General features: G+C 36.1%; 13 protein-coding genes across 20 annotated transcripts; 6 read left to right on the forward strand and 7 right to left on the reverse strand.

The window, feature by feature from the left end:
* The first annotated feature begins 8,853 nt into the window (after positions 1–8,853).
* On the forward strand, positions 8,854–14,918 carry LOC113779724 (E3 ubiquitin-protein ligase At1g63170). Of its 3 annotated transcripts, none has more exons than XM_027325422.1 (5): positions 8,854–9,021; positions 9,768–10,735; positions 12,748–12,873; positions 12,964–13,255; positions 14,306–14,918. In XM_027325422.1, the coding sequence occupies exons 2-5, from the start codon at positions 10,065–10,067 to the stop codon at positions 14,489–14,491; spliced, it is 1,275 nt and encodes a 424-aa protein (XP_027181223.1). In that variant the 5' UTR covers positions 8,854–9,021; positions 9,768–10,064; the 3' UTR covers positions 14,492–14,918. The 3 variants fall into 3 exon arrangements, with proteins under 3 accessions (XP_027181223.1, XP_027181224.1, XP_027181225.1); XM_027325423.1 differs by having other exon boundaries at positions 9,918–10,735; XM_027325424.1 differs by having other exon boundaries at positions 9,996–10,735.
* Positions 14,919–16,873: 1,955 nt separating this feature from the next.
* On the forward strand, positions 16,874–23,708 carry LOC113779814. The gene is made up of 5 exons (XM_027325544.1): positions 16,874–17,024; positions 18,438–20,628; positions 21,374–21,494; positions 22,314–22,373; positions 22,456–23,708. Exons 2-5 carry the CDS (start codon positions 18,575–18,577, stop codon positions 23,473–23,475), a joined length of 3,255 nt encoding a protein of 1,084 aa, XP_027181345.1. The 5' UTR covers positions 16,874–17,024; positions 18,438–18,574; the 3' UTR covers positions 23,476–23,708.
* Positions 23,709–24,716: 1,008 nt separating this feature from the next.
* On the reverse strand, positions 24,717–27,127 carry LOC113781657 (dnaJ homolog subfamily B member 1). 2 transcript variants are annotated; one of them, XM_027327621.1, is made up of 4 exons: positions 26,963–27,127; positions 26,468–26,642; positions 26,248–26,431; positions 24,717–25,155 (listed from the first exon to the last, which is right to left on the reverse strand). In XM_027327621.1, exons 1-4 carry the CDS (start codon positions 27,125–27,127, stop codon positions 24,717–24,719), a joined length of 963 nt encoding a protein of 320 aa, XP_027183422.1. The 2 variants fall into 2 exon arrangements, with proteins under 2 accessions (XP_027183422.1, XP_027183421.1); XM_027327620.1 differs by having other exon boundaries at positions 26,248–26,642.
* Positions 27,128–29,010: 1,883 nt separating this feature from the next.
* LOC113781227 (pentatricopeptide repeat-containing protein At1g62680, mitochondrial-like) lies at positions 29,011–32,953 on the reverse strand. 2 transcript variants are annotated; one of them, XM_027327125.1, is made up of 3 exons: positions 31,007–32,953; positions 29,936–30,046; positions 29,011–29,751 (listed from the first exon to the last, which is right to left on the reverse strand). In XM_027327125.1, exon 1 carries the CDS (start codon positions 32,934–32,936, stop codon positions 31,086–31,088), a length of 1,851 nt encoding a protein of 616 aa, XP_027182926.1. In that variant the 5' UTR covers positions 32,937–32,953; the 3' UTR covers positions 29,011–29,751; positions 29,936–30,046; positions 31,007–31,085. The 2 variants fall into 2 exon arrangements, with proteins under 2 accessions (XP_027182926.1, XP_027182927.1); XM_027327126.1 differs by having other exon boundaries at positions 29,011–29,815.
* A 3,952-nt stretch (positions 32,954–36,905) lies between these two features.
* On the reverse strand, positions 36,906–41,517 carry LOC113780957 (polyadenylate-binding protein-interacting protein 6-like). Its single transcript, XM_027326749.1, has 3 exons — positions 41,335–41,517; positions 39,037–39,499; positions 36,906–37,383 (listed from the first exon to the last, which is right to left on the reverse strand). The coding sequence occupies exons 2-3, from the start codon at positions 39,475–39,477 to the stop codon at positions 37,231–37,233; spliced, it is 594 nt and encodes a 197-aa protein (XP_027182550.1). The 5' UTR covers positions 39,478–39,499; positions 41,335–41,517; the 3' UTR covers positions 36,906–37,230.
* A 2,660-nt stretch (positions 41,518–44,177) lies between these two features.
* LOC113779775 (psbP domain-containing protein 5, chloroplastic) lies at positions 44,178–47,772 on the forward strand. 2 transcript variants are annotated; one of them, XM_027325488.1, is made up of 11 exons: positions 44,178–44,371; positions 44,494–44,663; positions 44,982–45,093; positions 45,548–45,597; positions 45,685–45,752; positions 45,842–45,940; positions 46,396–46,455; positions 46,557–46,616; positions 46,696–46,750; positions 47,107–47,156; positions 47,525–47,772. In XM_027325488.1, the coding sequence occupies exons 1-11, from the start codon at positions 44,298–44,300 to the stop codon at positions 47,621–47,623; spliced, it is 897 nt and encodes a 298-aa protein (XP_027181289.1). In that variant the 5' UTR covers positions 44,178–44,297; the 3' UTR covers positions 47,624–47,772. The 2 variants fall into 2 exon arrangements, with proteins under 2 accessions (XP_027181289.1, XP_027181290.1); XM_027325489.1 differs by having other exon boundaries at positions 44,985–45,093.
* Positions 47,773–49,025: 1,253 nt separating this feature from the next.
* LOC113779220 lies at positions 49,026–71,637 on the reverse strand. The gene is made up of 24 exons (XM_027324742.1): positions 71,324–71,637; positions 68,851–71,040; positions 67,115–67,313; positions 66,906–66,965; positions 65,986–66,090; positions 64,718–64,858; positions 64,487–64,549; positions 61,618–61,848; positions 61,426–61,509; positions 60,567–60,724; positions 59,918–60,440; positions 59,055–59,222; positions 58,878–58,937; positions 57,445–57,567; positions 55,615–55,890; positions 54,705–54,770; positions 54,404–54,535; positions 52,943–53,767; positions 52,502–52,782; positions 51,644–51,900; positions 50,850–51,088; positions 50,526–50,717; positions 49,914–50,186; positions 49,026–49,417 (listed from the first exon to the last, which is right to left on the reverse strand). The coding sequence occupies exons 2-24, from the start codon at positions 70,908–70,910 to the stop codon at positions 49,271–49,273; spliced, it is 6,663 nt and encodes a 2,220-aa protein (XP_027180543.1). The 5' UTR covers positions 70,911–71,040; positions 71,324–71,637; the 3' UTR covers positions 49,026–49,270.
* A 3,909-nt stretch (positions 71,638–75,546) lies between these two features.
* On the reverse strand, positions 75,547–78,666 carry LOC113780692 (putative B3 domain-containing protein REM15). The gene is made up of 5 exons (XM_027326473.1): positions 78,601–78,666; positions 78,134–78,446; positions 77,654–77,859; positions 76,744–77,169; positions 75,547–75,795 (listed from the first exon to the last, which is right to left on the reverse strand). Exons 1-5 carry the CDS (start codon positions 78,664–78,666, stop codon positions 75,547–75,549), a joined length of 1,260 nt encoding a protein of 419 aa, XP_027182274.1.
* A 3,556-nt stretch (positions 78,667–82,222) lies between these two features.
* On the forward strand, positions 82,223–90,673 carry LOC113779754. Of its 3 annotated transcripts, none has more exons than XM_027325465.1 (5): positions 82,223–82,435; positions 82,632–85,189; positions 85,524–87,317; positions 88,939–89,194; positions 89,347–90,673. In XM_027325465.1, the coding sequence occupies exons 2-5, from the start codon at positions 82,712–82,714 to the stop codon at positions 89,913–89,915; spliced, it is 5,097 nt and encodes a 1,698-aa protein (XP_027181266.1). In that variant the 5' UTR covers positions 82,223–82,435; positions 82,632–82,711; the 3' UTR covers positions 89,916–90,673. The 3 variants fall into 3 exon arrangements, with proteins under 3 accessions (XP_027181266.1, XP_027181265.1, XP_027181267.1); XM_027325464.1 differs by having other exon boundaries at positions 82,223–82,430; XM_027325466.1 differs by having other exon boundaries at positions 82,223–82,425.
* A 4,333-nt stretch (positions 90,674–95,006) lies between these two features.
* Positions 95,007–109,436, forward strand: LOC113780693 (probable ADP-ribosylation factor GTPase-activating protein AGD14). The gene is made up of 14 exons (XM_027326474.1): positions 95,007–95,082; positions 103,550–103,626; positions 104,451–104,512; positions 104,708–104,795; positions 104,890–104,951; positions 105,033–105,129; positions 105,353–105,841; positions 106,537–107,082; positions 107,252–107,392; positions 107,470–107,577; positions 107,697–107,780; positions 108,474–108,606; positions 108,704–108,749; positions 108,941–109,436. Exons 1-14 carry the CDS (start codon positions 95,007–95,009, stop codon positions 109,131–109,133), a joined length of 2,202 nt encoding a protein of 733 aa, XP_027182275.1. The 3' UTR covers positions 109,134–109,436.
* A 2,259-nt stretch (positions 109,437–111,695) lies between these two features.
* On the forward strand, positions 111,696–112,468 carry LOC113781178. Its single transcript, XM_027327050.1, has 2 exons — positions 111,696–112,030; positions 112,223–112,468. Exons 1-2 carry the CDS (start codon positions 111,763–111,765, stop codon positions 112,273–112,275), a joined length of 321 nt encoding a protein of 106 aa, XP_027182851.1. The 5' UTR covers positions 111,696–111,762; the 3' UTR covers positions 112,276–112,468.
* On the reverse strand, positions 112,170–114,224 carry LOC113781177 (molybdate transporter 1). The gene has a single exon (XM_027327049.1). The coding sequence runs from the start codon at positions 113,997–113,999 to the stop codon at positions 112,620–112,622; it is 1,380 nt and encodes a 459-aa protein (XP_027182850.1). The 5' UTR covers positions 114,000–114,224; the 3' UTR covers positions 112,170–112,619.
* A 13,732-nt stretch (positions 114,225–127,956) lies between these two features.
* Positions 127,957–128,736, reverse strand: LOC113780694 (E3 ubiquitin-protein ligase Praja-2-like). The gene has a single exon (XM_027326475.1). It carries the CDS (start codon positions 128,734–128,736, stop codon positions 127,957–127,959), a length of 780 nt encoding a protein of 259 aa, XP_027182276.1.
* Positions 128,737–142,038: the final 13,302 nt, after the last annotated feature.

Below are 142,038 nucleotides of genomic sequence, written 5' to 3' on the forward strand. Positions count from 1 at the left end.
ATATTATACATTAGTAATGTATATATTATAATATAATGTACATAATATATTATGTATAAATATTTACACATTTATGTATACAATATTACATATTATGTATATTATATTATATTATGTATAATATACAATATTATGTATAATATTAATGTATATAAATATTTATATAATATAATATATATAATTTTCAATTTGCATATTTCAATTTATATATATATAATTTTCAATTTGCATATTTCAATTTATATATATATATAATTTTTAATTTGTATATTTCAATTTATATTAATATAATATATATAATATACATAATTGAAATATACATATGTAGTTGTTTTTGATGTAATGTTTGGATATGGTGTTTTTGAAGTTGTTTTGGAAATACACTTTACTGTAGCATTTGGAATGTGAAAAACAGTTTTTCAAAAACAGCCCCAAAAACAAGGAATCCAAACGGACCCGATTGTTTGTGGTTGAAAATGGGATGGAGAGGGGGTGGTAGTGGAAAAAGAAAGGTAAGAATGAATAGTATTTATCATTATTTATCATATTTTTGATAAGTGTAATTGAAAATTTTGAGAATATTGTTACAGCATATAATTATAGTATTATATTTGAAAAACTACTGTACGTTCCAGAAAAAACTTTCAATCTTAACAGAGCCAGAGCTGTAGACATTTTTGCCCCTTAGTCTAAGCATGTGGCAGTCACTAAGGATGACAACTGGCGGGTTTGGGGGTTCCAATAGCTCTCCCGCTGTCGCCCTGCTGCTCCTTCGTGAGGCTCGCTCCTATTTGCCATAGCAGGCAAATGTAGCCTATCCATCAATTTTTTCCTAAATTTGGACGATTAGCATAAAGTATCTTGTTTTGTGAGTTGAGTGGTCAATTTAACCTAAAAATAATTAAGTAACCAAAACTAAATTCTATGTCAGTTTCTCGCTGTCAAGTTGAGAATTTAAATTCTATATCTAACGGTTAGAGGTAGGAACGGTGCAGAAAGGGATGGAAGGGTTAAATTTTTTTTTTTGTTACACTATTTAAGCCGCTGATATGTGTTCTATATAATAATGAATAAAAATCTAAAAGTTTAAAAATTATGCAAAAATAATATAACATGGAAATGTGTAGCAGAGGACCCCGCGGGCAAAAACTTCAATCTGATATGGATTATTCATTTTAAAATTCCAAAAAAAAAAATGAACGGTCCAAATCGGACCAAACTGAACTACACTTTGCTGTTTCAGGTACTAAGGCATCCGATCCAAAAGAATGAGACATCTTAAACATAACATAACATGAGCAATAACACCATTATCTTGCCTTGTAATCAAATTACCATTTTATGGACAAATCTGGATTTGTGCTGTAATTGACTAATTCTATGCACACTGCTCAATGCATCACCTTCCGAGATGAAATGTGAGATAGTAGTAACATCCCCGGGCAAAAACACTCAACACTTAGAGCTCCATGGATTTTCTGGCCCATTATTGCTTCTACTTGTCCTAAATGATTCTGCATCACCTCCAATTTCAGAGAAAACTCCTCCGTCAACATTAGTTTAAAAGGTCTAGTTGTTTTGCTCAGTGGCGGAGACAAACAGAGCAAACAAACATGCCTCTCCAAGCACCGGTCTGATACTATGAAGCACAACCAACTCAACCGACGGTGTTTTATATTAACAGGCAGCTCGCTCAAACGTCTGGTCAACAAATGCTATAGAAGAAGAAGAGTCCTGCGGTTACACTTGGGGGATGGTTTCCAACAGATTCTTCATAATGCATTGATGATCTCTTAAATACAACACAATTACTGATTTTAATCATCCCACTCCTTAAGGAGTTTACTTTTTTTTTTTTTTTTATGTCTTAACGGCAAATTTAATCTAGTCTAACCTACTCCTATTTCTACTGAGGGGAGTCTACTCTAGAGGATGGTCCAACTGAGTTGAGAGAATCTGACAGGGACTGAATCACCATCAGACCAGATGGGTGTATCACGCACCCGTGTGAATTTAGAACAATCCTCTAGGGCAGGCACGGATTTAAGGGGGGGCTGGTGGGGGCTTAAGCCCCCCCCCAAGCCGCCGGAAAACCCCCTATATATAGGGGATTCCGGCGGCCAGCCCAGCCCAGCCCTTGTTTTATTTGTTTATCGCTGAGGCCTGCATAGACTTCCCCTTGTTATGCCAATTGACACATTTCTATGGATTCAAGGGTGGATGTGGTTTCTCAACGACTGAAAATCAGTTTGTTCTTTGTTTTTAGTACTTGTTGCTTTTAGAACTAAACTACCTACGTCTTCTTCATTCAGGGATGCAAAGAAAAGCCAAAAAGGAAAACTAAAAGTCTCCTCTTAAAGGGGGAGAAGTTTCCAGTTATGTCCAATTATGCAATGCCAAGATCTCCGATCTCCATTTATTTGTGTGGAAGCGAATTTGTGTAGTAGAGACTAGAGACAATGCGGATCAAAGTTATGCACGGAAACTGAAACAAGTACCTTAGATGTCAGTATAGAACTATTATATGTCAGCTCAGTTCATAAACCTGATACAATCAGATTTTACCAAACCAAATAACCAATAATGTTGGACAAAGATACTCCAGGACAAACCACCAAATCTGATGTTAAAAATACTACTGATTTCACAAAATGTAATTAAATTAGATCTTCCACTCAGATAAGAAATCAACGAGATGGTACACTAAATTTATCTCCATATTTCCCCCTGAACATAGATAATGTATACTCTATTTATATAATTCTAGGAGCATATATAGCGATATTTGTTTCCTACGTGTGCCACTGGTGTTAAGTGTCTTGTTGTATTCAGCAGCAACAATTAACAAGCCGTTTGATCACAATTAACAAGTTGCTAAAAAATTTAGCAGTGATTCAATCATAGATGAATTTAGTTCTATGAAAGAGCGTAGAACTCAATTTACTTCTAAGAAAAGATGTTGAAATTTCAAAGTATGTTAACATAACTTTTATCTTTTTTCAATTGAAAATAGTTACATTTAAATTACATGGTTATATATATATATATATATATATATATATTGCATAGATGACATATTGGAGAGCATCTTCTCATAATGTGCAAATTGGATGGTTTGTGATGTTATAAGATATTTAATCAAAGGTTATCCTTTTTGTTAATTTTGTTATGACTGTACCGCATATTTATGAATAGACATACCTTTATAATTAAATTTAATATTTGATATTTTTAGATGTCATATATTTCAATAGAAGAAAATTATTTTGAACATAATATATTAAGATAATTTTATTAGAAAAAATTTTGGCCCCCCCAAAAAAAAAATCCTGGCTCCGTCACTGCTCTAGGGGGTGGCCCAACTGAGTTGAGGGAATCTGACGGGGACTGAATCACCATCAGACCAGACGGGTGCACCACGCATCCGTATGGATTTAGAACAATCATCATATAGAGGCGTATTGATGAGAGGTAAAGTTTGAACTTTTGACCTCTTACCCCACAATTAGTGTGGCGATAACTCCTCTAGATGGAGTTGGTTCCTTGAAGGGTTTACTTGCTTGTGTGGAAGTTCAGAAGGGAGAAAAGTCTGCATTCACACTTCCAACATGGGTCCCTATGATTCTTGACTTCCCACGCATTCATAGCCTCTTAATCGTGCTTCAAGCCTTCTTCAACTACTGAATTTAATCAGTCCCACCATTGGCAGAAGCTCGGTTGCTCAACCCAGCGTCTCCAACACTTCGCAATTCACCAAACTCTCTCTCTCTATCTTTATTGCACACTTAATGGATCCGAGACACAAAAGGTACCATCCTAAACTCATGTTGCAATGAGTATACCATGTTTGTACTGCGAGCTCCATCACACGTATTATACATTTGCTATCCTTAAAAATGCCCCAAAAAAATGTCATATGAAAATTACTCAAGAGTTATACACCAACTCCTTATATATATATATATATATATATATATAGGATAGGATACCACTTGACTATCCAAGGAGAAAAGTATAATTTGACTATCCTCTGGTATTAAACTTTGAAGAGCAATCATATCTCTAAGTGCAAATTGAATATACTAATTAGATAATATTACTAATTAGATGTAAATTACGGAGAGAAGCTTTGGAACTATACAAATTTTTATTAGTTTCAACTTCACGTATAGAAGATTATATGTATATAGAGTCCAAGTAAAATCAAGTGCTCTTAAGATTTGAAATTGACAGATTAAAAATGAAAATGCAAATTCAAAAGATCTATGCAGTTTAGATTTAAACACATTTCTCTTGACATATAATAGATAAAGCTTTACCAAATCAATGCAGAATGCTAAGGCCATTAATAAAAATTTGAATTTCATAAATCAATTAATTAATAATTGGTCAAAAATATTTTAAAAGGAGTAAAAATTTACAAAAATCTCTTAGGCATTAATAGAAAATTTTCTCAGCTCTCTTGCCCCCATTGCCTCCGCCCTTGGTCTTGCTCCGGTCTTTAGGAGTTCAACTCGTCAAAGTCTCGTGTAAATTGCAGTGCTCTTGTAGAAATGCCACTGCATACTCTTTCCTTCAAAAAATCATTGGATTTTGATCTAATGGTTTGGAACTTGGGAGAGTATTTTAGAACTCTTTGGTACACCAAGTCGAGTATTCAAATCCTGTATGATGTATTAAGTGGAAATATGGCGTATTAAGGAGAAGTACAGTGGTTCCTTTTATCAAAAAAATTTAGAGAGTTCACAAATTCGGAAAATATTGTAGTGCATTTGTTCGGTCTAGAGGCACACCTCTAACCCAGTATAAGTTTAATTGGGTTACCCCCTCTCCCCATAATATAGGAGTAGAGTAAATTATTGATGTTAGATTTTGAAAAAAAGAAAAGCAGTTGGATTCTTTCTTCACCCTATAGCATACGAGTAAAGTAGATTGTTGGCATTAAATTTAAAAAAAAAAAAAAAAGTTGGCTCCCTTGCCCCATAGTATAGGAACAGGGTAGATTGTTAACGTTAGATTAAAAGAAAAAAAATACTTTCCTTCAAAAGTCTTCTCATCTCAACAACTATAGATGAGCCTGTGTAAGGGACAAGTAAATATACAAATATGACCAAACCAAAGACGTGCTCTGACACCATTTTTTATTTTTCTTTTACAGGTGAAGTTCAAATCGCGATTTTTTGGCCCTCTCAAATAGTTGTCAGCTAAAGTTACTAATTTCATTCTAGAGATATTTTGTTATCACTTGCGTTGTGGAGTCGTGGAGTTTGAAATTAAATTGTAAAAACCTATGAAAATATAGTTTTGAGATTCTTTAGTTCGACCTGTAATTTAAAAACTATAGATGTTGCAGAAATTACTGATTCAAATTCAACTTAAGAAAATAACTAAAGTACCTTGTCTCCAAATGAAAATCAAGTAATTATTCATTCCAAAATTTGTTGTCTAAATTCATTTTCTTTATCCCGTGGTAGTCTCTAGTCAAATAGCTTTACCAATAAGTAATTACTCAGATATGATTGATGTAATTTCTGTTATTAGCGCAGATTTTATGAATTGAAGATATTTAAAAAAAGGATAAAGATAATAATTTAGCCTAATAAATAAATTTAAAGTTAGTTATCCATTGTAATTAAATGATAATGGATAAAATTATGAAACAGAGTGACGAATTAAATCACTAGAAGATTATTTTGTCTATTTATGAAACCAAGAAAGCTTTAAACAACAAAATGATGCTTTATGCAATAAAACTTAATTATGAAGAAGGGTTTTAAATTGCACTGGACACACCATCAACCGACTTTTGCCCCTTTGCAAAAGTATAGCATTAAAAGAAAAAAAGTTACTACAGTACAATGGAGATTGCTTGACAAAATCAAGAAGGGATAATTTCAGAAACTCTCGAGGTTTTTCATTGACCTACCTTGAGGTCTGTAAAATTACACTAACCTCTCTTGAAATTAGGGTTTTGATAATAAAATCAGTCCAAATAAAAAAAGTACCATTAAAAAATTACTATGAAAAGAGAGATAAAACTTTTATTCTACAAATGCCCTTTATGCTTGTGTACACATTGTATTGTAAAGGAATGAAAAACATTAATAAAAGTGATGGAAGGTAAGTGCAAATAGCAAAGAAAAAATAAGTAGCAAGCGACTTTCTCTACAAAGCTGAACCAACGGCTAGTGCAATAGATTATAATGACTATTTTTTAGGTCTTTACCATTTTGCATATAAAGCAACAAGAAGCTTTAACATGGATCCCACTTTCACTTGAAGCAGCAAAATTTGAGGTAGGAAAATAGTGATTTTGTGTGGATTTCATGAGTCGAAAGTGAAATATAAGTGCAGAAAAAACTATGGCCTTATCAGTCTATAGGAGGAAATCATAAAATTAATCCATCTTTTAGCATGAAGAATAAACATTGCAAGTGTAATTGCAAGGCAACTGTGAAGATATTTGAGAGTACAAAAAATCCAAACAAATTACATTTTAGTGTATCAATTTGTGAAAGTAAACAAATATTTGGTACATCAATTGGCACCATTTTGTAATTGTAGGATACTGTTCATTATTAAGAAAATTTCCAACAGCTAGTTTCATTAATTAGTTACTAACAGTTAATTAATACCCTAATTACTTAATTGCCAAATGTTAATTTCCAATAAAACATATATCTTAGGGCATATGAATAATTTTTCCCCAACAAGACACTATAGGGGAGGTTAGTGTTATTTTGCAAACCTTAGGGGAGGTGAGTGAAATTGTTAGAAACGTTAGGGGAGGTTTATGAAATTACCCCAATCAAGAAAGCATAACTTTTGCTTGACCTTAACGTCACATGTCTTGTTTGGTTTTGGTCAGTTGCAATAAAGTATAAATTAATTAATCTCACCATCTCGTTAATGAAGTCCAAAAATTAGAGGTTTTTGGCGATTTTTTAAATTTTATGTTAGTATTATATGTGAGTTTTTTTAATTATATATTAGTATTCGTCCAATCATTTGCTATCATTTGGAATTTAATTTATAAATATTATTCCATTGCACTTTATTGTGTTATATTCACTATTATGATTTCTTGTAATTTTATCCATAAAAATTATTCTCGCTGTCTCCATTTACATATCGTAGTTTGCTGTGGCCAAAAATTTTAAAAAGAGCTAAAAATTTTATATTCGTTCAAGATATATCTAGGAGATATTAATAATAGTGCCACTAGGCTGGTTAATTACCTTAACTTTAAAAAAAAAGAAAATTTGATAATCCAAGGAGGGTACGGAGTTTAAATTATACAAATCCATCCATTTGAATTTAGAATTCAAATGAATAAAATGTTTAGGAGAACTTGATTTAGCAAATAATTAAGTTAAACTTAAACAACATTTAATCATAATTTTCATGTTTTTATTCAAACCTATGTAGGACCCACAAGTCAATATAACTTTTATTCAAATTTGACTTGAAACAGTCTCCTTGTGGTCATCAAGCAAAGTCCAAACCTAATTGTCAAATTTGTTAACAATTCAAACCAAAATTGAGCACAACAAAATGTTGGACTCCACAAAGAGGGATTAACAGAAATAGGAAAGGCAAGTTGGAGAAAATATAGAATAAAGAGATGCAGATAATCAACAACTTCTTATCATTCTTTTCTAAAAAAATCAAAAAATATGTTTCTGTTTATAGGAAAATTAACACATATAGAAAAATATGTTCCTCTAAATATTCTCATATAACCCGGCTAAGCAACGTGAACACATATAGGTCCTGTTTGATAATTAAATTCAGCACTTAAATTTAATGTGTTCAGATGTTAATATATCCAAATGTGTTTGACAACAAAAAAATAAAATATCTTAATTAATTAAGATTAAGTGACTATGAATTACCTCAACAAAATTTACTCCAAAAATTATGTGACTTGTTGTTCACTGTATTAAATAACTTAATGGATTTAAATTTTAGATTTTGCATTTTCATGTTCAGTTTGTTACGCACCCGCAATATACACTATGGAATAATTATCCCAATACCCTAAATTGTCACATAAGTTTATCCATTTATACAGTACACGTTCATACTTATTATTCCGTTATACACTCGTTTACAATTTACTCAAACTTTCCCAATTTACTTATTTTATCTTAAAAATCTAACTAATGAAATCCCTTGAAGTAGTTCCCAGACAAACAAACCCATATATCATTAGAAAGAAAAAAAATTTCTTCTATCATACAACTCGAAGAAAAGGTCAGATCGATGCTATTTTATACTATCAAAACATTTAAACTTTATAAGTTAAAATATACGGAAAAGTGGTTGATAATATCTCTTTTTTAAGTGTGCTTATATCACTAAAAAAGATTCTATCCTGCAACTCGAAGATACATGATAAAAAGCGAGACGCGTGCGACTTCATATTATCGAAAAGTTTAAACATACAACTTGAAAAAAAGGTGTGATCGACGGTATTTTATACTATCAAAACATTTAAACTTTATAAGTTAAAATATATAGAAAAGTCATTAATAATATCTATTGTTTCCGTGCGCTTATATCACTAAAAAAGATTTTGAAGACACATGATAAAAGGTGAGACGCATGCGATTTCATATTACTAAAAAATTTAAATAATTTAAGCTAAAATATACGCAAAAGTGAACAATAATAATAATTTCATATCTTTTATGTTTCATTTTGTTTTTATTCGAATATTGAGCCAGTAAGATTCTAATAGCCCATCCGTGACCACTGGCCCGTTCCACTGTTTCCTTGTAAAAAATAAGAAAACTGAGCTATAAGATATTAATGGTACTGATATTCTTCATCGCAGAAAAGAAGAAAAAAAGGAAAAGAAAGCGCGTGAATAAAAAAAGTGGTAAAAAGTGAGCCGAGTCCCCCGAGTGACGGATTGAGTCGCTCATCAAACCGAATCCATCGATCCCTTGTCTGAATAATTTTGTCTCATCCCGTCCTCCATCATCATCATCATCAACTCTTAGGCCATGCCCACTGGTCAGTATGCTCTTTCTCTCTCCATCTTTACATTTTTTCCACATAATTGTGTATGTAACTTAAATGTCAAACCCGGTTGTAATTATTGTCCTGATAACATCAGACATTGAGATGATTTTCTGTTTGCTTCAAGTTTTTCTCTGGCAATTTTTCTTTAATGGGTTATTGTCTTTTTCTTTTTCTTGTGTTTTCTGGATTCTGGGTTCATTAGATATGTCAATCAACCTTGTGATTAACTCTGTCTAGTGTTTTGGGTGGATGAACTTTCCCTTTTTTCTTTAATGTATTTATGTACGTATATCTTCTGATTTTCTTGAATTTTGCAGTGAATATAATTTAATGGAACTGGTATTAATGATACTAAATGTAAATTCAATTTTTTCTGGTGAAATTGAGAATGGGTTCTATGATTGATGATGATGATTATTTTTTTGACTTTGTCTGTAGCCATGAATTTAGGGAAATTATAATTGTTTTGCAGAAGATTTCTTCTCATCTTGATTTTTAGTTATTATAGTACAATGGGATTGATTTTGGTTTAGATGATTATGATTTCGACTCGTTGAGGGACTAAGTTTTGAGTATGTTGATTGGTGCTTTTTTCGTTCCAACTAGCTTTTGCGGGGATTTGGAGAATTGGGTAAAAATCATTTTGTTAGTACGAAACAACGGAGTGTTATAATTGTTTTTGCTGATTAAGTGAACAGTAATATGAAGAGTGATTTTGCTTGTTATGGTTTTTCCAGTATATGAAAGCCCTGATTGAGCAGCGGCGATCTTAATTTTGGTTTTGAGGGTGTCAAGTGATTTCAAATGAGATTCTGGTGATACTACTTCAATTTGCTTGCTCGAGCAGAAGGAACTTGTTAATTGATTGATATTTTCTGAATTTGAAGCTTTCGAAGTTCCTTTAGGGCAAATCAGGAGAAGGTGAAATACGGGGTTTTACTGTTACTCACATTTTAGGGATTCAGGTTTGAAAGTGATTTTGCTATTCTAGCTTCCCATGATTTCTGCACCTCTGAGTGAGCGGGTGGACTTAAATGGCTGTTCCCTTGCTGGGACTACATCGTAAAAGTCAAACCAGCAAGTTTTCTTTCCTAATGGAGCCAGGAGACAATGTTATCCATAATGCTAATGATCACGTTATTGACATACCAAGCAGCAGTGAAGCATCCTTCACTAGCCCACCACATGATCGTATAGCGGGTGGCATACAGCAGCAGCAGCAGACTGATAATCAGCCGTCTACCAGTGAAAGGCTTGCTGCATATCAAGCTGCACTTTCTTCTTCCAGAGGAGCATCAAACGCACGGAGCTCATCATTTGGTCGTAGGTCAAATGGACGTGGACGCAATAGGAGTCCATTAAATTCTGGGAAGTGGATAGCTACCGAATTAGTATTAACGATGAGCCAAATAATTGCAGCTATTGTTGTAATGACTTTATCGAGGCAAGAGCATCCACATGCACCATTGCGTGTTTGGGTTGTTGGTTATGCATCTGGCTGTGTAGCCATCCTCCCTCTTCTTTATTGGCGCTATAGTCATCGAAATCAAGGTTCTGAAAGGGAGTCTTCTCAGTCCAATCAAGGCATGACTCAGAATGACCTTTCTGTAGGATCTTCTGTGACTGGGACTTCAGATACTGATGGTCGTCAGAGAAATGGTTCGGACTCTCAAGTTGCCCATAATTTTGGTATATTAAATCCAAGGTACCAAAGATCTCACTTCTCCCACCGTTTTTGTTATATTTTCAGTTCTTTTGTCACATCATTCTTCAGATTGTAATGCTATTACATGCTGGATTCAGAGATTGTATCAGCTATCGTATGTGAGGTCTGAATGTTAATCATGTTTGACTGTCTATTTAAAGTTGCATGTATTGTTTCTTTATCCTGGACTGGAAAGTTACACAGCAGTTTTTCACTGGAATCTGTATATATTTGAGCTTCATTAGTTTCATGCTGTTCATAATTACCTTGGCAGTTGTTCAATGATGCTAAATTTTGAATTTGGCTATTAACAAATCAGGAGATCATGGTTTTCATTTTTAATCTTTATTTGCTTTATTACCTTTCTTCATATGGACCTGGTGACTCTTGTGAAAGGATAAAACGCTCAGGTCTGATAAATGTTTTCTTAATTTGGTTTGTCCTTAATTTTTTTCTTGGAAGCAGTTTGTCGTTGGTCCTTATACCAACATATGACACAGACATAAACCTGTGTGCTTAGGCTGAGAAAATAACTCTCGATAATTCCATGAATGTGCAAGCATTACCTGATTGAAGACATGGCATCCCGTCTACATTGATGCTTTTATGACTTGTAGGAGAGTCATTAGGAACATATTTGAGGCATAAACAACTTAACGAGTACCAAAAAAAAAAGCAATTTTTAGGCTAATGAGCAGATTGTAGTATCTGCAGATCTTTGTGGCAATAAACTTGATGTAAGATGAAAAACACATGTAAGCTACAATTGTACAATGACTTGAAGACCAGGAGAGATTGAGGACTTTCCTATATGTTGACCTTCCTGGGTGAAACTAGAGGAGTGAACTTCCCAATCTTTGCTAGGTTAAATGTCCAGACAGAGGAGTGATCAGGACCCGAGAAACTTCAAAAAATTTTTTAATTATAGGTAGGGTTGCCATGCTGACATTCTAATTGTAGTGAAGGAAATACAAATGCATCGGTTTTGGTGGTAATCAGCTTTTGAACATTCTTGAAGATAATCAGCTTTCCAAAAAAGGAAATCTATGACCTTTTTGGACTGCACCTCTGCTTTTGAAATTTATTTGGACCACTTGTAACTTATAGAAAGTTCAAAACCTTATTTGAAAAAATTCGTGACACAATTGAACTCAAAAACAAAGGAGATGAAATGGTCAGGTTCACAAAGCATAAACCCTTATTCTTGTTTGTTAGGTGGATCAATTGAATGTGATCTAAAGTACAAACTGTATTTCCAGAAATTCCTGACCAAATTAAATTCATAAAACAGAGGATTTTAAAGTTTAGGTTCATGAAAAGTTCCCTTAATTTGGAACATAGTGGCTGTGTTATGACCGTGCTTATGTAGTGTATCTTGTTTTTATGTGCTTTTTGTGGTATTTCCTAATTGATTATAATTGCTATGACAAACATTTAGAAACCTAGTTTATGTTCCTTGTTCCTTCTACTATCATTACCTAATGGAGCTATCTAAGTGTTGTTCTTTTATGCATTTGATTTGAACGCGATGCATCTCTTCAACTATAAGTGATCTTTGAGATGCTTTTTTCCATAAAATGGATTAGAACTTGTAGTGGGATTTTCCCTTTCTGTTTGACTTTAAAGCACCATCACTTGTCTCTGTGTTTCATAATTTGCGGAATTGTCTATCTTGTAGTGTTTATTTGCCACATATAGTTTTACACATTTTTGTGGTCTGGGTGTTGTTGAAACTTGTTTACAGGGAGAATAGTTGATATAGTGGAAATCTTTAATTCTGAGAACATGCTTGAAGAATTAGATACATGATACATTTCTTTGTTTGCCATTTTCTTTACATCTTATAGTTGGTCCCTATGTATCACAGGAAAAGGAAACACTGTCTATTTGATATTTCTCAATTTTCTTTCCTTTCTTTCAATTTTTCTCATGTCATGACCCATTTTCCTTAAACCTTTTAGCATTTCAAACCAAGTAGAGTAGATACTAATGAATTGGATTCTGCCTTACAGGCTTAAGGCCCTTGTAGAATATTTCAAGATGGCTTTGGATTGCTTCTTTGCAGTTTGGTTTGTGGTTGGCAATGTGTGGGTTTTTGGAGGTCACTCATCCTCCTCTGAGGCTCCCAATTTGTATAGGTATTTTGTGATTGGCATATAATTTCAGTTGATAAAGGCAATTAAGTTTTGTCTTTATAGTTAAGAAATTTTACTTTTCCATGTCTTCAGGTTGTGCATAGTTTTTCTTACATTCAGTTGTATCGGCTATGCTATGCCATTTATTCTCTGTGCGACAATCTGCTGCTGCCTCCCCTGCATTATACACGTCATGGGCTTTAGAGAAGATGCCACTCAAAGCAGAGGAGCCACATCAGAATCGATTAATTCTCTGCCAACGTACAAATTTAAGGCAAAGAAGAAGAAAAGTGGCAATGACAAAGAGAATAGCTCAGGAGGGGTTGAAGGTGGAATTGTGGCTGCAGGAACGGAGAAGGAGCGTGTGATATCTGGAGAAGATGCTGTACGTTCCATTATTTTCTTTGCAATTCTGTCCCCTTTAACTTTTGGAGTATTCTGTTGGTGCTAAATCTTTATGTCTTTGTGTGTGATGCCAAAAATATTCCTTTTCCACTTAAATATTCTCCTACCCACTTCCCCTTCTATGTTATAATAAGTTTCTTCAAACTTCAACTTATAGATAAATACATTTTTAAGATATGCACACAGAGCGTGCCAAAATCCTATAATGACAAGACCTTCCAAAGTTGTTCCTTTTCTTGCAAGTTCTGGACATATAAGCCAAAAAGGAACTTGGGGGATTGGCACCGAACCCCCCTTTCCTGGCAAGGTAATTAAGTCCTTGTCTCTGGATGTGCACGCAGACATCTATATAAAACTGCACTATTTGGTGAAAGTATTCTATATTGTTCCAATTATGTGCAGAAAACAATATTGATTATTTTTTTAATTTGTCAGTGCTCTGCTGAGACCTGACCTCTAGCATCTGAACAATTGGTAGAGTGAAGTATTGTTACTACTGAGTTGATATCCTGGGGCTCTAGTAATTTATTTAGAAAAAAAAATATTATGGGGCTATGTGTGGCTTCTGGGAGTGGTAGGCATTCTTACTAGTTGGTTCAGCTCAGAAATGAAGCCTAATCCTTTGTCATTCGCTATCGGAGATGATCCTGTATATCCTATAATATGTGTTAGATAAATTTTGTCATTAGAACCTTGGGCAATTTTCATCAGTTTAAGAATGATTTCAGATCATCAATTTAAACTCATATTGATTTCAAATGTTTGGCTTGAAACACATGGAGCTCATGGTTATTTGGTAACAAAATTAGTTCTAACCTATGAACCCTTTATCCATCTAAGCATGTGTGGGTCATCTCTGCTTCCTTATCTTCTTCTTTGCTAAATTTGCTTGTCATGGCTGGTTAATTAGCTGAAAATATAAACCGCTGATTATGGGCATATGATGATTATTCCACTTTTGATTGGCTTCACTTTTAGAAGATAAATTATCTTTGCAGATTCCAAATGATTCTATTTTGTGTTTCTACAGGTTTGTTGTATTTGTTTGGCTAAGTATGCGAATAATGATGAGCTCAGGGAATTGCCATGTAATCATTTCTTTCACAAAGACTGCGTGGATAAATGGCTTAAAATGAATGCCACATGTCCACTGTGCAAAGCTGAGGTTGGTGAGACCATTTTACAATCTCTTACTGATGCGGTGGCCGCGCGGTGACAGGGTACCAATTAGGCTGCCAATTTTCGGAATCTGCATATGCCATATGCAATCCATGTCGATAAGTTTGAGATCTTGCATTTCCAGATGCTTGGATTAGCTGCCTAAAAGGCTATCCCTCTGTGTTCCTTTTGACTGTTCTTTTGGGCTGCAAGATTTGTACCTTGACAAAGGCATAGAATTGTATTCCACTAGCTGCGAACTATAAGTTTGTTCCCCAGCACAAATCTGGTATGCTGCTGCTTAAGTAGGTTGGATAGTGAAAGCGAAAATTACTGCGTACTATCACCTTGCTGTCTGTTGATGTTGCTTACATGAACAAAGAGGAGAATGATTCTTTTATCTGCAATGCTATAAGGGGTGGTAACATTAGCTGAGGTGAATTTGCCAGTGATGAATGGATGAACTTTTATCTTTGGGCTCTTTACTTGATACTTTACCCCTTCTTTTGATCACCGAAAGCCTTCATTAAAGATCGAAAATCAGTTTTTTGAACCATTGGATGCAGGTTCCATATTCAGGAACACGGTAGAAGTTTCCTTTTTGACACAAAGAAACCAGCATTTGTTGGATATTTACATATTGATACTTGGATTGCCCGCTAACATACATTTAGGCTAGTTGGATTAAGCACTGCTTGGGTAACTTCCCAGCGTGTCTATTTGTGGGGAGGCTAAGGCACAGAAACCTGCACACATAAATAAAATGCCTGCATAGGACGGGAATTCATCTTAAACAACAGCAGCAGTAGAAACATGACCAAATGAAATTTTTTCAATCCAGCTAATTGATTTCCCTGTCAGATGAAATCGTGGTTCTGTTTACAGTTTTTGGCCTAAGGAGTGTGCGCCCTCTCCTCATCAGAAACTAATATGTTTAGAGCATATCGACTAATCTTATGACTTAGGCCACTGGCCATTTGGTCCAGTGGTCATCACCTTAATGGTGATGCTGGAGGTCAGGGGTTCAACCCCCGCCTCCCAAAAAAATTTGCCACAATATGTGGCTGGTCTTAGTTGACCATTCCCCTTACCCCTTCCCTTAGATTAGGTTAGAATAGGTTATAGGACATCTATCGTTGCGAAAAAAAAAAAAAAAGACTAATCTTATGACTTAGATCCATATTGTTGGTATTATCAATACAAAAGGAGCACATTGGTAGTGAGACTTTAGAAAGGAAAATTTAGTATTTTTGGAATCTCTCAGTAAGTGCAAATCACGTAATGCATTTTCTTATTTCTTCAAGCATTTACTTCTTGAAACTTATTTAGTAAGTGCATCAATCAAATCATCCACTATGTTAGAACTCTTTTCAAAAACTATCACATTTTTAGAATTACCACATGAGTATACATTTTCAAAGTTAGAGATTAGTGTTGGACATCAAAGGTTGAGATTCGAAAGGGGCAACACTAATAATAACGTGTAATCGAGGGCGCGTTGTTAGAACACTTTTTATAAAAGGCTTGAGAGGGTAAAGTTCAAGTTTTATGAGGATATAATTGAAAACTTTTAATATTTTAAGAGAGTGCGTAAAGAATTTTCCAAAATCCCACCTCTCTTGATTGGTTCTCGCCCCTTATATCCATTTTGGTTTTACCATAAACCTAACTATAACCATAAGCTAGTTGGTTGCAAACTCACAATGAAAATTATATATACATTCTTGATTTAAAATTAATTTTATTGTATGCAAATTGTATTTGAGTTAATGTTCAAGAACATTGGAATAAACAAAATATGATATAGTTGAGGTTTTTGTTACATCGTTTAGCATTTTGAAGAGAATAAAGAAGAAAAATAAAGTGGAGAATTAGGGACAAAAAAAATAAAAAGAAAAACTGACACTCAGTCTGGATGTAAAGATGACTCTTCTTTTTACATGGGGTTTTTTAAGTGGAAAAAAAGAATTTTTTCCCTTCAAAAGTGCAAAGTAACAAAAATGCAATTAACAAGTTATAAAAATGTGCAAATTAATGAGTAGCCTAAGAAAATAATAAATAATACTTAAATGCAAAATCAACTTTTTTTTATTGAAATTTTGAAGGAAAAAAATGCAAAAATTTATTTTCTTGTTTATATTTCTCCAAAATTCACAAACTATGTTGAAAAATGAGAATGAAAATCTTTTTACAAGAATAAATCTGGAAAATCAAGTCTTGAACTACCCAATATTCACAAGGATTAAGTTTTAAATTTCAATAAACCAAAAAAAAAGAGAAAAAAGAAAAACTATACATGTGGACACCTAACTTAACCCAGTCCCGAACCACTCGTCAAAAAAGCGGTTTACCCGCTGACCCAATAACCCACTTTGACTCGGATCCTACTATAAAACAAATCGGATCTTCTGCAATCCTCACTTTCTAGGGCTTTCTTTTTCCCTGGCGTTCTGCAAAGCTGGATAAAACTCTCGCCACTCTCAACTCCAACCACCGCCAATCGCTCTCCTCCGCCTCCCGCGGCCGCCGCCACCGCCCTTTCCCACCTTGACTCTAAGCGCTTGTCACTTCAGGCATTCTCTCTATTTTTGGTGCGGTGAATAAATCTCGCGCTCGTTATATAAATCATATAAATCAATCTCTTCTTTATTTTATTTTAATTTATTTTTCCATCAAATTGTATATGTAAATTGCAATTTTAGGGTTTTATTTTGGTTCATGGGTCCTGTGATTTATCCAGGAATCTCGTTGCATGTAAGCTAGGATTTTTAATTTTTATTAGTTTTTGTCTATGCATGACAAACACGAAGTCTTGTTGAGGAATTGAGATTTGGTATCTTTCTGTTGATTTTTTTATTGTGGAAGTGTGGTTTTTTCGGCCTGGTTTAAATTTTCCGTAAACCATCAGTTAGATTTTTTATTGCTGAAGCTTCAACTGCTTCTCTATGTAATTTTCTTGGATAATGAGTATCTTTTTTTTTTTTTGGGTCAAAGAGTATCTTTTTTTTATTTAGTTTTGCCTTATTGGCCCCCCCGGTGTGCATGGGCGGAGTAAACAATAGTGTGAGGATAGAAAGTTTTAGGTTTCTAAACAATGTTACTGCAGGTTTTTCCTGTTAAGAATGGCTAGAGTACGTTATTTATTTCCTAACAAAACCAAAGTGAAGGTTTTAAGTTGCTGATAGGTTTTATTATTTCTTTTGCTATATTGGGAATATTTATATAGTGTTTCGTGTATGTAATTTCATTGAATGCTTCTTGTACTTTTAAGTGTGTTAATGTTGTTAATTGATTCTTTTTTCTTTTTTTTTTTGGGTGGGGGGGGGGGGTTTGGGGTGTTGTGGAATGGGGGATTCTTGGTTTTCCTGCCAGCGATGTCTACTATTTTGTATTCTCTATTCTGATTTGGCATTTGATAGTCTGCTCCATTTGGGGAATAAAGGAAAAAGAAGCTTCCTTTAAAAAAAACCATAATTATGTTATTAAGATGGAGATTTAGCGAAAAGCATGGGGCTGGTGTTTCCTTGGTTATTTCTATGTTCTTCCTTTTGTTCAATAGGAAGTAAAGATAAATTACAAAATTTTTGTTGCTGGTCATGGTATGCTTCTGCCTCAAAGCATGGTCATGCAGAACTCTGTTGGTGACTAGGGACTTTCTTAGTACTGGGCTTTTGCCATAAACTGCATAAGAAGAGTCAGAGGGGTTTGGTAATGTGGCTGTTTTAAGACAACAGCTAGCTAGGAAATGTTTTAGGGAGGTGTTCTTTTGGATTTTAGATTATTTTTTGAAGGCATTCATTTTGAAGTTGTTCAAATGCCTTTTGCTTGTTTGGGAACAGATGTGATCATGAAGTTAATTTGGGGAGTATGTTCCCCGAGTATATGGAATTCAGCAATAATAGCTAGACGTATGTGTTACTTGTTTCATCTGTTTTTTAAGAAGATTGATGCTGCATGGATACAGTTTTTATAGAATGCTCAGCTGTTTGTTGTTCTGGCTGCAGGATCTATTCTCATTTTTGGTTTTGAAGATGGCCTAGGCTTGGAGGGTCACTTTCTTGTACTGTAATCATTATTGCAGTGTATAACCAACTGCAGTTGTATCTGCATATTTTTGCAGTACTGAATTCATTGATTTGTCATGTCCAACCAACTTGTTTCCCAGCAGTTCCAATTTCCAGATGGGCAGATGGTACACATGGATCATTTACCTGAGAAAGCAGATTCATTGACAGGAGACATGCAAAAGAATTTTGTGGGGCATGTGTCCAGCAGTCCTATGCCGCTTCATTTTACGGTAACAAGCGAGCAAATGGGAACAGCTGAACTAATGCCCAAAAGTTCTGCATTCCAAAATGTAATGGTATCTACCAACCAAATTGGACAAATTGAACCAAAAGGACGGATTCTAGGGTTTGGAGCTAGTGAAGGCATGCTGAATAATCTAGGTTCCCAAACGGCTTTTCTGCCAAGCAAAAGGAAGGCTGAGATGGAAGCCAAAACAAATGTTGGCCCTCAGAATGTGGGAATGCCAAATAAGCGTACCATGCAGATAGGAATTTCGCCCAATTCACCCCAGTTGTTGCAGCCGTTATCTCCTAATAAAAAATCCATGCAGATGCAGTCTAAAGTAGGCCCTTCTGTCAAGCAAACTCTGCCTGCATCAAACAAGAAAATGGTAAGAAATGATTCCACATCCAATAGAACAGCCTCGCACCGGGTGCAGACTCCAAAAAGTCGAACTGTGCAAAATGAGTCATCCTCCAAAGTGCAGACTGAATCATTTGGAGCAGTGAGGTCCAAAATGAGGGAACAATTAGCTGCTGCACTTTTTTTGGCATCTCAAAACCCAGAAAAAACTCCAAATACAGCAAATAATCATGCTGATGTGAGTGTTAATCACGAAACTGCAACTGATTCTCAGTCTAATGGATCTGAATTGGTTGCTTCTGGTGCACCTCAACAAAAACATGAAGGCTCCCATGAATCTTTTGCTTTGGGAGAGTCTGCTTTGCTTGGTAAATTTGATGATGCTCAAGGAATTCCTACTAAGCTTCCTACTAGTGAATCCACTGGACACCCTACTCTTTTGCCTGATGATGATGTTTCATTCGGTGACAATTTCTTTGTTAAAGATGAACTTTTGCAGGGTAATGGGCTTTCTTGGGCCTTAGATCTTGATATGCAAGTAATAGAAGAGAAAGAAAAGCCTTGCACCGATAAAACCAAGGATTTACATGCTGAAGGAGGTGCAACAGCAAGTGAGCAAGTCAAATCTCCAGAGAAGTTAGCTTCTGAAATTGAAGCTGAATTGTTTAAGTTGTTTGGTGGTGTAAACAAGAAGTACAAAGAAAAGGGAAGGTCTCTTCTTTTTAATTTGAAAGATCGTAATAATCCAGATCTCAGAGAAAGAGTCATGTCTGGCGAAATTACCCCTGACAGACTCTGTTCAATGACTGCTGAAGAACTTGCTTCAAAGGAGCTCTCAGAGTGGCGGATGGCAAAAGCAGAGGAGCTTGCTCAAATGGTAGTTTTGCCTGATACAGATCTTAGAAGACGATTGGTTAAGACTCATAAGGGTGAGCATCAAGTGGAAATGGAGGATGATGGTATTTCGGTAGATGTCTCTGGCGGATCTTCTTCACCTTCACAGGCTCCATCTAAAAGCACGGAAACTCGTTCTCCTGAATTAGATGATACGAATGACAAAGAAAAAACTGCAAGTCAGAAGAATGCTTCAGAAAACCAGGATCCCTCAAGTAGCTTTATTATTCCAAGTGACGGAAGTGATTTGATGCAAGGAATGATGGTGGATGAATTGAAAGATGTGGAATTTCTTCCCCCAATCATTTCTTTAGACGAATTCATGGAATCCCTTAATTCCGAGCCTCCATTTGAGAATCTACAAGTTGGTGCTGGGCGGTCAACACCTCGCTCAGACAAGGATCACACTGAAACTGATAATGAAGTTGGAGGTTCTGATTCAACATCCAAAGATCACGGGGATACCCCTGATAAGGCTGATGATGCTGTCAGGAAAGATGCTGCAGTTGAGTCGGAGAAACGTAAAGAAAGTCCTGTTGCACAGAATATTACCCATCCTGCTAGTAATGCATCAACAGTTGAACATACTTGGGAAGGTGCACTGCAGCTAAGTACATCATCAAGTGTCAAAACGTTTGGCGTTTTCGTAAGGTATGGTTTTTGGTCACCCTAATGAAATATATGGGCACCTTTACCGTTTTCTTTTTTCTTTTTCCTTTTCCTCTCTTTGTTTTTGAAAGAGCAATCCTGTGCTGTGTTTGTTGTACCAAAATTAATTGATTGTGTTTTTCTTTCTTTAGAATCTTTGGTCCAATATAAAGTAATAATTATAAGGTAATTAATTATGTGGTAGAAAATAGATAATGCTAATGTCAAATGTGGTGGATGTCCTGGTTATGAAGATCCTTTTGAGAAGATATTCTACAAAATGATTTTAGTGATTTTTTGAAGCTCCACATGGAGGATATTATAACACCTAATGATTAAAATGTAAGCAAGTTGGAGAAATTTCAAATTTCTTGATAATCTTAGCATTCTCCTCTATGATGTTTGAAGTCTGTTTAGGGAAAGAACCCGTGTTGTCTCTGACTTGATGATCGTACTTGCATCTTTTCTACAACCTCATGTAGGAAATATGGATCCTTGACACTAGTATTTAGATGCATGTGTATCCCGTTTTCCAATTGACAGATTTTGTTAAAGACCTTTAAACAGAAGTGACGTGTATTTTGTGTTCTTTGGTACAAGTACTCCCCCCCCCCTCCCTCCTTCTCTCTATCTCTTGTTCTTCTGTTTGGATGATACTCTTTATCTGATGTGACCATCCTATTGGGTAGGAGAATGGTAAGTGGATATGGATGCGTTACTTTATGCTGATGTGCTATTTGTCTTGCAGTGGTGAGAAAACATCAGTAACAGAGTGGCCAAGCTCCCTGGAGGTCAAGGGCAGAGTCAGACTTGATGCATTCGAGAAGTTCATTAAAGACCTTCCTAACTCACGATCACGTGCAGTCATGGTACCTCAAGGCCCCCTTCTTTTCATAGGCTTTAATATGCGTCTCTTGTTCTTTTACTCTTCAAGCTCCTGCTTATTGCAGCAGTGGAGCTTTCTAATACTTGGTTATTACAATAATTTTGGTTTGATAAGAATGTATAGCGACAGGGTAGAAACCACATCTATGGAAAAAGTAGGTATTTGGGCGAGAATGCTTGTTCTTTTGAAGTGCATTTTATCAACACGTTGCATATATATTCCAATCAAGGCTCAAAAGTAGTTTCTTGTTCGAATTTCAGAGACTAAGCCCTTTAAATGTCCATAAGCAGATGGGGCAACTAATATCCATACTATTGCGCTGACGAATTGATCTAAAAGCTGTTCTCTTACTGGAAAATTTTTGGAACGGGCAACGTCAAAAGCATTGTGGTTGATGGATGCCTCTTACTATACAATAATTCTGCGTTCTGACTAGAAGTCCCATGTAGAAACAGTGTATAATTTCAATTCTTGAGAGGCTGGATTCACCGATGACAGATGATATGGGACAAGAGATCATGTCTCTAAATGTCACTAGCGATTACATTTTACTTTAAGAAGTCACTGTATATTAAACTGTATCCCTGTTTAGCAGCCAATGGATGAACAGGGCGAGAATTTATAGTAGTAGTGGAAGACGATTTCAAACACAGTTAATATTAATAGGGAAATGCTGCTATAAACGGCAACACCCTGTACCACTAGTTTACTAAAAGCACCAGAAATACAACAGCGTAATATACACGTTGTTGATTTTTATTTTTCTCTTTAGGGGTCTGATATGGATCTGCTCGATGTGCAGGTTATGCATTTTGTACTGAAGGACAACTTGGCTGAAAGTGAGCGGGCCAACCTAAGTGAGGTTAGGACATTTTTCACCTTTTTCAGTTGCCTTTTAACTTTGCTTATTTGTGGCTTGCTTTTAACGTTGTGGAGTGGCACAGGCAATTGAATCATATGTCTCGGATGATAGGCTGGGTTTTGCAGAGCCAGCCAATGGTGCGGAACTCTATTTGTGCCCAACAAAAGGAAGAGTAGTTGATATGCTAAGCCACTACCTCTCAAAGGACCGCACTGACATCTTTAACTCTTCCGATAATGGTCTAATTGGAGTTATTGTATGGAGAAAAGTTCAATTAAGTTCGACATTATCACCTAATTCGTCATCACACCAGAAACATACTAGTTTGAAAAGACAACATTTTACATCTAGGCGACAGCAAGAAAAAGATTCTAATGTAAACGTGAATATGATGAACAAAGCAACACCGACTTCTTCCCATAATAGACCTCCTTCCCATGGTGTAATCCCACTACCTTCTGATGATGATGATAGTGATATACCACCTGGCTTTGGCCCGCCTGCTGGTGGCCGGGATGATGATGATTTGCCTGAGTTTAACTTCTCTGGAAACGTTAATCCCAGGCCTACTTCATCCCAGAACCTCCATCAGGGGGCAAGGATGGCTGCTCGGCCTGTGGACCAAATTAGGGAACTAATACACAAGTATGGACAAACTGAAGCAAGTGCTAGTGCTAGTGCTGGTGCCAGTAATAATAGGTGGTTAGGCAATAGAGTTTCGGATGTTGGTCTTGGAATTGAACCGTGGAATGATGATGATGATGATGATGATGATGATGATGATATGCCTGAATGGCGCCCACAAGCGCCCTATCAGCAACGTCAGCCCCGTCAACCTGGTCATGGCTTTCATCAGCCGCTGCAACCCACCTATGGTAGCCAAACTGGTCTGCCAACACCACATCTGCAGCAGCAGCAGCAGCAGCAGCTGAATCCAGCAATGGTGCCTTCTCAAGCCCCTGCTACTTGGCATCAGGGTGCCCACAGGTGGGTCGAGCCTCCTGTCAACCCCGGAAACGTGCCAGGTGGAGGCCAGTACTACAGGATGCCTGGGGTCCGATCTGGACAGCGACAAGATAGTACGAGAAGTAGGGGTTACTAGTTTCTTTTCCTCCTTTTTTTTCCCCCCTTTAAAATCAAAAGTTCCATACAATGTAAATTAAGTTGTAGGTTTTTTTTGGTCTTCCGTAGTTACTTTTGCCTTTTACTTTCTGGAAAACGACTAGGAGTAGTGCTTTTTCAGATGCTTGGATGTCTCTCCGCAGCGATGGTCGTCTGTATCTAGATCTTTTTTTGCACAACAAGGAAAGAGGATCAGTGAAGTTTAGTACCGTCGAAGTTGCTCTGCTTTTATGTTTTTTTTGTAATCTCTCGTATTCGTAGATGTTGCAAATTCATGTTGCTTCGGCAATTAACTGCAGGAAAAAGCTATAACAAATATGGCTAAAAACTCGAGATTATATGCTCACAGTTGCGTGGTCTTCGGCCCTTGGTTCTGATTCCTATGAACTCTTTAAGACTCGTACAATCATAATGACAGAACCTTTTACTTGGACCAGATTCTACACCTAACCAGATTCTTTTCTTGTTGCTATTTTACACCTCCATCAGATTCGCAATATAGGCAGGTTGATGATGTTCTCATTGTATACTCTCTCCCTAGTTCCTCCCAAGATCCATTTACATTCAGTAGGAGCCCTTTCAGAAAGGAAGTCACATCAGTCCTGAGTATTTATTATTATGGTGATTTTTCCTCACCAAATTGTTCTAACAATGTCCGTATAGAACTAGAAGTCAGATTCCTCCTGTGACCCCCATGTCTCTATCTCCCCATCCACTAGTAAATGAAGTCAAAAATTATCCAAGAAAACAAATTTCCTGAAGGCCAAAATCAAAATTTTCCTCTCTATTCTTAGCAAGATTCATGCCGTTTCAGTGTTATTAGTATTATTTTTGCAAAGTTCAGGGTTATACCCTTCTGGTTTATGGTGGAATCTGGAGAATATGAACAAACACTGCATTTTCCCTCTTTGTAAGCTGAATTATCATCCTTCCAGAAATTCAAAGTTCATGGTCCATTCTTTAGTTAATTTTTCGTACAGACAGTTGCTCTTTTTCAGCGTTCTTTCATCTCTCCCTGTTTGAATAGGCAAGTACCTTAACCCAATCAAAGAGAACTGATAGGAAAAGTATCTTCCATACTGCTAAATCTACACACTAATAACTACAATACTTAAATTCTATACATAATGGTTGCAGCTTGTTAGAAAGCTGTGATCTGATGGCAGCATAAATGCCAAAGCTGACAACACGATATCTATGGGCTACTAACATTAAACGATATTAACCTCCTAAAGCACGTTTGATAGCTGCTCTTTGCTCAGTTGTCATTTTTGTTGGAAACTTAACTTCAAAGTTGATCGTCAAATCACCTTTATTACGGGGCTCCTTCGCAATAGGCATTCCCTCTTTATCAACCACAAGTTCATAACCAGGACTGATAATGTCATTCACCGGGATTGACAATTCGCGTCCATCCAGCGTTGTGATGTTTACTGTTGTTCCTCCTAATGCTTCAGCTAGTGTCACCGTATATTTCATGATGAGATCGTTACCATCTCTCTTGTATACGTTATGAGGCTTCTCTTCAATCACAAATACAAGATCTGCAGGAAGCTGGTTGAACTGCTCATTCCCTTTATCAGGAAATGTTATCTTTGTTCCCCTCTTCCATCCGGGCTTTACTTCAATGGATAGAATCTCTGTCTCTGTTGACATCCTCCTAAAGGAATTTTAGTCACAAGGGTGGTCAGTGAAGATAATAAAACAATCTTAGATTACGTGATCATACATTCACTGTAATATTTCAAACATAGATGAAAAACTTATTCGCAACCAAACAACAAAAGATGATGCATTCTGTTTAAGAAATGCAGCTTAAATGTTACCAATTGAAAAGGAACGCATCTGATAACTAGATTGTAAATGGCTAAGAATCAGTTTCATTACTATGCAAGTGACAGAACGCAAGACAGGGATGTAGTTGTATTCTTAACAGAAACATGGCAGCCACACCATGGTTAGCAATATCGGCCGATTCTGAAACGTCTTGGCCGAGCCGTAACCGGAACGGAGGGACTGGTACGATACCGATTCCTGAATCGCAGATAATATCATATCTACGGCGACTCGTTCTGATTCGGCCGATATTGGCTGATTCGAATATGTGATACATGGTATCGGCCAAAATCTCCGAGTCAACTTGGATATTTTTATAGATTGTAACTTTTTTGGTATTTTTTAATTTTTACTAATTTTTTTAAAATTTTTGAAAATTTTTATGTGTTATAATGTGCGTATCATCCGATATTCAATCGATATACCACGACAGACGTGGAACAACCGCAATCACGACGCGACCATGACCCGTGATGGCGAACCTTGAGCCACAGTGTGTTGAGTTCATTGAAGTCAACTGGTAACACATGCCTTGCCTCCAGTTTCTTGAAACAACAGGAGCTACAATTTACGCAAGGGATGCATCAACCCTCTAGTTGGTAATACTAACAATAACTTCAATGAGTGCTAGCTAGTAACGTGAATTCCATCTTATTCTTTTCTTTTCCATTCCAGCAATAGCACTTTTCATTTAACTAACCGTGGTTGGGGGTAAAGTTTCCCAATTATTACTGCAATGTACTTGTTGATCATGAAGCTGTTCAGAAAAGCAAGCTCTAATTACAAGGTATGGTCGTCAACGCCAGAAAAGGAAATATAACATTTTGATGTTAGCTGGAAAGTTTCATGTGAAACCAAAATAATAGAGCACACTATATTGAAGTTTATGAGGAAAGAAGCGAAAGAATAGACTTACCCATTCACGTCAACCACTGTTCTAGATATCTTCATTTTCCTAGTTGATCCTGTATAGAGCTCCCCAAGGCTGCAATTTAATTTACTTTCTACTGGTGGTGGTTTCTTTGGCATGGAGGCACCAGTTCCATCACTGTAGGTTCGGAAAATGTTATCACCTCCACCAAATCCTCCGAATGGCCCTCCTCCATCAGATTGAAACCTCATGGACCTGCCAGGACCGGCTGATCCAAATCCAAAGGGACTGCTCCCAAAAAACTCCGCGAAGATATCTTCTGCATTTCTTGGATTGAACCCATTTTGGAATCCACCTCCTGAACCTTGTGGAGGCATGTCTTTCAAACCTTCTTCACCATATTGATCATAGGTTTGTCTCTTCTGTGGATCGCTCAAGACCTGAGTAAGGAATGAAAACCATCATTTATGCTGATTGGCCTCAATTATCTATGCAACTTATAAAGTATTATAGGCCCATAAAATTTTGCCATTTTGTATCCAAATCTTTGGCTATTTTTGCAACAACCAAACATTTGACTCTATCAAGTATCAGCTTTGTCATCACCAATCAAAAGGAGCAAGCAGAAAACTCAGTTTACAATAAATCCTCTAACATAGGAAGTCAGAATCACAACGTACGGATGACAAATGAAAGTGACAACAATTCTAAAGAATTTAAAGAAAAAAAGCGAAAAGGAATATGGTGTAAGCTGGTTTACTTCATAAGCCTCGGAGATTTGCTTGAACTTGGCCTCAGCTTCCTTCTTGTTGGTGGGGTTTTTGTCTGGATGCCATTTCATTGCCAATCTTCTATATGCTTTTTTCACATCATCCTCTGTTGCATTTCTCCCCACCTTCAATATGTTGTAATAATCCACCCCCATGATATATATATATATTCACAGTCAATGTATGTATCTATACTCAATTATCTCTCTTTTTTTCATCAGATCAAAAAGAGAATGCTCTGTTTCTTTTAAGAATTAAGACCACCCCATCTTTTAGCACAAAGCATGCATCAACTTTGGCTAATTTTCATGGCATTTCTCCTCTGTTTGCAGGAACTTCTCGAAAATGTATGAACTCAAGAAAAACTCAGTCATGAATAAGATCTGAACTCTGAAGAGGCAAAATTCTGAAGCCCCAAGATTATTATTTCCTCTTTTGTTTAATCATTAGAAAGAGTAAAATGAAACACTTTTGTTTGTTAGTTGATATTATTTACGTGAAGAGTAGCGTATTTTGCGGTTGGCTCAGACTTCTTGTCTTTGGATATCAACTATAATAACGGAAACTCGTACATGAACACCTGTATTTGTACTTTCCTCCTCTCAGTTGTACCTTTTTCTATATTTTATCTTATAATTGGGGTTTTCTTTTTTTTTTTTTTTATAAAAAAATATCATTTTATTCAATAAATCTACACTAATGGTAAAAATATATAAATCAAACATGGCACAGATACATACAGATCTGAAATTAATGGATAAAATAAATTTGAAAAATTAATACAAATAAGGATAAGTTCCAACATATTAATCACATTCCAACAATTAAATCTCGAGAATCACAGACACAGTTTAAATATAATTATTACTCTGTGCCGCCCGCAATATTGAAAATTCACATGAGTGCCTATATTATAAGCGGGGAAATGACCTGAAATTTTAGAATTAAGGATAGAAAAATACCATTAGGTTGGGAGATTAATTAGATAATTTAATTTTGAAAGTTGAAATACAAATAACGATTAAAAGATGCTTATAACTCTCAAACTTGCAATTATGCTAATTTCCTGGCTGTTTTTGAGGTAACATGATTTAGTCGTAAGATTCTGTGATATAGGGCTCTCATTGATAGTTTAACTGAGATTAATTAAATGATGGATTTGTTCTTGTACAATTAATATTTTATGGCTCCATCTATCAAAGCGGTAGAAATACATGTTTTCCAACTAATTTGCGTATTTTTCTTCAAGTATTATTCATATATACACATACATACATACATACATACACACATACATGAAATATAGAATCCGTAACTCTGTAATTTGAATTATAGATGCTAAGTCATGCCACTAGATTTCTATTTAACAATTTTCAGTCCAAATGAAGAAAAATTAACGTGTTAGAATTTTTTGAGTTAACTAGAGAAAGAAAAAGAAAAGAAGTTTTAGTGTTGAGTACTGGAACGTTAGTCCTTAGTTAATGTTCATGTGATAGTTTTCATGTTCATTAAGACTATTTAACTAGACGTTAACGTCAACAATCTACTCTATATCTATGTTATGAGGCAAGGGGAGGATTAGGAGTGAACCTATAGACTTGACGAGTATACTATTGAATCCTTTAAATTTCTTAACAAAAGGAAGCATAAGACGACTCTAAGAGACTCTTCTTCGCCATTCGACCAAAGCCAAAGCTCAATAGTCATTTACAAAAGGATAATTGTAGTCTGGATTATCCACCATGAAACCTTCATGTGTTTCAAATTTTGCATTGACTCATTAACATCCTTTTGTTACATGTTTCCATAGCAGGAAATTAGATTGCTTTTTCTACTTGAAATACTTTGTGTATAAACTACAAAAAGAGAAATATCAACATAAAAAGTTGGCCCAAATCAGACAAGTTAGACGTAATCCAACTTATATCACACAAAATTTTTCGTTATCTTTTTCTATTCTTTTTTTTTTTTTTGGATAGAATGTACAATTCAAACTGCAATACATCTAATACGAACAATTTCAAACTCAGCATAAGGCTATAAGTAAGAGATACTATAATATACATTCTTTTAACTGTACAGACTGTGCTTTAAAAGGGATGACTATACAAGTAGACATGTACAATTTTGGAGGAGACTTTTTCCTATATGGGCTGATCAAGAAACTACCTACAAAGCTTTTGTCCACTGACAAACAGAGCTTGTTACATGTTCAAAGCGAAAACAAGATGGTCATTAGCCTATACATGCTAGGGGAATATCAGAGTCTACAAGAAGTCTGAGATTGGCAAGAAAACTTGTGCTATTTCGAGCATAAGAAAGAAAGGAATGATCATTTCTTTATGAAGAATGGATATGCCATGGAGGTTTGGAACTATATGTGTCACCTTATCAAATATAAGATTGTTTCAAATGGTGATCGCACAACAAACTTGTACTTCGAGGATGATGATGAATATCACGAAGGTATTAATTCCTGTGTAGGGGTGCACGCCTTTGTGTTGCAGCTCCACTCTCATTTCCCATGAGAAACTGCGATCTGCCAGAAGTATCCTTGTAAACAAGCAAGAATTGGCTCCTCCTCAAGCAATCATACACGAGTTTCATGCAAACATGCTCCTAGCCAGCCTCGTTTACGAGCCTGATTGAAATGGTTCTTGCATGGAGTATACTCATTGCTTCTGAGTCTTCCAATTATGGTCAGACTTGAAGGTTGTTAAAAGTTTGCTTGAAAGTTCTTCGACACTCTTGTACAAGTAAGGCCCTTGTCTTGGCACCACTACAAATGAAGACCATAAAAATTGTTGAGCACGGCTAACCTTTTTGAGCTCAAGAGTAAAGTACTGGAAAAAGCAGAAAACAATGTAAGTAGGTGGAGCTCCAAAAGTATCACAAAAACGGTTGGGCAAGTCACATGATATATTTGCCTAGGTTCCACCGGGATACCTGAAAGAGAAGCTTACCTTAATTTAGCAATCCCAACCAACGAAAAGCCAAGTTCATTCAAGAACCAAGATTTTGTCCTTCATTGCCGTGTTTCTTAAGTCCAGGTGCCCCCTTTGGCATGCATATCACTGCTTCAAACAAAGACAATTTAATCAAAATCGCTTTGAACTAAAAGATTTAAATAACTGATAATATCCACGTGACCTTACTGTGGACGGAAGCAAATAGATACAAAAGGAAACTACTTGGAAAAATGAGGACAACTACCTGTTAAAGAAATAATGAAAGACTATTTATCAGCCGTAAAATACTATTGTTATGGCTTTGTACCCGGAAAATTAGAAATAATTGAGGTCAGCAATCACAAAGAAGGGTCATTTGATCATTTCTTTAGGCGTCAGAAACATAAATGATTACAAGATGCCTGATTTCCTCTTGAACCGCTGGATGTATTATATCAGCTTTCATGAACATTAAGATACAGAATTAAACATAGACAACGAACTCAATTTGATCTTACAAAACCATGGCACACTCGTCATTAACCATCTATCAATGCAGAAAAAAAGAACTGGAACAATTCTAGAAACCTTTGGCTAGTTCTGATGTGCCAAATGATAATCATCGAGTTTGTTCAGAGGGAGTGCACTCTACCAAGACATTAAAGCTAGACAGAATCCTCTGCATAAAGCTGAAACCACTTTTCTACTTTTGCTTATTTTAAAATTTTTTAAGTGTTGGAAATGTGTCGAATGTGGAATGAAATGTACAATCACCTTATTCACTACTATTTTATGGTATCCAACAAGTAATCCAACTGTCAAGATCCAAGTTAGATATTTTCATTACACGAAAGGACTGAACTGAACATCACATGGAGATCATCCCAATTGTATGTCTGTGATCTTTCCACTAAAGTAGTCTGCAGACACCCAATATTATGTAAAGAATTATTGGATAAAGAAATATCTTTAGTTGTGTCCTTTGCTTTAAGATTTAGAAAAATTATCTTGGATGCTCAACAGATCAAAAATTCAAGGCCAGATCAAAATGCTTTCTGACTACAAGACAATAGTCGTAATTCATACCTGTCAGGTTGTCCCAGACTTCATCAGAAGCTATTAGCAACAAAACTGAGGTTTTCTTGAAAGAGATTTTCTTGCTAATTTATCCTGGAATCTCTCCATGAGGTACCTGATTCTCACTCCACCGCTTGCTGTGCATGACAAGTTTTAAAAGTTTTGCAGCCTTAGGAAAGCCCTCCCTGTGACCTTTCATCACAGTGCATTTCAAAATTTCAAAAGAAGCAGCATTTAGCTCACACCCTTCCACTGATATCTCCTTCAGTAATAAGATAATCTCCCACACTTTTCCTCTCCTGAACATTGCCTTCATTATGGCATTATAAACACTAATATCTGGAGCAATCCCACTCTTGAGCATTTGATCCCTAAGCTCGAGAGCAGAGGATATCTTTCCCTCTTTACAAAGGACAAAAATCATAGATTTATAGGTTATTACATCCATCTTCAATCTCTGGCTGTAAATATCTGCTGACAGATGATACACTGACAAATACTCGCCTTCCCTTATCAGAGCACAAATCAGGATATTATAGGTGGTAATATCAGGTGAAACTCCAAAGCTCTTTAAATACTTGAACACTCTCTGTGCCAATCCGACCAATTGGTTTCTACAAAGACCACTCAAAAGTGTGTTCAAAGTCACTGTAGTTGGACTAGGACCATTGGTCATTATAGAGTCCAAAAGCTTTAAGCAATCTTGGACCTTACCAACCTTACAGTAGTACTGAATTAGAGAAGTATAACTGAAAATATCAAGCTTGACACCTGCATATTTCATTTGGTACAAGATCCTGGAAATGATTGTGGACTTGTGCTGTTTACATGCTGCAGACAGGATTGTGTTAAATGAGATCAAGTCAGGCCCATTTCTGGACCAATCAATCTGGCCAAAAAAAGTCAAAGCTTCATAAATATTTTTCTCTTTGCACATTCCTTTCAAAATTGTATTATGTGATACGTGAGTAGGTTTAAAACCTAATTCCGTCATGCACATCATCTTGGACAATGCTTCTTCTGATCTTTCATTGCAACACAAAGTATGGATATATATATTATATACCACAACATCAACAGAGCAACTCCTAGGAATAATGTCAAGCAAAATTTTGTTGGCGATGTCAGTTCTCCTCCTTCTCAACATGCCTCCTGCCAATGCAGAATGGGTATATGGATCAGGAGAAAATCCGTGTTGATGAACAACTCGAACAAGTTCACCGATTTCAACGACTTTATTGTGATGACAAAGTTCTCTGAGAACAATATTGTAAGTAACTAGGTCTGGGTTACATCCTTTCTTTTCCATTACTCCCAAAAGGCTTAATGCTTCATCAACCTTACCATTGTCACACAAAAACTTAACAACTACAGTATAAGAAATCACATTAGGCTTACAGCCATCAGCTTCCATTTTAGCGAAACAACGAAAAGCATCATCCCATAAACCATCCTTGCAAAATCCATAAATTAAAGCTGTATATGAACACACATTATGTACAAATCCCTTCTTTTGAAGAAAACAGAAAAATGCCACTGCACTACGACAACCATTCAACTTGGAGAAAGCCCACAGTACAGGATTAAAATTATAAGCACCTCGTACTAACCCCTTATCCAGCAGAACTGAGAACACAAAATACGCCTCCCTAACCATCCCAGCTTTACTTAGACCAAGAACCAACGTATTCAACGTGGGTTCGGTAGGAACATAACTCAACCTCAACAACATTTCCAACACGGTTAACGAATCGACTAAATTACCAAACAGAATTAATCTCTTCAACAAATTCGATAAACAGCTAAATGATGGCAAGAACCCACTTTTACACATTTCTTCTGCTACAAAAATCCCATTTTTCAACCTCCCAATTTTGACCATCCCATTCAAGAGACAATTATAAGTCAACGCATTAGGACATGGCCCAAACCTTTTCATCCCATTATAGACCTCAACTAACTCGTCGAACAAAACATGCTCAGACTTCAAATAACAATAAATCATTGAATTATAATCATAAACTGTGGGCTTTCCGGGCACACACCTCATCATACTCAAAGTGTCCAATGCCTGTTTAAGACAACCTGAGGAGGCATGCGTCTGCATTTTCTGCTTTAATTCGTCGTAATTTAACTCGGGCACTCTGGATTCTTCATAAAAATCCAAACTTTGAGCAGCACAAGATGTAGAAAAGGTCATAAGATGATACAAAAAACACATTTTTCTGTTGGGAATTCTTGGCGGGATAAGGGTTAGGCAAAATTTCATCCCTTGAATTTTCCAGGATTTTAAGATTGAACCAAGATTGTTGATAAGATGATTGACAGGTAGCGAAACTCATGAGATTAGCCACTGTCCCTAGAAGGAGATTTTCTTGAACTTTTTTGGGGGTTTTTTTTTATATACTATTAATCAATAAAAAGAATCCTAAAACCCTAAACCCTTCTAAACCCAGAAAATGGCAGGAGATGAAGTGAGGAGGGAAAGAAGGATGTTTTCGTCTGCAAACTTGTTTTTGTCTTTTTATTATTATTATTTTAAACTGCTACCGTTTCTGAATGAAAGAAAAGGGTCCACTATCACAAACGAGAGTAGCCGGGCGGATCTGGCCCAAAAAACTTTGTAATGGACTCAATGTAGAAACGGTAAGTGTGGAAAAAGCTCAAATCCATTCACCACTCGAATCACCTTTAATCAAAAGTTTTTTTCGGGGATTAACTCTACTTTGCACCCTGAACTTGTTTTATTTTCTTACTTTACATCCTGAACTTTAACTCTGAACACTTTACATCCCAAACTCTTAATTTTGGATAGTTTGTAACTTAAATTCTCATGTTTGTCCCATTTAAGTCCAGTTAATGATTACGCTGGCAAAATTAATGAGATGAAGAATGGTGAAAATTAATGAAAATATACTATTTTATTCAAACTACGATCCCTTAGCTGTTTTGACCATTTTTAGCACATTATCATTTAGTTATACAGTTTCAATTGCTAATGTTGTTAGCAAAATTACCAATATAAAAGATGGTGCAAATTTATGAGAATGCATTGTTTTTTTACTATGATATCTTAGCACCTTTTGATTATTTTCGGCACATTATCATTGATTTGTTTGGTTCTCCACGTAACTAATCTTGTAAAAATTGTCATTGATTAGATTTAAATAGAACAAACTTGAGAGTTCAGGGTATAAAGTATTCAAAATTAAGAGTTTAGGGCACCAAGCGTCTAAAATTGAAGTATTCAAAATGGAAGATAGATTACATGAGCCAGGTTACAATACCGTGTTTATTAAATTTAACCCCCACCTTTTCAATTGTAATATTTTGTGTCATTTTATGTGATAGATGTATTTCAACTCAATAGCTTTTACTAATTTCATCTTTCTCCGAATATTAACTGCATCTTTACTGAAAGATTATTAGTTCAAATAACGAAAGCATTGTCATAATATGAACACACTAATTGCTCTTGATTACAAGCAATTTGCTGCTAGGAAAAGTGTATAAACGATATGATATACACTTTCGGGGAAAAAGTTAGCACTTGCTCACAAATGGGCTAAGAGCAAACAAGTTCAGGTCAATTCATTTAGTTTACAAATTTATTTAGTTAATGCCATCGTTAATAGCATTATATTCCAAAATCAATATATATATCTAACAATATAAAAGGGAGAGTTGGGTTATGAATAGTGCTTTTTGGTCAAGCAGTTATGCTGCAATTATTGTTGGATGTAGAGGTTATTTTCATCAATTGGCTGTTTTGGTTATTTCCCGTTGGTGATTTACTTTGTGAGGCGGTAAATAAAGTTATGTGTGTGCCTCTCTTTCTATGCAATTTATTACACATGGTATTGGGTGGAGTGGTTGTCTACCATGTTGACAAGAAGCTTCTAATTGCATGATTCCCAAAAATTGAATCGAAAAAAAAATAGAAGTCCAACGTTGTCATCACAGGTAACGAAAATTGGCTAACGTGTCAAGACTTGGAACTAAAAATGGTTTATAATCCTTCTACTATTTAAGACGCACAATTATAAAAAAATATTAGTCTATATATCCATATTAAATGTATATAATTATTACAAATTTTTTGATGCCCTTATTTTTATTGTTATTTTTCCATTCTATAAACATAAAGTTATTTCCGTCTTGTATGTGAGCTAGATTGTTAACTTATTTCCTTTTTAAAAGAATTAATTTGTTATTTTACTAACATATTCGTATTTAATATATATAATTATTATAAATTTTTTTAACACATTCCTTTTTCCTAATGACTCTAAATTGAAAAGCAATATGGTGTGCTATTTTTTTTATTATTTTAGTCAAACATGTAACATTAATTAGATTGTTTCTTACATTAAAAAACTAAAGTACTCTAAATTTAAAAAAATATAATATAATTATATATATAATACAAAAGGGAGAGTTGCCCTATGAATGGTATTTTTGGTCAAGTGGTTATCCTGCAATTGTTATTGGATGTCTGGCCTATTTTCGTCAAATTGCCTGTTTTGTTTGTTTAAAGCAGGTATAGTTTTGGTGCATTTATGGGACATGTTGATCGAATTGGTAATTGGTGGTGTAAAAAGTGAAGCTTTTGAAAGTTGGTTTTTTGTGGTTAATTGTTTGCTTTTAAAGTGTTCTGTAAATGCAAAATTACCTAGGAAAGAATTGATAAATTATTGCTGGCTTTAGTGACTTTTTATTACTGTGACATGAAATAAAATTGTTAAATGTTCTATAAATGGACAATTATTGAGGAAACAATTAATAAATTATTATTGGTTTAACATGAAATAAAATTGTTAAGTGTTCTGTAAATGCACAATTATTGAGGAAACAATTAATAAACTATTGTTGGCTTTAGTAACTTTAAAAAATGGGTTTTATTACTGTGACATGTGGTGATTAATTTTAGCAATGCCAAGTTCTATGGTTTAAGTGTTTAATTGACTTGCCGGGTCCCCTCTTTTTTGTATCAACAATGATTAATACTTTTTTGGGAATGATTTACTTTATAATTTTCTAATTATCCTAATTCAAATGCAAAATAACCTTATACAATTTTCTAATTTACACTTATGTATTCTATATAAGTGCCCTCATGCATTCTGTATATTATTGTTCTCATGTATTCTATATATTTCATAATTGTCAACCTTTAATAAAAATAATAATTCTCTAATGATCTGCTTGAATTAGATAATAACATAGATGTATACTAATAAATCTACACAATAAAAAATAGCTAACACGGGAAATATTAGCCCACCTGCGCATCGCGCAGGCCATCTCACTAGTGTATATATATATATATATATATTAGATTAAATTAGAATCGGACTACAAGTTACACATTGTGCAAGATTTTCTCTTTCAACTTATTTGTATTTATTAAACCAATTTCCTCTAGAAGAGTTGGCCACCACATAAATTATGGGATGGGAGATCAATGATTCAAACCTTATCTTTTATCAATATGCTACTATATATGTGATTTCTTCTAAATCCAAACGAGTGCGTGATGCACCCGTCTGGTCCGATGATGGTTCCATCCCCATCGATTCTCTTGGTTCAATTGGGCCAACACCCCCCCTCCTGCCAAGAGTAAGCTAGAGTAGGAGCAGAAATAATCTAGATTAGGTTAAATATGCTGTTACACAGAAAAAAAAAACTTATTTGTAATTATTATTTTGATTCTAATATGCAAAATGACTTGCATGGAAGATGCATGTGTGTGGATTCAATGCAAGTTGGTGCCATGTCTTCCACATTATGTCAGTTCGTACCTAAAATATAGCTAGTGGATGAGTAACTCTACCGGCGAGCAGATTTTGTTTTCCGGCTTTCGGTTTAGATCAAGATAATAGACTTTGAAACGATAGCCATTTTGAGAGACCACTACACATTAGAAATCCAAGATATTAACAATTTTAACCCGTTTGCTTTTGGAAAATTTCCCAATTCTTTACCATGGCCAACGTTTTTGCTGAAATTGGCAACTCGCAACCAACAGAGCACACTTTCTGTTGACCTATCAAACAGAGACAATGAACCCAGGACTCTAAGACATCTGAGCACAAGCATCTGACGACTATATACAACAACAAAAGAGAGACTATTGTTATCCTGACTTCTTCTAAGAAAAGTTCATCCCCAAAACCAGATTTGAATCCACTCTGACAAACCAAAAATTGGAAACTGGGCAGCTGTGGATTCAACTAAACGGCAGGGGCCATGCCTGATAAACCAGATGATGAAGCACCACCTTCAGTGTTCACATCCTTCAGTTTCAGGAGTTCCCCAGCACCCCCAGATTCTGGCACATCACCAATGTCCAGTGTGTCAGGAAGCTTAGAATCAACAGGATAGGCCTGCAAGACAACGGATGACACATGAATCTAATCTAAATACAGTGCGAATCAAACTAGTCTAAGCAGTATCCATATAGGGTGAAAGAATTGGAACATCAACACTTGAGCATTGCCATGATGTGAGCAGCCTCTGACATTGGTCCCAGAAAACTAAGGACAACAATCAAGATTGACTCGTGCAACAAACTTCTACATTTGAACGACTATACCTTTATCAGAGTGCAAAAATATGTTTCTTTGATGCAAATAGACACATCTTTTCAAGGTGCCTAGATCAAACCCAGCATCCTAAGTATCATATTCCTCTATACATCATATTTTTTCAAGGATTCTTGAACAGAAGCTATGTAAGATCCTCTTTTTTTTTGTGAGCACAATGTAAGAAAAGCTGCTGATTCATAAAACAAGATATTCAAGTGTTAGTCAGCATAATCTATCAACAATTTATTTATTTATTGTTTTGGTTGAATCAACTGTTCGGCAGAATAAAGATTTAACATCTACCATGCAGATATGAGATGTGGCATCCAGGAAAATCTACTCGTAACTTTAACAAAGACAAATTCAATATTCACCAATAATCCACTACTCCAGATTCCTGGATATATTTCAGTGTGGAAATACAAAAGATCTGAAATACCAAGTTGCAAATTATTCCTATTACTTGCGTTGATAAGCCATCAATATGTTATTATGCTGCCTGGATCATGACCTAAATTAAAAAAAAAAAAAAATTAAAAAGGAATATCATCTTCTCAGTCAACAGACAGATATAATCTATCAAAATAAAGGAAATAAGCAATCAAAAATAAGATTGTTCCTGATCAATACAATATATCATCATTTGCAAGTCCGATAAAAAAGAGGTCATCAAAATACTGGAAGAATTATATAACCAAGAACAGTTACATAACAAGAAAAGACAATTGAACAGAAAAGTGCTGATGATCAACAAGAAGAAAACTATACTTCTTCTGAATTTCCTTGATACAAAAACAAACAGAAGCACCAGTCAAGCATTTATTTCCATCTCTATTAAACCAATCCTAGTTCAAAGAATTATTACGTCATTTAACCCAAATCTACTAACAGTTTTCCACACGTATGCATTGGAAAGAGGGTATGTACTGCTGGCAATCATTGACTAGGTATGCTAAATTACAAAAACCTTGAAACAGAAAGAAATAGTGAAACAATTGTTTTGATTACAAGCTCCTAAGAATCTGTGGACAAAATTAATAATTTCGTTTTTCTCCCCTAAGGTAACAAACAGGTAAGCTACGAATCAGCAATGGAGAACAACTCATCAGCAAAATAAATCCTTCTCTAGGTTAAAGATAGCGGCAACATGCTTCCTTGAGTGTGTTTCAGACAATGCAAAAGCAGTACCATGCAACAAAGTCACAGGTTAAGATCAGCTACGTAGGAAGTGCAGTTTCACAGCATACTACTATCAGGCATACAAAACTTCTAACTGGACCTAAACCCAGAAACCAATAAAATAACTTCCAATCCAATCTCCACTTACCTAATAAACAAGTTCACCACACAAAAATAAAAAAATAAAAAAAAAACTCTAAGAAGAATATAAATTCTAATTGCCTCTATACCAGAACTATAATTCTTGATCTCAAAAATAATTCAGACCCTTACCTCAAGGTGGGTCAACATGTCAATTGTGGCATCAAGGTCATAATTGTTCGCCTTATAGGCGTCAGCAAGAGACTCTTCTGATACACTAGGAAATGTCATCTGAAGATACGCCAAATCAATGTCAGACTCCTCCTCGAAGGTTGCCTTCTCTGCTGTCTCAGCCGGACTGTATGATGAAGAACCATGAAATCCAGGGTTAGAATAACCTTTCAGTTTGGTATTCTCAGCAGCATAGAAAGCATCACTATAATGGCTGTCATAGATTTGAGGAGCTAGTATTGTAGGATCCCAATGTCGAGGTCCCAATACAGCAGACTCACTTCCCCTCTTTGCCTGTACTCCTGGAAATTTAAAATCATTTCTTTCATCAGCTCCCCTCCTTTTAGATAGTGGCACATATGATTCCGCATAAGGATTCAAAGTAGATGCTCCTGCCTTCATTGAAATGGTGCATAAGAGTTCACTGAAACAAGACAGGAACAAAAAAAATTACCCAGTAATCAGGAAGTAAAAAAGCAGCATAATAATGCTGGATTAGTGATGACGAATAACTGTTTAGCTGTAAATGAAGTGGTTAATTAATGGTTCACTGAATACATTCCTGCCAGAAGGACTCACGCCCTAAGGTCTAACACAAGTTACACAACCACTGCAAATGAAAACCACATCCAAAAATTGAACTCACAATACTACCCAGTTAGACAACACAAGTTCAAGATTGCAAGGCTTCAATAGTTCTCTTAACCCCTGCTTTCAGCATTCATGCTAAAAGGCACCAAACACATTGGCTTACTTCTTGAAAGTCAAAAATCAACTCAAGCCAAAATGGCTCCACAAAGGTTAAGTGGGTCTCAAGTTCTAGTATATGAAGTCAATGAGATGATGAAATTATGTTGTTAAGATGCTGTACCATAAAGTACTACAGTTCATGAGTTTTATGGTTTTCTGAGACCAAAGGGCTGCAGTACAAATATGATATTTCTGCACACTGCTGTCAAACGAAATATGTTCACAAGAATTAAGTGTCAACCTAAGTAACTAAAAATATTGTATCCAACTGCTCTAGATCAAGGACTACAGCTGCCCCACATGGCACCATTTCGTTAAGAGACACTAAAACTATAAAAGAATTACAAGGTTTATGTCCTCAAGGACAAAGAATTAGCTGCTGAATGAAGAATATTACAGGAGAGGAAGTGGGGTGAAAATTAAACAGCTCACGCTCCTAAGGTTTTGCTAATTTCATTGACAACATTTAACTTTTGCACTCAGAATTGCCATTTACTCCCCTTTCAGTTACAATGTATCATCTAGTTAATTAACCTATATGGCTATTATTTTTTACTTCAATTTAGTCAACCATGAATCCTTCTGAATTAATTATTTAACTTCTCACCTATATTTTTTTCCTTCGCCATCCATACATGTTAATGCAGAAGTAAGCAATGCCACAAAACAATCCATCTCGTTGCACAATATAAACAGAAATCCCTAAAAATACAATTACACAATCACTACAAGGAAGGATTCCGAATACTCACTCTATACCTCAAGTAAACAACAAAAGTACTGATAAAGAATGTGAAACATCCAGAACATCAATCTGAAGATCAAAGTATAATTGCATCATCGTCAACAGTACTCAAAAACTAATTCTTCCTCAATTCTCTTTGACAGTTGAGTAAACTATTTCATTTTCCACCTTATCCTTTTCGAATGAACCAATCAGAAAATTTCATTCAGAATTTGAGAAATCAAAGCATGTCTACTAACACGGACAGGCAAATTCAACTGCTACAACCTAATATACACAACACAAAAGCGTCTTCACAAATCTTCTTATCCTAATTCAATTACCTAATCTTTGCTTAAACCTTATTGATCACATATAAAAAAAAAAAAGTACATAATAAGATGTCAACTTCACGAGTACATATGCAGAGCATACACCCATGGAGCGGCGGTTCTAGGTCATTTCCGAGCAGAAAATTTCGTCGTAAAGCCGCCGAAGTTGAAAATGACAACAAAAATATAAAAACACATATCACCGAACATGATTTCCTTCATTTCGAACAAAATTCCAGCCATGATCCACCAATTCAACGCTTTCTTCACACATATCTCAAAATTCAACGCTTTTTTCATAAAACATGCACAAATTAACATTCACAACAAATTTAAACCACGCTCTGAAAAATAAGTTAATTAACGAAACGATTGTACAGCTACTTCAAAGCTCTCGCCGTAGGCAGCATCCAGAAACAAAGCAATCAAAAATTGATTAGAAAAAAAAATTACCTTTATTGATGAAGTATTGAACTGTGATCAATCGATCGATCGACCGACCGCTCCAGAATCAAAACTGAAATCGAAACTCCAATTTTCCGCGATCGCTTCGACGGGACGAGTTTCGAGAGATTTTTTTGCACCCGCCTACTTTCTCTCTCTACTTGTGTCTATCATAGGTGAATATTTACTCATTTAGTGGGGGGCCGAGGTGGCGTTACTGGTTTGCAAAATAAATACTAATTAATTAATACCAAAAAAAAAAAGAGTAAATCTTTCCTACACTGACGGTGTATACACTATCATCGTTTGATTCATGACATGTGTGCAAAAGTTGAATTTCAAATTCAAATTTTGCATAGTTGTCATCCATCTAATACTGATAGTGTATACACTGTCAGTGTAAGAAAGATTAATCCAAAAAAAAAAAGGGGATGAGGCGAATTTGTAGATTTCCAGGGGATGTATTTCTCAAGTGAATGAGGTGTACCATAATTGACCTTTCAGAAAATGCCACGTCAGGAAATAATGGCGAGTGAAAACCACTCTCTGTTTGATTGGATGGTTTAATGCAGACCCGTAGTTGAGAAAATTCAGAATTTAGACTTGTTAGAGATGTTATTCGATTACTTACATGAATTTTGTCGCCTTGTATAGGGGTGTGCATCGAATTCGAATTCGGTAATTCGGAAGTTTGAATTCGGAATTTTTCGAAATTTTGGTACCTGGTAATTCGACCGAATTCGATTTCGAATTCACCAATTCCGAATTCGAATTCGTACCGAATTCAATTCGGAATTCGGTAAATTCCGATTTCACCGATTTCACCGAATTAGGAAAAATTTATATATTATTATATAATATAAAATTTATAATAATATATAATATTATAATATAAATTTTATATAATATTATATAGTATAAATTTTATATTACATGTATAAAAAATATATTTATATATTAAAAACGAATTTGAAATCGGAATTCGAATTGTCAACCTTTGCTCTTTCCAAAATGGTCATCAGTTATTGGGATTGAATGATACGATGTTTGAGTCGAATTCGATTTGACAAGAATTCATTCGAATTTGATTCGTTAACTAATTAAATCAAGTTTGAACAACATTTTGCGTTTAACAATTTTCAAATTTGATAAAAAAAATTCATTCAACCTCGTTCAACAACTAAAAAAAAAGTCGAATTTGAACACAATTTCAAATTCGTTAAAATAATCAAATAAATTTGAACACTAGAATATTCGATTTAATTACACTCGCTTTATACCCCTATCAGTAGCCAAAATATTGAGAAATTTGAAAGGCGCCCCAGCAATTAAATGTACATTTTTCCAATTTTGAATTGTATCAAAACTTAGTAACAAAAACACAAAACTAGGTACTTTTGAGTTTTGACCAAGTAGTCTCACATAGGGCTGCATTAAAGCGTTAGCTCAGTCCATGAAATCAAGCTAATTAATTAGTTAATTGCGATTTTGGGATAGTAGCTAATTGATTACTTAAACAAATGGAGTTTGAACTATGTTATATATTGGTCAGAATTTTCAGCTTAATCTGAGTTTCATAAACATTCTAAAGCATTTAACTTTGCTAATACAATGCTACTGTATCCCCTTCCTCCCCCCCCTCCCTTACCAAAAAATATATATACATATACATATACATACATAGATATATATGTATGTATATTAGAATAAAAAAAGCTAGTACTAGGGATTGTAGTAGAAGGCAAAAGAAAAAATGTAGATAATAGGGATAATTTCACAAACCTCCCCTGAGGTTTATAACAATTATAGAGAACTCCCCTTAAGTTTTAAAAATTATATATATCTCTCATACTTTTACTGTTTAGTAATAATTAGGTCCAACAACCTAAATTTTCTCTAAAAAATCTTAAATTGCCCTTTTGTACAAAATTAAGAATCATTTTCTTCCACGCTTTGCACAAATCAACAAGCCTAATCCCTAACAACCATCCAAACATAAGTTTTAAAATCAAATAGCTGTCCCAAAAGATCATAAATTGCATATACAGTATCAATACTCGTCACACAAAAAAAACACACACACACATACACACACAAATCCCATTGACAACCAATTTTATACCCCAAATTAAATATCAGTGCTCAAATACTTTTTCAATACAAGTTAATCTGACCTAAAATCACCATTGCAACCCTTCTATGGCCTTAAAAATATTAATATTTTAAAAGTAGAGAAATCCTACTTTTAATATTTGAAAAGTAGAGAATAAATTTTACCTCCACAATAAAATCATAATAAAAAAAATTTCTAATCCAATGAAAGAAATCTTTATGTAATTATTGATATTTTATAAAAGTTTTTTTACAACAAACAAAATATGACAAATTTCACATCTTTAGTTCTTCTTCCTATTTCAATCATCAATTTCATTATTTATTTATTTATCACTGCGAGTCTCTTCATTTGCTTTTACTTTGACACATAATCTACTCCCTCTGTTGATTTTTTAATTTCAATTTACTAATATCAACAAAATTGAAAAAAAAAATAGGTTATATTAATTAGAAAAGAGAGAAGTGAAAATAGACAAGAGATAGAAAAATAATTTTTTTTTAAGTTTTGAATATTTATTGCCTTAAATTTTAAATTTTCTACCAAGTGGAGGGCATTATAGGTATTTTACTATGTAAAGGGAGGTAAGTGTAATTTCTTAAACCTGACGGGAGTCGAGTGAAATTGTCAGAAACCTCAAGGGAGGTTTCTGAAATTATCCCTAATCTATATGTGAAACGGCACCGTACAACTGAGTGACATATCCAATCATTTCCATTTTTCCAACACTCCACAGCAGTAAGCAAAAGCTAGGAGCAAATGAGCAAACATCTCAAGTAAAGGAAAACAGGAGAGCTTCAAGAACTGAGGACTCCTCAATCTCTCTCAGAATTCATTGTAGTTGGCTAATCCTTTAGTAATGGTGGCAGTTCTTCCCTCTCCGCTGCTAACGTCCAACCATCATTTTCTTCTTCCATCTCTACCTTTCTACAGGTATTGTTGCTCTTACATTCTTTCCTTACTTCTTATCTGCACATTCACAAGTACACTTTTACAGTAGTGCTATGGAAGAAAGAAAATTGACACTTCCTGTTTTGATTTTTTTTCTTGTTTAGAAATCAAAGTGGGATTTTTTCAAGGCAAAGGAAATACAAGTTAGATGGCAAAATCATGGCATCTTCCAGTTGTTCTTCAAATCCCACTTCGCAAAATGGGATTTTTTGCAGGAGGAACTTGATGCTCATTGGCTTTTCTACTTCACTTTCTCTTATTCTTCCCTTTTCAAGTAAAACCTCGTTATTTATATTTTCGTTCTTGTTTCGTCTCTTATCCTTAAATATCATAAGAAGTTGTACTCGTTAATTGGTGAATACGTCTTTCACATGTTGAGGATTTATGGCTAATTGGATAATGTATAGTTAGACTTTGAGGAGTTTAGAATGGAATTAGTAAAAAAATGTAGAACGATGTCGAGAAATTGTAAAACTTATTAACCTCAAAACTGTTGCAATTTTCGGCAGTACTCTCGGGAAAATTGAATATCTGCAAATATCTGTGGACTGCTGCATTCTGTTTTTAAATGTTCTTCATGGTATGAATGCAGCAGGCTGTGATGCTGAGGAAGAGGTTAAAATGGCTCATCTAATTGACGACATAAATGCTTATTCTTATTCGTATCCTCTCGGACTTCCATCCAAAAAGTTGGCCTTCAAATGGTAAGCATTTTGTCAAGTTTCAAACTGATAATCTGATGACTTGGAAGAACTCTGGCTATTGACAATGTTTTAAGTGATTTCTAAGTTCAAGCTCAAAATTTGGATGTGTTTTCTGATTAATCTTGAAGGCTTAGACTGTTACCAAATAGCAATTTGTCGTTAATAGCTTGAACAGATTTGCAGAAGTTTCTATTGAGTGATTGTAAATGCTATCAGATTCTGATATAGTGGACGTTATGTATGTGGTCCTAATAACTGCTAAAAGATGCTGAACTGTATATTTTTTTTAGTGTATATTTTTTTCCTTTATTTCTGAGATGCAGAAGACAAATGTTTCATTGGCTGCAACAAGATAACTTGGTCCTTACATGCTTCTTAGCTAACTCACAATATCTCTTCTTCCTTATACTGCATTTTAAATTGTAGGAACCTCACTCTTTTCATTTATTTGAAGGGTGGAATCCAGAAAACCAGAGCGTTATTCATCAGCTGCACCATTGTCGCGTAAGTCATGGAACACTTTCAGATGCAATTTGCAATTACTGAGATTTGCCTTTTTTATATCTGTATGCTGATTGAAATATCTGGCAGCTGATGCACGACTCCGCATTGTCTCTGAGAGGGTGGATTTCATTGATAACCTTGTAATTTCTGTCTCGGTAATGCCATGCATGCCCCTAGCCCTTTCATTGTTGATGGTTGTAAGGGCACTTTAAGTGGCTAATCAGTTAGCCCATCTATGATTCAGATAGGTCCTCCAAATGCACAGATTTTGAAGTCAAATGAAACAAGCGCATGGAGTGCCAAAGATGTCGCTGATTCCGTATTAGCTGATAAATCATCTTTGGTAATGAGCCTCATTGTCCCTAACCTCAAAGTTATTAAGAACAACTCAAGTGCGATTATGTTTATTCTGGTCTTAAAAAGCATTAGGACATGACTTGGTCATAAAATCTTAAAACCCCCCTCCCTCTCCCACAAAACAAGCTCCGTATATTTGTTTGCGACAACCAATTTTCATGCTGAAGGAGGTTTATGACATGGTAAATGCGGAATTATTTTCTTAGCATTCCCATTTTTTTCTTATTATCATGCTACCTACAAATTAAAATGTTGAAAATGGTAAAATCAGGTGATGTACATTCATAGGATCATTGAAACTTTATTCGTATAAATTCTTAGCTCTTTGGTACTAATTAGATTTAGATTCTAGTCTTCCACTAATGAGGTCGAAGTGTTTGTTGCATGAACTTGGCTATTATGAAATACTTCAATGGGCCATCGTTCTTGAACTTCTTACAGAGGGTCACTTCTACTCAGAGATTGGCTGAAAGTTCTGTCCTTGACGCACATTCATCAGAGGTGAGTTCTTTTTGGGTTAACTACCTCATATTAACGTGTTTTCAATACTGAATATTACTGTTCGTATCTGCTTTTCTGCATCTCTTGATGTTGCTTCTTAGGTTGATGGTGTACCATATTGGTATTATGAGTACATTGTAAGGAAATCGCCAACAAAAATTGTAAGTTTACTTCCTTTGTGATACTTTCCAGTAAGACACTTGTAATGTAATAGTCATGATTCGGTGTTCAATCATGCAGGCACTAGAACCAAATCTTTTCAGGCATTATGTCGCATCAACTGCTGAACGAGATGGTAAGCTTGGCACGTTATTATCATTTATTACACAAAAATGTCAAAAAAAAACATTACAATGAAGAGTAGCTTTGGTTATGGCAAAGGCGGTTTTTTGACAAATTAGGATTCAGTTGAGTAACTTTTTCTCAAAGTTGCAGATAAGGGATCCTGCAATTTTGTTTAGTCTGAGACCTTTCTTTTCATTTTTGAAACAAAGTTTCTGGATTGATGTGATCTTTTTCTGGGATCAGTCAACTTCTTTTGGTTTAAATTATTGATCTTGTAGAGGTGTACATCAATGTAGACTGTTAAACTCTTGTGGTTCTTTTGTTAGATTCCTTTATGATCTCTTCTTACCATAAGTACTATTGCAGGCTATTTATATTCTCTGAGTGCTTCAACACTCAGCAAGCAATGGAATGATGTAAGTATTTTTCACTCAAGCCTTTTGAGTCCTTCAACAATCAGCAAGCATAAGTTATCTAGTGATTAGGGAATGAGGTATTTGTCAACATACATGAATATATACAATTTGCATCTTGAGCGCTAGCATTCCCTATCTACTGAAGCGCTTACGCATCTGATTACAGTATAATGGCAATCTCATTATCCAACATATGCATGAAATCATGTGTGTTGTACACATTATTTTAGAAAAGGGACCCGTGGAAGGTGATGAAATATGATGCCATTTTGCTCTAAAATTTGGCATGGCTTTAGAAATTTAACTGAAGGAAACTTATTTTATGTTGGCTTGAAGTTTGAGTCGGCATCTCATCTTGTATATTGCAGATGGGACCCCTCTTGCAGAAAACTGTGGCATCTTTCCGTCTTCTACCTCCTACAGAAAACTATGTTCCTCCATTCAAGGATCCTTGGAGATTTTGGTGACAATTCAACTTATTTATTCACCCATGCTAGATATTCCCTTTTTTTCTTTTTATCATTTTCAATTTGTATTTCGAGTGGACAGAATCCAAGATTAGGGATTTTGAGAAAATTGTAGGTTAGTACAAACTCTAGCATTAGAGCCTGCTTTCTTTTTTTACCTTTCTAAATAGGATTAGATGCATGACACACAAAAATTCCTGAAGGCATGGTTCTTGGTTGGAAAACCACTGTGTAAACATTATGAGCCCTCAGTTTACTTGTAACAACTAAGAATGCATCATTTCAATACAGTTCAAAACTGCTACTGTACTGGTTCCTCAGATTCGTCTGTTTCAAAATGAAGATTTGACCTATCTTTCGAATATGTGAAATGAAAGCACAACAAGATAACCACATATGCCCCTTGAAAATGCTACTATAAGAAACTAGCATGGTGTCCCAAAAAGATCAGAGAACAGAACCAATTCAGTTAGACTTAATACCAAAAAGGCACAAAAATAGGAATAACCACATATGCCCTGTGAAAATGGTACTTCAAGAAACTAACATGGCGTCCCAAAACAGATCAGAACCAATGCAACTGGACTTGATACCAAAAAGGCACGAAAATAGGAAAAGGCAAATCACCAAATTGAAACCACTGCCTCTAGCCTAAATAGTGAGATGATGAATTGTTGGTTTACAGTTGAAATTTGGTTTTTCAGTTCCAAATCTTTGCTTGGGTTGGGTGGATGTAACATATTTGATTACTGTCCATTTTAAATTCTGAGGAGTTTCAATCCTTCAAAGTGCTGGAAGTACAACGCAGTGTAACTAAGGCAGAGTTCTCAACTACATCCCATTACTACTAGAAATTTGCATGGCTATCAAACCATCCTTCTAATTTATCTCGAATAATGAAGACAAAGCTTCTACATAATCAACACATAATGAGTAGCTTGCCAGTAATATCAAACTGGCAAAGAATACTGCACAAGTAATTTCTCGTAGACAATTCAGAATAAGTGTCATATATCAGGAATGGAAAATTAAAATTATAACAAATCTCATTTTACAACTCAAAAAATAGAGCCATGTTTTATGGACATAATAAATAAATAAATGTATATGTATATATGATTTTAACTGAAATCAGAAAAAAAAAATGGAATAGCAAGCAAAACATTTGACTAGTAAGGCAGTAATCACAGCCAAACCCTGCATAAAATCACTCAAGTGTTGTGAGATGTATCTATCATGCCAGTCAATACTCGGGAAGTGTTGTTTGAGATGTATCTATCATGCCAGTCAATCAAGAATTATCTACATCATCATCAATGAATAATAAAAAAAGTCAGGCAGTCAACCTCAGATGTTCAAGTGTCTAAGCATTTGTCTTTTCATTTTCTTTTTGAGGATACTCTTGAAGAAATTTGTGCGGACTGCTCAGCACCATGAGATGTACCTAACATTTCATTCCTTTTTGGAAAAGAACTTTTTGGAAAAGAATAGTTTTATATTTACAACAATCAATAAACAACAAAGCCATTTCTTACCAATCTCAGTTCCGTCACATATATACCGGCAGATGGAGGGAGTGTTAGGTTTTGGAACTCAGGAACAGGGTGTTTGCTATAGACTAAAATTTTACAAAGGAGAATTTTTAGGCTAGTCTTGTGAGGCAGTAGAATATTCAAAAAGGAGACGTTTAGATGGAGCAGATTGAAGCAGCACGCGAAGTCGGCTTGTAAGCTGGTAGATTAATGTCCATTGCATTGCCATCTCTGAATCCTTCATCTGCCTAACAACAGAAGCCTGAGAAAGTCCAAAAAAGAGGTCCTTTAGCTAAAGATGAATCATATACAGCTGCAAACTTTCTCCTCTGTAGCATGGTGGTGGAGAAATGTTCACTCTTAACAATTTTCAGTTTCTCACACAAAGTTTTTAATTCTTCTTGATTCAATTGCTTACTTTTTTTGGATATATTTACTTTCCTATTGGATTCACAGACTGCAATGAAAAGATTTCTGCACTCAGCCCCCCAACTCAAGCCTTAAATTTCTTCTCCAGCTACTGTCATAAATCATATTTCACATCACATCGAACACATGAAACTCATCACCACTTCAATTAAGTGGTGTTAAAGAGTTGAGACTACTTCAACAAGGGTGTTAAAAGTTGAGACAATAGCTATTACTATTAAACTTTATAGACAAACCTTGTGAACAAGAAATATTAATATCATTCTAGTAATTCGTTGGAATAAATTGTTTTAACCAAAAAGCTGAAAAAAAGGTCAAGAAAATATAACCTGTAAGCGCTTCCCAAGCTGAACTTCAACTTCTGTACCAAATGAAATATTACTAGCTAGAGATTTAAGAGGATCAACCGTGGGATCAACAGAAAGCAAACTGGGAATCTGAGGCGCATAAACTAGCCTCCACCTCGCATGTCCAAACTCTCCTTTCCCTTCTATTCTTGGCATTAATGTTTCAAGGGTTGCAGTTGCGAGTTTCTTGAATGCAAGCTGGCCATCACCTTCTAAGATGGATTCAGCTAATTGACTCTCAAACACTCTAGCAGCCTGTTTAATGAGGGGAAAACACAACCATCTTAAGAGAACATGAAACACATGTGCTATAAAGTTGTTAAAGCCATTTTGACCTAAAACCATTTCTAGGTTACGGTGACCCACATCATGCCACTAAACCAGACAAGATATTATTTGACCATACTCTTTTTGGCATGGGAATTAGTCCCAGTGCATGAAGATGACACACCTAACAACAGACCAGGCATGTAAGTTGCAGAACTTCTATGTACTTGCGTGCATTGCTAATAGCTTCATTAGAATATGTTTTAAGAAGTCCTTTTGCTCTCCAGATGAATGCAACAATTACATGCTTTGACATTTTGTTGTTACCTCAGAAGGTGAAAGAACATCTTGTTCCACAGAACGGGTAGAGGTGACAACCAGTTTATCTTGCCATTTGCTAGCCGGACTTTGAATCCTGAATTGCCACTCAGATCCAACGAGAGCCAAGTCCAGCATCGGATCAAGTCCATTATCAGGCTCAAACTTTGCTATATTCAGATGGTCTCTCTTAAGCCTAACCTGTGTTCAAAGAAAGTAAAGGAATTCAACAAAATTAGATGTCACTTATTTCAGGACCTTAACGCATACTGGATATTGAGGAAGCTGAACTTTGCACACCAGAAATTACAGAAGATTGTAAAAGAAATTAACCTGAGTTGCAACAAGATTCACATCACCATTTTCAAATGTTAAAATGCCTTTAGGTTTTATCAGTTTGGGATGTGCTATCCCATTTAAATCAAGCTCTCCACTGACGGCAAAATTAAGAATCAGAGGATAAACTATCCTCAGTTCTGGTCCCAAAACAAGCTTCAAGTCACTAAGTCGAATATCTAATTTAGGCTTACTATTGACTGGAATCATCTCCTTCTCAACTTCAGCCTGTTTACCTGCGAGTGATTGAAATGCATTTTACAACTAGATTGTAAGCAAATAACTAAAAAGCCCACAACACTGAACAATAGATGAGTCCCATGCACACAATGAAACATCACAAAATGGTACCAAGCTTGAAGTACAATAATGTGACATTGACATGAAATGAACGAGTTACCATAATCTAATTGAGATCGATTGCAATTATCAGTGTAATTAACACCTACATAATTAACTCGTATTTTTTTAATATAACTATGTTTACCACTGCCATCAATCCTAGGTTGACAAATTCTTCCTGTTATTCTTATTGGCAGTGCTAGTAGATCTAATAAAGAATTAGATGAACAACATTATCATAAATATTTGGCAGAGTTACAGAAATTGTTCCTGTTATCAGCAATCTGCTAACAGGTTTGACTAGGAAAAGAAATCTTTTCTATTTTAAAAACAATGACTAGAGAATTTTATCGTCTACTACTTAAAGAAGACTAACGAAGACTCCCTGGGACTGCTAGAAGTATAATATCATGACAAAAGAAAAAGGTTCCCTTAAAACCTCTACTGACCTGAAGGCTCATGAAATGGGGCACTTGAAGCAACAGGTTTTAGACTGAGAAAACGCGACATGTATTTTGATGCCACAGCACGGTTGTAACCACCAGCTGGAAGCCTGGACTGCTTTGATGTATCTCTATTAAATGAAGCAGCTCCACTTCCCTTATCATGAGGTAAATATGCTTCGCCATGACTTAGTTTGATCTTCCCAGACATATTTGGTTGCAGTATTGAGCCACTTATTTGCAACTGAGTATCAACCTGACCACTGTTATCAGGACTAATCAATTTACTGAAGATAACACTAAGATGGGAAGAGAATTCATTGCTAAAAGGTTACTACGACGCTTGAAAACATTTAAAAAGCAATAAGCGGACAAGTTAAATGAGCATTTTAGATAGAATGATAAATTATGACATGCACAGAAAGAAGGGAAGATCAGATATCAGGATCTGAACCTGCAGGACATTTTACCGAGCAATACATGGTTTGACGACCAATTTCTCTCTTGGGTGTCAACCATAGATTGCAAATTCCAAAAGAAACAGAATTATGAATGTGACAGACTAACTGAAACATGACAACGCACAAAAGGTGATAGGTGATAGACCCACTCCTTTTTTAACAGAAAAAGAAGTGGTTTGCATGTAAGCCAGAAAATAACCAGCCTAGAAAGAAAATGGAAAATAAATTAAGCTACTCAATCAATGCTTCAAACCCCAAAAGCACAAAACATATGCAATCACAATTAAACATCCCCAACGAATGGTTTGATAAGTAATATGTTAGCCTGCCACATCAGTCTTGACTATAAATGATCAATTGTCCTCCTGCAAATCATAAAAAGAATGAATATAGAACAGCATACCTAAATATATTCTTAGCCCGCACTTCCAGAACTTCACATTTCAAGTCAATCTTATCACCGAGAGACTCCTCACTTGTTCTCAGAGGAAGGTTACCTTTCACGGAAAATTTTCCCTTTCTGCTTACTCTACCATCCAATGAACCAATACGCACTCTATTTGAATTTACAAGAACAGTGCCACCAACATTGGTGAGTGGTTTCCGTAGTACAGGTGAGGATATAGTAGCCCTGTGGAAAGATGCGGAACCATCGAGCACTGGTTGTTCAACTGTACCTCGAACCTATGTCAACAAAACACCATAAGACATGGTTGGCACAAACATATTTGGAATAGGAAATGAACATATTTCCTCCCAAAGAGTTACAAGCTTACAGTCCTCTTACTCCTATACTAGATTGGTGAATAAAGACAATCACAAAGTATCTCAATTTTAAACGAACCTGAAGCATTACTTCAGCATTGCCATGGAGCCAGTTGGCATAAGGAGATAATGCTGCCAACAACATCATGCCACCATCTTTGATATCAGCATCAACCCTTACTTCTCCAGCATCCAAGATGCTCCAGTTTAAACCTTTGAGGCTTTCTGTCAATCGGGAATCCCAAACTTCTTCAATTCTTTCTCTGGAGCCTTTTCTATCAAGAGGTTCTTCAGCAGATCCTTTAGTCTTCTCCACAGGCCAATTATGAGTCCATTTCCCCTCATTCTTTTCTCTCTCTGTATTCTCTTCCTCCATTAAAGTGTTCTGGACAAACGTTACAGGAATACTTCCCTGAACGTGTACATGGCCAATTTGGATGATTGGCTCAAACTTTGCATTGAATAGAAAACGACTTGTGGAAGTTAGAGAAGCAACAATTTCAGCTCTCCCAAGATCTATTCCTCCAATAGCACCATCTAGCAGCCTTACTTGCACATCACATTCTGGTTTACCAAGACTTCCTCTTAGGTCCCCTTCCATGTGTAAAATACCCTTTATAGGAGCTAAAAGTTGCCGCAAAGAATGAACCGCTTCAGTGGCCGAATTTTCAATAACCTGAACCAAAGTAGGAACAAAACTAACAGGGAAATTTAGTACAGCAAAATGCAAGTTAGTTTTTGGTCCCAACAAGGTCCCATCGGCATGAATTGTGGCATTATCCCTTTGGATAAAGATTCTCTCAAGGCGCAAACCATCATCATTGCTATAAGCTCCAGCAGCCAGAACATGCTGAGTTTTGTAGGTTCCCCATTCCCATTCTTCCCCGCGGAAGTCAAACTCTGCCTGAAAAATATGCACAACATGAAATTCTCAGATCAAAGGGAACCATTGCAGCTTTAAAACTCAACTCCTAAATCCATCAGTATCATGTCCTCAATTTTCTTTAGGAGACAGGACATCCCACTGATTAAAGTATACAGCAAAATGGACCACATCACGAATTTGTTTTTTGAGGTGAAGATGATTATGAAGATATTCTCACTTCGTTCTTAATGTAAACAATTAAATCTCTATTACAATCTATTTCCAGGAAGCATGCCAAAATACTAATGTCTTTACCGTCTCCATTTATCAATATGCAGCATGATAAATATTAAGATCCCCACAGATTAAAAGCAGGAAACTGTTTCTTCCTCTGTTCAAGTGGAGAAAAGGAAGAGAAAGTCATACAATTGATCAGGGCAGTCTTTGCCAATTACAGTCAAATGTATTACAGCAGAAGCTGGCTATTAGGAACTGCAAGCTAACACTTAATTCAACATATCAATCACTAATCCATGTCAAAAGATTGAATCAGCTCTGACTAACTGTTCTTTTCTCCAGTGAAATTTTAAGCTAATTAACTGCCATTTTCTTAAGAGACAGCAACCCTTTTTGTTTATGAACTCCAGATCATAGTAAGATCCTCAAGAACCATACCATAGTGTCACCATTGCCACCTCCACTTGCATCTAGGGAACCACGCCATCGGCCTTTGAGTTCAGCTAAACCTGGAAGATTAATATCTTCAAGTACAATTTCATCTGATGGACTAGAAAGTCCTCGAATCTCCTGAAAAAGTTCAAGAAATTCAACAATGCTGAAACAGAACTTAATAATAAGAATAAACATTTAAAGAACCTCGACAGATGTAATTTCTAAAATTTGCACTTTGTCTGATTTTAGTAGAACCAGAAAAACAGCAAAACGAGACACTAAGCTACTATTTTTTGAGAAGTACCTCAAGCAGCGATTGAAGGCTTTGAGCATATATCCCCACTGATGACAAACTCTGTATGAAAAGGTCCTGCAATGAATTTAAGAGGAGCAAGCAGAGTTAAAGTTCCACTGCAAAAAAAAAAAAAAAACTAGGTAGTTACATGCTACGTACTGGGAAATGCATGTTAGATCACTTGAGCAATGAAGTTCCTTAGCTGGCAAGAGAATACGGAACAAAGAAAACCCATACCAAATTTCTACTTTAGATGACTGACTGAAGCCCTAAATAGGTCCTAGCATGTTATTTGCTTAACTTAACCATACATATAGCAAGAGATACCCATTCTGATATAATGCCAATTTTTGTTCTTCCTGATTTGTCCTAGAAAAAAGTAACTTTTTAAGTATCCACCTCAACCTCTTCTTGCTTTTCTATTATTCATAATTCTTTACCAACAATACAAGATTATATCAACCTCTGCATTTTCTACAAAAATTGTACTTATAGTATACCATCTCGTTTTAGTTGCATGCCTGCAGAGTGCCAGAGTTAAAATTGCATGAACTTCCAAAATCTAATGTCTTACTATTCTCCTTTCCTTAAGATAGAAATGCCTTAACAGGTGGATGCTAAAGATAGCTTAAGTAGATTTTGTTACAAACGCCTTCATGTTGATTCACAAGTTACTTATGCTTCTTTATTTTTATTTTTTGGGTTGAAGGTAGACAATAAGCCTCACAAGGGGGAAGGACAGGACTTGAAAGTCAAACCAGGGACCTCATATTCACCTGGCTAATAACCCGAATTACTTTCTCATGTAAGAAACAAAAAGAGACGTACCAACCAAAAAATTGACATGTTATTAGCACATGAACTCAAGGTAATCATAATTGCATATTAAGGAAGTTCCTGCAATTAAATAAGTTACAACCTTGGACTTGAATCTGACCGCAGGATCAGAACTTCGGGAAAGTAGCCTAGCTAGTGGAAGCATCTCAGCAATCTCAGCTCTTGGAACTTCAAGTCTCATTCTCCACCTACCCATGGAAGATATAACACTACCCAAATGTCCAGTCATTGCTCTCCTGAACAAGCTACCCCTTTCCTTTCCAGCAGGACTTCGATCTCGTGAACCAGGTAAGACATATTCTCCCTGAAGCTCATACTTGCTATTGCTTTGCTCCAACATTGCTTTTTCAACAGTGATCTAAGCAATTAAACCAACAAGAGAAGCAATTGATTTGCAGCATCTCTAGTTAAAGAAATATACATGAAAAAAATAAAGCATTATGTTGAAATGAAAACATATTAAGGTCAAGTAAGAAAATTATATTTGAGGATAACTACCACAATTTGCTGAAGAAAAAGTAACAAAGCAAGCAATACAGAAACATAATTTGACTTCAAAACAGATAAAAATTCAAACCCATAAGAATTCTTAATAAAATAATTCACACAAAAAAACATAGGTATAGTTCCAAGCTAGACTCCATGTACTTATCTGCCATAATTAGCTGAAGAAAAACAGACATCAAACAATGCAGGCATATAATTTGACTTCAAAACATTTGATGCATGCCCATAAGATAAAAATCCAAACCCACAGGAATTCTTAATAATATAATTCACGCAAAAAGCATAGGTTTAGTTGCATGCTGGAGTCTGTTAATGGACTGTGTACTTATCTGCCATAATTAGCTGAAGAAAAACAGATGTAACAAGCAATGCAGATATATGATATGACTTGAAAACATTTGATGCATGCCACTAAGACAACAATCCAAAACTAAAGGAAAAAGTTTGCCATGGACCAGATGCCAAGAGTGGAAAAAGAAGTTACAAACAACTCTCCAGTTCCAGACTGAACTGAACTTTTTCATCTCATAAAATGAAGCACAATATCCCCTTAAGATTTACTAGGTGACTCTTGCTTATCTAAGCTTTGTTCCATTAGAACCGAAGGAACAATATCTATCTTCAGAAGAAAGATTATTCAAATTTACATATACCATACATATGACTCTTGGGGAGAGGCACAAGCATAGTTCTTCTTTTGTCTTACAGTCTACTGAAGAGTTTGAAGGGACAACACTCGAGAAAATAGTCCTCTTTCTTACAGCTAACTAAGGAAGTCTATGGAAGGGGGTAACAATCTGATCCTTAACTTACACGTTATAAGGTAGTTTTAAGGTATGAATTCTAAGACATAAGCTCTTGCCAGCCTGCAATGAGCTTGTATGAGTATAGGGCTGCACCGATTAGTAGCTTCTGTTATAATTGTTCATTTATGAGCTCTTTTCTTGTTCTTTTCTGATGACTTGTCTTAGTGGACCAAATATCCCTCTTGAAGTGAAGCTCTGCTTTCTTGTACACATTCAGTACATACACATGTAAAAAAACATGTGTGCCAATATGTATTAAGACGAATGAACATCAAAACACAACTGATAGAGTCCAGTTCATGAGCATCTCAATCTTCTCTCTGCCCCACCCCCTCTTGATACGGTGAAAGCTTTTGAGTTTAGATAGAGCGATGGCATCAAATAAATTTAACTTCAAAATCTGAATGTGAAGTTCATAAGTTAGCTGGTTTTGACTGTTTGAGCATGATGTAATATTTAACTCGTACATTTGCCAGCTAAAAGTAAAATTGATCATCTTTTCAAAGTAGATTCTTGTATTAGTTTCTATGGAAACAGTCAAGAAGCTCAATAAACCAATAACCAGTGACACAGGAAAATAAGTTTGCTTTTGCACTCACAACATCGCCACTCCATCTAGCAGCCACATCAAGAGCTTCACCCAATGCACCACTGAACTTTGGCCGGAGGACAGATAACACCCCATGACCTCTTCTTTTCTGGAAGTTGAGTTGAATTTCTGCCTGAAAGAAAGCAACAAATGTTTTATCCAACAAGTAACTTGTAAACATAGATGGCTAAAATTTGATTCTGGAAGGCAAAGCCAGGAAATATCCATTCAGCAGACAAGAATTTATGGCTAATGAAGTCAAACATAAATCATGGTCTGAAAGAAAATCTTATATAGTACTTAGCAAAAAGCATCTTCTTCGCTTCCTTACATGACCCAAGACCTATTACTGCACATTTTTTACCGCCTAACATACAGCCAACTACTAATCACTCATCATTGCAAAAGAGAAGGATTTTGATAATTCTAATCCAAATGTAATGTCCTACTTTGCTCCAAGCAAAAACAATGTTTGATTTTCCGAAACTGGACAGTCCAAAACAAATAAAAGGCTTATTTCTTGGATCTGTATCCTCTAAAAGAAATAGCTGACATGTTCCTGATTTTCTCTTACGTGCTTTTCATTGTGCATTTCTATTGTTGCACATTCATAAACTCTAGATTTGCTGCCATAGATTGTTCTGCTACCACAACTTGATCTCGACATTCACTGCAAACAAACTACATTAGCCATTTACAAATTCTTATGTTGCTCCCAAAAGTTCCTCATGCAGCAACTTAGTAAGCATCACATAAGGTGCAATACAAAGAGCATCAATGTTATATGACTATAACCTGTACATCAATTTCGTGATAACAAGCATCATCCTCTTTTCAAGCAGCAGATTGCATTTACAACAACAATGATTCTCATTTGCCTCTTTTTCCGTCCAAAAGCGGACTGAAACCAAATGTGAACAAAATAATTAAGCGTGATCCATCCTTTTTTCAAGCAACAGATTGCTTTTACAACAACAATGGTTCTCATTTGCCTCTTTTTCCGTCCAAATGTGGACAAAATAATTAAGCGTGATCCATCCTCTTTTAAAGCAGCAGATTGCTTTTACAACAATAATGGTTCTCATTAGCCTCTTTTTGCATCCAAAAGTGGACTGAAACCAAATGCGAACAAAATAACTAAGCGTGATCCCTTCCCTTTCCCTCCTTGTCCTTTCTTTTCCTCCAAATGTTAATCCAAACACAAACGACCTAATCCATCCTATTCCCTTCCCTTCCTTTCAGTCCAATTCCCTCCATTAAAAAGATGCCTAAAGTTCCAGAAAATAATCTGTATAAATACAGAAGAAATAAAGAGAGTAAAATAGATAATTTACATCTTAAGGTAGATGAGAATTTAATAATTGCTGTAACACTATTCATATATACCAGCAGTGGTTAAGACTAGAAATTAACAAGAAAGATGAAATCTAAGTGGCATCTTACCCTTTGCATTGTTCCACGAAGTGAAGCGAGTTCCAGCTCATCCAATGGCAAATGGCGTACCTGGTCACATAAAATGCAGCAAATTACTGATCCATAACCCTTTCAGTGAAAGCAGCTTAAGCATAAATTAGGATAAACTGATATAGTTCAAATGATCCTCAAAGAGAAAATACGAACCTCCAAGTTAGCAGAAAGTAGCGGCCTATAGCAAGCAATAGCTTTCAGATGGCCCTTTTGAAGAGAAAAAGACAGCATCTTTTCTTTCAGATTTTCTTCAGAAATGCCCTGTAAAGGTCCAACAATCTCCATGGCAAGACTTTCGTCAGGTCTACCTGTGGCATCCAACTACAACACAAAAAATAACCTTTTATTAGCTATTCCCCTACAGCATTTGAGAGTCGGTCAAATTAAGCAAATGAGAAGCTGTAACCATGTATTCTAAATAAGATTTTGAACACATAATTTACAAAGTGAAAACTGACACAAGAACTGATACCACAGAAGTTCAACTGGTTAAAGGAAATAGGATTGATCGTCTCATATGAATAAACCAGAAAAAGGAAACATTGACATGACAAGAAATTGTTGACACATATGCTGATTCATAGCTCCATGAACCTTGGTATCCAAGCAACTTCAGTAAACATTTTATTATCAAACACTTGTAAGCTTAAGCGCCCATTTAGTTCATCTGATGACACCTGTACGCTTAGGGCCCATTCAGTTCATCTGATGACACTTATAAGCTTGGTTGGTTGGAATGGATCCAAATTTACTACAAACTTTAGCCTTGAACCTAAGAACAAGTAAATCTACAAGATCACTTACATGTGACAAAAATTGTCCACACGTCTATCTTAGCAGATGTGAAATAGCATTAGTTAATAATAAAGGATTATCCTCAATTGCTTATGCAGAAAGTACAACACAGAATCTCCAAATTTACAATTATCCTGAACGAAACAAAAAAAAAATTCAACAAGAAAGAAGGTCAAAGAAACAACTTTTTGGCACAGATAATACAATCTACAAACGCATACCTTGATTCCCCCATTACTAATGCTCAATACTCCAGCCAACTGTGGTGCCAGCATTAACTGATTAATTTTGAGACCTGATATTGAAACATCACCAGAAAGAATATGCGCATAACTGTTATTTTCACTGGCTTCCAAATTATGGCCGATATGCATGTCTTGCTCATTATTGATGCTACTTGTTTTGGCAACATTTCCTTGAAACTTGATTCTTCCAGTTGCTTTGAGATGCACAGGCCTCAAAGAATCAAATGCAAATGAGGAGTCCAAGCTGAAGAATTCAAAACCACGCATTCGCATATCTAATTCAACTCCTTCTACAACCAAAGGTAAAGCAACTTTTGCATCATAATCCCTCTGGTTTAACCAGTCTTCATCAGGATAAGATGTTAGAACTTTCATGTTCAATTCAAAAGCAGTTGATGAAGAATTCATAGTAATGTAATCGTGTGAGATAATGATATCTCCACGAGCATCAGAGAGTGATCCTTCAGCTTTTGGTGCAGTCCACTTAATGTCAAATCTCCTGCAATCACAGGGTTGGCCTATTAGTCCATTCCTATCCATATATATGATGAAGTCTAACAAAAAATCATTCAGTAAAATGAGAGTTCAAGCAAACAAACGGGAACACATGCCACAGCACCCTTACGGTCTCAATAAGGACCCAGAAAGTTTTGTCTCTCCATTTAAATCCCCTAACTTAAGCGGCATTAGTTGGAGATAACCAGGGATGTAGCGGTGCATAAGTTTATCAAAGCAAAAATTGCCCGAAAAGTTTACATCCAATGCTGAGTCATCAACCTCGCCCTGCAATAGAAATTAAAGCATAAGGATTAAGCAATAAACCCAAGAAAGGTACAGCAGAAAAATCCAAAGAAATAGAGATCAAAGAAGCTACATGCTTCCCAACATTGAAAATACCAATTAGATCATGTTTCTGTATGTTAAATGAAACTCTTCTGCTCAACAAATCCCAGCACATCTTTAGTCAACTTATCTAATCCCCGAAAAGTAAAAGTTCAGTATCAATCTGATGAAACCCTCCACGTTGTATGACGTACTTCATGCTTTTACTTAAAGACCTAGATTTTCAGTTAATTCACTTTTAACTATAGCAAATTTTGACCTTTATAACAATTGTCAGAAACTCTCCTGGTTATCTGAAGTCCCAGTCCTTGCAACAAAATTACTGTCTACCTAATAACTGAATATTCTTAGTAACAAAACTAATTATGATCTCCCAGCAATATATTTTCTGACTTTAAAATTTGTCAGTCAAAATTACATTCAAACATTTGCTCTGTTAAGAATAGGTGCAGAAAAACCCAATTAACCAAACCACTTTGAAATAACTAAATCATTAAAATAATTTATCACGTTTTATCATGAAAATGCTTCACCAAACCCATTTCAAATCTACTCTTGGAGCCCATTTGTTTTCAAACCAACAACATCATCATGCAGTTTAGTTCATCTTTAAGGCAAGCATTGTCTTGGACAAAAAATACCTCAGGGCATATCCATGCATTGCCTGCTCCACGAATTTCTCCACCATCAACAAGGTTAGTTCTAATTCCATACAAGTCAGCCACCTGCCAAGCCCACGTCAACAACAACATAAAAGGCAGAGCTGATATTAAGCTTAAAGAATAGACTGAAGCCTGAACTTTCATATACACAAGTTATGTCCCATTGCTTACACAGTTATCAGTGTTAAAAGTAAAATTGGCCGAGACATATGAGAATGGAACATGATCAAAAGCTGCCACTGCACCAGCCTCTTTATTGCTCATCATTGCTTCATATGCAACAGATGAAGGAATATCAGAAGCAAACTGAGACATTTTCCTCGAAACCAATGCACTTCCCACAAAAATGGGAGCATCCAATGGGCCTTGACAATTGAACACCGCTGTTATTGAACCAGCCAACTGGAGAGAAAAAGAGAAAATATATATATAAGAAAAATGCTAAGTGGATGTGAAACCAAAGTCAAGCTCATACACTGCAACAAAGCAAACATTTTTACTGGAGAAAATGTTGTGCAATCTACTTTGGTTCCATTTCTGCCCTTTTTTACACATGCAATAATCTGCACTGATGTGTTGATAGTTGGAGTGGGGACAAGAAGTGGGGCCACAATGTCTTTAAAAGGTCCAAGCAAAAACTGGAAATGTGATGTATGACTTAAGTTTAAATACTGATGACTTTTTGTTTATGGCAAGTGGCAATTTGAAAGCTGATAAGCACCTGAATAACAATATTTTGGGACCAAGAGTTGAATTTAAACGCCATTCTCTTGAGGGGAAAAACAGAAAACTAAAAGAAATGTCTTTCTTATATTCGGTAGGTGACAAAATTTTGGACAAACCGAAGTATTACAATTTCATTGGGAAGGAGGGACTATCATATTCAACTAAAATACTCACATACACTACAGAGTGGGTTCCATGAGAATGAGACTCTAATAATTTCTTTGTCATGAAGAGAAATAGACCCAAAAAAAAAAAGAAAAAAAAAGACTAGGCAGCACAAAGCATATTGAAAATTGCTGAAACCAGACCAAAATTACAAGGTGGTCATCAGGCGTGCACAAGTTTAGTCCAAGTGGCAAACATCAAGCCACAAAACTTGTTCCCAGTTATCCATGATCTAAAATATTGCAAAGCTCTCCCAAGTGAAAGTTTCTGGTTTTGTTATGATGCTGGGCAGGGTACAATGCTCCTAAGATATAGAGTTTGAGTCTTATACAACCTGAAGTTCACATAACTTCGCAATCTAAAGTGCAGCACAGGAACACTTCACATTGATCCAAGGAAAGAGTGATGATTAAATTTATTTAGAAACCATAATGTGATAATAGAATTCGTTATAAATATAAGCATGAAACTTGGCATACAATAGGGCCTTTTCCGGTTCGGTGTGCTACTAACTGTAATCAGAAGCATAGTTGTTTGTCCAATCATATAGAGACTTGGCTAAAGAACGAACCTATGCCAAATTCCACTCCATATAACAGGGCATACTTGGTGTCAGTGGAAAATATAAGCAACCTAAGGAAATAAAGAGAGACAGTCACAAGCGACTCCAGCCCTGAACCAGGTTTCTAAACCATGCAACAGACCCACAAAGCTTGTTTTGATTTATAAAACAGCTCATTCACACGTTAAGTTGTAGAAGAAAGTGTTTTAAGGATAGCTATTAAGGTAATTTTAAAATTTCTTTGGCTCTTGGAATCTAAGAGGCTTCAAAAAAAAAATTTACATATTCTCAGCTTAGTTTCCAACAAATTTATCTTTCTTCTTGTGTGTTATACTCCTTTCACTTTCTAGTCTATTGTAACCCGATATATAGAAAGCATATATCTTAACATGAAGTCTCAACCAAAAATAAGAACTCGTGCATGTATCTGGTATAGTACTAAAAATGTACCCCCAAGTTTTTTATGGTCTATTGAAGCCAAATGATAGATCAGACTACGTAATTAACAGCTTAGGCTTTCAAAAGAAGCCATAATACAACATAGCAAATAGTTCCCACACTTGTTAGACAACAAGCAATGTAAAAAACATGTCTATTTAGCTTAAGCATTCATTTAGAAACCATAAACAAGTAGTCAATACACTATAAGCAATGCCTCACAGGGCTGGCATTGATGGTGGTTTAGATTGGTTTTCCCTGAACATGAGATCAAAGTACAACATTTAGCTGGAGAGCGAATGATGTTTATTCATTTGTTTTGTCATTTGGTTAGAAAATACAAAAGCTGTACTTGTAAACTACTAAGACAATCTCTTCTTTGCTTTTATATAATTAATAATTTAAGCTTCCATACTTCCATTTCACAATATAAACCCCTTAAGAATATACTGCTTCTACTGCCTCCCATGGCTTCATATTTTCCAATCCCATTCATTTGAGCACTGTCACATACTTTCAAAGTGATGTCAGGACCTAGAGGAGAAACAAAGAAAAAAGAGTAGCTAATGTTTACAGTTGTTAGTTTATCAATAAATTCAATTTGAGCAGCAGATGATAAGGAGGTCACCCTCAACCTCCTCCCCCCCCCCCCCCCAAAAAAAAAATAAAAACACACCAAAAAATAAAAAAAACAAAGAAAGAAACAAGCACTGCCATTCTTGATTCCTAAAGTAATGTGTAGTATATGGTTATCAATGACCTAACACATAAAATTTGGTCCTGTAAACATCCGATTCAAAATATGGCTTTTCAAGAAATAGGAGAGGCAGAGTAAGAAGTTCCATTCAAAAATGGGATTTGTGTCATTACTCTTGATGTCATGCTTCTATGTTTACCTAATATCCCATCTAACATTTATCCACCACCTGTTTTAATTTAGTGATGCAATAATACAGCTACTAAATGCATATGCAGCAAAAATTCATTTGGCCAGCTCAAATTAAGCCTGACTCATGCCACCAGATGGGCCATTTGTACTCTTTCAGTTCAGTTTTCCAAACAGAAACAGCCAGGATTTTCCCTTTGGCTCTTATGTAAAGCTACACAAGATGCAAGTACAACTAAGCCAGAGCAAGAAGATGGACATACCGGAAATAACAAAGGCCTCATCTTGAAAGTTTTCATCAGAGCATTAACTTCAACAGAAGGAACCTGAAGAAGAAAAAGAACAGCATAATGCAGATTACTCGTATATGGAATCAAACTACTTTACAAGAGCTGGGGGAGAGTGTGTGCGCTTCATTTTCTCACAATAATCTGTCAACAGGCAGGTCAATGTCATTATAAGAACAACCTACATTTCAATCAATACAATTGTACCTGACACATAAGATGAAACTCTCCTCGCTCAGGATCAATCCCAAAATCTCCAGAAGCCTCTAGAGGAACCTTACCAAACCAGCCGCTAGCATTGTGTAAAAATATTCGTTGAGCACGGAAACATAAACTGGCAGACAAATCCTGCCAAAAACCAAGTACATCATCTCATAAGACTTCAAATTTGTACCTGGAAAAAAAAGCATACATAGTGCGTCGCAACACCCACAAATAGGCTAATTGGGACAGGATTATGAGGATTATTCCACTGCTACCAATATATACTTAACACGCATAAACTGATAAAAACTTACAGTTTAGTCTTGCACTCATTACAAACGGAACAAGAGGTTGAAAAAAAAAAAGTTTAAACAGTCATAGTTTTAGCTGTACAACTATTGGCTAAGCATGTAGCATGGAACAATCACTAACCTGCAGCAGCAATTACTTCTTAAGCAGTTCATTTTTCTGTAAGCAAAATTTTTAAGCACAAGGAATTAACTTCACACAAGCACATCATCATAGTCTAACAACAAAAAAGGAAAGAAAAGGATCAAATTGCCATAAGTCTAGTTTCCAACATATCCAAAAACTTAGGCTGATGATTTGCTTATACACGTCACTTGTGAATTCCATACTCTTTCAAAGCCTAAGTCATGGAATTACTACAAGTGGAAGCCAGAATAAACCCATGACCAGCCTGAGTTGTCGTTATCAAATTACTGCCTAACACTGAAAGCCTCCATTATTAGAGAAAGGGTGATTGAAAACAGATACTCAAAGACAAACAGATAGATTATCTAATAAAGCATACAAAGGACCAAATATCCACCCTCATTATCTTCAGAGCAACAGACTTAAGTTAGTAGGTATATTCATACAGCACTGTCGTTGCTTGAAGCCAATAACAGTCCTTATTCTAATGGAAGCTACAAAACCTTTTGGTTTAATGCGTAAGAGTGCAAATGCTATTTAAGACATGTTCTGTCTCCGCCTTCTCCTCCTTATCTCGTGTATTTGAGCCTCAAGGATTTGTACATTTTTTTTTATTATTTATTTGGTCTTCAACATATATTTTACAATGTTAATTAAATTATGCATCTCATTTCTGTATATGATTATGCTGTCTGATAGAAGCAACTAAGTGTTCAATTGTAACTAATAACCAAAAGGTGTCAGAAATGAATGACAAAGAACAGAGAAAAAGTTTTAACAGTAATCTAGACAAAGACAAAGAAGATAAGAACAGGATAGATGAAACCATAACATACAGAAAAGCTTGATGGGGCATCATATATATGGAAGGCCAACCCTGTCACATCAAGCTGTCCATGAAGATTGGGAAAAGTTTCTCCATTGGACATGCATATGTGAACCTGCAAAAGTGATGAACATACGTCGACAAAAGATCAGTAACGCTCTTGCTTGAATAAAAAAAAAAACTACACTAAGTAACCTGTGAAGAAGATAAAGTTCATAAATTACCAAGAACAAGAAGTACATGTGTTTGATTATCTACCACAAGTCTACAATGTAACAGTTGCACATGCTCCCAATATAGTGGAACTTCCATATCAAGCTCTCTTTGCATTATTGGAGTATATAATGCAATAGAGAAATCTGGGATCGGAAAGCCACACTCATACGGTTGTCTAGGTTTTCCATTTCTTCTTTCACTTAACTTTGGTTTGCTTTCATATAAAGTATGGATGTAATTACACTAAAGCCAGAATTATGAACTGACTCAGTTGTTAGGATACTATAAAGGAAACGAAAAGCAGCAAGCATGGGATAATAAAGTATCCTTCGCCCCTCATACAAAAGGAACAAAACGAACAATATATACTTCATATATTTCATAAGCAGTTAAATGCATATTTAAAAGCGCTGGAATTAAAAATTCACCTAGAAATATTAACACTAGTGATGGTATGAGGGAGATGACCTAAAAAACATAGAATAATGAAATGAAAAGATCAAAATATGGAAAAAGGAAGCAGAAGCAACAAGGAACAGGTAAGACGAGTCAGCTAACCAGTTCAAAAAAATTATTTTTCAAGCATGTGACACTGTTAGCTTAAAAGTGGATACAATGAAGTTCAAGTAAAAACATAAAACTAAGTGGTGATGTGATAAAAATTTGTTTGAAGCTACTATCTGTGAAAAGCTTCTAAAATAGTTAGAGAAGCACCTCACCACTAGCTCTTCCATTGCACCACATAATTGGAATTTCCAAAATCCTCTCAAATAGCTGCAAGAAGAAAGACTAGATCAGAAGGGCATAAAAGATCTTTAGAAATATATTTGCAGAAAAATTTGCATTAAAAAAGTAGGGAGAAGTTTCATCAGCCTGTCTGATCTACTTTGAAAAGCATCTATTGACAATCATATGAACATTACCGGTACAAACAGGTTCACAACTTTTAGGTTTGCATGCCATTTTTGCTCAATGATATCAACATAAACGTCAGTTGATAACCAGCCACCATCTTCAGATGTCAGATCTGATCTCCACATTTTACAACTGCCACTTAACTGTACATGTACACGTTCATAGTGATTTTTTAGCTTGACATGTCCAACGGCATTATCCATCTCTCTGGAAAAGGAAACGAACTAATATGCCTTAATCAATCAACATGTTAAGTAAGGCATCTAGCATGGATCAAAAATCAGATATAGAAAGAATATACTGAAGAACATCCATAGGGAGAAATTTAAACAGCCACCAGCACCAAATTGTGTTTGAACCACAAAATCAAAAAGATGAAACATGTATCCATGAGGATAAACATAGACAAGCACGTAGGGAAAAAAAGGTAAATAGCCAACCTCAAATTGTCTCTACACACAAAGAAGCCAAAAGTACAAGCAGGTGACAGCATGAAGCTGGAACCCAGGTACATGGTATGGAAGCTACAGTAAGGGTTTAACACAACCTAGTCTACATGCAGATACATGATGAAACAAACAACTATATTAACAGAATGTCTAGAAATGCATCTGCACAGTGAGTCCCATTAGTGGATGGCAGGGTGCATGAGAACAACATTTAAAAGTGTACATTTTCCAAAGAAAATCTACAAACTTAGGTTACAATCAAATCATCCCTTGCAGTGGAATCAACAGCACTAACTTCTTTAATGAGCTTGGTTTGACATTTTTCATTGACAAGTGGAAGGCTCGAGAAGAAATTAGTACCAGCTAGAAACAAGAAGTCTGGGAGAAGGATAACTCCAAATGAAAACATGACCCTCTCTGTTTTCCCTCTCAGACAATTCAGTTCATTAATTTCTCTCGTCTCAGCTTCTGTCTCCTCTTTCAATCTGGGCCTAAGACCCATTACTTCTCTCTCTTCTCATAGTGAAGCCACTGCCGAAAAAAGATCCCAATTCCACTTGCAAAATCTGATGAGCTTTTTCTCCAGTAAGATAAGTGAATGTGGCCAATTCCTTTTCCTTAAAGTATGAAAAGTAATTTTCAATACTTTGAGTTGTTTAAGATGCAAATTTCTTAACAACATACAGATTCAAATGATTTAGAATTTCCAGCGATCCATTTGTTGAAAAGAGCACATTTTCAGGCATTCTTGTTTTACTGTCAGAGGTCAGGGCCAATATATTTGCCCCTTGAGCTTTCATGTTGAACAGCATTTTTCTTTTTCATGTAATTTGAGAGCTTCTATATGACTTCTCTGGACAAGATAAATGGTATTTGCAGCGCTATTCAGGTTATACTTAGTTCATCTATACAATTGTTTATTGAGCATTCTCCATTAAGCTATGTCCAGGGAATAGTAGTTTAATGCTTAAGAGATCTTTTTACCACATAGATGAAATACATATATTTGTGCTTTATGAAGCACAAAGAACATAAATGTTGAATGGAATACAAGTACGTATTCACCAGTAAGTTATGATTGACTAGTGACTTGACAATCTTCTGCCAGAATGAGAAACAAACTGCATGGTCTAGTAAGTAAACAGAAAACGGTCTACTAATGCCTTTCTGAGTACAAAACTAATCACACCCTACTCTGGTCACACACACCAAAAAAAAAAAGAAAAGAAAAGAAAAGAAAAGATGAAGTGCATGAAAGCAACATGTAGTTGATAACTGCAGCACATGATGCTTACCTTGGTTCATTGTCGCCATATGCAAGAAGCATTAAAGTACCACCTCTGAATTGTACAGAATCCAGAATGACCGGAATCTCATTATGAGTACTAACAGAACGTTCTTGATCTTCCCCTTCAAAAAGAGCAACAATATCCCCAGCTCTTGAACCCCAGTTTGATTTCAAACTTTGCACAGGACCAGCAAATAAACGAGACCATACATCACCCACTTTCCTGATAAAATAAGGAAAACCTAGTTTCACGGTGAAGGGCAACATAACTGGATGGTCTACCATAGCTGACGAATCACGTTCTATCTGGTTAGAAGAGCTAGGTGTATACCCTTCTTGATCATGCATTGTATTGCTATCAGATAATTGGATAGGCTCAGCTGATCTGTTACATTCATTTCCAAGATCCATAACTCTTTCTATAACATTAGATGCGTCTGAATTTTCGGTAGTTACATCAACCCTATCGGTTTCTGTAGTTCCTAAATTACTAACGGAAGAAAATTTTTCACCTGAGTTTCTAGCTCTAATTAGTAAACTCAAAGTAAAAAGGAACGGGTCACGCCTTAAACTAAAACTACCCAGCTGTAAGTTACTCTGTTCACCAGCATATTTTCCATTGGTCAGTCTCAGCATCTTTGCACTTCCTTCATCAAGTATGTTATTCTTCAAACTGTTCTCCAATAATCCCTTACCAGTTGAACCTTCCTCAGTAGATTCAAATCTTCCATCCTCAGCACTTCCCCTATTTTCAACAGTGGGTGTGGTTATGTCAGGTATAGCGGGTTGTGCAACAGCCTTGCCTTCACTTCTTGGAAGAGGAACTGCAAGGGCTTCAGATGACTGAGTAGGTTTTCCAAATTCCCCACCTGATAGACTCTGAAAATATGCAGAAGCAGCTGATGCACTACGCTCGAGAACTCTCCTTGTAGCTGCAACACTTTCCTTAGACAGATCTCTCTCATTAGCCTTCCTCTTGAACTTTTGCCGTATAGGCCCTGGGACAACTGTGGACCAGAAGTTGACCCCTGTAGGAGAAAATTTTACTCCAAAAGATTTCTCTAGATCTGCATGCTTCATATCATACTCTATACCTGCATCCATGCAATGATGATCTCTCCAGTGTAGCTTTTCATCTGTTGAATAGAATGACCCCTGAGTTGCTAACCTCGAAGGCTGGATAGCGTTCTCCTGAAAACAATCATCCCCATGTAAAGCAGGACTTCCTTCAGAGACTACATAGCCAGTTTCTGCAGCTTGCTTAGCTAGATCATCTCTCTCCCTGGCCCACTGAGCAGCAGCTTCCTCTCTGGCTGTCCTCCGTGTTTTTGTACGGTAATCAATTCCCTCTTCAGCAGATAAGTGCCTTGGCGCAGAGCCTTCACTGAAAGGTAACCCCAACCAAGTATAATCCTTCTTTTGTGCTACCAATAACGTCGGATTTGAAAGGACTGCATCAATGACAATCTTTCCCTTCTTAATGCTTGCAAAAGGGAGAACCCGAAGTTTAACAGTGGGTACCTCACCACACGAGAACTCTTCACTGTGAGGCCCAACTGAGCATGACTCCAGCGTGATGCTCAGAGGTGAAATTCCTCGAACCCTACCAAAATAAAGTTCCCGCTGAATACGTTCACTCAATAATGCACAAACTGAGGGCAATAGTTTTGCCTCAATGTAACTCTTGGCTTTCAACTGCCCATACCATAATAGCAAACAAACACCAGAAATTACAGCACAAAATACAGAGCATCTCACAAGAAGTAAACCCTCTTCCCAAACTGGTGCCAGTGACTCAACCAAGGTCCTGCTGCGAGTAAGAGGCTCATTCACACAATTAAGCACCCAGGCGCTTCGAAGACCTAAGTTCTTCCACAATAACTCAATATTTCTCCCAAAAAAATGCGTAAACTTGGCCCCTCGAGATACCCATTCATCTTTCTCAGCACATCTACACTTCCTTAGATTCCTTCTAGAAGGGCATACAGCATTCGAATTAAGCAAATTTCTCTTTGTATTGCTTAGAAGCGGACCCCCAAAAAATGGGTTATGAAGTGTAGCACTCATTATCCACTCTAATCTACAATCAGCGAGCTTTGCAACTCATTAGTAGGGGACCAAGAGCAGTCTCTTGGTCCCCTTAACCTCAAACCCCTGAATATTGCAGTATGTCAATCGGAGCCCAAAACTTTAAGACCTAATCAAGGGTCAAAAGTAAAAATGAACCAAATTAAAATATTTTAAAGTTATACAGGTGCATCAAATGTTGAACAAAAATCACACTTTCACGCTTGCATTCATCCTTTTCCTACTCAGAAACTCCAGCCCCATATCCAAAATGACACTTTTTTTGAATGTAAACTTATTTTATACTCTCAAAAGAGTTGGTCTGATTATTCCCTTCTTTCTATTTTCCTTCATTAACCTAAGTACTTGCACAGCTACGAAAATAGAAACGAACGTGTAAATGACAGCCGAACCTGAATGAATTGAGCTGAACGGTCATTTTTCTTGAAAAGCCCAATCCTTCCTTTTCAACATACCAAAAAAATTAAAGAAAAAAAATACAAAGATGAAGAAATCAATCTAGAGAAGTTGATGGGATTGCTGGTTGCTGGAGCTCGAGGATTCCCTCGTTTTCCAGAGTATAAAGAGGAGAATTTTGGAGACTCCGGCGGGGACGAGTGATGAATATGGGCTACAAGATGACAAAAATGGTATCATCTGATGGAAACTCGACGAACAATTTGGAGCAATCAATTAAGCAAACCTTGAACAGGAGAAAAGACAGTCCAAGAAAAGCAACTTGAGGGTAAATTCAGCACGCAACCCTCTTGTATTTCTGGCTTGTCAGGCCAGGCCCAATTGATTACTGGATATTAACTGTTATTTTCAAAACCCTAAGGAGTGGAGGTGTTATTTTGGTCAGAAGAAACACTTGGGGATCTAAAGCTAATTATTAACCCTGAATTTGACATTTGACACGGAATGAATTTTTTGAATCAATACTGCATCTATTTTTGCTCATTTTATGCTTTGATTTTATTTATTTTCTGATGCTTTCAAAATATGCATTTAGCTTTTTTAAAAGGCAAAAAAGTTTAAATCCAGTAAATTAGGTGCTTTTGTATTCTGATTATGCCTGTAGGCACTTGAGGATAAATTAAATGGTCCAATTCTTAGTCTAATTCAGGCAATTAAGTGCATTCAAACCGAATCATATATATATATATAATAAAGTCGTATTTTCATTCTTATCCCTTCATATTTTCTCTTTTCTACGTGGCTTAACGAGACGGCAAGTAGTTTTCTAATAGGATTCTTAATAAATCATATATATATATAATAAAGTTTTATTTTCATCCTTATCCTTTTAGTTTATCTCTTTCCTACGTGGCTTATCGACATAGTAAGTAGGTGCAACGCGCTCTATGAGTTAACCCCCTAATAACCTACGCTATTCTATCTCTCTTTTTTCTCTTGACTTTATAATTCTAGATAATCCTTCCATAATTATCTCTTCCATTCTCTCACCTTTTTTTCTCTTTAACCCTAATCGTCAAGCCTAAATTTCCAGGGGATTAGTATAAATAATTTTGAATTATGTTTTTAACTCTCTCTCATCTTCAACTCAAAAGTTCGAAATATCAATTCAAATATTAAATTATCTTTATTAGATTATCGTTATCGAAGATACTCTACATTTTTACTCGTATATATGGTTATCGATCTATTACTTATCACTTTATTAAGCAGTGCAGATGTTTACACTTTTCCACAATGTTTTTGAAATTTTTTTTTTCAATGCAATGACCGGATTTAGAACTTCGTTTTTATTCCCTTCAATGCAAGGACCGCATTTGGACTTTGTTTATACTCGCTGTATGTGGTCTGTAATTTCTTACACCTTTTTCATAACTAGGTCATTGAATTTGAATTTTCTAACTCTTCAAAAGTTACAGTTTGATTTTTATTTATGGCAAGGTTTTTGTAATTAATTTGTTATTTCAATTTATGGATTCACTCTTCAATTTAAGTAGAACACATATTGCTTTTTTGGTTAGTGATTTAGAAGTAGTCTTTTAAACTATGTGTTTTCACACGATTTTTTAATTGCCTTTGACAATTTATTAATTGTCTTCAACAACGTATTAATTTTTTTTTATTTTCTGGGTTTCTGGGGTTAAAAAAATTTTGTGCAGTTTTCAATGTTTTTTTTTAGACTTTGATAGAAAGCTTCTAAAGAACAAGAAGGTGTCATTGATTACATAAATGGCAAGGCATCAAGTTCATTGTCATACAGTAGTTCACGTCATGCAATATACATAAGACTATTTAGATTTTTTATGTTTTTTATTTAATAGCAAAATACATCTTATGTTTTCATTTTGATTTTTATTAGCCATGAACAGATTTAGAAGGTTGCTATGTTCCTGTGACTTGATTGATTCTAAATTATTATCTTTTATTAATATTTCATTCGGCTTCTTTTCTTTTCACATTAACCTTTAAGCCATTTATATTAAGTACTAAAATTGATGTTTTGGTAACGGGTTGGCCATTCTTTTGTTTACAGAAGATCAGCCAAGATTTGATCTTCCCTATTTTCAAGTTTTTGAATGTCATCATATTGTCAAATTTTTTTTTTTTTGCATTTCGAATTATTAATCACTGAATTAGATGTTTAAATTTACATTATAAGACTATTTTTTAATAACAATGTATTTAAGAAAGGTTATAATAGATTATACAATAAGTTTGTATTTTATGAAAATATTTTTATGAACTACACTAAATAATTTATTATTTTTAGACAATTCCCATTCAACGAATGGGTACAAAACTAGTTTAGTGTAATAAATTTGACAACTTGCTCCAAGAAATATCATGTGCTACAAATTCCATATTAGATATAAAATGAGATTTTTTTTAATTTTAATCTTACAACATAATCTTGAGTTAAAAAAATTAATTGATCAATTTACCGATTTTGTGAAGATTGTAGAAAAGACAATCTATATGTATGTACGTATATGTGTGTGCGTGTGTATATGTGTGTATATGTCTATTATAAAAACATCACTGTTCATCAATATGTACTAATGATAAAAATTACATCAATCATACGCATATATAAAAGAAGATTTGAAGAACGAAACTAGATACCATATATATAAAAAGTCAAGAAAATATTACACTGTTAATAAACTGATTTAAGTCCAAATGCTAATGTGAGATTTGACGAGATTGATCTAAGGAATCTCAATTTGAAAATCAAATCTCAGAAAGTTTAGATCAGTAAGAGAGATATAAAACTAACAAAACTCTCATTAGGAATGACTAGGAAAGGGAAAAAAAAAAAAACTGTTACTAAAAATCGTTAAGAGAGAAGAAAATTTCACTAGAAAACTCTCTGTTTTGCATTTTTTTTTATAAACACAAACAACAAAAGGAAAAAAGACATGGAAGGGAGGGACATCCCTCCCTCTCAAGGGAAGAATATGTTTTGTCTGCGACGGTAGAGAGAAGGAGAAGAGTTAAGGTGGAACCCATATTATATAAATTCCCAGCTTGTTGCTTTCACCAGCAATTTTGTAGAAAAATTGGTGCTTCTCAAGATGAATTCAGGTGTTATTTCAGTTATTAATTGTTGATTATAGAGATGATTTAGAGCTTTAATTTGATACTGTATTTCGAGCTTGCAGCTTGCTTTTATCAGTATCTGATTCCCGGGATTTCACCAAGAACGCAAAAAGACGAGCTACTACTTTCGAATTAATGCTTCATCTTTGTAGTTGCTTTCTCATTAGAAAAGTTAGATAGGGTACTGTTAAAGCTTAAACGTCCCATCATGTCCAGGTTTTGCTTGTCAAAGATGAAAGAAAAAGAAAATTAGCATCCCGCAATTGACTAAACCAAAGCTAAAACCCAATTTAACTAGTTAACCGATCGATGGATGGACGCCTCCTAACAAAAAAAAAGTATACATTTTGCACCAAAAAATATTAGAAATACCCTTAAAAATAAGAGTTTGGCCTATGAGTGCCGTAGAGCATTCACTAAGATAGGTTCAAGTGTTAATTTTTTTGAATAAGAGTGAAATTTATTCGAGAAAGTATCTGAATATAGGGGCAATAAATGTAAATCTTTATACAGTAAATTAAGTGTAATTTAAGCGCCTTAACGAAAACACCATTTAGCGAAAGATAGCAGGAATATACAAAACTACAATAATACTTCTGGGAATGGTCCCTCAACTTGGAAGGTGTCCCCAAGCTATTATCAGTTCATTGTTGGCTTGTCCTCCTCAGAAAAATTACCTGCAAGATTATTCACTAGATTTGGAGGAAGATACATATATTCACTTAGCCGATAAAAGGTCCAATTATTTCATTACCATGACATATTTTTTCATGTGCTTTGCTTTTGAAGCCATAATAATGACAAAACTTCATGAATTCTTCATGATAAATGCAAAAACGGTGTAAATAAAAAAGAATAGAGAAAGGTTCTATAAAATTATAGAAAAGTCACTACTCCCTTCCTGCCCTGTTAGTATATATTTTTCATTGTTTTCCCATGTTTTATTGGACAAAGTTTTATAACGAAGAAAGAGGGAATCGAGGTAAGTTTGCTTATTCTACGTATTTTATCTTTTATTGTTACTGATTCTTTGATTCCAGTTAGTAAGAGAGATCTTGAACTAAAAGCAATACTTACAATAGAAATTCACAAGAGGTCTTTGCCCTTTCTTGATGAGCTCAAACTTGTAGGTGTCTCCTTCTTTAAGGCCATTTGAGGTACGAAATTTGCTCCATCCACTTGATATGAGAACATGTTTTCCCTTCTGCTGCAGTCTCACTGACCATTGCCTTTTTCTTTCATCTCTAAGGATCATTTCTCCATTTAGCTTAATTAAGCCGGTCGATCTTGCAAACTTCATTGGCAGATGCTGCATCACAATCAATTTCAGACTTGGGAAAGCAAAAGTTGATTTCATAATTAGCCAAACCAGATTCCACAAATTATGTACTTTTCCATCTTTTTTCCAGTTCTCAATGCACCATACAATTTAATCAGTTTTTTTTTTTTAATGTGCATGACAATGAAAAATCTTCATTCAGATTACCATCTCTCATCATATCCTGTTTATCTACCTGAAGATTTAACTAACCGTATTTTGCTTAAGGGTCTATATAATTGATAATTTTACTCTACGAGAATTTGTTAAGAATTTGTTCTTAACGCATAATGCAATTAATAAGTCGGGTCAACTATTTCATTCGTTCATCTAAATTGGGACCAGAGATGTACCCCTAGAACAACTGTTAATTGTTCATATAGTAACCTAAAGTCAACCGTGTCGTAGTTGCTTTTATATTTTGGAGGCCCATTTCAAAAGCAGAAGTTGTATTAGGTGGAAATTCAGATGCCAAAAGCAAAAGTTTTCTACCTAAAGCAAAAGTTGGAACAGTAATTTTTCCGAAGAAGTACACTTCCAATTTCAAAGCAGGAAAAATATACAAGAGCTCAACTGTGCTATGCCAAAAGGCATATGATTAGTCTTTTTATTTTTTCTCAGAGACGAAAACTATTGTATAACTTAATTTATCCTACAATAAAGAGAGGGGTTGGACCTAAAGAGACTCAAAAGTAACGCAGAAGGGACTGAACCAGCACCGAATCACACGGGTGCACTACGCACCCATCTAAATTTTTTAAACAAAGCCACTTTTTTAATGTGGCAATTGGAGTTTTAATACTTTGGTGGTGGCCACCGGGAAAATACATGTGTACAATACAAAATCATTACTTTGGTGTTCCAAATTAACTCAGGAAAAAACAGCCATAGCATGCGCAAATTGACATTGGAAAAATATCAGGAAGTTCAGAAGCTTACCAGTATTGAATATTTGATGCTATAAGCCTTAATAGTGGACACAAAAGAATTAGGATGATCATTATTAGACTCAGGTGAAGCCTCAAGTTTCTTGTCTAGGCATTTGCCCTTCGGTTTCACGGTCGAGAATGGCCGAGGTTGAGGAGGAGTTGGACGCTTAAGATGAGGCTCTTTATTACTACTTGTCAAGCAAGGAACAAAGTCAAGAACAGGTATTTTTCCATTTTCCACGAGCTCAATCTTGAAAGTGTCTCCTAGCTTCAGGCCATTTGCTTTAAAGAATGCACTCCATCCACGCCTAAAGCAAACATGGCTGGCCTTTGGAACCATTTCAACTTGCCATGACTTTTGCTGTGGATCTCTGAGAATAACTTCGCAGCTTCTGTTTCTTAAATTATTGGCTCTAGCAAATCCCAGTGGAATATGCTGCATGGAAGATGAAACAAATTGATTGCCAAATTTGAGATGTTTTAAGATTAAAATGTTCATGTAGGTGACTTGGCCACATCACTATATATGTATGTGGAATGTTCATGGAATTTTGTCAATTTTAACAATTAGAGGTAATAGAGTTTCTTTTGTGAATTTAACAATTAAAGGCAATGATATAGAGTGCTAATGAAGTGCATAAATTCAAGGTTGGAGGTTCTGGGTTCAAATTCACGTCTCACCTCCCCACTTCTCATAAATTCCACCCCTCTCCGGTTAGGAAAAAAAGTGTCTAAATTCACGGCATTAACAATTTTTAACAATTGGATCGAATTGATACAAAAACTTTTTTTGCAAAGTCTCCAAAAAAAATTTTCCAAGTTGAAAGTAGAAAACATATGCACACTGAAGTTAATTTAAAACTGGCTAATGCCCAAAGCAGGAAGGCAAAAAAATCGGTGTCAAAAATAGTACTCCATACCAGGATAGAGTTTTTAATACAGTAAGGCTTGATAGATGAAACAAAATAGGGTTTATTTGGTTCTTCATCATCATCTGAAGAGGCCTTTCTTGAAGTTGGAGTCGACTCTTCATTTTCCTCTGAATTTCCTTCACTATCAATGGAAATGCCACTTTTAGCAGTCAAACGAGTCCTCGCCTTGTTCCTCCTTAAACCTATTGCCTCACCTGTATCAATTATTATTAACCAAGCGGAAGCATCATTTAAAGAGGACATTTATACGAGGAAAAAGAGTTCAGGATATATAATATTATATAGATGTTACAAGAATTTGAAACGAAAAGTTAATGCTCAGTTAGCCAATTGTTTCATACATAGAAAACTTGACTGATTAATTTGTTGAGAATAAATCTTGACACAAAAAAGAATTCATCATCCAAAAGGGTATGCTGTAGGAAATTTTTTTTTAAAAAAAAATATATATATGTATGTATATATAACCTGCAGACTTGAATTTCTTGGAGGATGGTATATCTTCTTCTTTTGGTTCATCACTTGTAACATCATGAATCCATGGATATTCCCTCTCACAATGACTAGGGTCAAAGACCCTAACATCAAACACCATATTTCCTTCATGTTTAAATACTACAAAATCCCCCACTTCCAAGTTGTTTTCTACTGCAAACTTTCTCCAGCCTTCTTCAAGAGATTGCCCACTCATCTTCACCCTCCATTCCCTTGCACCCCTTCTGAGCAACATGTAATTTGACCTTTCTCCACACAAATATTTGGAGAAAGATACAGGTATTTTCTGCACAAAAAGATCGACCAGGAATTAAAAAAAAAACCCTTAAAACCATGAAAGAGCTGAATGCTCAAGTCTTCATCATTTTCTTTGACACAAATGGTCAGTCAGTATGATATATTTTGACATGAAGAGGCGAGAGACTAGGAGATAGACTTACCAATCCATTTTTGAATCCTGGAAGAATGGGTTTGAAGAAATGAGGTTTCTCTGGTGAAACTCTCATGACTAGTCAGATTTGATTATGTTTAGCACTGCATAAGAAAGGTATACAATAGTAGTATATAAAGAGTAACTCTTTGGTTATTTGTGTACAGCCATTAATTAGCCCTTAGGGTAATGTGCATGTATATTGATAGCAGACTTGCTGTGTCCATTCCTATTCCTCTAATCCTCTTTCCTTCAGTAGTTTTTTGTTTTTTAAATTGGTTAGTTATAGGTAATTTGACTATTAAGTTTCCGTAATTTATTTCAGTTTTATAATCAAATTTTGTTAGGATTTTTTTTTTTGGTTTTTTGCCAACGGAAACAGTTCATAAGATTGCTCATTTTTTACCAATTTTTGCAAAGTTTAAATGTCCCTCTAAAAAATAAAAGCTAAAAAGTTTTTAAAACATGAAAAGTGTATATATATATATATATATATAATTCAATTATTGATTTTGTTTCAACAGCTTGATCGTGAAGTAAATTTTTAATTACCTACTATTTAACGCTTGAAATTTTTAATTACCTACTATTTAACGCTTGATCGTGAAGTAAGACACAATGCTTTTATCTTTCTCCATCTAAATACTCTAAGACGAGTGCATCCTTTTGATTTTTCCACATTCTATTGTTCCTCAAATTTTTACCTTACTTTAGTAAAATTATTTGCATTGACACTGAAATTTGTAGACAAAACTTGCTCCAAACAATAAGTAATAAGTTATTAACTTATCATTGTAATATGCACTCAAATATATCAAATTTTTACGTTATGTTAGTAAAAATAAATTATTTTGTACCGGTGGTAGCTTTAGTTTTCTCTTTCTTCTTGGTTTGCAACACCCTTTGGTAACATATCTTTTCTTACGCTGATATTTAAATATTTGGGGAATAATCGGTAGTCTAAATAAAGGTTCTTAACCCTTAATCTTCTGCTATTATGACTCTTAGCAATATCATACCACGTACAAAAGCGCCCGCCTATTCTGGTAGTGTGGAACTGTTGATTGCCATAGTATCAATTTCGTCCCCCATCTTTGTTATTATTATGCTCCAGTTCATGGGCATTTTGGTCTTTTTGCTGCCAGCTTGGTGATGTTTTCGCGGTCTCAAACAAGAACTTGAAACCATTTGAGGTGGCATGCACACGTGTCGGATTTTTGTAGCTCCAACATTCAAATGTTAGTGGAGTCCAGCTTCCGTATCGACCATTTGCCTGGTTTCAGTTCAAAGTTCAAACTAAAACGCACTTTGGACTGTTTCCCATTACGGTTGGTGGCTGAACAATTTGGATGGAGGGAATCCATTTTGCAATCAAACAACAATATACTAGTATAATCAATTCACTAGTTGTAATTTAAAGTTATATAAAGGTACACATAAATACAAGTAGCTCAAGCAATCTATACTTTTAGGAACCTAAGATTATTTGACTTTAGCTGTCTATGCAATTGATGTTCGTACACCATTGAAATAAATGCCTCAAGCAACCAAGTATATGCACATTTTTGCATAGAAATTTTCTTTTTTTTAATCACTAATATAAGCTAAAATTACATTTTTTGAATTTTTATGGTTCCAATTATTTCTTCAAAGAATGATGTTTTTCAATTTAGTAAAAGATCTTTCAAAATTCTACTATCTAATATAAGATCGATGCAATTTTGCCTAATAAATAGAAGTGCAAATGAGTCGAGTCGAACCGAATCTCAATTTAGTTTTTTTGTGAATCTTGAACTTGAATTCGAGTTCATCGAACTCTCAAAATAAAGTTCGAGTTCAAACTCGACTCAAATTTGAGTCGAGCTTGAGCTTCAAAAAATAAAAAATAATTATTTTTTTTATAAAAAATGAATAAAATAATTATTTTTTCTTAACGAATGATAAAATATTAAGGATATATATGTAATTTTACTATTAAAATAAAAGATAATATATATACATATATATATGATTGAGTCATCTCACGAATTAACAAATTAAGTATTTTTGAACTCGAATTTGATCTCGAGTTCGACTTAGTTAGCTCGAACTCAACTTGAATTCAATGTTGATCGAGCTTAAGTTGAGCTCAAATTCGAGTTACTCATGAGCGATTTGATTCGTTTGCATCCCTTATTAATAATAAATCATTCTCATTTTCCAATTTATAGAATTAGAATAATACTCAAATTTTTAATGGACCATGAAAACATTTTTGGGTTAAAAAAAAAGATTCACCACTAATAAGAGACACATACTTATGCAAATCTTAAAAAAATAATAAAACAACGTAAATTGAGAAAAAGTTATAGGCAAACGAAAGATGACAAGTTTTGGACACTAAGGGTGTGTTTGATAAAATTAAAATATGAAACTTAAAATTTAAATTTATGTGAAATTGAAAAAAAAAAGGTGTTAAACCATCAAGCATCCTCTTGCTTTGTTAAGCTTAAATCTTCTTCTTCTTTTTTTTTTTTTTTTTTCAATTTTGTTCCTTGTGGCATGTAAACCTAAATCCCTTTTTCAATGCCTAATTGAGGATTGCGAAATTAAGAAAAAAAGGATAAATTTTTTATATGTTAATGATTTTTTTACTCTAACAGTTTTGATTGTATATCACATATATATGATTTGAATTTCAAATTTGTATTCATATTATGTGGTATGATCTAAACCTGTTAGTGTAAAACAAAATTATACATTGACAGGGTATAAAAAGGTTATAAAAAAAAGGATGATATTCACATACTCTTTTTAATATTTTACAAACCCTTTTCCCTTTTTATTTAATTAGCACAAAGTTTTTTTTTTAATGAAAATTGTGTGTAGAAGCATTCCAAATAGGAACGGTGATATATTCAACTTCCACGTTGGGCCATTCCTATTGGATCTCATAAAAGTGATATATTTCACTAGTATAGCACCTGATCTTTACCGATTTGTTTCTCCATTGACCACGTCATTATCTACAGCCAGAGCCCCAGAATCAACGAGTCCTCACGCTCTAGAGCGTACACAAATTAATCCACTCGCTCTATTCAGAGAACACGTGTCCAACATTCTGCTCAGACGATCTCGTGTCGGACAAAACAAGCGCGTGTACAATCCTCCATACTCGTGCAGATATTTCCTACCTATCCTTTATGGCGGGTCATTTCTTTTCCTCTTTTTGAAAACTTCCGTGGCATTTTTAGTAAATATCATTGGTTCCAAGGGCAATGTGAAGACCCAAAAATGGAAAAATGGAATTTAGCCTTTCTCGCAAATTTAGATCTGAATTACATAGTCGGTTAAACATGGAAAAAGTACGAAACCTGCTTCAAATCTCAACCGTCCATCTTCAGCATCTCTCAATCTTAACCGTTGAACTCTCAGGCCGATTACTCGATCTTTACTCTTTTCTGTTAAGACTCCAACAACCCAGAAGAGATCTTGACCGTACGATATTTAATCTAACGGATAGAGTCCTCCCACGTGGTCATAAATTCCAGGTAATTTTCATTTTTTGCCGGTTAAAATAATAAAAAAACCCTAAACTCTCGTGACCCCAGACAAACCCTACGCAGCCCTTTCTCTCTCCCTTTTCTCTCTCTAGGAAAATAAGAAAAAAGCGGAAATTCAAAAAAAAAATTTATATCCAAAAAATCGTTTGAATAAATCGTTCAAAATCAATTTAGGGTTTCAAATCAAATTCTATTATCTTCCAAAATTCTCCTATTCGAACCGTACAAAAGCTTCTTCCGCATGCTATTCGCGATCTCATCTCTCCACTCGCCGTTTTTTCGATAGAATCGAGGTCAGGTACGGTACGTTTCCTTTGTTAATGGGTTTTTCGGGGTTTTTAAAGATAGTATGATCGGTTAATTTTGAGAATGATTTGATGTTTGGATTATGTTTTGATTGTACTTTGATTGATTGGATGAATTAGTGCATTTTTCGTATTTTGGGGAATTTTATTTGTTGTTGAAATGCGGGTTCTTTTTGGTCTTTTTAATGTGGCAGATCTGGAAAACTGAGAGTGAATATGAGGGATGTGAAAATTGAGGGTTTTGTATTTAAGAGTTCGGATTGAGGGGTTGTTGATGGAAAATAGCATAGGAAAGATTTCTGCTGCTGCTGGTGTTGAGAATTCCAGGAAAACCAAATCTTTGGATCTCCAGAGTATATATAAATCTAGGGTCTCGAATGACGGGCACTCTAAAAAAGGCAAATATCCGGTACAGAATGGTGGTGAGGATAGGGATGATAACAAGAAGAAGAAGAAGAAGAGGAAAAAGATTGTAAAAGAGGTTGCTTTGGATAGCCTTGAGCCTGTGGTGAAAAAGAGTAGGAAGAGTATAGGTGAGGGGCGTGGGAATGATGCGCGATCAGGTTCTGTTTCGGTTGATTCTAGTCGTTCATTATCTGGTTTCAGTCACAAGAATGGATTGAATGGGCTTTCTCTTAGTTTGGGTGGCTCTGGTAATGTAATTCATATTCCAAAGCGTCCAAGGGGTTCTGTTGGCCGGAAGAAGTTTGAAACTAATGGGCCAGCTAACATGTCGGGGCCAAGTGGTTCTGTTGATAGGATTGGTAACTCAAATGGGGAGGCCAGGAAAGTTGAGTCATCAGGGTCATCTAGTGGTAAGGCAGGTTCTGCTGATAATGTTGCTAAGTTACCAAGTCGTTCTGGTGGTTCCAAGGTAAAACGGAAGAGGAATGTTGATGAAGTGAAGGATGGTAGGAATGGTATATCCACTTCATCTCACCTTGCGAAAGATGAAGGTGGTCATGTTGTAAATAATGGTGATAAATCTTCCAAAAAACGTCGGAGCAATCATAGGAAGAGGAAGGAATTGCGATCAGGTGTTGAGACTGCTCAGAAGAAGGTTGAGCCTTCAGTGGATAATTCAAGCAGTGTTTTTGATGACTTCCAAGATGACGATGATGATGAGGAGAAACTTGAACAGAATGCTGCAAGGATGCTTTCCTCTAGATTTGATCCTAGGTGCACAGGTTTTACTTCTAGAATTAGATCTTCCAGCAGTCCACCAGACAATACCGTCTCTTTTTCCCATTCTTCTCGTCGAGATTTTGTTAGCAGAAGGGCAGACTCGTCGGCTAACCTGAAAACCAAAGATGCTAGCAGAGTGCTGAGACCCAGAAAAGAGCTGAAGGAGAAGGGCCTTTCAAGGAAGCGTCGTCACTTTTATGAAATTGTTACCAGCAATTTGGATGCATATTGGTTTTTGAACCGGAGGATCAAGGTATACTGGCCATTGGATGAAAGTTGGTATTATGGGCGTGTAAATGATTATGACCCTAAAAGAAAGCTTCATCATGTCGAGTACGATGATCGGGATGAGGAGTGGATTGATCTTCACAACGAGAAATTCAAGCTTTTGCTCCTCCCCAGTGAGGTTCCTGCCAAAAATGAGCGGACTAAAACTCCCATTATTGATAAATACATAGATAAAAGGAAAACAGATAGTGAGGATGATGACAGCTTTGACGAGAACTATCTGGACTCAGAACCTATAATATCATGGTTGTCACGATCATCTCATAGAGTCAAATCTTCTCCTGCTAGTCATTTGAAAAAACAAAAAACATTACAGTTTTCTAGCTCCATGGTGCAACCTGTTGTGTCTGTCAAAACTGATGATACAGAGGCAGATGTGGGATCCTTGGCAGGAGATGGAAATAAATCGGATTCTGATTCTACATTGCCAGAGAAATCTGCTGATGGCGAAAGGGCAGAGACTTCGTTGTTGGGAAGTCCTAGTAGCTCCAAAGGTAGCCCATGTGTTGTTTATGTTAGGAGGCACTTGCGCAAGAACAGTGGAGGTTTCTCTCCTGCTTGCAGAAATGATAAAACACGTAGAAGTCCATGCCCCACTTTTGCTCCTTTTGACTCAGCTGAGGACAATTTGCACTCCTGGAAATGGTATGATAATTCTCTTGGATGCTCTGGAATTGACAAGCTTTTGTGGTCTATCGATGATCAAGGCTTGCTCAGGTTGAGAGTTCCGTTTGGAGAATCTGTCAGATTCAGGTTGGATGTGTCCTTGCCTGTCTTGCGATTTCTGGATTGCTCATTTCTAGTGGATCGTTTTGGGTTCTCTCATGCTTTGGTGCCACCCAATTATGGTGGCATCATGACTACTTGGCCTGAGGTTGCTTTGGAGATGCTTTTTGTTGACAATTCAATTGGACTGAGGTATCTTCTGTTTGAGGGTTGCCTGAAACTTGCTCTCAAGTTATTTTCGCTCGTCCTCACAGTATTTAGTCAATCTTCAGAAGAGTGGAAGTTCATTGATATGCAATTGCCAATAACATCAATACGGTTTAAATTTTCATGCATTCAAGATCTCAGAAAGCAACAAGAGTTTGAATTCTACAGCTTTTCAAAACTGAAACAGTCAAAGTGGCTTTATCTGGATTCTATGCTTCAGCGGTATTGTTTACTCAGCAAGCAGCTACCTGTTTCTGAGTGCACTTATGATAACATAAAGACACTTGAAGGTGGAAGTTATCAATCATGTACACCATATGTTGGTACGGGATTCTTTCCACTAAAGGTCTGCTCTCCATTTTTTCTCCTTACGCTACTTTCATTCATTTTATCTTTTTGATAATTAGTAGATATGCCATTCACAGTTTCCTTTGGCCGATGGTTGAGTTTCCACTTAATGTCTTTAAAATTGTAGCACTTATGACTCTATATTTGCCTTTTTTTTTTGCATAATGTTTGATTTGCAGTGAATCGAAGTAGATAGCAAGAAACTGTCGTGCTTTGTGCCATGAATTTTTTGTCTCTAGACAATAAGTATGATAATTGCAGTTGGACCGTGTACTTGGTTCTGTTTTGCAATCCCCCGGGGCCTTATTGATTTTCCATTTTTCTGTTTGCAGAAGAGGCTTGTGCACAGCATTTTACCAGTTGGTGTTTCAAGAGAATCTTCCAGCAAGAGGACGAGTTCATTTGCATTTAATTCTGCTATTAAGCTTGGGAAAATTCCTGCATTTGCTCTTTCATTTACTGCAGCGCCAACTTTCTTTCTTAGTCTGCATCTGAAGCTGCTCATGGAGCAAAACTTTTCCAGCATCAACTTTCAGGACAATGCTTCGCTGTCTGCTATTGGAGATTCAGAAGTTGATGTCCAGTCAACTGCTATACTCCATCCGGACATTGATCCTTGCCCTGAAAATGTCATAGGTAAAATTCCTGGGTGTGATAAGCAAACTTCTTTGGCAGATGCTGGCTCTCAATTTTTGAGCTCTGCTGAACCTTGTTCAGGAAAAGATGTCAGCTCTGAAGTGAGTGATGTTGACAGAGGAAAATCAGCTTCAAATGGAAAACAAGACATGACTCCGGGTCCCTCAATTTCCAAAGATTTTGATATGCTTGAAACTGATAGAGTTGTCAACCCTAGCAATCATGAGTCCCACAATCAAGAGTTGGAGCAGAATGTTGCATCTTCAGATCTTTCTGTTTCAAGAACTGTTGCACCTACAGGCTTGTCTAATACAACCGGCTTTTCTAGTTTGGGTGGTCTGAGTATTGAACTTCCTTCTTCTGATCAAAATGACAAGCCTTTGGATCAGGGAGTCAATATTTCTGGACAGGTTTCTGATTTGGCTGGGAATATGAGTGATGGTGTGTTACAGAGTCCCTGCACAAGTGGTCTTAGAAGTTCGTTGCGGCGTGATAGAAATTGCTCAAACAATTCTCCCTTTGGGGATCATTCTCCGGTATGGCCTCATGGGAAGTCAAATTTTATAAGCAATGGCTTTGGCAATGGGCCTAAGAAGCCTCGGACTCAGGTGCAGTACACTTTGCCTCCAGGAGTTTATGATTCTAGTTCAAGGTACCAAAGCCAGAGCCAGAAATCTTTTCCTTACAAACGAATTCGGAGATCCAACGAGAAAAGGGTTTCTGATGGTTCAAGGAGTTCTCAGAAAAACCTGGAATTGCTATCTTGCGATGCAAATATTCTTGTTACTGTCAGGGACAAAGGATGGAGAGAATGTGGTGCACGTATCATTTTGGAACTCACAGACCAAAATGAATGGAAACTAGCTGTCAAAGTGTCTGGTGTTACAAGATATTCTTACAAAGTTAATCATATTTTGCAGCCTGGGTCAACAAATCGCTTCACGCATGCCATGATGTGGAAAGGTGGAAAAGATTGGGTATTAGAGTTTCCTGACAGGAGCCAGTGGACTATTTTCAAGGAGATGCACGAAGAATGCCATAATCGTAATATTCGTGCAGCTTCTGTGAAAAACATCCCCATTCCTGGAGTACGCCTGATAGAGGAAAGTGACGACTACGTGTCAGATGTTCTGCCCATCCGCAATTCACCAAAGTACACAAGGCAAGTTCAGAGTGATGTTGACATGGCTATGGATCCTTTGCATGTGCTGTACGACATGGATAGTGATGATGAGGAATGGATTTTGAAGAATGGTAAAATTCTATTTGCTGATGAGAATAAGCCTAAAGAGGTATCATTTGAGTTGTTTGAGAAGATTGTAGATGTGCTTGAGAAGTTCGCCTATTCTCAACAGTGTGATCAGTTCACAGTTTCCGAATTAGAAGAGTTTATGGTTGGGATCGGTTCCATGCAATTAGTTAAAGGCATTTATGAGCATTGGCGGCAGAAGAGGCAGAGAAAAGGCATGGCGTTAATTCGCCATCTCCAGGTATCATAACTTCTTCTCCTCCTCTCATACGGAGTACAAAATGATTGTCCTATATTTAATGTTTAGTTCCAAGTGAAAAGAATTATCATTTATGCTTGGAACATGATCCTGGCCTTCTTGTTTCCTCCCCCTCCTCTATGTAGTAGTTTTCTCTGGGGGAATGAACAGTCAATTGCTCGGTGAAAATACTTCTGTTTTCTAGTACAAGTTGTTCATTTAGCCTTACGCTTGGAAACTAGGAAATTGCCTTTCCCTAGGTTGTGTTGTCTGCTAAGTTGTGCTTCACTTTAGTCTCTTTTGAAGCCGTGGATGATGCATTTAACTGTTTTGAATTCAATTATTTGCTTTATTTGTTTTAATTTGGTTGAGCTAGTTTGGGATTCCAGTTTACCATGGATTTTTGTACAGGAAACAGTATGTTTACTTTGTTGAACTAGTTTTCTGAAAGTAGCTGTGAAAATTTTTGGTAGCAATAGGAGAAAAAGAGTTCAAGTAGGGTATATGGTACATATGTGTGTATGTTTCAAATGAAAATTATGGTGATTTTTCTTGGTTGAGATTATCAAGTAATTTTGGTGCATTCTGATATGTCTTTGTATTTTGATGAGATAAAAGCAATTTAATTTTATTTCATGGATCATGCTATATGTGTGTGTGTGTGTGTGTGTCTGAAAATGCATAGGAGCTGATGTGTGTGGGGATGGGGGTGGGGAAGGGAAAGAGACAGAACAAGTAGAATGGAAAGCTAAGTCATGCATACTTGTTTCAACCAACATGAAACTTTGCACCCTTTTGTCCTCCTGTTCTCATTCTCGTGTTCATTAAGTTGGAGTTGTTTGAAACTTCAGATAGGTGTTGGACGCAGATCCCTTACCACTACCAGTGTCATATTGTCTTAGTCACAAATATTATCCCCTTGTACATTTTGAGTAGCTTGACCATTTTCCTAAAAGTGTGGGCTTTTCATGCTTAAACTGATGTGACCTTCTGATCTTGTGCCACGTGGAGGCTTCTTGGTTGGTGGTCTCTAGTGTATTAAGTTTGTCAAAAGAATATACTGGCAAGTGAATAAAAGTGTTGCTGCTGCTTGTTTTTGGTGACACAGAAAATTTGATATGGTCAGGCCTTAGGAATTTTGCACCTGTTGAGCTATAGCTTTCCTACTCTTGAGTATTAAACCATATGTTGAAGCAAGATTGCTCATATTTTAATGTGCCTTGCACACTGGACCTTTTATGGTCTTCCTATCTAATATGTTTTTAGAAGTTCTTGCCAGCTTATTACTTTCCTGAAAAGATAGTTTTAGTAGCTTCAGCAGGAATAGCTATATGTTTTTTGGGAAAACTTCCCCAAGGGCAGCTTCTTGTTATTGTTGTGTTGTGAAATTATAAGAAATATTGGTTTATGCCATTGCTTTACATGTATCAAGCTAAATCCAATTCATTGTAATTCATTGCTATTAATTTTGTTGACTTGAATGGATTGCTTTTATGTCATGTTGTTTGTGATGATGCTTGAACTATTGAGCATCATATGTTGTATTGAAAATTTTGCTGAATTTCAAAGCTATTCTCTCATTCAAATTCCTTTTGATTTCTAAATTAAAATTGTGTTTTCTCAGCCTCCTCTGTGGGAAAGATATCAGCATCAAGTAAAGGAATGGGAGCAAGCTGTGGCCAAGGCCACTGCTGTGTCAACCGTTGGATGCAAAGAAAAGACTTTGTTGAACGAAAGGCCACCCATGTTCGCTTTTTGTCTAAAACCTCGAGGACTGGAAATTCCTAATAAGGGTTCCAAGCAACGATCTCACAGAAGGTTTCCTGTTTCAGGACACAGCCAGGCCGTCTTAGGGGATCAGGAGGGGTCTCATACATTTGGTACATAGTTAATCCTTTTGCATGCAATTAGGCCCGATTTTTTTTTTGAGGCCACTGAATTTCCTTTACAGTGTGTTTGGTTCTTTGCTTTTTTTTTTTTTTGGGTGTGGGTTGGCAGAGGAACATTGATTTTTCATCTTTTATCATTGCAGGAAGAAGATTAAATGGTATATCTGTTGGAGAGGAGAAGAGTGTATTGTCAGGCAACAGCTATGAGTTTTCAGATTCTTCACCATCACTGCAGGCCTCAGCAAGGGTATTTTCACCTCGGGATGCTGGTGGGCTTGGCTTTTTCTCATTGACCAGTGATGTGCCTGAGTGGAATCAGTACTCAAAATACCATAGATACAAGCCAAAGAATGGGGCATTTCCATCCCCAAGTAGTTCGCAATTTCAATATCCTCAGAGAACTATAGGAATGAGAAATGGTGCTCACAGATGGAATATGGAATTACCTGAGTGGCCAAGTCAAAAACATCATATTTATGAAGGATCTCAGAGGCATGCCTTGGAGCAGTTGGATGGTTCAGATTTTCCTGAGTTCAAATTGCGTGATGCATCGGGTGCTGCTAAGCATGCTTTAAACATGGCTAAACTGAAGAGGCAAAGGGCTCAAAGACTGCTCTACAGAGCAGATTTAGCAATTCACAAAGCTGTGGTGGCTCTCATGACAGCTGAGGCAAAAAAAGCTGCTTTTGACAGCTCTAAGGGTGGTGATTAGGATGACCTCCTGGTTGCGACAAGTAATGAAATTGCACAGTGCTTTCAGCTTATAGGCAGATGTGAAGTTCATATTGCTGAAGTTATTATGCCAGAATGGCGCTGATATGACTTTTCTCAATGATACTCTTGACTTCCTTTAGAATTGTTTGAGGTAAATTTGACCCCGTGCAAAGACCATTTATGCACACTGATGGACAATATATCAGCTGGCTTGCCATCAGCAGAGAACAGCAGCTCTTGGCTTCTGCGCTCAATCGTCACGCTGCATTCCCCAACATACCAGCTTGTTTTATAAAATGTAGTCTCGTACATAACTCGCTAGTCTTTTCACTGATTAGTTTTCTGAAGAGGGAGAATTTTCTCAGTTCAGTGGGACAGGTTGGTGTCCGTTCTGCCATGGGGTTTGTGAAATTTTGGTGTTGATCATTGTACAGAATTTTTTGCCTTATATTTTTTTTCTTCCTTTGAGCCTGTTGGCCCTTTAACCTTAGTTTTAGTGATCTTCATTAGAGGAGCATTAGACCGACGTAGTATAATATAGCTTTGTACTAACCTGCGATTGCTGGATACTGTAAGCAGAGATCTCTATCCATAGGTAAACGGATGAGGATATGCTGTAACTACCCAGTGAATTCTCTTAACATCAATGGAGCCTGAAAGATGTAGATTCTTAAGATTCAGGATGAAGTGTTTGGTTCCAATGATCTATGCTGCTATTGTGCATATTGTATATATTAGTTCTTTGCTTCTCGTCCATCTTCTTCCTTCAGGGTATTCTCTTTGATCCAAGTTTCTTGGTGCTGTTAATGCAGACAACTATTGTCTATTTTTGCATTTTGTACGGAAGTTGAATAGCTTTCGTGGCTGTATCATCTAGGGCACCTAATAATCTCTTTATTGTTGTGCTGTGAGGTGGTCAACATTCTTTTGTTCAATTAGTTTTGATAGGAAAACTTGGAGAAGCCTAAAGTTTGATCTTGATTAGGGTTGGGAAATGATCTCACACGTATTAATTAGCTGTACATTAATAACTCCTCCTATGTTTTTGTAACGATCAATCCCTGTCTTAGCAAGTTATATTTCCCCTGATTCCATTTGGATGGAGCCCTTTTCCGAAACTGCATGTGCTTAATAAACGTTGTCCAACATGTGTCTCATCTCACCTACACATTTATCCAAAAATTAAAGTGTGTAGTCCCAATTCAAAATCAAGACGTGTAAGGTACAGCTGCGCTGCTTCGAAATGCAAATCATGATACAAAACATCTCTTATTAAGTTTTGGTCGGTATTTCTATTTAGATAAGATTTGACCTATATTAAACGATTAAGAAAGCACTCCGAGCTCAGGGAAAAGGAATTGCGGAGTGGTTAAAAGCCGTTGGTGAGCTGTAACAGGCAATAGTCTTGGTGTTTCCCCTCCCCCTTTCCTTCCATCCCACATCGATTGTGAGTGGTGTGTGTGCGTAGAACTTAAGTTCCTCAGTGTGGCCTGAAAGTCAGCATGCCTTTTGGGTTGGGCTGTGGGTTTGGCTTAGATTCTGGGTGTGTGTGTTATTTGCGGTTGGTTGAAAGAAAGCACTCCGAGCTCATGTTTTTTAGTCTCATGTTTTTTAGTTTGTGTCTATTATATTAGTCGACATTCTTTTAGTTTGTATCTATCGTATTAATCATATGTCACTTAGAGTAAGATTTTCTTTTAGAAAATTTGATTAACGTATAATAAGGGGGAAAATTTTGAAATTTTGAGTGCGTTTGGACAGGAGATTATTTGGGATAATTTTTTTTAAAAAAAATACTATAATACTTTTTTTATGTAATGTATGTGAGATAAAAAGGTGATTAGAAAATGTATTGGGAGAACTGCACAAATAGTCTCTCACATATTATAAATGTGAAAATTTAGTCCTCAAATCGAAAATGATTACTTTTAGTCCTTAGAAAATAAAAAAGGATCAATTTAAGTCCCTTTTCACTTTTTCGAATGATTTTTGCTCGAAATATCTCACGCGCACATCATTTGCCCAACTTTTAAAGGGTAAAAAGGCCAAACCACTTATCTGTTGACCAAAATGTAAAGGACGAATGGTGGAATGCTAAGTGAAAACCTCCATTTTGGTACTAATTCACCATTCTATCTCCGATTCCTCTCAACCCAAAAAGAAACTTAATTATCACTACCCTGCAGTGGACTAATCTTGATGAAAAGGAATGTTGGTGATTGAAGTGAAGAAGAAACAGGTTTACCAGAGTGATGGACGAAAAAGACATTCAACGGATCCCAAATTACAGTATGTATTTCTAAACCCTAAACTAAAGAATTTCTGGAATGATATCAGATACTATGTGAATAGTTTAAATACAGTTGCAATAAGCATGATTTGTGCAGTTAAGAAGTATTATTATATTGATTAGAGTTGCTGGTGGTCAATTTTATGCCTTATATTGTTGTAACTACATGTGGTCCCTTGTATTGTGTTGTGTTGTCTCTTTACATAGATGGGCAGTCGGACCCAAAACAATATTTTTTTGTTGTTAACCGTCTCCTAAATGGTTGGCAGATGGTATGAATCGATTTTCCATTAGGGTCCACTATGGAGGTGAACTCACTGAATTGCTGAACAAAGAATACCATGGGGTGGTGTAAAAATTGTTGACTATTATAATCCTGACAGAAGGTCTATATGTACACTTGATAGGGTTGCAAAAAAACTAGGGTATCCTGAATTTAGTGTAACATACTCTTACTTAATACCCGAGAAGAACATGGAGGATGTGTTAGTATATGTGTTATGTGAAGATGTTGCTCAGGATTTGGCTAGATACGGAGTGAAATATGGTGTGGTTGATGTATACTTTGTGCACTTAAAAACCTACTTTATAAGTGAATGTGAAACTGAATCATGTAAACCAAAAGAGGGGACTGATTCTAATGAAACTCAATAGCGAGGTAAGGTTCATGAAGAATTTTCTGATGTAGAAGAAATAGTGATAACTAATATTCTTGTAACTCAATCTGAAAATGAGGGTGAAAAGGATACTATGGGTAAATGTGAGTCAGGAACTAATAAGCACATAGAGGAAGCAGTTATAAGAGATGAGAACTTGAAATTTACTGAAAAACTCGGTGAAATATTTTCAGAAGTTGAGAGTAGAGTTGCTGATAAAGGGGATAATGGAATAGATATAGGAGGGCAAAATCAAAATTTTAGAGAAAAACAAGATGAGGCAAACTCAGAAGTGCAGAATGTAGGAAAGAATGCACCTGATAACAGAGCAGAAATAGGAGGGCAAGATCATAAGTTTAGAGAAGAACAAGATGGGGCAAACTCAGAAGTGCAGAATGCAGGAAAGAATGCACCTGATAACAGAACAGATATAGAAGTCTAATATGTAGGAAAAAATGCACCCTCTACTAGCAAATCACCAAAAGAGAAATCATTAAACAAAAAATCTTCAACAAATAAAGAGCAGGTTAAAAAAGTTCAGAGAAAAAAGAAGAGTAAGAAGGAGGCACCTGTTGAAAAAGATGAGGAATTTGGTGATGGTGACAAGTTCATTGATAATGACTATGAGTTTAGTGATGAAGAGAACATAGTAAAATCTGTTAAAGAAAGAAAAGTTGAATGGGAGAAAATTGTCAAAAATTGCGAATCAAGTAAGAATACAAATGCAACTACATCTCAAGTGGAGGGTGCTGAGATGGAAGAAGATGCTACTGATTTTGATGAATTTGATAGTTGCTGTGACTCAGAAGAAGAAAATCAGCTAAGAAAAAGGACTAAGTTTCCAAAATTTAACCCTGAAATTGATATCACCGATTCCAAATTTGTGGTTGGACAGACTTTTACTTGTAAGCAGTTGTTCATGAAGGCATGCAAGAGCCATGGAGTAGTTCACAGAAAGAAGATAAAGTTTAGTAAAAATGATGGCAGAAGAGCTACGGCTTATTGCAAGGACTGTAGTTAGAAAGTTTCTACAGCCATTATGCCAGACAAAAAGACTTTTCAAGTCAAGAGCATGCAAGGTGAACATAGTTGTGGGAGGACATTTGACCACGGACTGGCAAACTCAACCTTTTTGGTTGACAGATACAAAAAGGAGCTGGCTGCTATGGCTGATATGAAGGTGAGTACACTTACAGATAAAGTGAAGACTGATATTAATGTCAACATCTTTAGGTGGCAAGCTTATAGAACCAAAAAAAAAAGGCAGAGACTTTAGTTAATGGTGAACATGAAACCCAATACAACAAACTAAGGAACTATTGTAGGGAAGTAAAGAGGGCTAATCCTGGTTCAAATGTTTTCATGACCACTGTTGAAGATGATGAGGGAGAAGATAGGTTTGAGAGGTTGTATATTTGTCTTAATGCATGCAAGACAGGCTTCTTAAGTAGTTGTAGGCCTGTTGTCGGGTTAGATGGCTGCCATCTTAAAGGGCCCCACAAGGGTGTATTACTTACAACAGTAGGGATTAACTCCAATGATCAGTTGTACTCCATTGCGTATGCTGTGGTGGAAATAGAAAACAAGCTGACTTGGAAATGGTTCGTAGGTGAATTGGTGAATGACCTTCAAATCAGAGATGAAAATCATTGGACAATTATTACTGATAAACAAAATGTGTGTAAGTGTATTTTTTTATGTTTTTTTTGTGTAAACTGAGGTTGCTAGTTTTAATTTGATGATCTGGTTTCATCTTTTAATTTTTTGAAGGGACTGATTCAAGCTATTGAAGAGCTGCTTCCAGATATGGAGCATAGGATGTGTGTGAGACACATGTACAATAACTTTAAAAAGTTGCATGGTGGTTTGGCATTAAAGGAGAGAATTTGGCCACTTGCAAGAGCTCCTTACAAAAATCTGTTCAAGGTTTTGATGGAAATTTTGAAAGCAGTTGATGGGGGTGCATTTCAGTGGTTGCTTGACAGCACAACACACAGCATTGGTCCATAACTTACTTTAGAACCTCCCCAAAATGTGACATTTTATTTAACAATCTATGTGTGAGTTTCAACTCCAACATTTTAGAAGCAAGAGGCCTATACTAGGTATGTTGGAAACAATACGACTTTATTTAATGGTTAGAATGGAGAATAAGAGGGGGTGGATGAAGAAATATACAGGAAAAATATGTCCAAAAATTTTTAAAAAGTTGAAAAAAAGTAAAAAGTGCTTCTAGTGCTTGCATAGCTACACCTTCAGGGGACTAGAATTATGAGATGAGATGTATATATGGGGGATAGGTACACTATGAATTTGGCTAGCAGAACTTGTAGTTGTAGAAGGTGGGAACTAAATGGCATTCCTTGTACTTATGCAATGAGTGCCATTGCCTTGACAAAAGAGACTCTGGAGAACTTTGTTAATGAATGCTACTCAAAAGAGGCTTTCATGAGAGCATACGGGCCTATAATATATTCTCTCAATGGTGAGCATTTGTAGAAGGATTTGAAACAGGGGCCTGTCCTATCACCTGAAACTATCAAGCTTCCTGGCTGGCCCAAGAAGGTAAGAAGAAGAGAACTAGATAAGCCACCGGCTGCAACAACTTCTCGAGGACAAACAAAGACACTGTCTAGAGTGGGTCTAATGGATTATAAGTGCAGAAAGTGTAAACAAAATGGCCACAATAGTAGGAGTGTCCAAGCAGTTATGATCAAGGGAATGTCCAGCAACAAGCTACTGCGGTTACAAGTAGCTCTCAGCCACAGTAGCAGACTCCCAACACTTTGACTGGTGCAAACAAACAGTCCCAACCTCAGCAGTCTCAAACTCAGCAGTCCCAACCTCAGTAGTCCCAAACTGATTACTAGCCCCAAAATGCTACTCCTATTTCAAACAAACAGTCCAATTTCACACCTGAAGCAGTTTTTGGTGCAAGTGGTTTGGAGACTGATACAAGTGACTAAATCTTGTTTGATCTCATCAGTCAAATCCCATGTCAACCTACAACCAGCAAACCACTACTCCAACGTCAATAACAAAGAATGCAACATCTCCAGTTCATACTTCTCTATTTGTTCATACTAATTTTATTCTGTAGCATGTTGACTTCTTTTTATACTATTATTTACTTGAATTTCTAGTTGCCAATTGTCAGGGTAAGAAAGTCAAATACAGATGTGGTGTATGTCGGAGATTTGGACACATTCGAAGTAGTTGTGATTCAACATTGGTCTCTCTCTATAAGAAATACCCATGGAAACCACCTGGATTGACCGTAAGTAAATTGCTATTGTCTACTACATGCATCATCTAAAAAAGACTGCAAAGATATCCACTTCTAAGACTGCAAAAATTGCTATTGATTGTAAGTAATGACCTCTTCACTGTTTTGTTTGTATCAGAGGTCTAAGAAGACTGCAAAGATATCTACTTCTAAAAGTGCTGCAAAGAGGGATGACAAGCTGACTTAGATGATTAGGGCGTGTTGTTGCAAAGAGGGATGACTACAAAGATAATTACTTCTAAAAGTGCTGCAAATGGTTGCATTTCACCTTTTTGTCGTGTATTTGATTTCAGCAGACCTTTTTTTTGGAGCACTGGAATTGACTTCTTAGTTTATTGCATTTTTTTGATAAAAGACGTATTGTAATGAATGTACGTGACTCGGTTATGTACTATTTTTTCATTGCAATGGAATGCATGCTCTTCTTATTTTTGGAGTTTCATAATTGGTTCACTTTCTACTCTTTCTTCACTTATAATATCGCCATTATCATCTTCATTATCTTTCAATACAGAACCGTTCTTGGTCAGTTTTTTACAACATATTCAAGTTAGACTTTTATTCCATATTATGCTGTAAGCTCATAATCAAGAAAAAATCACAATATAGCAGAGAGGACTTAAGTTTCTGATACGAAATATGGGCCGCTTATGGGCCATGTTTTGGGTTGCAAGAGATTGAATCTTTTAGTAATAGTTAGTAGTTTATTTTTCAGATTTCTATTTTATTTGCTAGGAATAAATTCGGTCCAAGACCTCATGTTGAGTTGGATCCGATTTATAGAGTCTAGGCTCACTATTACTTAGTTGGTTAATTAGCTTTTATTTGGGTTATGTTGGGCCAGCTTAAAGCCTTCATTGGATCGATTATAAGCTGACCATTAGATAGTGAATTTGAGTAGTGCAATCGGACCAAAGGCCTAGCCTAACTGAGTTAGGGTTTTCAAGTCACTTTAGGTTTTCAAATTGTATGGCTATATATAGCCAAGGTAAGAGACCTTCATAGAGTTTTTGATGATTAATAAAAAATTACACTTGAGAGTTCTCTCAAAACTTCATTGAAGCACCTTGAATATCTTAGATTCATTTCTTAGGTATTCAATCGACTTATCAATCTAGGACCGCGCTAGATTGTGGCGTTTTCTACCGAATACCGAGATTCGTTGACCACGTGATCAACGGGTTTAGGTGATCCGCTGCGTTCGTTCATCATCAACGTGAGTCCCTACCTTCTAGATCCTACCCTGTCTGTACGGGTTGCATCACAAAGTTGGTGCAGTTCGTATCAGCTGACATCAGAGCTAGTTGAAGGTATCACGTATATCCCTTTTTTTTTCCTTTGTGTCGTTTTGCGTTCTTTTGGTGTCGTTTGTTGTTCTTCTTGGAGTAAAAAAAAAATCCTGTTCAAGTGTCTCTAATCTGTCCAAGCTTTGTCGCATTTGTTTTGTTTTGTGTTCGAGTCGGAATTTCTGTTTTTGTTGCTCCATTAGTTGTGTCGTTGCTCTTGCTTGTGTTATGTCAAAATCTGCCCGTGATTGTCTTCAATCTGTCCGCGTGAATCCGAAATTGTTTTGTCGTGTATAAAGTCAAATTTCTATCCAAAAAACGCCTACAATCTTTCCAAGTCAGTCCACCCTTGTTTCCTCTTGTCTTGCGTGGAAAAAATTCTGCTTGTGGTCCTTGTTGTGTCATCCATTGTGCGTGTGTCGTAACCTGCCCGTTTGCATTTGCGTTTGGTGTTTGTTGTCTTGCATCTTCCTTCCATTCAGGTCTTGTTGTGTCGCGACCTTGGGGGCTGCCACACCTTGTGCTTTAGCCGTGAGAGTCATTAGGGTTTCCTAGGGTTTTTGCTTGAGTCAAAAAAAAAAAAGGAAGAGCGAAAAAGAAGGAAGAGAGGCGGCTGCCGTACCTTGCTTAGCCTTGGTTGTCCGAAATTGGGGTTGGTGTGGGGCTGTTCGAAATTATCTACTCGTAATTTATGAGCTTTGTGGACTGTTGGGAGTTGTAAACCGTTAGTTGGGAAGTTAAAATCACAGGTCTTGTGTTTTGGAAACAACCCAAGTGTGTTGAGAAAAGTTGGCAAGTGCGTGAACCTGTTTTGATTTCCCTTGGCCAAATCTGATTTGCGTGAATCTGATTGGGTTTTTTTTTTCTTTGCGGTCATACACAAATTGAGTGCGGCCAGCCAAGTCCAAAACCCTAGCCGTCCATTATTCTTTTGCTTTGTCATTAAAAAAAAAAATAGCAAGCAAAATAATTATTTCGGCCAAGCCAAATTCCAGAATTTTATTGCCAACCAGTCGAAGTGTTACATATTGGACCGAACTACAAGCCAAAAAAAAAAAATCAAAAGTTTTGGTCTACTACTTCTTGGAATTCTTGAACACTTTGGGTCTTGGGAATTTGTCTCACTCGTCTTTTGAAAAGTTTCTTGTACTTCCAAGCCGTGGTGAAGGGTTGGTTTTGGAGTAAACTTCTTGGGAACATTTTGGGTAACCTGTTGGGGGGGAGCCTGAGAAGGGTTAGTCAAATCACCTTGATTTTCCATCGCTAGTTGTTCTTGTTTGAGGGAGCCGAATTGTCAAGTGCTTGAGATCAGTTTTTGCCGCACTTGATTGTTGTCTTGTGGGGGATAAAAGTCACGGCCTTGGGGTATTAATAACCTAGGGCAGCCGTGACCTTTGATTGGTTTTCCAAAACCAAATTGGTTTCCTAACCTTGAGGTTTCCTAATCATGAAAGCTTCCAAAAATCAATTACCTAAGTTTTCTCCTACATTTTCTTCCCTCTTCCTACCTTGTAACCGCCCCTCTCACCTAGTTTTTTTAGGGTTTTCTTAGCCATCCTTCTTACACTCCCAAACCGCCACCCTTACCCTACTTTTAGGGATTTCTTTCTCCTACATTTTAGCCACTATTTATTCCTACTTTTCAGGGATTGCCTTAACCTTTTTCTTACCCTTTTCCATTCGGCCACTCTTCCTACATTATAGGGAGTTAATTGCCACCAATTCTTTCCCTTAGTTGCACATTCGGACCTACTAAACAAGCAAGATAGCTTGCGTTTCTAAAAAAAAAAAAAAAGAGTATTTTCCTCTTTTTGCATCGTGTCTTCTTTTCTTCATTTCTATCAGTGTCTTAGTCCTCTTTTGTTCCTTTCATTTGAGTCGTGTCATTCCATTTCATTTTGTCCCTCGAATCAATCATCCCTATTGGTTCCATCCATTGAGTCTTCTCCATTCCACTAAGGAGTGCCACATTCTCGTGATCCAAAATTGGAAGTTGATTGTTTGCCTGGTAGAAATTCTACTTTCTTCAAGGTAAGCTCTCAAGAGGTTTTGAGAGCATTGGTGAGAGCATTGGTGAGAACATTAGAGTATTTTAAACACTTGAGTGATACACGAGAGTGAGCGAAACATGTAAGGGAGCGAGTGAGGACTGTTCTACTAATGTTTGTTGAGTTTTATAGGTAATAAAAGTATGAGACAAACGAATGCTCAACTGGAGCTTCGCCATCTTGTGCCTAAAGGAGTAAATACTGTGGCATTGCGTGAGATAACTGAGCAATTGGAAATCATCGAAACTCAAAAAAATGATTGGTTTTATACACGTTGCCACATCAAGGATAAAGTTTGCAGCTTAGTCATTGATAAGGGTTGTGAAGTTAACCTCGCAAGTACTGTCTTGGTTGAGAAATTGAATCTTCCAACCATTGATCATCTTCGACCTTACAAGTTGCAAAGTGATAGTGGTGATATTTGGATTACTAAGCACACACTTGTTCCTTTCCGTATTGGCCAATACGTGGATGAGGTGTTGTGTGATGTAGTTCCCATTCAAGTGACGCATGTGCTGTTGGGACAATGGTGGATGTTTAATCGAGAAGTCAAATATGATGGATATACTAATAAGTATTCCTTCACATTTAATTGCCGTCGCACCAGGCTTGTGTCGCTTAATTCTAAGCAACTTTGTATTGATCTAACATACATGAAGAGTGAGCATGAGCGTTATAGTATGAAGAAAGAGCTAGATGAGGGAATTGTGACTAAAGAGGTAAAATTCGAGGGAGTTGAAAAGGAGAAAGAGATTGAGAATAATGAGGGAAAAAAGTCAACTATTGAGCATGAGAAAGAGATTAAAAATTCTAAGAGTAAGCTGATTGTGAGAAAGGATGTGAGATCATATGTTTTTTCTAACGATCTTAACTCTACTTTGTTTAGTGTTTCTACTTTTATGCAGGTTAAGCAAGGAAAAATTGAGTTGATCTTGGCATGTTCTATGCCTAAATCCATTGGTGAATATCAAACTTTTCATGGAGTTTACACCTTAAGTGTTGTATCTCTTTGTCATCCATTGATGTTCAACATCAACCATGAGCCTGATTTGCTTGTTGGGAGGAATAATAAAGTTTCAAAGGGAGTTTCTACACTTGAAACTTGTTATAAACGTCCTTCTTATTTTGTTGGTGATAATTCTTTCCTCATTGGTCCAAATTCTGATTCCTTACAACTTGGTTTTATTCTTCAATTTGAGGGTTCAAAAGCTGCCTATCTCGATTTTGCTCCATTTGTGCAAGATAGGCCATTCCAACAACAACTTGCAATGAATTTTGTAACTTTGCACAATCATGTCCGAGACTTTTCTAACCTGATTAAGTATCACTATGAAGATCCTTATCTTGTGAATGTGAATGGTAAGCTGTCAAGTGATTTTATACCTACAAATGCTAATCGTGTGATTTATTGTGTAGGTCCAAATTCGACCATTTATGACATAAGGCTGATTAGAGAGCTTTGGAGTGGTTGGAGTAAAGTCTTGAGTTTCCCATGGCGGATTGTGAGCATTTCCAAGCTGACCAAGAGACATGTGCATCAAATTACAATAATCATGACGTATGCAAGTATCATTCATTCTAAGAGAGCCAATATGTGGAGATTTGAGGTTTCATACTGCCAACTCTTGTAGTACCGTTCATTTCCAAACACGATTTGAGGACAAATCTTTTTTCAAGAGGAGGGGACTGATACGAAATATAGGCCGCTTATGGGCCATGTTTTGGGCTGCAAGAAATTGAATCTTTTAGTAATAGTTAGTAGTTTATTTTCCAAATTTCTATTTTATTTGCTAGGAATAAATTCGGTCCAAGACCTCATGTTGAGTTGGATCCGATTTATAGAGTCTAGGCTCACTATTACTTAAGTTGGTTAATTAGCTTTTATTTGGGTTATGTTGGGCCAACTTAAAGCCTTCATTGGATCGATTATAAGCTGACAATTAGATAGTGAATTTGAGTAGTGGAATCGGGCCAAAGGTCTAGCCTAGCCGAGTTAGGGTTTTCAAATCACTTTAGGTTTTCAAGTTGTATAGCTATATATAGCCAAGGCAAGAGACCTTCATAGAGTTTTTGATGATTAATAAAAAATTACACTTGAGAGTTCTTTCAAAACTTCATTGAAGCACCTTGAATATCTTAGATTCATTTCTTAGGTATTCAATCGACTTATCAATCTAGGACCACGTTAGATTGTGGCGTCTTCTACCGAATACCGAGGTTCGTTGACCGTGTGATCAACGGGTTTAGGTGATCCACTGCGTTCGTTCATCATCAACGTGAGTCCCTACCTTCTAGATCTTACCCTGTCTGTACGGATTACATCACAAGGTTAGTGCCGTTCGTATCAGTTTTATAATTACATTCCAACTCCCATTTGTACAATCAACAGGGCCACTAAACGTAACCCAACCTAAATACAGCAAATAAAAGCTACCCAGTTCCCATTTCACCAGCTGCACCAACAAATGCCAGTTACAATTCAATCTTTGCACAACAATTTTTGCACTGCGAATACAAAGGCCACAAACAACAACAATTTCATCATTTTCTCTTTGCGTTTTGTTTCTTCCATTTTTGCCTCCAACTCTCTTAATCTCTTCGTCAAACTTCTTGTGTGTCTCATTAATTTATCGCACCTCTCGCAACTGTTTGTATCATACCACTTGAAATAGCCACAACCACCACCACTATTATGCTGTTCAAAATTACCTCTTCAAAGTTCACATTTTCTGAAATAAAAAAGTAATAGAAATCAGGCACACTTACTTCGTAGTAAATGCAACCATAGAACCTTTTTCTTGGATTTTCAGCTGTCCACGACATCTTCACCCTCGCTGGTACACCGCATTTACAAGTTGGTGGTTCTGCCATGGAGATGAAGCTTAGATTTTGGGTTTGGTTGAAATGAAAGGGAAGAAGAATTTTGGAAACCATTTGTCTCTTACATTTTGATCAACAGACAAGTGGTTTGGCATTTTTACCCTTTAAAAGTTGGGCACGTGATTTGCACGTGAGATATTCCGGGCAAAATCGTTTGGAAAAGTGAAAAGGGATTTAAATTGATTATTTTTTATTTTCTAAGGACTAAAAGTGATCATTTTGATTTGAGGGACTAAATTTTTACATTTGCAATATGTGAGGGACTATTTGTGCAGTTCTTCCAAATGTATTTATGATGCAAACAAATAAATTTGTACAAATAATACACTCCTTCCATATGCAATTCATGAAACAAAAAATCTCTCATAAGTTTTGTTCCTTACATTTGAGCAAGAGTTTGATTACTGTTATCTCATTGTACTTTCCATAATCCTTCATTTTCTTTTTCTTTTGAAAAAGAAGATAAGTTATATTTATCCTACATTGAACCATTTACCTCATCTTGATTATAGATGTTGATTCTTCATTAAAAAAAAAACTGTATATTGCTTATCTTCAAAATATAAATAAATAAATAAAATCTGTCTATTGTTGTGTTTACGTAAGAAATACAGAAAAACAAGAAAAAGCAACGGTCACTAAACCGTCTAAACCGCCAAAATTCCCTCCTCACCTCTCCTAACTCCCGCTTCTCCTCTCCCTCTTTCAGAGGCACACACCAGCTGAGCAAAGTCCCACAACCAGGGGGGAAAAGCCATTCGTTATTTGCCCAAATTCTTGAAGAAAATAACCTTCCATTGTAGATTCATCCCATCAAGAAAGGGTGTCGGTTAATCTCAGAACACCACAAACACAAGAAGCTCAAAATGGTATGCGAAAAGACTTAGCAAAAGAGAAAAAAAAAAAAAAACAGGTAATTATGTTTGACTAGGGATTTGATAATTAGAGTCACGGATCAACGGACAAGAAGCTCATTAATTTTCCGCTTGTCAGGTTTTTCCTATTATTGCAAGACATGGGATATGCTCATATGATGTTGCTGAACACTTCTCATAGCTGTAGATTTCGAGATTGAGAATATAGAGTTCAAGAATGTGTAAAAGATTTGTTTTTTTTGTCATGATTTTTGTAGAGAAAAAAGAGGAACAGAAGTGGTAAAAGATGCCCAAAGGAAAAGTAAAGGAAGAAGAGAGAATTGAGAAGATCATTCGTGGTCTTCTTAAGCTTCCAGAAAATAAGAGATGTATCAACTGCAACAGTTTGGTAAGCAGTTTTTTTTTACCTTGTTGTATCATTGTCATCTTTACCTATGATATGAAGATCTGAAAAACTGCTAACGGTTTAAGCTTTATAAGTTAATAGGGAATATTACCTTGCAAAGAAGGTATATTATGAAAGTGACGGTGTCAAATTGTTGAATATGATTGCAATGGTTTTACTGGGGAAAAAAATTTTAAACAGCCCTTCAAGTATTAAATCTTTTTGCAATCTCTCACCCTGGCTTCATCCATTGTTTTCTGATGATGAACTGATGATACTAGGATTTTAGTAAACGTAAACTGTAAAGCCTTCGATTCTCTCCCCTAATAAGCTTGTCTATTCAGGGTCTTTGTACTTATTGATTTAGTAGTGAAGATTCTAAGATGTTTGCCAAAAGATATGTTAATTCCCTAGGCTGTTACAAGTTTTAAATATTTACAAAATATGTCCGCTATGAAGATTGAATTTTTAAACCATCTTTGACTGCTACCTTATTTTGTGGTCAAAATAATCAAAGGCAAAGCAGAGAAACTCAAATAACTCTTCAAGATCCTAATGGATTTTAGGAAATAATGCCGGGATTGTTCTTTTTCCCGAAAAGTAATGACCGGATAAGAAGAAAACCACTATCTTTTATGATGTTGTGTGCATCTAGTTCTAGACTTTCAGTCTGCATCCTTTCTTTTTTAACAGAATCTAAGAGAGTCGATTGCAGAAGTCTATATCTGTACTTCTGTTTCTTTTCTTTGTGGTAGAGGGGCTTTCGAGCTCCTTCATAGCAGCAGTTTGATCTTAACTTGGTAATGATACAAATTTCTATCAAGCAGGGGCCTCAATATGTATGCACAACCTTCTTGACATTCGTTTGCACAAACTGCAGTGGTGTACAGTAAGTGAAAATTATGCCTTTTGCAGTTCTATTCTGATATTTTTTGAATTTGTGACATTAGGTGAACTTTCAGAGATTCAGCATAAAGTTAATAATGTTGTAAACAACAAAAAAGAAAAGGCTAATTTAATGATAGTATTGAAATTCAGTCATATGAAAAGCGCAGCCTGACTGATTTTTCTTCAAAACTTTCAGTCGAGAATTCACACATCGAGTAAAATCTGTGTCAATGGCTAAATTTTCTGTAGAAGAAGTAGATGCTCTTCAGGCAGGGGGTAATGAGGTCTGCTCGCATATCAGTTTAAACCTACTTTTGTTTCTTCAGTCGAAATTAACTGAACTTTATATAATGACTAACCTAATGGACAATGTCACAGCGAGCAAGGCAGATTTATCTTAAAGAATGGGATCCACATAGAAATTATTTTCCTGACGGGAGGTAAATCTATTTGCTTCCACACTAGGATAGAGGCATCATAGGGACTCTTTCTGTCTGATGAGATATTCTTTTTGTTTCCAGTAATCTTCATAGACTTCGTGATTTCATCAAGCATGTCTACATAGACAGAAAATATGCTGGTGTTAGGAGTAATGACAAGCTTTCAATGGTTAAAGCGGTAAGTCTCTCTGAATGGATAATCATACAGCCATTAAATCATCTTTTATTATCTTTAGCAGTTTTAATAATCTCACTGTTTAAAATATAACTGATCTGAATATGTACTTTGTAGTAGTTATTTGCTCCTATTTGTCTTATCGGCAACCAAATGCATTGAGTTTCTGTCAAAATGAACCTAGGCCAGGTAGATCTCAACTGACATGCTTCTGTATATGGTAAAGAGTGCAAAGGAGGACCTCCAAGAGCGGCATTCTTTTGAAACATCCCGTCATGGTGCTAGAGAAGAATTTTTTCATACGGATGATGCTCGGAGAGATGATTTCTTTGAGCGGCACTCATTTGAACATTCTTTTCTAAGTAGAAACGATGGCAGAAATTTGAAAAATCACATTGATCCAAGAAATAGCCCTCGATACAAACAAGAAATGCTGAAGTCTGGAAGTCAGAATAGTCGGGCACCTCGATTTGAAATAGTTGATGATAGGTTCCGGGAAAATGGATATGGATCTGTAAGGAAAGTTTTGACTCACAGATACTCAGATACAGAGTCCAGGGCTAGAAGCAGCTCACCAATTTCACAAAAGAGCAGAGATATTTCCAAAGAGCCCGCAATACGTCCACTAAAAGACATTTTAGATGACAAAATTCCTCCTCTAAAAGTGGGAGAATCTCCTAAAGCAAATGCTGTTGATGGCTCTGGCCATGTTCAGGTTAGTTAAATTTCTGATTCTGGTCATGCAACAAATATTAAATTCCTTTCACATGTTAAACACGTATTACTTGCTCCTTGATGTCAGTGTGGTTGTTGACTTAGCTATACTTCATCTGATGCTTCTTCAGTTGAGAAAGTCAGTGCTGTAAAAGGATAGTTATTAATATTAATTTGAACATTCATGATGCTGCACTTTATCATGCCCTAGGTAAAGATGGACTTGTTTTTTTCTCAATAACTTTTTTCCTACGGAAACACAACATCAGCATCTATAGAAATTGAAACATTGAACCGGAATGATTTCTCGCTTCAAATTTTGAATTTGGCCAGTGTATGTACAGCTCCATGTCAGATAGAAAAAATAGTGACAAACATGAAACACAACTTGCTGAACATGAAAGGTACATAGGATAGACCATTCTTCTCTTCACTTTTGAAAAGTTTTCAGAAATCAAATAGCAACAGATCACTTTTCTTTATTGAATTGTAAAATGCGCATAGCTTATTTATTTAGTTTTTCTGGAATGGCTCCATTTTGATTGCAAGAAAGGACAGATATCTCATCCAATGACTTTTAATGTGGCTTAAGGTATGACTAAAGTGATGATTCTTGAACAACTTCTTGCTTTTGGGATCCTTGAACACCTTCTCTACACATGCTCGACTTTTAATCTTTCAATATTCCCATAACAGACAGCAGGAAGCTACACAATTCCAGGCTCTGTTGATAAAAAGGAAGAGGAAAACAAGAAAGTGAATACTCTTAACAGCTTGATAGATTTTGATGCTAACCTTGAGCCTTCTGCAACAACAGCAGTAGTGCAGACTCAACAAACAGTTCCTGTTGGTGATGGTAGCAAGAGTGCTGCCATGTCTTCTGCAAATGAGAAGGCCTCTAATGCTCCAAATGCTAATTCACTTGAACTGCTATTGTTTGGACTGGCGGATCCTGCAGGTAGCATGCCTGAAATGTCTCCTGGTGGTGACAATCCAGCTGCTATTGTAGGTTCATCTAATCCTGATGTGGGTACAGTTTCGAACAATGTTGCAATTACTACTGCTTCACACATTGAAAATGCTGCACCATGCCCTGGTAATAGCAGTGACTCTAAGGATAAGCTTGCTGATGCCCAAACGCTGCCAGCTTTGCAGCAAAGTGAGCCATTTGGAGCCCCTCCAGTAAATAGTAACTTTACTGCTCAGAAGGCTACTGCTTCTCATGAAGCTGCAAACAATGAGGTAAGAAGTTGATTTGGCCTCAAGCTGTCCTTAGGAGATCATTCGTTCAAGTCTGGTTTAGGTACTCAGATGCAACAGTTGAACTGCAAAATTTTGTATTCTCCTGTGTCTTGCTTTAATTTGTCCAACCAAGGAGCAGTAGCTGATTCTACTCTATGCTGGCCTACAGTCCTTGACTTCAGAACCTGAGCATGCTAAAGTGCCACCAACCAATACATCATTTGGACAAGCAACACAAGTTGTCCCACAGGCAGCTAATGATACTAGTTTGGGAAATGAATTACTCAGTGGAAGAAAAGAACTTCCAGCGGTATGAGCATAGTGGAACATTTTGATTTTTTATGCAATTCTCACTAATTTCATCTAATTATAGACTGTACCATGCAGGACCTTTTTACATCAAGCTATTCATCATTTGCTGCTGCTGTTCCAGGCTGGCAATCCACTTCCCCTTATGGAATGGGATATGGCACTCAGTACCATGTTACTGCAATGGTAGCATAACACCCTCTAAAAATTTAAGATAACAGCAACTAAAACAAATTACCAGTTCTTTTAATTAACTCAATTTTTTTGTTCTCTCTCTCTCTCTCTCTCTCTCTGTGTGGGTACAGTCCATGGGAGCTCACCAAGATTCGGTTAAATCAAGGAACCCATTTGATATTGGTGATGATGGTCCCTTACCTCAAGGCACCATGGTAGGCACAGATCATCTCATTTATTTTCTTCCCCTTCCCCACCCCCCCCCCCCCCCCAACAAAAAAAACCCCACCTACCTCATTCCCTTCCCAAGGCCAGAAAAGGACCAACAGGCATTTTAGCATATAATTAAAATTATTGTCTATAATTTTCTCAGGAAGATAAATTTTTGTTTCAATATGTACTAGCCATTCATGCACACTCTGCACGTGTGCCATTCTAGAAGTTAATTTAGCACAAGTTATAAATGAAGTAAAGTTTAACTTACAACTTTAACAAAGGAGTAGATTAGGGCAGTTTGTTATTTTTTTGAGGTTTAATGAAAATGAGAAAATTGGTATTGCAACTGGCAACTGCCAGTAGAATAGGTCAAATCCTTTTATAATTAAGTATGATACTCTTCCTAGCTACCTCTTATCACAACTTCGTTCTAAATTGTCACTCCAAAATGGAATATGGTGATTAACATTTACTGGCTTGACAGACCTGTATCATGCGTGCCTGCAAATTTAGTTGATGTGAGTTCGGATGAACCTGAGTTGTGGAAAAACTCACAGAAAGACACTTGTAGTTGTTTTTATCTTCCTCGGTATATTCTTGCTTACGTTTGCATGGTTGTGTTTCATTTCTGGTTTCTAGATCAGGTATTTTTTGAATTTACTAACCATGAAGTATCATTTCTCTTTGTTTAGCTTCCTTCCATGTCACCTTTGCAAGGACCGATGCCAAATATGTCAACTTCGCAAGGGTTACAGCCTCAAGTAGTGCCATATTCATCGGCAACGCAACCACAGAGACCTCCTTATGGAATTATGAGGCCTCCAGGTTAAATGAAAGGATTCACATATCTCTCTTAGAAAATCTGTTTGTTTGTGTGTTATTTGTAACATATTGTCATCTTGACCTATGGCAACACTTTCAGGAGTATACATGGGGCAACAGATAGCAAATAATATACTTCCTTCCAGGTAAAGTCTTTGCTTTCGCTTCTTAGAACATCATATTATGGATATCTCTACCTGGTTGAACGAGGTAAAGACAAATAGAGACAGCCCTTAGGCTCTATGATTGCTTGAATGCGAACTACTCTGTAGTCAATTGATCCAATGGAAAATATTGAATTAAGGACTAAAGTAACATCTTACTCTGATATATGCAGACCGCAAGGAGCTAATACCTTTGGTGGCAATGATGCTGCCTTTGCCTCTCTTAACCCTATTAAACAGTCTAGTGGGATGAACGATGATACTGCCTTTTCTTCTCTTAACCCCATTCAACAATCAAATGGCGTAAATCCCTCATCAGCTGCACCACAATCCTACTCGTTGACAGGAGGAAATCCATTTGGATAGCTGCAGCCAAGTACGCATAGTTGAATATAGCACAATATGGTTCTTCTTTTCTGATTTCTGACCCCATCACATCTGAAGAATTTTGGTTGCTCGCTGCTGGAATGAGCTAGATTTAAGTGAGCCTTCTTTGCGTTGTGAATGTCCTTATACCTTTATGGGGATGCATATACAAAGGAATACTCTCAAAGTGTTACTAGAAATCTGTGTAGTACATGCTCTCATGTGCTGTGTATACAATTTAGAAGTCAGAAACTTGAAGTAGTGACATCTGTAGCTGGGAATTTTTTTTTTGAAACTTGAAACTTGAAGTAGACCACCATACTTGCAAAATTCAAAGAAATTTTTTTTTTTTTTTTTTAGATTATAGAAAAAGAAAAGAAAGGTAGAGGGTAATGTCTATTTTATGTGAATTCTCAGTTAAATTGTATTTATTCACTTGTTCAGTTTATTGTCTACAAAGAAATTCTTTTAATACACTGATTTTTGTAATCTGGCATAATGGTACCATTACCATCCTTATCCCAATGTCTTGAGTTTTCTGGTCGCTTGAGCTGCTGCCTTTAGTTGTCTCAGTATGCCTTTGCGTACATATTTTTTCACCTTCTCTGCAGATATAGATGTCAGGAAAAGAGTCCCAATGAAACATTGGTCTAACCAATTCATTCTTTCACCAAAACAATCAAGTTATGTACACTTCACAAATTGACACTTTTAGCAAAAACTGGAAGCAAAAAAAATTTGTTTGGACTAATGCGCAATGACACACTTTTAGCGCATTGGGTCACATCTGCAGAAGTCTAAACCTGATCCACCTAATCTAAGAAACAAGGTGTGATAACAAATTAAATATCGCTGCTACGTTTGTCCAACCCTCATTACTGATGCTGTGCCCACAAAAATCAGCCAATGAAGTTGGACTGATCAGTAGGTTTGAAAGGGGCGTAATAAGGCATTTTAGCATGGTTAGCAATCAGGAAACTAAGAAAATTGTTTGTGGTTTATGCATCCATAACCAACCAAATTTGGGGCATTTATAATGTTATGACATATGAGCTTGAGTGTTGGTACTACATCATACTAAACTGTTTTCTTTCCAAGACAAAAATGCCAAAGTTAAAATGTGTCATGTGTTGAAAATAAAGGGTTGAATCACGTCCAACTTGTATCCAATAATGTGGACATTGGCGCATTGATATGACTTTAAATCCGACAAACTAACTGTATTCAGCCTCTGAAAAGTCAAACTAATTTTGGGTATTGCTTTCCTACTCATACTCCCTTGAATGCTTTTGAGCATATCAAGTTCTCGACCTTTTCAATGGATCCTTTACTTGTTGTTTTCTGTGTTTTCAACCCAATGAACTGAAGTGTCAAACTGCTTGATTTTACTTCATTTGTCTTATGTTGTATATAATTGCCTTAAATATTGCATTTCATCAGTTACAAAGGGATATTGGCAACATGTTTTCATCAAATCAATTGTTTTTTTTTTTTATTGTCTATTTCTATACCCTGAAATTTGCTTTCTTACAAATTTAAGCACAACCTTATCAACTCGGAAATTAATAAAGAGAGAAGAAAATGGCATAGTTGGAAGATGATAGGGAGCTATAGTCAATATTCCTTGTGCTAACAAGAAAACGGAAAAAGGATGATGACAAATTTGTTCACTGTCAATCAATAGTGACGGTTAAAAATTCTGACAACTGGAGAGTTTGCTAAAATCTAACCTCTGAAAACAGGTAGGCATCTCATTAGTTACCTTCCTAAGCAATCAGGGTGACAGGTGACGCCAATAGACGGTACGTTTTCATGCAGGCACCAATGTCGGCAAAAATTTAATGCAGGGATGGCTCTGGAAAAACTAGTACTGCCATAAAGGACAGTTACTGTTTCACTGATATGAACTTTATTTGGAGTTGAGAAATTTTGGTGCAATGATCGATGGCTTAATGGTGGGGATGCAATCATGTTTCCTCACAATTCTTCTTCTTCTTGTTTTTTTTTTGTTTCAATTTTTTACAGTTCACATTTAGCAATGGACGCTACTTTTGGCTTAGAAGCACAGCACATCTTTGGAACATCAATTGAAAAACAACTGATATTCTTAGCTCCCTTTAGATTGGGCTGTTTATAAAAAATTTTGCTGTACATGCATGTCTTCTTAGCTCTTAAATACTACTATTTCCTACTAGGAAAAATTGTGAAAGGAAGCAGTGATTGGTGGACATATGTTATTACTGATTGCGTAGACAATTGAACTATACCTACCTACCTGATGAAGAAAAGTCTTTGTAACGTACGTCTGATTGATACTTAAACAGGCAAATAGGCAATCATGTTTAGCATTTAGTAATTACAACTAACTCTTTTGTTTTTTATGGATCAGCAAGTGATAAATCCTCTGGTGCTGATCAGAGGTGGAAAGTACTAGTAATTCTTAGGAAAGAAAAGTTATCTGCACGAACCATACATTAAATACATTGGACTGAAAAGCGCCAAGTTAGTTGGCCATTTGACCTATAGATAGTCCTTTTTCCCCGTAACATGTCAGAACATATCAAGCAAGTTTGCAAGGTGTTTATTGCACTGTTTCCAAGGAGAGGGAAAAAGGGGTCTGAACTCTGAAATGGGGAGGAGCATCAGGGTTTGGGGATTGATGATCACAGTTTATGTGTCAATGATGCTAGCTCAAAATGCCACAGGACAAAGCACATATGCTTGTTGGGGAGGATGTTACAATGTGTGCTTTCTGCTTAGTAGCAGACCAATAGCAGAGAGGTATCCGTGTTATTTGAATTGCCTGGCCAGCTGCTTTCCTCAGTCTGCTCTGGAAAGCCAGCTTTACTATTGCCATGTTGGTTGTTCAGCACAACGTTGCCTCCAAATAAAAGATGGTACTATCAAATTAAGCACTCTCTGCTCTGTGTGTGTGCGTGTGTGGGTGTATTTGTGTCTGCCTGAGAGTTTTTCCGTCAAACTTTTAGGAAAATCATTTAAGGCTTACTTGCAATATTTTGGCTGAATTCAAGGCAATCTTTCTTTGCTTTCTAACACGTTTCTTTCTGTTTGTTTGTCTTCATGGGCAGCTTCTGCAAGGGAGAAATGCTTTGGTGGCTGTGGAGACGCCTGCAAAACTTAGAACTGTCTTGCAATTCTGTGGTGCATCCAACATAGGGAGTTTGATCATACTGCTTTATGTAATAAACAATAATTTAATGGTTCTTCTTTATCTTTTCATTCACCGAGAAAGGAATGAACTCCATCCTTTCAAATTTGTCCCTCCTTTTGTTCTTCCCCATTCCCGATCAAGAAGAAAGTATATTTTCCTTTTATTATTCTTGTTATGATTCACATAGCGCATCAAGCAAGGCGGAAATGTTAAACATTACCAAAAAAAGGTGTGCATTAAGATCACAGATCTTTTAATCAGTTCACTAAGGCGAAGCTTGAACAGCTTTCCAGGATTTTGCATTGAGACCTCAATTATGGGTTACCATGAAAGCAAATTGCAGAAGAAGACTGACCACCATACAGTTTTCTTAGCCTGAGGAGCAAATAAACAACAATTCCACTCAGGAAACCTAGTGCTGCACTAGAGCCTACCAGTGAAACAGCAGTGCAAGCCAGCATGACAAATGAATCTTCCTTTGAGTTCATATCCCTTGAGCAAATAGCAAGTTCAATCCCAGCAAACAATAACAGAACCCCCAATACTCCAACAGGAAATTGGTCCAAAATCTTCACTAGAGAGCTACCTAAAACTAAACCCAAAACCAACTTGGCTAAACCAAGGAGGGCCACACATCCACCACTCCTCCCACCAAATTTATACTGTCCAGCTAGCCCTCCTGCACCGTGGCAGCATGGCATGGCTCCAAACCAACATCCTATTAAGTTCATCATTCCAACAGTAATTGAAACAGACGTGGCTGAAATGTCCTTCTCTGGAAAAAGATCAGTCGACAACTTACAGACAGCAATCACTGAATTTAGAATTGATAGTGGAAGTTGAGGAATTGTGCCCTTAATGAATCCTTCCTTCCATGCATGCTTAGACATTTTCACAACTTCAATAGGAGATGGTCCAAATTTAAATCCTTTGACTGCTTTAGGCCCTCTAATAATTGCCAAAACCACACCTAACAAAAAGATGATGAAAGCAGAAGGCAGAGAAGTTATGATTTTTCGCAACCTTTTTCTTCTGTTGTTTCCTGATCCACTGGCATCATTGGCACCACTCTCAGTTTCTGCTGCATACTCATTGTCATCGCCAGCACCGTTAACAACTATAATGAAACAAGCACAAATAATAGCCAAGAGCAATCCATCTAAGCCTAACCAATGCCTGTCTGAACCAGACTTTGACTTAGAAAAGTTTTGTACTTTTCTTATGTACTTCACTGCAGTCATAGCAAATGACAGGCCTTGTGCTAGCTGAATTCCTCTGACAATTGAAATTGGAATAAGCTTATACACAAGTTGCATCAAACCTGTTACACCAAGAACAGCCAAAATCCCTGCAGTGCAAATTCCTGATGCCATAACTTCTGGAATATTAAAATCTGCATCAGATATGGCCACTGCTGCAATTGACTTCATCGGCTGCACTGGCATGGGGACACCATAGATTGCACCTGTGACAAAGTTGTATACACCGGTGAATATCAGCGTGGTACCAAGATTCAGGTCCTTGGCTAGTGTCAAAGCCAATATTATAGGAATATAAGTGCCCAAATCCCCCATTGCACCATTTAACTCAGCCCACTTTGATCTGAAAATTAAGTTGTTCTTCACTTTTTCTACAATACTGCTCCTATGACCTTGATTTCTGATTTGATTAGTGTTTTCAGAAGGGTTTTCCATAGCCTAACTCTTTGGTAGTTTAGTGGCTGTGGGTTATTAGGTAGTTCTTGTTATTGAAATGGTGCTAAAAATATGTCAAGAATCAGTCAGGATTTGATTGGGTTGAAGAGAGGTGTATTTGTGTATGATGCAGGCCTGCAAGACATGTGAAAGAACAGGTGTCGTTAACTTAATAATGCGCCCCTTGCATTGATGGGAGGTCGTTGGCAAAGGAGAAATGTCTGCCGCTGAATTTGGCCCAAGGCATCAAGCAAGCAAGAAATGTTGCAGATATATTCTATTAGATATATTCCCCTCAAACGAATTGACTCTGGGAAGAATATGAACGTTGTTGGTGATTAAGACTGTTTGGCAAGCCTTGACCTCGAATGAGATGTGTAAAGAATCTCGAAAGATGTGTATATATATATCTAGCGGTAACCTCACTTGAGATTTTTGACAATTTCACCAAGCTACTTGCAATTTATGAAAATCTCACTTGGCTCCCTCATTTGGAACTTGTATGGAACATATAAGCCCAAATCAATGAAAGGTTCAATAGAAAAATAATTGTTGGAGAGAGAATGTAATTTGGTGGCAAAAATGCCCTTACTAATTGTTGCAACTATTTGTTTTGAGAAACTATTAAATGAATTAAAACTTGGCAAACAAAAAGCAAAATTTAGATGATCAGACTAGCCAATAGCTAAATTTGCAATGTAGCTCAACTAAATATAACCCCCAAAAAAAACCTTAGAAAAGTAAATGATATAGGACACTTTTTTTAATAGTACGTAACTACCATTAGAAAAGTATGCCATTTGAATTTGGAGGAGAGATTCGCGCCAATTTATTGAAGACAATTGGCCAATTTTCTATCCTTTTTTCTTTACATATAGTCCAATAGCAATTTTTTAGGACATGTATAGTTAATATCACAAAATACTAAGGATATGATAGTCATTTCGCCACACCTTATATGGTCTCAATCTTATATTAGGAAAGAACGTAAGATTTTCAAAAGTTGAAGGAAGGCAAGTGAAATTGTCAAAAAGTTTGGGGAAGGTTTTTAAAATTATTATCTATCTCTAATCTCTTTATCTTCTTTCATTTTTTTTTTTTATTTTAAACATAGGAGTAGGTTGATTATAAATTTCAAACATTATCATCTGCTCGAGAATGCAGAGACTTTAGTAAGATAAATTTAAGGGCAAATTACTTGTGACCTTCTTGTAATTTTACACAATGTCAGATGACCTCCCATAAGATTTTAAAATAGTCATCCAATCCCTCTGTAATTTTATGTAAAGTGCAAAATGGACGGAATGCACAATCAATTATGGCGTTTATACCAAACGTACTTTAAAAGCGCATGTGATAAAATTTTAATATCCATATAATTCCTCTATAATTTGTATAAATATCTACTTTATTTCCCTATGATTTTTGCATTTATCCACATAATCTCCCTTTACTTTTATACAAAGTGGTTAAGCCGTCGATTGATTTAGTATTTAAGTAAGGATACTATTGGTATTTCAACTAATGACATCACATAAGTTATTTTCCGTCAAATCTCCACTTTACATAAAATCATAAGGGGATAAATTAAGCTTTTAATATGTTCGGAAGCTATATGACAATAGATGAAACTACAGAAGATTATATGTAATTTACCCTAAATTTAAACTTTCATCCATTACTAACCACTGGACCTACTTGTTGTCCTGTGTGCCCACAATAAAATAACCATTCCGTGATAATTTATATGTATATTTCTAATCTATCTGTCTGTGTACAACTCCGTAAGAGCTAAGAAGCGTGATGAAGTTGTTTATTCCCATATTGACCTACACGGAAAAGGTTGTCAAATGGGGTTTTAGATTGGGGTGACGAAGTTTTGAACTTTTCTACGAGTTTAAAGAACGATTCTAATCATTATAATTTTGGGTTCTTCGCACTTCGCCTGGATAAATGACTAATTTGCAAGTATCGTATGTCCTATTCGAGGGCAATGTGATACAATAAGACTTCAATAGCTACCACATCAACTACCTATTCCTCTATGCTACACAGTCATTAAGGTTTGGATCAAATACTCTAATGGCCCTCAAACTATTATAAAATTTGTCTTTTGATCCTTAAAATATTAGCTAAGTAATTTTAACTCTCGAACTAATTAAAATGTACACTTGTAATTTTTCTGTCAATTTAAATCGTCATGTCTAACGGAAATAGTACCACATATGACAAACGATGGGCCTGTTTGTCTACACTAGAGAGATTTATTCAAGTTTCACCATTAATCATCATTCAAGCACCAAGACCAAGAAGATCACTGATTCTTTACCATAAGTCCGACCATCTTATATTTCCCTTACCATTAAGAATCATCATCATATAACTTCATCATCAAAAGCCTTAATCACCCGAACCAGAAACCTCAACTTCCCATTTTGCATTTCCCTTAAACTTTAGTCACAAAAATCCATGGTCTATCTTCATCTTTTCAACATTTGTCTAAAAGCAACCTCCAAAAATCCTCCGATCTCAACTTTATAACCTCTTAAATTCCATCCAAATTCAAAAAGGGAAAATCAATAAAAGAAAGACTAGAAAAAAGTGAAAAAAAAAAAAAAGACAATAGGAAAAAAGAAGAACAGAAATGTAGGTGTTGCCTTTGTCGTTGCTAGAATCCACCAGTGCCTACCAAACCATCATCAAAATAGCATTATAAAGGGTCAAAAGTTAAATTTTATAATAGTTTGAGAGGCATTGGAGCATTTTGCCCTTAGGCTTTGTGCAGAATACTAATTACAATTAAACCCATTAATCATGAAAATGTCAAGAGTTTACCCAACCAAAACTCAGTTAATTAGGACAATAATCGAAACATCTTCTCTTGGAGTGTCCCTATGCATTAATACCGCAGACGATATGCTAAAATACCGCATTTGAATCCATAAATCATAGCAAGATTTACCAATGGACCCTAAACCTAAATTCACCAAATAAAAGCTTGCTACTGGCTTTAAAAATGCACCGCAGCACCAACAAGATGGCAGACTATAGACAAAGATCCTGATTAATGTAAAGCACCGAAAAATTGTATGAAAAGCAAACTGATTAAAAGCGATTAATACTACAAGGGCAAGCCTAGCGCCCAAAGAAATGGTCCTAAAGTCCTCCTCGCTATTAGATTCAGGATTTGTGACAATTCTCGAACATCGATAATATCCTGATTTTCCCTATGGGAAGGGAAAGTGAATTTAAAATAAATTTAGATGGGGCTATATCTAAAGATCCCGTTACATTGCATTTTTTTCTGATTATTACTTGGGTTCCTAAACTTTAAAATGAGATACTTTAGTATCTAAAATATAAAATCTGTCATGTGTAAGTAAACTAAACTTATTGACGGAAGTGAGTAGGGATGGCAGCGAAGCGATTTTTGGGTTGGGGAAACTTCCCCTGACCTCGACCCTATTTTACAAAAGTTCCCTCCGCCCTTACCCCATCCCTTGCTCTTCTAACCCACTACAAGAATTTTGGTCATCAGTGACAACTACCTTTCGCCACAAAAAATCAAAAAGTCGTCACTGATGACCATTATTGACAACATTTCGGTTGTCGCTGGGTCGTCACTGAATCTCCGTCGGTAAAAGTAAACAGTGACAACTTTAAAGTCGTCAGTGAATAGCGAGTTTTTTATGACAATATAGGTCGTCAGTAAAGGCAGAAAGTATACAGTGACGACTTAGGTCGTCACTGAATAAAACTTTTTTATGACAACCTATATCATCAGTAAAAGCTATAAATCTAGTGACAACATCTTTTCTTGTCAATGGTGCATGAAGGAAACGGTAGTGAGGGTATATGGGAATTAGTGACAACTTTGTTGTCAATAAACCCCTTATCAACTGTGACTACAGCCCCTTATCAATGGACAGTTTTGATTGAGTGACAATAACAATTGTCAATAAAGACTATTCTGCCTGAAAAAATACTATTCATTTACAGCACCTTACACATGATTTTCCTACTACAATAATATCTAAAAAATGAAAATATCGGCAATGTTTAATAAATAACAAACGTAGGCACCCGTTACAATAGAAAATGCCAGAATAACATATTAAATATTCAAATATCATAAATAAGTGCAACATCATAGTACAAATATTTTCATAAGTTTCAGTAGAACAAATACTACTCATAAGTCAAGGCTGCACTAAAAAACATATTCCAAGTCCCAAAACATTTTCTGTGCTACCGAAACATTTTCTAAACTTAAGACAGCACTATAACCACAGTTTTTGAGTCGACATGTAAGCCGTACTGCTAATTTTCTTCGAAACCTCCAAAATGAGCAATATATCTACAATAAAGTAGTAAAGTTATTAGTAGATGATAGAAAAATTTAAATGGTGCATAGAAGACCTTGAAATCTGAATATATAGGATACAGGATACATAATACAAAATAAATGACTAACAGTACAAAAACAAAGTTCATGGTCACAAAGAGAAAATGCTTTTTAAGATCAGTTAAGAGCAGTGCATAAAAACACTAACGAGTTATTATATATTATGTGCGTGTGTGGTTCTGGGAATTTGGTTCAAAAGTTTTAGTAAACTTCCTCTCCTTCATTTGGGCCGCAAAGCAGGAATCAGTGCAAATAAAGACATCAGTATATCAGTTTAAGCTTCTTTAGATGTCGAGGAAGTAATTTACATCAGAATAGAGAATATGCCTGTAGCTAATGTATTTAATTCCAGGATTAAACACCGTATCATATTCATTAATCAATACCAACGTTATTGTTCCATAAGTTTAAAGTTCTTCTAGATTTGTCCAAGCAGTAGCTTTAAATCATCAGTAAGTCATGCAAACGTGTCAAGCTACATATGCAGCTACAGAATTGACAGAGAATTATGATTTATGAATGTTCTACTCACTCTTGCCATGCGAGGGGCGAAAAACACAAAATTGCAATTCGGACAACTCCAGCAAAAATAAAAATGAAAACAAACATGTGAAATAAAGTTAAAATTCTAGTAGATTAAACAAATTAAACAAATTCTAGTAGATCCAGTGAAAATGAAAAAGCAACGAAATGTCTTCATAGCAGAGATAATATTGATTCCATATCAGACAATGATCACCATATCAGCTTAGTTAGCAACATAGCCAGGGCCAGCTAATCAAACCAGAAGTTTCAGGGATGAGGAGGCAAAGTTTAAGCTGTGTAAGGTTTGATCAGTACAGTTTGGACAGAAGGGCATTCCATACCTGAATACCTATGATGGTCGTACCATTCGTTACCCAGACCCACTCATCAAGGCCAATGACACCATCAAACTTGACCTGGAGAACAACAAGATTACTGAATTCATCAAGTTTGATGTTGGGAATGTTGTCATGGTGACTGGGGGAAGGAACAGAGGTTGGGTTGGAGTACTCTAAAACATGGTAGGTCCATATACTTGATGTCATCATAAAAGTATATACACACAAGGCAGCTTGTAGTATACGTACATAAACAAGCTTGAATATAGGGAAGGGAAAAGGAGCAACCAGAAAGGAGAAATCCTCATTCCTCTAAATGCTAGGCGAAGAATCATGTCATGTTCTAATTTTCATACATGACAAACAAATTATTTCATTTTGTCTTCATTAATTACATCTTGATCATCCAAAAATTTCACTTCATCCCCAAATGGAACCAACCACAAAGTCACACAAATGAAAAGCATTAAGTTTTCAGGACACTCACAAGAAATCACTTGCATGATAATCAGCCTACCATACAACTTATGATTAGATTTTAATATTCTTTTACAACTCAGTCAAATCATTTTTGAGTTTCCTATGGTGTGAAAGTGGTAGAAAATCAGATTGATAACAATATTAGCAGTAATGTAAGATCTTTAACTCAAGGACCAAAGCCTTTGACACATTGATGCATCACCAAAAATGAGTGTGAACACGATGGAGTCAACAACAAAAAAGAGTGATAGGAAAAGGAAGCAATAGAGATGCTAGAAAAAGAAAATGAGAAAGGGAGACAGTGGAAGAATTTTCATTATTCTATACATATATACATCTCAGCACAGCAGAGCAAAATATTCATGCCATTTGAACATGGGACTCTATAAATCATCCATACAGAAGAAAAAATATGGAGTCGAACACTAAATAGGGATTACCACACTTAGTAGCTAAGGGAAGTTTAAAAAGAAGGAAAGTACATTCTAAGAACAGTGAGATCCTACTTTGGCTCTTCGACACTAAAAGCTTGACTCCATGTGCCTCTAGCTATAAAGTATATGAACTTTAAAATATGAACTAGTTTTCTTAACATTACCACTCAACAAAATAAACTAAGACTCATATAACAGGCTTTTAATACCATCAAGTACCAATAACACGTTCCTTTAACTTGTAAAGATCCTAAAGATCATTGGTCTTAGGTTCCTAAAGATCCTCAAGGGCTATTCCTTCTGGTCTTGTAATGGTAAAAAGGATTTCTTGTAACATGAAACACTTGACAAATCCACTTCGGCTAAAGAAAGCAAGTGGTGCCCATGAAATAGATGGATACACCAAATCTAATGGATGTTGCCAATTCATCAAATGCATGATTGATAAAGGGAAAATTTTACATATACTTTCACTGGTGGCTTGTGGGTTCTAAAATTTATTATTGGGGAAAATTGTTTTTGGTACAGATTCAATGCATCCGTCAAGTAGAGAGAGCAAGAGGAAGACAGCTTACATGGGCCAAAGCGTGCCCAAAAGAGGATGGGGCAATGGGCAAAAATTGTGGGTTCTCCAACGTATTACCCTTCCCAAATGATATGATGATAAGAGCTTATGAATGAACATTTAAAGCAACTTTTGTTTCTCTCTTGGTAACTCAGTCTTTCTGTTTTGACCCCCTTTTGACTCATTTTCTTTGCCTGTTTCTTGGAGCGTGCATGAACAAGGGAAATCAATGGGTCCCTATCTATTGAATTGAATGCAAATTGGATATAGTCATACTCCCAATATAGATTGAGGATCACACATGCACACACATACATTTGCCTAGTAGGTGGATTCTTGGGACAGATTGGGAGTTAACTAATATGGGCAAGTTCAAGGATCCAAACTACAAAAGTTTTATCATCAATTCTTGGAGATGGTGGAGTTTGTTAGCCAGTCATGAACCTTAATGTACAACTATAATATATTGCCCAGAAGGCAAAAAGTTGGGGAATGCTATTGAATGCTGTTGTTCCTCGAATTTAATAAGGACAACCATAATGGTAAAAAGAATTCAACCAAGAATGAACATTTTTCTAAATTGGTCTTGTACCCTGCTCTACATATTTTATTGTTTTTGCCATTTCCTATCAATACAGTTCATTTCTTTCACAATTTTCCAAGAGCAAGCATCCTTGAACTGTTGGGGAAAACTCAAATTATCACTTAGAGAACACTAGTTTGATTATTGCATCTTTCAAACCTACATTTACACAGGTCCTGGAAACATTGACCTCAAAAACTAAAAGAAAATCAAACTTTTAAACTATCAAAGAAGTTGTGTTCAGATGTTATTCCTTTAGCTTCTCATGTGGGTGGAAACAGCTCCTTCTCATCCATTTGATGACATCATAAAACCAAATAGCAAAGACTTAATTATATTAGCATTCCCCAGCATTCAAACGTGACACCTTTTCCTTTCACAATGATACACATTGCTGGGATAGAACTTTAATGTAGGAATGTTTAACTATAAGCCCAAGGGGGAACATATATACAAGAGAACCAGTCCCTACGGCTTGTCCAAGGGAAAAAAAATTAGGACCAGAAAACGCATTTTTGTCAAGGAAAGAAACGGTTAAATTGATTAGAAATAATGATTGTAATGTCATGCAACAATAATTGTTCATAACAATAAGTGACAATATTTTTGTTTTAAAAAATTAAAAATTTGCATGAAGGACAAAGTCTCAGTAAAACACAGAACGTGATAAAAATGCATCAATCGAAATTTGTACAGCTGAATATCTGACTTACAATTGAGAATGCAGAGCACTCTGCATTGCTGATCACTAAGTCTACAACTACAAATATTAGTTTGGATTGAGAGGTGACTTTTCAGGATGGTTGATGAATAAAGGATTTTCGAGTCGTGGATTTCCATCAGGTACATAAAACTCAGCAGCGGTGGTACGGTCAGGAATGCCAATTTCCCAAAATTTTGGACCATTTCTAGGAGGCGTAAATACGAATTCAATCTGCACCATTTTTATTATTAATAGAACCCATTTCTTTGCGTACACAAAACATAATTCTTTTTATGAAAGTTAATGTACACTAAAACGGAATTAGCATACTATACTAGGCAATTTGTTTGTTTCATTTTTCAGTTCCCAAGAACATGAAATCTAATTTAATGGGCCTGAAAAGTCAGTAATTGGTTCTTGGTAAAACTATCCTCACCCCCAACCTTCCTATTCTCGTAACCACCTTTCTATCATACCGTATCTTCCAAATTCAGTCACCTATTTGTATGCTTTGAGTGTTTGGTGTCTCTATAAGGGATCCCGTGTTCTATTTATGTGTAATGGTGTCTATAAGTGATTGAGTTTTCTATGGGTGTGTGACTGCACATCCATGTCCAAAACCCACAAGCAAGCATATTCCAAAAGGAGGAGATGCCGCCATCCATAAATCAAATGAAACCCAAAAAACTGGACTGAAATTTTTGGCCAAAAAATTAATTAGGGCAAACCATTTGGGGGAAAATTAGGGAGGCAAAAGAGAATCAGCATACCTTTTTTTGTAGAGAGTTGCTGCTAAATGTGGTCTTCTATTTCATCATTTCCAAGCCAAGATCGATTAGCAGATGGCGAGGAGATGTTTCTTGGTTCTCGGCGAGGAGATGTTTCCGGCAGAGATGAGCAGTGTGTTTTTTGGTTCTCGGCAGAGATGAGGAGCTGTGTGTTTTTTGGTTCTAAGTGTTGCTTGTTGGCTGTTGGCTCATGGCTGGTAGTAGTGTTTTGTTCGGTGAATGACTAAACATGACCGCGAGTTGTTGGTTTCACTAAGTGTTCAAGTCAATTCCGCGCTTCTCCTCAAACTATTGACTTTGAATTAAATTTCAATTCCTTACATTTCCCCCCCTGCTCGTACCAAAATTTCAACCCAAGTTTTTTAGTTTTGAATTAATATTTTACTAATATATTATTACTTGCAACTTTTAAATATTTTTGTAAAAATATTCATAATAGGTAATTTTTTTATGACATCAAACAGTTGATCCCATATTAATATTGATATCACTTTCTCAAAATTGTGAACTAAATTACAACTTACTTATCTTTCTTTTCATTATTTTTGCCCAAAACTCCAGAATTTTTTTTTATTTTATAATAAGGAGAGATGATTTGTTTCAAATGGTTAATTTCACTTCAAATTATTGCACTAATATTAATTTACATGACAAAATTTGAGTTCCTAATAGTTAAAAAAATCATTAGAGAGCAAAAACAGAATAACAATTGGTTGTCACTAATGACCAAATTTCTTGTAATAGATTTGCAAGATATAGATTTATGGGTAATTTCTTTTTTTTTTTTGCTTTCACATATTTAATTTATGTTAAATACAAAACCTACCAGTTTCCCTTTCATAAAAATATTAGTACAACACTTTTTGAAATTTACTTACAAACATTTATGTATTTAACATAAATTAAATGATTCAGAGTGAAATGCCCATAAAGAGCAAAATATTTGTTCATGTAAAGGAAACCCACAAAGAGTTGGTACTTTATGGGCCATTTCTTTTTTTAAAAAAATTTAATTTATGTTGAAAAGATAACCTGCCAGTTTTCGTTTTGTAAGAAATCAGTGTAACACTTTTTGAATTTTACTTACAAACATTTATAAATTTATCATAAATTATATGTTTGAGAGTAAAATGCCCATAAAAAGTTGGTACTTTGAATAGATAATGCTCATTTGCCCATAAACTACACTCCCTGAAGGCTATTTTGTTAATTACTTTGTAGTACTTTGTTATTCCTTTGCTAATACTACTTGGCATGTAGTACAAAGGATAAATCTGGCATAAATTTCTTATTCCATTGATAAAAAGACCTGCCTGCCTTATAACTATTGTAATGAAAGATATATCTTTAGAGTTTATAACAAATTATTACTTAAGTTCGAGAAAATTATAAAATATTTATGCATAGTTTATCAAGATACCATTCGCAATTTCCTAATAAAAAAATAGGGGCTAAATTGTAAAAGTTAGGGTGCCATAATAGAAATAATAAAATTGGTGTATTACATATGGGGGTTTAATTGTAAAAGTTAGAGTGCCATAGTAGAATTAATGAAATTGGTGAATTACATATGGGGCTAAATTACAAAAGTTAGGGAGTAATAACAGAATTAAAGAAATCGGTGTACTACATATGGGGCTAAATTGTAAAAGTTAAGGTATCATAATGGAATAAATGGAATTTTTTACAACATTTGGGGCTAAATCGCAAAAGTTAGGGTGGCACAGTAGAATTAATGAAAGTGACTTAGAAATAAGTATTTTAAACTGTGACGATTAATTCTTGTCACTAAATCCGAATCGGTAGAGTGACAGTGACGATATTAGAAGTTGTCACTATATAGATCATTTTAGTGACAACATTTTTCAAGGTCGTCAATGAAGACTAGTTGCTTTGAGCAATTATGACAACTTTCCTTGTCGTCACTAACAAACACGTTTTATGACGACTTTTGTCGTTACTAAACAATGTTGTCACTCATGATCATATTTCTTGCAGTGTAGTTTGTGACGAAAATAACGGGTCGTCACTAAAAATTTAGTTGCTTTGATGCAATTGTGACAACTTTAGGTGTCGCGACTAAAGAATCCCCTTTTATGACGACTTATTGTCATCACTACAAAATGTTGTCACTAATAAACTTTTTTTTAGTGATTAGTGACGACAACAAAAAGTCGTCCATAAATAGGCCAAGCAATAGTGATGATGTTCTTAATGTCGTCACTATTGTGTGTTCTAAACACTCCCGCGCTCTTGCTAAATCTTGGCGGGAATTTACTAGTGACGACTTAGAAAAGTCGTCACAAACGAGTTGGCCTCCATTAGAGGTTTGTGACGAGTTAGAAAGTCGTCAATAAAGGATCAACTTTTGTGACAACTTTTTTTCGTCACAGAGAAAAGTTGTCACTAATGACCAATTTTCTTGTAGTGACCCTTGCCTGCCCCATCATCATTATGATTTTTTACTTGATTTAACTTTTTATATTTATATAGATCTAAAAATAGTTTGGATTAGCTGTTTTTGAAGGTATTTTAAAAATATTTTACTATAGTAATGTAGGTGAAAAACTCTTAATTTCAGTGTTTCTAATGATGTTTTTGAGAGTGTTTTTGAAAATATATTTCAGGATATTTTTAAGATTTATGTAAGTGTCCGGTGCAACCCAATGAGTACAAACAAATTCACAATGATGCACAAAGATATATCAAATTTAAGCACAATAAAGAAAACTTAATTAAAGAGAAAGGATAAGAAATGCAAACCAAATATCAAACCAATAGCCTCTTCAATTGATGGCGATGCTAACCAAGATGTACAAGTGAAGGCTCACTCCTTCCTCACCCCAAACACACTTTGGTTGAGCCAAGGAGTTTTACAACAATTCTAGTTAACCCTCAACAACCTACACTTGAAAGATCACTCACCCAATTAAGAACTATTTTATACAAATGAGGCAACCTTCACCAAGGTTTTACCACTTCAAGTGATAGGTTCACCTTCACCAAGGTTTTACTCCTCCTAGAGAGTAACCTTCACTTGAGCAACCTCACAACCCAACTTTCCCAACCCCTTATACAACCAACAAAGAATCTTTCTACTCAAAAATCTCACTTGTAAGCTTGTATTTTGTGTTGGCAAAAGTCCCGTGTCTTCTTGTGCTTTGGGGTGTTTATAGAAGGTGAGAAATGGCTCCAAAAGGCTCTCCAACGGTCAAATATTAAATGCTGTCAAAACTAGCCGTTGGCCTGTCGGACGTTCGAACCACCTGTCGGACGTCCGAACCCTGCGTCCGAACGTCGTCAGAGAGTCATCAAATCTTTGCGAAATTTCTCGGACGTCCGATGCGATTGATGTGCGTCCGAGGGGTGCGTCCGATCCTTCCGGACGTCCGATGCTTCCTCACGAGCGTCCGACAGAATATCCTTCCTGATGTTCTTCATCCTTTCGGACGTCCGATAGCTTCCTTTCGGACGTCCCACATGAGTGCCCTGTTTTTGCTTCTTCTTTTGTGCCACAAGAATCTGTTCTAACAAATTGCTCACATAAAAACATTAGCCCAAATCTACATTTTGGTTTGTTAATCATCAAAACCAAGGATTGATCGACCAAGGTCAACAATTTAATATTTTAATGGGGTATTTTTAAAATTTTATAAAACTTTACCACCACCCACCATCCCTCCTTCTTTCTCCCTTTTCCTCCTTCCTTTTCTTCCTTCCCCTCCCTCCCCTTCTCCCTCCTCCCCACCCCTTTCATGCAACTCTCTTCTCCTCCCCATCCCCCTCCTATAGTCACCACCCATGACCAGATACTAGTCGCCATGGCCGGTGACCAAAGGAGAGAGGGAAAGGGAAGGGGGGTTGCAAGAGAGGATAGGAGGAGGGAGAAGAAAGAACGAAGAAGGATGAGGGAGGAGAGAAGAGGGGGAGCTGGCAGTGGATGGTGGTATGTGATGAAAGCTGATGATGGTGGTGGTGGGTGATGGATGAAGAAGAAAGAGGGGGGTTTTTATTTTATTTTTTAGTATATTTGAGATATTTCTTTTTTTTAGTTGTTTTTGGAGTTGCTTTTAGAATTTATTATTGTTGATTTGTAAAACAAAAACAGTTTTTTAAAAAACTGTTGAATCCAAGCGGATTCTCACTTTATTATAACAACATAACATATTACTTAATTCATGTAAATATATTCATATAATAACAATAACATAGCATTTATATCATAGTATACATTCCTCCTTGTACACATTCTGCAATTTGCAGAGATACTTTGACATTTAAATATTTAGTCGTACTCCAATGTGGTTTTGGCGACTGTTCTCTTTTGTTTCGCCAATGCAGAGCAAAGTGTCAATGAGTTTGAAGAAGCAATGCTGCTGCAATTAATTTTTAGTACAAAATCTACATATTTATAACATCTCCAATGTTATGTGTACATTAATTTCAAAAAATTAATTCTTATTAAGACAATTTTTCAAATTAGATTTGCAATCCTATATTAGTCCTCAAAACCTAACTTAACTAGTAAGAATATTAGTCCCTAACTGAACTTTCAACCCTTGAGAAATTTTATCCGTAGTTACCTTTTGACTAATGAAATATTACCAATTAGACAAATAAGGACACACAATCTTATTTGGATTGTATTTAATATGGAATTAGTAAGCTCCACAATCTAATTTGAAGCTTTTTCATTGTTCAAAGGTCAACTATTCGAGTTGCCAAAGTCATTGATTCAAGATAAAATTTCTCCAATCTCTCCAATTTTCCTTGTTCTCTTGTAAGACTCACTTGAAAAAAATAAATTGTAAAGTATGGAAAACTTTTGGTTCGACATAGTAGCATGTAATCAAGATTCAAGATTAACCTATAAATGACATGCAAGAAATTAATTTCCATAAAACAATGAAAAAGAAAAATATCATTATGAGAAATTCTACCTTGTCATTGTGGGTATCACATTTTTAACTCGACATTAATAGTTCATGCTATTGAACTATTGGTACCTATTGTATTTGACGCTTTCCCTATCTTCATATCCAAGCTTATGTACATGTCCAACAATTACAGAAATTAATTTGAAGTGTGAGAATTTTACAAACAAACTTTGCAATCATATCTGCTAATAAATCTGGACTAAACACAAGGACATTCAGAACGACACAAGGGGCACATATGACTCTCTTGTAGCCACTTGCGAATGCAATCTCCATGGAAGACATGATAGCAATGCAAACGAGTGACTTCTGATCCCAGAACCAAGTCTTCCAAGCAAATTGGACAAGACTTGTTTGAACTACAACCCTCTAGCCTCACCACCTCCAGTTTTCTAATGCATGATGGACTTGTTGCTCCAAACCTTGTGCTTGTTTCGTACGTCAATTCTTCAATCGTTCGCGGCCTGCTAATTGCTTCTTTGTAGTCCTTCTCGAAATTGGGGTCATTCTTCTTCTTGTCATCATACCAAGAATTCCATTCCTTGAGCTCGCTATCTGGGACTTTAACTTCTTTTCTGATTTCTAATGTAAAAGGCAGAATATTGTAGCTTGCAGGATCGATACTGCTTAATTGTTCCCTCGTCCAACATGCAAAATCATAAGCAAAAATAGCCGTTCCTTCGATATCTATGTCGAATGGAAGCAACGTTTCATCACTAGCAAGCATGTATATTACTCTTTCTGTGAAGACTGATTTTGAGCCTATATAGCGCAGTGGAATATCAAGCTGTTCCTCACGGTAAAAGCCTTGAATGCTTCTTTCATTAGCCGACTTGTAGTCGATGGAGATGATAATCTTGATTGCATATAAAGGAAACGGAAGACATGGATTGTAATCGGGGAGATCTGCACCAGCCTCAGTTATTACTTCATATTCATGAGGAGAATTGACTGGCGGCAGCCAACCTGGTGGTGACATATTGAATGTTTTTCAGAAAAGATGGAGAAAATCTTAGAAGAAAGCAAGAAAGATATCTCTGGGAGGGTTTGTTTTCTTGATTTTTTTTTTCGATTGACGAGCTTTGATGTTTTCAAGGATAATGATCTGTGTATCGATATATGCACAAGTATCTAGCAACGGTTTTGTCATTCCTAATTTGTTTTGGAGATGGAACTTCAGTAAAGGCAATAGTTGAACAATTTTGGTTCTTGGAACCTGAATCCCATTCAGTGTTAATTTAGAATTCTTGATAACAAATGCTTCGAGATCAAAGTCGGTAGTTCTGAAGTTGTTGTTATTATCATTATTATTAATTTGTTGGGTATTAATTCTCTGTTTTTGTAATGGGATAGTTCTTTTGAATTTAGATGAATTAATTAAAACACCATATAGGCATGCCCCGACAAATCTATTTGTGCCTTAAGTTGAAGGTGTTAAGAGTAATATACATGCAAGAATTTCATTATCAGTAGTAAATATCCCTTAAATCTTTGATTTATTTGAATTTGTTTCAGTTTTCCGTCCTGCTATTATTTTCATGTGTTTGATCAACACGTTCATCTGATTGTGATGCTGTCACTTGTACAATGTACTGATCGCGTTTATTCAATGGTGGCGACTAAATTGGTGATTCCATTATTTAGACCTTGATCAATTTGAAAGTGAAAAACGATTTTAGTTTCAAGGATTGTGAACAATTTGGAAGGGAGAAAAAAAGAGAAAAGGAAAAGCTAGTATGTAAATCTCGGGGCTTGCTGAGAATGTACACGAAAGTATGAAATCTTGAAATCTCTTTTCCAGACGTGATTAGGATTTGAGTATATTAGATGACAAGAATGGTGTTTGGATCTGTCTAACGGGTGCTCATTGAACACTCGTTAAGGTATATTTTAGGTGTCATAATCTTATAAATGTAAGATTAAATGAGGAAAGTATATAAATGTAATAGAGGATAATAATTATTGTTGTATATATATATATACATGATGTGTTAGTCAAATTTTAGGTGTGTTAATGAATATCCATTTGGCACCTATTAAAAAAACTTATGGAATTTATGTATGGGATTTCTTTGTTTCCTTGAGAAAATAGAGCAATTATTTGGATAGTTTATTATATGCACAAATTTATTTGTTTTTATCATAAATATATTTTTTTTAAAAAAAATTATTTTTTACAAAAAAATTATTTCAACTAATCTCCTATTTACACATACTCTACACACACACACACACTAAAAGTTAGTAGTTCACTTGTCAACAAGGCTAACGCATTTTTTCAATGTCACCCATCTTATTCAGGAAAGTTTTATTTGTGCGTTTTATCTCTTGATTTGCTTTTTTCTTCTCTTGTTTTTGTTCTTGTCTTTTATTTTGAGAAATTGCTCCAATCTATGCATCCAATTAATTTCACACTTATCTAATTTGAATACATGTCCGTTCTTACCAACTAAACCAACTATAGTACTTTTTATAAAGCTCTGGAAAGGTCCCTGCAAGTGAGCAATGATGGAGCCAAGGGGGGGGCAGAGGGGGGCCATGGCCCCCCCTAAGTTTTGAAAATTTTAATTCATAATATGTAAATATATGTATAAGACAAAGTTGGCCCCCCCTAATTTTTTACAATTTTAGTTTATATTATGAGAGTTTATATATATAGATATATATATATATATATATATCTCTCTGTCTGTGTATATGAATTAGGCAACTTTGATTTAATTTTTTCTTAAAAAAAAGTTATTTATTTTTTTATTGTGCTAATTATTTAACATTCAAAAAATTAAACATATAATTTGATAATCCATAGTAAATTGACCCAATTTTATATATTATAATAAAGGACTCAATTCATAATTATCAATGGGCTAAAACAAAAATAATTACTTTATTGGTCCATATACAAATATACAACTTAACCTAATTGATAAAAAATTTAAAATTAGTGATCTATACTCTTGTTGACTCATATACAAATGTACAAATAATTACTTGAAGGCTTTGTGAAAACAAGAAATTGAGTGTCTATTCTGTTGTTGACAGATTGATTACATTTGTTCTCACTCTTCCTATATCAACTGCAACTATAGAACGGACATTTTCAATTATGAATATAATCAAAACAAATATCCAAAACAAGATAAAAAATAATTTCTTGAATGATTATCTAACAATGTACATAAAAAAAGGGAAGTTGTTCAAAAATTTAGTATTGATTCAATTATAGATGAATTTAGTTCTATGAAAGAACGTAAAGCTCAGTTTACTTTTAAAAAAAGAGGTTGAAATTCAAGGTATGCTAACATAACTTTTATCTTTTATTAATTGAAAATAGTTATATTTTTGTTTTTGCACAAGTGACATATTGGAGCATTTTCTCATAATGTACAATTTGGGTAATTTGTGATCTTATAAGATATTTAATTAAAGGTTATTTCTTATCCTAATTTTTGTTATGATTATGCTGCATATTTATGAAATAGACATACCTTTATAATTAAAATTAATATTTGATATTTTAAGATGTCATATATTTAAATAGATGAAAATTATTTTGAATATAACATATTAAGATGATTTTGTTCAGAAAAATTCCCCCCCCCCCAAAGGAAAAAATCCTGGCTCCATTCTATAGTCTATAGAATGGACATTTTCAATTATGAAGATAATCAAAACAAAACTCCAAAACAAGATAATGGATAATTTCTTGAATGATTGCCTAAAAAAAAAGGAAGTTGTTCGAAAATTTAGCATTGATTCAATTATACATGAATTTAATTCTATAAAAGAACGTAAATCTCAATTTATTTTTAATAAAAGAGGATGAAATTTCAAGGTATGCTAACATAACTTTTATCTTTTTTTAATTGAAAATAGTTATATATTTGTTTTTGTACAAGTGACATATTGGAGCATCTTCTCATAATGTGCAACTTAGGTGGTTTGTGATATTATAAGATATTTAATCAAAGGTTATTTCTTGTCTAAATTTTAGTTATGACTATGTTATATATTTATGAAATAGACATACCTTTATAATTAAAGTTAATATTTAATATTTTAAGATGTCATATATTTAAATAAATGAAAATTATTTTAAACATAACATATTAAGGTAATTTTGTTCGAAAAAATTTTGGCCCCCCCAAGGAAAAAATCCTGGCTCCGTCACTGCAAAGTGAGGGTAGACCTTTGTGCATTAATTGTTGTTATTAGCACGTCCAACTCTTGGACTCATTGAGGTAATAAACTTTTTTTTATTGGAGTTTATACATCTAATAGGATGCCATTGGTTTGAAATTTTGTAAAATTTTGAAGTTTGGGAATGAAAAGTCAGACCATGACCAAAAGGTACCAAATATTTGGATTGGGTCTCAATAAGTTGCCATAAATCTACATGCCCATCTGGTTGAAGTCCTTGGACAATACTAAAAGGTCAAAGGATTTAGTTGGCACGAAGAACACCAGTCCTAATCTTGATCAATTGGACTTGAGGGAAGGAAAATTAAAGAGAGTGAAACGAGCTATTTAATTGTTGAAATTTGATAAAAAAAACTCCCAAGGTGGCTGGAAAGTTTCCAGGACAAAGAACAAAAAAGAATACATAATCAGATATGTATGTTCTGCATTCATGCATTACAAATCTTCAAGAATTTGAAGAGATTGAATCAATTTGAAGTTTTTTAGGAGATGTGAATATAATCATCAATTATTGACCAATGCAAGGGACACATATTACTCGTTAGCAACCACCTCGAAATACAATCTCTATGGAAAATATGCGAGCAAGGTAGTCGATTTTCTTGTGTTCCCACCTTCGACTCATCTAGACAGATACAACAATAACTTCTTGAACTCAAACCATCATCAAGGGTTACCACCTCTAATGCTTGAATTGACGATTTGGTTGCTCCCCTAGATAGAAGAGTCGTTTCATAAATCAATTCTTCATCCGTTCTTGGTCTTCTAATCGCTTCCTGAAATTCCCTCTCAAAATTGGGATCATTACTTCTCTTATCCTTATAATAAGAATTCCACTCCTTGAGTTCATGGTCGGGTATTGTAACCATCTTCTCTATCTCTAACTTGAAAGGCAATTTCTTCTTGCCAGAATTATGTGCCTGTTCCTTCATGCACAGAAGAAATAGCCAGATTCTTTCAAGAAAATCTGAGTTGTCGGTCAATTTGTCGTCTCTTGTTACCTCGTTTAAAAGCTTTTCTCTCCAGATCGCTCCATCGAACTCAAAAGGGATTTTCATGTCATACAGCATAGATGATATGGCTTCCCACCCGGACACTGCGGTTACTTCATGACAGGGTATGGTGAAATATTTCTCCATATTCAGGCCTTCGATGCACCTCTCATTTGTACTGACATTGTCTGAGAAGAAAATTACAGAAAGTTTGATCAGGATTGCAAAGTGAGGAAATTCAAGTGTTTGATCATCACGTTCGGCCTGCCCCGGCTGTGATGCTTTCACGGATATAACGTACTGATTGTGAGCGTTCAATGGTGGCAACCATATTGGTGACTCCATTATTTAGACCTATAGATTAATTTGCAAGTGAAAAACAATCACTGAAGGGCTATGAACAATTAGGGGGAAAAAAAAAAAGGAACGCTAGTATGCAATTTACTGGAGGCTGGCTGAAATTAGATATCAAAGGGAGTATAAAATCTTGAAATCGTTTTCCAGATGTGATTAGGATTTGAGTTTATTAAATGACAAGAATGGACAGTTCACTTGGGAGACAAATAGCGTAGGCAGTTCACTTGAGAGACAAGGCTAACCCGTTTCCTTCACTGTCGGCTATTGTATTCAATTTAGGAAGAAAAAAAAAATTTTTGTTTTGGTCTCTTCATTTGTTTTTTCGTTTTTAGCATTATCTCCAATCCAACCGTTAAGTCTATTCATTAAGATGACTTTCCTATATTCGCATGCGTTTGATATTCTTTTTTGTTTTTTAGGGTAAAGTACAGGTTACCACCCATGTGATTTCAAAAATTATACATAACCCTCTCATAATTGAACTAAAGTGTAAAAACGAGGAAAATAATCATCTATAACAGAACCTAGAGAAATATCGAGATTATCCTTATTTAAAAACTTAATATATAAACCTAATATGGATGACAATTTAACCCCTTGTGATTTTGTGTTTTATCACATAATCCCCTTATAATTTAGTATTTTACCAAAAAAACCCCTTATAATTTTTAAAATATATATAACCGCCCATGTGGTTAACAAATAATTTTTAACTTTACATAACGATATTTTTGATACTTTTTAGTTGACTCCGTTATAGTTCAAATAATGAGGGGATTATATATAACTTTTAAAACTATTAGAGAATTATGAGGAAAAGAGCTAAACCATAGGAGTTGAGGTGTAATTTACACAACGTTTATAACAACGTTTGCTAGTTATGATCCTTTTTGTTTATAACAAAAAGAAGACTTGTTTAATTTTGGTGAAATATTTCAACTTCCTAAAATAATTTCTTAGAAAAGTGCTATTAAACACGACTCAAGTTTTATTTTTATTAGTTTTAGCTAACATTGTTTTGGCTATTTTTTACAACACTTTTATCTTCTAAGAGTTTCTGCAATTTGAAACAAATGTAAATCCATCTGCTGCCACACCTTGGTTTCGCATATGCTCAAAGAGGTGCAGTGCATCCTGAAATTGTTTATTCTGTGCGTAGCTCGAAATCAGACAGTTCCAAGAAACCAGATTCTTCTCGGGCATCATCTCGAAAATCTTTCTTGCTGTTTGGAGATCTCCAGCAGCAGCATATGCCTTGATCATTGAAGTCCAAGACACCACATTCTTCTCTGGCATCTGCATAAATAAATCTCTCGCATTTGCTACGTCCCCAGTTTTAGCATAACCCGAAATCATCGAATTCCATGAAACGACATCCCTTTCACTCATCTGATCAAAGAACTCTCTCGCACATTTAACGTCACCAAATACAAAAGAATATTTAAAAAAGATGGGAATTGTAACAAAGTTGTGTAAACAAAGGAAATCCAAAAAGGAAGAAAGAAAAAGAAGTATAAGGCAGCCAAACAATCACCTATTTTTAGTTACCACTGTACGCGATAAAAATTTCAAGTCTGCAAAACGACAAGAAAAAGAAATACACGACAAATATATACTATATAAACTTAGAAAAATATGTAGGTACAATCTCTGGAAGTTTCTCGAACTTATGGAGAGTTTCCTTCGATTCTTCTCCTCGAACAACAATCCAAGGGCTTCGCAGCTTGTTCTTGGATCAACCACCGACTCCTTCAAATCTTGATATGGAAGATTTGAAGGATTTGAAAATACTTGAAGGCTCAAGCCTTGATATGCGGAAGACTTGAGGAGCTTTGAGACCCAGACCTTCGTAGCTTGAAGCTTCAATACTTGAGTGTATGAGATGTTTCTTGATATCTCTGTGTGTCCCCTTAACTTGGTTGAGAGACCTCTATTTATAGTTGTAGCAAGAGGTGGAGGTTGAAAACCTGTGTACCACTTTACTTGCCTTGCAAGACGTGCAGTCATATTAGGACTGTGCCAGTCAAATATTATCTCTTCATTTTATATTTATCAATAAAGAGATAGGTAATTTCCCGATTGGCCAAGCCTGTGGGGACAAGTGACGTGGCGCCATTTTACTGGCCAGGCCATTGCAGTATATAAGAGATATACTTGGATTAAATAACTCTAAATATTATCCCTTTAATAAGAAATAAATACTTAGATATTTATCCAATAGATATGTGATATGATATGATTTGGTTGGTGAAGATACCCCTGCGATTTGAATTGGTTTGGAACACCTCAACTTGACACGTGGAGGAATATAATTGGCTATTTAATAACCAAACTTTCCAAGTGTACATGCCATATGGCAATATCCGATTGGATAAAAATATTTTATAGACCAATGGTAGTTTTTGGAATTTAATTAAAATTCCATTGTCTACAAATGCCCCCTCGAAACTTGAGCGTGAATGCTGGATATCGGAGCAAATTTTGAACGGACAAGTTTTGACACATATTTTTTTGCTTCAATTTGAACACCACTGACATATTAGTTTTCAAGTGAAACCCATAAATGGGCTAAACTTCAAGCTTTGCAAACTTTATATCAATTACTTGTATCACATATGATAGTTACGTGGAATACCAACAATGCATCCCCTATTGAGCTCAATTTCCAAGATTGCTAGCTTTCAATTTCCCGAGGCCGGACCACCTTATATCAATTTCCCAATGCAATCCCGTAGTCCAGTGTCATGCATGGCTAGCTTTCAATTGCTAGCTTTCAATTTCCCAATGCAATCCCGTACCTTTACTCAAAATTTTGCACTTGGTATATCAATTCGTGAGCTTTGCTCATAAGATGGCCATGTGGGATCCACCAATTCATGCAACATTAGTTATATCAATTTCAGGATCATGCCAAGGCTTTGTCGGACTATCAACTCCAGAGCAATGCCGTGACCTCTGAATTGGTGATAAAGTAGCCACCAATTTTAATTATAACCATTTGTCCTCAAGAAAGCCCAATGTATTGATTTGTGGGACATTGCATATTACATGCCTGATCATTCACGTGAAAGCCATTTCAAAGATGAAATCCTAAGAATCCAAGTGAACTTCCAGGCATCTTGCTTACCAATCTCACACGGAAGTCATAGAAACCCAATTGATCATAGAAGTCATAGGAACCACGGAACTCCACCGCTTCCAAACTTCACGCTTTGCAAATTTTATAGCAGTGTCTTGTATCATATAGGATAGCTACGTGGAGCATCACCAATTCATGCATCCAAGCCGAATCATCATATGGAACAGCTTTATGTCTCCTACTTCAGACTGACTGCGTTCTTTGTAGTATTCAATCCTTTGAAGTCAGGATTTGCACCACTGATAAACTAGATAATTAATTTCTTCGCTGATCACATTCGGAACTCAAGGAGCACTCTGACACAAATGCTGAGAATCCAACTTGCAGAGGAAGCCAATCGTGAGAACAAGAGCTTCGCATTTCATCCTTTCTCTTCGTCCCATTATAAAAAGCAGGAAGAACCAGATTCCTTTTGCGAGTAAACCTCCTCGGCTCGATAAATTAGCCTGCTAAACCGTAAGTACTTCGAACAATGAGTCCTTTGGTGTTTTAAATTGAAACACTTCTGACCAGAATCCTTCTTGAATATAGGATGCATATCTGTTATAAATACGCAATGGTTGAGGCATCAATTTACTCACAGCTCGAAGACAAACTCTCCCTCGTTTCCTTTTTTCTTTCTTTCCACTAGCGTTGTTGGATTGCTGCTACGTCTCTGCTTGCCGTTGCCGTCATTCATTGTTTGCTAATTTGCTTGGCTCTGCTACCTTTTCAACTGATCAATTTCGGTCGACACTCTTGCTGAGCTACCCCTGAATTGTTTTAAGGTATGCACGATTTCTTCTTTGGTAGAGTTCAAAAATTTTTTTTTTTTTATTATATAACTAACTCCCAGGCCTTCAATTCATCCATGGACACGCTTGCTCTTATATTATCCCAGCCAGAATAGCTTTCATGCATGAATCTAATATGCCTCTTGAGTTCACGGTACCATTCATACGGATTAACCGATGAATAACTTGAAACCTGCATGTTAAGCTGCCATAACTCAAACTTACGAATCTGAACCATCGACTCATCATAGGATAACATGATTCCCAAATCCCGAAACTCGTGAGTAGTTAGCATATGAATCCTTGCATGGTGGTTTTTTTTTTTTTTTTTTTTTTTTTTAAACATAAGTAGCTCTACCAAGTCCGCGTTGGAACCTCGACACTTCATGGTCATATCTAACCAAGCAAAGTGGCTTTGATCAATAGAGACAATTTGCAGTTGGTTATCACCAGCTTCGCCATGAGGCCGCAAGCGTTAATCGTTATCCATTGGTTGCACTTGAGCAAATTGCCGCATCAACAAATTGCCGCTGCCGCCAGAGCTAGTAGTCATCTGTTGGTTACAAAAGAAGAATCCTTCGCTTCCCAGGTACTTGCGGCTCCACCACTTTTTACTTGCAATAGTTAATTATTACAAGAAGCTTTAGTCAATTGAGACGCTTCGAGCCCCCACGATTTTACCAAATATTTTCTCAAAATATAATTTGAGAATGAAGCTCGGGTCTCGACTGAAAGACTAAAATTGACCCAATGGAGATTGGCTCGAAATATTATTTGTGGCGCCCTTTTTTTTCCCTTTCTCTTTCTTCTTTTTTTTTTTTAAATATTATTCGAGATCATATATGCCTTTTAAGTATTATTTGAGAATGAAGATTGGCTCAAAATATTATTTTTTTGAACTATCCCCCAGGGCTGACAACTTAATCTCAATTTTCTTAAAATTTTTTTTTTTTGGCTTTTTTTTTCATCTATTAAGAAAGTACCAAACATGATACTTGAGCAACAATTTTCCCCTTCTTTTCGCTAAAACATTGACCTTAAAAAAAATTTTTTCATCCCATGTCAATATCTCAATTTTACTAACTTGTTCTCTTGTAGAGCCCACCTCGTGCCCGAAAAGGAGGTTGAAACAAATTCGGGATTTGAAGAAAGCAACCAATTAGGTAATTTAATTACCAAAGTTTTGTAAGGATTTTCTTTCGTCACCTAATATTTTCTCTTACCCAATTTCAGCAAGCATGCAAATCAAGGACTATGCCACGCCATTGCCCCATATCTCATTGACGGATGAAAGGGGAGGGCCTCAATCAAAGAGCTTGTCGCTACATGTGTATAAACCAGCTGTTGGGGCGCTCGCCGAATCTTTTATACCCCTTGAAGAAAGCTTTCATCTCGAAAATTGGACTAGCAAGTGGACCAAGGAAGTGGTGGCACCGTCGACTTTCTCCACTACATCGAGGGAAGAAGAAGTGGTCGTATTAAACTCGTCACTTCACAATGGAGATCCAGAAATAGCCAAATTCACTCTTCCGTTCGTGGGATTCAATGTTGACAAAGCTACATGGAAAACCCCTTCGTCATTCTTCGGTGAGGCGTGCTTCACCTCCCATTATTGGGAGTGGGTTGAGGACATGCTTGGAAGGTATAAAGACATACTCACACGCGCTGGCATATTTGAAGCCGTCTACGCGTCGAGATACTCCTACGACCGCTGTGAAAATATCTTGCGAGCCTTCTTCAAATATTGGTGTCCCTCGACGAACACGCTCCATACGCCCGTTGGGGAGTTGTCCATCACACTTTGGGACCTTTATCGACTCGGTGGCCTTTCGATCGACGGCACGTTTTTCGATGAAGTTGTTCCTTCGGCACGGGAGCTCCTCACTCGTGACAAAGAAGGGAAACCACTTCTCCCTGAGAGTTGCAGGCATCTTTTTTCGGCTTACTACCACCTCTGGACGAATGACCAAGGAGTATGGATGAAGGACTGGATTCGCTTCTGGTTCAAAGGAGAGGCTAGGTATAGGGCTCCTCCGAGTAGAGCGAATAGAAGGAAGACCACATCTAAACCAAAAATGACTTACAACCCTTCTGGAAGCGTGGAGCCTTACGACCTTGCCAATACGAATGACTTCAATGTCCCTTTTGACACCCTGGGTATCCCAGGGTCTCTAAGAAAGGAAACCTATATTGCGGCATTCATAGCGTGTTGGATTTGCAAGTTCCTTTTGCCAAGCAAAAAGGTCGACCGTATTCGCCCAAGTGTCTTCAAGGTTGCATGCTTAATGGCTACAGGGAAAAGATTTTGTCTTGCAATTCCCGTCCTTGCGAGCATATATCATGGGTTGAGGGAGATCGTCCACGCCCCTAACCTTGGAGAATGTGGGGTAACTTTTCCAATCCATTACGTCTATGCTTGGATTGGCCAATACTTCGACGTATATTATGAAAATCATCAAGTAGCCACCACGCCCGCATGACAAGATTTAGTGGTGAGAAAATGGTAATATTTTATGGCCAATTGGAAGCTGAGGAAATCTTCAAAGAAACGAATCCCTTGATGCTTCCTAAGTTGTGCTGGACTGAGAATGAAAAAAAGGCGTTGATCGATGACGGATCCTTATCACCAAGACTCACGAGCTACTTCATTAGTCAACGCTCTTGTCATTTAACTCTACGTAAGGACAATACTTTCATTATTGAAAAATATAATCCTTGCAGGTTCAGCAGGCAATTCGATTTTTGTCAGGACATCCCCAACAACTTGAAAGAGATCACTCACACTTATACCTTAGGTGAAGCTATTCAACTATGGGATTCGTCAGTTCGCACGCAGACGCAGTCTCGGATGACTATACCCATGCACAGGAAGCATCCATTGATCACAAAAAACTATGATGCCTGGTGGTCGACTCGGTCAAATAGTGTCTCTTCAACTTGTTTTAAATTCACCGTTAAGATCCCTCAGCAGTCATCGAAGAAGGGTAAGATTACCCCCGCCAATGAGCCAGTGCATTATGATGGAGCTATAGAGATCGTAACGGGTCTTACCTCATCCACCTTGCGGAAGAACAAAACCATTAGCAGCCCCTTGGAAAACGTTGATACAAGAAATAAGTCTTCCAAGGACTCTCGACAGGCCATCAAAGAGGCGCAACCAGTGATTCCAGCAAAGAAGATGCCGCCCCAGGTTTCAAAATCTTTATCAGTGACTCATACAGAGGGAGACGTCGAAATTGAAACGATGGACGACCGTAATTCTCTCGAGGCTATAGAACAAGAAGGGACTCAAGCTCAGGGCATCGAATCTACCCAAAGAGGAGCCCATTCGTTGGCGAGTGGCAGTAGTAGCCAAGACTGTCATTGGAACCGATCGAAGAAGAGGATATCTTCTGATTTGGAGGAAATTTCCTTTTCACCACCGTCGGTTGGAGTGTCGCCACTTAAGGTAATCATCTCTCCCCTTTTTTCAAATTTTTTTTTTATTCTCATAACATTTTTTTTTTCAGCCCCCACTTCTTGAATTCCATCAAGAAGATCTTGGTACCAACTCACCAATTGAACTTGAGACTGATGCTATAATTTCAAACAAGAAAGGTGACGAAGTCGTTATCAGCATCCCAAAACAACTTGCCCCCAGTAGAGGTGCCTTGTCAAAGAAGGAGCTGACTAATTTGCATGAAATCCGAAAAAAACCTAAGGTAGCATTGGTTTCAGAATTTCATGGTCAAAAATTGATCCAGGCGCATCGAAGAAAGTACTTGCAAAGTTTGTGGATGGATTTTCGCGGACAGATTCTTGACACTCCAATTGATCAGATCTCTTCTTTAAAAGAGTGTGTAGAGGAAATCATTGCAGAAATCACAAGAACGGATCCTACCAATGGTCTCCCTTTAAAAGACCACTTGATAGAATTGTTTGCCAAGGCGGAGGCATATGATCTTTTAGCATCTTCATCGTGGGAAAGGATAAGCAAAGAAACACACGCAGAACTCCTTTCCAAAACGACCGTCCAACTCGGGAGAGTTAAGGCAAAGGAAGAAGAACTAACTTGTCATCTGCAAAGTCTTGAAGAAAAGTTGCAGTCCATTGAAGACAGGAAGAAGGTTCTACAACAGGAACTCATCAATTTGGAGAAACAAAGCTTGGCAATCAGCTCAACTATCGATCAAAAGCATGAAACTTTCAAAGAGATCCAAACCGAAATAACCCAAGCACATGATGAGCTATCTTCCATTGAAAATACTAGCATCTTGACTGATGATGCTGTGAAGGAACTTGAAGACATGAAGTCTGCACTTGAATCATATAAAGTAGCTGTAGTGGAATACAAATTTGATATTTAGACTTTCCACCATGTCCTTCTTTTCTTGAATTCTTTTATCATTTTCTTTATGTAATGAGTTCTTCTTTTTTTTTCTAATAATAAAATGCTTTTTATTTCTTATCTCTTTTTTTTTTAAGAGAAAAGAACTTTTAAATTTAGCATTTTATCTCAAAGAAAAAGAAAGGTTTTTTTTTTTTTCAAGAAACAAGGATTTGATTTGGAGTGGTGTAACTGAACTTAGAAGTTGCCCTCTAAGCTGCCTACGTATCCCAACAAGGGAATCAAGTCACACGTAGTTCCTGCCGTTCACATTTTAACCTCATGCGGGCCAGGAGTATCTATTTGTTTACCACCTTAGATTTGGTGGAGTGTTTCAGCAGTTTTACCACATACTACACCATTGGTGGTTGCCATCCACAGTTTTAGCTCATGCGGGCCAGGAGCATCGCGCGGTTCCGATTATGCATAGTACCTTTTTAGGTACTTGCCATTG

This window comes from Coffea eugenioides, chromosome 8, assembly GCF_003713205.1.
Source record: "Coffea eugenioides isolate CCC68of chromosome 8, Ceug_1.0, whole genome shotgun sequence".
In the NCBI taxonomy this organism is placed as follows: domain Eukaryota; kingdom Viridiplantae; phylum Streptophyta; class Magnoliopsida; order Gentianales; family Rubiaceae; genus Coffea; species Coffea eugenioides.

Bases quoted from the DNA above. Each gene is read 5' to 3' on its own strand.
- LOC113780692 (XM_027326473.1), bottom strand. From the start codon at position 78,666: ATGAGAGTTTCACCAGAGAAACCTCATTTCTTCAAACCCATTCTTCCA. The intron at 77,170-77,653 runs GTATGGAGTACT...TCTTCCATGCAG, and splicing joins GTATTAAAAACTCTATCCTG to CATATTCCACTGGGATTTGC. The intron at 75,796-76,743 runs GTAAGCTTCTGA...ATTGTGATGCAG, and splicing joins GCATCAAATATTCAATACTG to CATCTGCCAATGAAGTTTGC.
- LOC113779814 (XM_027325544.1), top strand. From the start codon at position 18,575: ATGTCCAACCAACTTGTTTCCCAGCAGTTCCAATTTCCAGATGGGCAG. The intron at 20,629-21,373 runs GTATGGTTTTTG...TTTGTCTTGCAG, and splicing joins ACGTTTGGCGTTTTCGTAAG to TGGTGAGAAAACATCAGTAA. The intron at 21,495-22,313 runs GTACCTCAAGGC...CTCGATGTGCAG, and splicing joins CACGATCACGTGCAGTCATG to GTTATGCATTTTGTACTGAA.
- LOC113780694 (XM_027326475.1), bottom strand. From the start codon at position 128,736: ATGTCACCACCAGGTTGGCTGCCGCCAGTCAATTCTCCTCATGAATAT.
- LOC113781227 (XM_027327125.1), bottom strand. From the start codon at position 32,936: ATGAAAAGGTTTGGGCCATGTCCTAATGCGTTGACTTATAATTGTCTC.
- LOC113781178 (XM_027327050.1), top strand. From the start codon at position 111,763: ATGGGGAGGAGCATCAGGGTTTGGGGATTGATGATCACAGTTTATGTG. The intron at 112,031-112,222 runs GTACTATCAAAT...CTTCATGGGCAG, and splicing joins TTGCCTCCAAATAAAAGATG to CTTCTGCAAGGGAGAAATGC.
- LOC113779220 (XM_027324742.1), bottom strand. From the start codon at position 70,910: ATGAGTGCTACACTTCATAACCCATTTTTTGGGGGTCCGCTTCTAAGC. The intron at 66,091-66,905 runs GTGCTTCTCTAA...TCACTTTTGCAG, and splicing joins ATGGAAGAGCTAGTGGTGAG to GTTCACATATGCATGTCCAA. The intron at 60,441-60,566 runs GTAAGGGTGCTG...CTGTGATTGCAG, and splicing joins TCTGGGTCCTTATTGAGACC to GAGATTTGACATTAAGTGGA.
- LOC113779754 (XM_027325465.1), top strand. From the start codon at position 82,712: ATGGAAAATAGCATAGGAAAGATTTCTGCTGCTGCTGGTGTTGAGAAT. The intron at 85,190-85,523 runs GTCTGCTCTCCA...TTCTGTTTGCAG, and splicing joins CGGGATTCTTTCCACTAAAG to AAGAGGCTTGTGCACAGCAT. The intron at 87,318-88,938 runs GTATCATAACTT...GTGTTTTCTCAG, and splicing joins CGTTAATTCGCCATCTCCAG to CCTCCTCTGTGGGAAAGATA.
- LOC113780957 (XM_027326749.1), bottom strand. From the start codon at position 39,477: ATGAAGGCAGGAGCATCTACTTTGAATCCTTATGCGGAATCATATGTG. The intron at 37,384-39,036 runs GTAAGGGTCTGA...GTTGTCTTGCAG, and splicing joins ACATGTTGACCCACCTTGAG to GCCTATCCTGTTGATTCTAA.
- LOC113781177 (XM_027327049.1), bottom strand. From the start codon at position 113,999: ATGGAAAACCCTTCTGAAAACACTAATCAAATCAGAAATCAAGGTCAT.
- LOC113780693 (XM_027326474.1), top strand. From the start codon at position 95,007: ATGGAGAATAAGAGGGGGTGGATGAAGAAATATACAGGAAAAATATGT. The intron at 95,083-103,549 runs GTAAAAAGTGCT...AAGTAAAGGAAG, and splicing joins TTTTAAAAAGTTGAAAAAAA to AAGAGAGAATTGAGAAGATC. The intron at 108,750-108,940 runs GTAAAGTCTTTG...TGATATATGCAG, and splicing joins AATAATATACTTCCTTCCAG to ACCGCAAGGAGCTAATACCT.
- LOC113781657 (XM_027327620.1), bottom strand. From the start codon at position 27,127: ATGGGGGTGGATTATTACAACATATTGAAGGTGGGGAGAAATGCAACA. The intron at 26,643-26,962 runs GTAAACCAGCTT...TTCCTTACTCAG, and splicing joins AAATCTCCGAGGCTTATGAA to GTCTTGAGCGATCCACAGAA. The intron at 25,156-26,247 runs GTAAGTCTATTC...AAATTCCTTTAG, and splicing joins ACAGTGGTTGACGTGAATGG to GAGGATGTCAACAGAGACAG.
- LOC113779775 (XM_027325488.1), top strand. From the start codon at position 44,298: ATGGTGGCAGTTCTTCCCTCTCCGCTGCTAACGTCCAACCATCATTTT. The intron at 44,372-44,493 runs GTATTGTTGCTC...TTTCTTGTTTAG, and splicing joins CCATCTCTACCTTTCTACAG to AAATCAAAGTGGGATTTTTT. The intron at 46,456-46,556 runs GTGAGTTCTTTT...GTTGCTTCTTAG, and splicing joins TTGACGCACATTCATCAGAG to GTTGATGGTGTACCATATTG.
- LOC113779724 (XM_027325422.1), top strand. From the start codon at position 10,065: ATGGCTGTTCCCTTGCTGGGACTACATCGTAAAAGTCAAACCAGCAAG. The intron at 10,736-12,747 runs GTACCAAAGATC...TCTGCCTTACAG, and splicing joins TTTGGTATATTAAATCCAAG to GCTTAAGGCCCTTGTAGAAT. The intron at 12,874-12,963 runs GTATTTTGTGAT...CCATGTCTTCAG, and splicing joins GAGGCTCCCAATTTGTATAG to GTTGTGCATAGTTTTTCTTA.